A 121,896-nucleotide genomic window follows, 5' to 3' on the forward strand; every position below is an offset into this window, starting at 1 on the left:
GGTCCTCAGCCTCAATTCTTGGTTTTCTGGCATTGTTAATAATGTTTTGTACAAAGCCACATTCAGATTTGCACTTTCTCCAGGCACGGACCACCTCCCAGAGTCGCATCTTGTTCTAGATAATTTCTAACTAGAGGGGCATGGTTTGAAACCACCTAGGTGGACTCATCTCAGTGTAGGAGGAATGAGCAAAAGAGCAACTGGCCTCTTTGAGGACTATGCTTTGTCCTCTTGCCTCAGGTGGAAGAAGGTAGGGAGAACCTTCTGTGAGACAAGGACTCTACTGGGGAAATCTAGAGAATTCCAGAGTCAACAGCAAGAAGAATGCTTGACTAAACTATGCATGATTTTGGCCCCAGAAAGTCTATGGTATGTCAGCCATTGTGGTTAACCCACAGTGATATGAACCGAAGAATAATAATGCTTCTAGTGGCACATGAAAAGGGATCTCATTAATATTATTTATACTTATTCACACTTTGTGACCAACATGGCTGGGAATTGCCAGAAAGATTGGTTTTCCTTTCCTGTAGCTATTTTAATGACTCTGTTCATTTCACATAATCTCTGGGTAATGAGTTTTTCTTCTTTTTTTCCTTGTATGAAAGATCTGGCTCACAATCTAGATTTGTATTATTTGTAGTCAGATAGTTATTGCTTACAAATTATATACCTCCCATCTTTCAAGTTCAGAGACTTATGAAGGGAGTGAAATTTTAGTCTGGCTCTGAAAGTTAATAACTCCATTGTGCCTTAGAGCAACATCTATGGTTTGCAAATTAAAGGGCTGTTGTTTTGTTTTGTTTTGCTTTTGGTACTGGCTTAAGTACTATTTTGGATTCTTAGGTCATTTGTTATGTACCTATGTCTTATCTTCCTAAGAAGAATATGAGCTCTTTGAGAGCAGGAACTAAGTCTTGCCGGCCTTTGGATGCCCAAAGTGCCCTATATAATATAATGCATAAAAATATTTGTTAATTGGGTGGTTGATCAAAGAAAAATAAAAAGTCTAGTAGACCATGCTAATATTTTTTAAGTTTAGAAATAGGTACCTATTCTTAATCTGTCATAACAGTTGTATAAAGTCAAAGAATTCAGAGTCTTTTTCAAATTTAAATCACTGCTGCAGACAATAAGCAGATCAAGCATCTAATAAGGTTAAGCATCACTCAGATAGACCAACACCTTTCTTTTTTTTTTCAGGTGTAAGACCTAGTCTTTTTCTTTTTTTTTTGTAGAAAATTATTTTTTATTGAAGGGTAGTTGACACACAGTATTACATTACATTAGTTTCAGGTGTACAACATAGTGATTCAACATTTATATACATGACAATTCTAGGTACCAGCTATCACCATACCAAGCTGTTACAATATCTTGACTATATTCATTACATCCCGTTTACTCATTATTTTACCATTGGAAGTGTGTACTTTTTTTTTTTTTTGTGAGGGCATCTCTCATATTTATTATATTTATTGATCAAATGGTTGTTAACAACAATAAAATTCTGTATAGGGGAGTCAATGCTCAATGCACAATCATTAATCCACCCCAAGCCTAATTTTCGTCAGTCTCCAATCTTCTGAGGCATAACAAACAAGTTCTTACATGGAGAACAAATTCTTACATAGTGAATAAGTTCTTACATGGTGAACAGTACAAGGGCAGCCATCACAGAAACCTTCGGTTTTGCTCATGCATTATGAACTATAAACAATCAGTTCAAATATGAATACTCATTTGATTTTTATACTTGATTTATATGTGGATACCACATTTCTCTCTTTATTATTATTATTTTTAATAAAATGCTGAAGTGGTAGGTAGATACGAGATAAAGGTAGAAAACATAGTTTAGTGTTGTAAGAGAGCATAAGGTAGATGATCAGGTGTGTGCCTGTAGACTATGTGTTAATCCAAGCTAGACAAGGGCAATAAAACATCCACGTATGCAGAAGATTTCTCTCAGAACAGGGGGGTGAGGTTCTAAGCCTCACCTCTGTTGATCCCCAATTTCTCACCTGATGACCCCCCTGCGACTGTGCCTGTCTTAGGTTGTTCCTCCCTTGAGGAATCTTACCCGTCTCTGGCTAACCAGTCATCTTCCGGGGCCATACAGGGAAATGTAAAGTTGATAAGTGAGAGAGAAGCCTTAAATGGTTAGTTTTTATTTCTTTGCATATTTATGCCCTGTGGCTTCTATGCCCAGCATTTGTCTTGAGGTATCTTTACCACTTGGAAGAATTATGATACTCAGTAAATTTGATATGAGGCACGAATTCTATTTAAGGGTTGTAATTAGGAAGGAAGAAGAAAAGCTATAGAAGTAGCAGGCGGCAGAAAACCTGGGAAGATTGATTATTTCTTTGACATATCTTCTTGTAGAGTAACTTCAGCATGTATAGGTTTTAAGCTACTACTTAAATTGTGCACACACATTAACATAATAGGAGTATAGTTACATAACCAAAGCATATCTGTAATTACCAGCCATCTCCAGTGAAACCAAGAAAACCAGTTAGGCACCTTAGGCATTTATGAAAACTTATCTATGATACGGTGGATATTGTCCAACTGAACTTGAACAGTCTGAGAGAAATCAGACAAATTAAAACAACCCATTCCTGGGGAATGTTCACATCCCTTATGTTCTTTTAACAGTAAATAGTCTGTAGTTGTAAGATTTTGGAGTGCTACAATTTGCACGTCTCCTAATTCTTGATTGAGTTCCAACAGTATAGATCCAGTCAAATTCGTTGTTTTACTGTATGCACAGGCCAGCTTAGATATCTCCTTCCTCATTCCCATGGCAAGTCCAGGAACTGGTGGGATGAGTGCATCTACAGCTGTAGCAGTGAGTGGATCTTTGTTGGGGTTTTTTGATGATCATCTTCTGGCATGAGTCTTCCAGAGAGTGCTGATGTTGGAAGTTCTTTTTCATAACGTATCTTAGTTCATTTTCGGGGTAGCCCAATTAGGCTTTGATCCTCTGTATAAACACAAACAGACCCTTTGCCTACACTTTTATATGCCCTTTATACTCTTGTGTAGAACTCATTGGAGGTTACCACACAGGAACTGCCCTTTTTTTTTTTTTTTGGTATCACTAATCTACACTTACATGATGAATATTATGTTTACTAGGCTCTCCCCTATACCAGGTCCCCCCTATAAACCCCTTTACAGTCACTATCCATCAGCATAGCAAAATGTTGTAGAATCACTACTTGCCTTCTCTGTGTTGTACAGCCCTCCCCTTTCTCCCACCCCCCCATGCATGCTAATCTTAATACCCCCCTACTTCTCCCCCCCTTACCCTCCCTACCCACCCATCCTCCCCGGTCCCTTTCCCTTTGGTACCTGTTAGTCCATTCTTGAGTTCTGTGATTCTGCTGCTGTTTTGTTCCTTCAGTTTTTCCTTTGTTCTTATATTCCACAGATAAGTGAAATCATTTGGTATTTCTCCTTCTCTGCTTGGCTTGTTTCACTGAGCATAATACCCTCCAGCTCCATCCATGTTGCTGCAAATGGTTGGATTTGCCCTTTTCTTATGGCTGAGTAGTACCCCATTGTGTATATGTACCACATCTTCTTTATCCATTCATCTATCAATGGACATTTAGGTTGCTTCCAATTCTTGGCTATTGTAAATAGTGCTGCAATAAACATAGGGGTGCACTGATCTTTCTCATACTTGATTGCTGCATTCTTAGGGTAAATTCCTAGGAGTGCAATTCCTGGGTCAAATGGTAGGTCTGTTTTGAGCATTTTGATGTACCTCCATACTGCTTTCCACAATGGTTGAACTAACTTACATTCCCACCAGCAGTGTAGGAGGGCTCCCCGTTCTCCACAGCCTCACCAACATTTGTTGTTGTTTGTCTTTTGGATGGCAGCCATCCTTACTGGTGTGAGGTGATACCTCATTGTAGTTTTAATTTGCATTTCTCTGATAATTAGCAATGTGGTGCATCTTTTCATGTGTCTGTTGGCCATCTGTATTTCTTTTTTGGAGAACTGTCTGTTCAGTTCCTCTGCCCATTTTTTAATTGGGTTATTTGTTTTTTGTTTGTTGAGGCGTGTGAGCTCTTTATATATTCTGGACGTCAAGCCGTTATCGGATGTGTCATTTTCAAATATATTCTCCCATACTGTAGGGATCCTTCTTGTTCTATTGATGGTGTCTTTTGCTGTACAGAAGCTTTTCAGCTTAATATAGTCCCACTTATTCATTTTTGCTGTTGTTTTCCTTGCCCGGGGAGATATGTTCAAGAAGAGGTCACTCATGTTTATGTCTAAGAGGTTTTTGCCTATGTTTTCTTCCAAGAGTTTAATGGTTTCATGACTTACATTCAGGTCTTTGATCCATTTTGAGTTTACATTTGTATATGGGGTTAGACAATGGTCCAGTTTCATTCTCCTACATGTAGCTGTCCAGTTTTGCCAGCACCATCTGTTGAAGAGACTGTCATTTCGCCATTGTATGTCCATGGCTCCTTTATCAAATATTAATTGACCATATATGTCTGGGTTAATGTCTGGATTCTGTAGTCTGTTCCATTGGTCTGTGGCTCTGCTCTTGTGCCAGTACCAAATTGTCTTGATTACTATGGCTTTATAGTAGAGCTTGAAGTTGGGGAGTGAGATCCCCCCTACTTTATTCTTCTTTCTCAGGATTGCTTTGGCTATTCGGGGTCTTTGGTGTTTCCATATGAATTTTTGAACTATTTGTTCCAGTTCATTGAAGAATGTTGCTGGTAGTTTCATAGGGATTGCATCAAATCTGTATATTGCTTTGGGCAGGATGGCCATTTTGACGATATTAATTCTTCCTAGCCACGAGCATGGGATGAGTTTCCATCTGTTAGTGTCCCCTTTAATTTCTCTTAAGAGTGACTTGTAGTTTTCAGAGTATAAGTCTTTCACTTCCTTGGTTAGGTTTATTCCTAGGTATTTTATTTTTTTTGATGCAATTGAGACCAACACCTTTCTTTTAGTAATTCTGGCAATTGTTTCAGATGAGGATCAATCATAATCCATCTTAGAAAAAGTGCTCTTTTTCCCCCATGAGCAGCTAACAGAACCATCACAAACATGGTAAATGCTTCTCTACAAAATATTTTAAATTACATTCTTATTATGCTCAGCTTTACAGATTCGAACCATCTTGAGAAAGCATCATTTTATATATCTGACAATAAAAATTAATTCTCACAGCAAAGTACAACACCCCTCTTAACCAAATCCATGAGAATGTCATGATACCAGGAAATAAGAAAGGTACTTCAGGATGCATGTAAGTGAACAATGTAGGAATTTTGTTGACCTTCTCAGAGGAGACTGTCTTTATAAAATCTTGAATAGTGGTATTATTAAGTATTTCAAATGCAAAATATGGATAGATCTGTTTTGCTAATTAAGATGTCTGCTCAACAAAAGCTATTCCGCACCTCATTTAAATAATTATCTAGCAGGGTATATTGCACTTCTATGTTGTATATTAAGAATGTTCAATCAGGAGAAAGTCTAGCCCGCTTAGGAATATTTGTTAATTAAAAGGTTTAGAGATTTATATGGAGTTCCTCTGGCTTTGGGAAAATCCTCAAAGTTAAACCAATAAGAATTACAGCTCCTATTGTTCATCCAGAACTAATAGCATGCTCTGTCCGCCATCTGAACGCATCCTCAGCCACACAGAAGTAACCCCATTGAACAAGCCACTTTCAGAAAACCTTTATTCTCCTTCCATAGCTGGACTCTTCCTACTTGTCCAGCGTTGCTAGTCTCCCCAAGGATTTTTATTTTTCTATTTCAGAACCTGAAAACAAAACAAAGGTTTTTGTCCCTCACTGTCCAGTGTACATAACAATGACTGACTTGCCCAGGTTTAAGGATAGCAGAATTTACAAGAGACTAATGGCCAACTTAATATAAAGAGAAGAATTAACTGGATGTCTGTGGTTTAGTTTAAGAATATAATAAAATATAATTTAACTTTAATTATAAATTTAAGAATATAATTTAATTGTAATATTTTGACAATACAATAGCAGGACATTCAGGGAGGATTTTCAATGCATCACATTTTTTCAAAGTCTGCCATTAAAGGGCCTGTGAATTCCTTCATTCAAGTGTTTCTTTTATTTTCACAATGAATGTGTTTTTGAAATTTAGTTTAGCTTAACAAAATAGTTTCAACAAGCAAAAGCATTTTCCATGCACCAGAAGGGATTCATGCATTGAGTGCAACCTTAGTAAATGCCTACTAGATGCTAGAAGTCATAGTCACAAGGAATACAAAGGTGACCAACCCTGCTCCATGATAGCTCAGTCTAGCGGGGACACACATACACAAACATAAATACAAATATAACACAGGGTGAACGTCCAATAACATGTGTTGAAGTAAACCCTTCAAGGGTAAGATTCAGGAATTTTTACAGGCTCTTCAGATACAGTACCTTTCCACCTAAAGAAACTATGTTCAGAATATTTCTGTAAAACCTTTCATTTATTTATTTAGTCAGTCACATTTTCACATATTGAGTTTTAAAAACTTAACCGAGGTATGTTCATTATTCTTTAAAAAATGAAACAAAACAACCTTATTCCTGAAGCTCTTTGGTCATCCCAATTTTCAAACAGGAAATCCAAGGCCACCTGGGTAATGAAGGGAGCCTGCTGCAAAGTCTGTACTCGTGGCTTGTCATTCCTCATACAACTCTTTAGCTTCTTACCAGCAACTGAGCACTTGGTAATTAGATCTGGTTCCTATTTTAGCAACTAGTCAACTGTCTTCTAAAGGTGAAGACTACCTTAATTTTTCTTATTAAAACATCAAACTTCAGAATCATCTTGGGACCAGAACTTCTATTGGATTCTCAAATAAAACCTCTAGCCATATGCATATTTTTTCCCTTGTGTATGAGTCAGTGACTACATATTTTTCTTTCTATCATGGTGTTTTAATCATAAGTTCTCTTGGGTGTGATTTAGATTGTGTTAGCACCAGATACATACCCCATAACACTGGTGCTCCTACAATACATCTTAAACATGTTTCAGCGTCATAGGTTCACTCTCAACACCAGAAAACTCTTCTGTCCTTAAAAAATGTTCCCTTCTCAACAACAAGAAAAAAACAAACCCTATTAAAAAATGGACCAAAGACCTTAACATACACCTCACCAAAGAAGACACACAGATGGCAAAGAAGCATATGAAAATATGCCCCACATCTTATGCCATCAGGGAAAAGCCATTTAAACAAGATACCACTATACACCTATTAGAATGGCCAAAATATGGAGCATTGACAACACCAAATGCTGACAAAGATGTGGAGAAACAGTAACTCCCACACATTGCTAGTGAGAATGCAACATATACACCTCCTTTGGAAGATAATTCAGCAATTTCTTATAAAGGTAGACATACTCTTACCATACAATCCAGCAATCACACTCTTTGGTAGTTACCAAAGGACCTGAAAACTTGAATCCATGCACAAACTTGCACATGGACGTTTATAACCTCTTTCTTCAAAATATCCAAAACTTGGAAGCAACCAAGATATCGTTAGTAGGTGAGTGGATAAATAAACTGTGGTACCTCCAGACAATGGAATATTACTCAGCATTAAAAAAGTGCACTGTCAAACCATGAGAAGATGTGGAAACTTAAGTGCATATTACTAAGAGAAAGAGGCCAAGCTGAAAAGACTGCACACTCTATGATTCCAGCTATATGACATTCTGGAAAAGGCAAAACTATGGAGACACTAAAAAGATCAGTGGTTGCCAGGGGTCAGAGGGTGGTGGAGAGAGAGATGAATAGTAAGAACACAGAGGGTTTTTAGAGCAGAGAAAATACTCTGTATGGTATTATAGCAGTGGCTGCATGTCAGCATACATTTGTCCAAACTCACAGTATGTCCAACACCACAAGTGAGCCCTGACATAAGCTGCAGATGGGAGTGATGGTGCCGTGTCAGGGCAGTTCACCAGTCAGCACAACGTACCACCTTCGTGGGGGATGTTGATAATGGGGAAAGTGATATATGTGTGCATCTCCAGAACTTCCTCTTTATTTCACTATGAACCTAAAACCATCCTTAAAAAAAATACAGCCTTCTCTGGTTAGTCAGAGATGGGTAAGATTCCTCAAGGGAGGAACAACCTAAGACAGGCACAGTCGCAGGGGGGCCATCAGGTGAGAAATTGGGGATCAACAGAGGTGAGGCTTAGAACCTCACTCCCCCTGTTTTGAGAGAAATCTTCTGCACCCGTGGTTGTTTTGTTGCCCTTGTCTAGCTTGGATTAATACTTAGTCTATAGGCACAGACCTGATCATCTACATTTGCCCTCTTACAGCACTAAACTATGTTTTCTACCTTTATCTTGTATCTACCTACCACTTCAGCATTTTATTTAAAAATAATAATAATAAGGGAGAAATGTGGGATTCACATATAAATCAAGTATAAAAATCAAATGAATAATCATATCTGACTTGATTGTTTATAGTTCATGATGCGTGATCAAAACCGAAAGTTTCTGTGATGACTGCCCTTGCACTGTTCACCATGTAACTTATTCACTATGTAAGAACTTGTTCACCATGTAAGAACTTGTTCGTTATGCTTCAGAAGATTGGAGGCTGTTGAGAATTAGGCTTGGGGTGGATTAATGACTGTGCATTGAGTCCCCTGTACAGAATTTTATTGTTGCTAACAACCATTTGATCAATAAATATGAGAGATGCCCTCTCAAAAAAAAAAATACAGCCTTCTTTTTTCTTAAAGGTCTCCTTTTCTGCTCTCTCATCCTGTCCTACAGCTCCTTCTTCCCTCATTCGCTTGGTTCACTTTCCTGCTATCACTTTTTCTTACTATTATCCTCAGTCCTTGCTTAGCTTCACTAGGGTAGCTCCGTGCTAACTTAGTAGGTGTTAACTGTTCTGTCAAAACCCAAATTTCTCCCAGCTTGGCACGACTGGTACCCCCAGGATGTCTTCCATGGGGGGGCCTAGTGAGAGATACAGCTGGCCTTTTATGGGCTCAGGCTAGTCATTTCCTTTTTATTAGTTATATTGATCATCACCCCCAGAGGGATAGCAGAAATCCTGGCACAGATATTAACTCCACAATATAGAACAAATTTGTTCATCTGTCAAGATGTCTTTCAAACACTGTTCAAAATACTATAGAAAAGCCAGGACAACTTCCCCTTCATTTTGGTCTGACCTATTTCTACTTTCCCTGTCTGAATTATTAACAATGTTCTATATGATTTTTCAAGACAAGCATCTTAGCCAAAAAAATAATAATGATAAGTTTCTTTAGAACATTTTTATTGGATTGAGCCAGAACAAATCTAAAACCTGACTGCGTAGAACCGGGGGGCACTAAGAGTGCTGGGCAAGAGTTCTTGTGCTCACTGAATAGACTTAAACAGGCTGCACCAAACCATCCTGCCTCTCTACCTTTTATTCCTTACACAGCATATTTAATTTGTAGCATTTTATTTTATAAGAATAGCACTATAGGAAAATCAAGCTTACCTATCAGGCCATCTTAAAAGAAACTTATAATCCACTGCAGTTTCCAAATGAGTGAGAAAACTGAAGTTGGGCTTTGGTTTCATGACTTTGATTCTTTGTCAGTCAGTCAACAAATATTTATTGAGTGCTAGACCAAATTCCAGGTACAGTGTTGGGCAGTGGGAAGTAGGAGAGCAGACAAGACAGCAGAATGCCTGCCTTTGAGTAGTGAACTGTGTGGCCTACCATCTCCCCTTCTGCAATCATCTCTCCATATGGTTATGGAATTAAAGGGGACAGTATTTGTTTACAAAGTCATTCATCATATGAAAGAGGTAGTGCCATCCATGAGTACAGCAGGGCTCTGCCAGGCTTAGGTAATATTAGGCAAAGTGAATTTCCCTTTATACCATGGCAATGACAGTAAGTGCCTACGGAAATGGCCGCTTCCCAAGTCAGTAATAATATTTATAAAATATATTGCAGATTTTGGAAGACAGCCACTAGGTGAATGGCAAAATGTAGAACTTTTCCCTATTTGCCTAATTTGTTGGGAAAATGAACATTTTTCTTCACGGAAAAAAAAACCAGGGAACTGGCCGTTTGAATGGGGCTGATTCTTATGGGCTTCATAAGAGTATCTTGGCACAGAAATTATGTATAAGAAAGAATGGTAGCTCTCTGGAGAACTGGGTAATCAGTGTGAAAGCACTCCACACACAGCCAGGACTTTTGAATTTTAGTCATGACCTGTATTAACTCCCACTAAGCCAAGGCAGGGGTGCTATAAGGCAGAGATTTATAACTGGTGGTGTTTTATTAAACCACACAATAGATTTGTACTCTGGACTCATCATAATTGTAGGGAAAACCATCCCCAAGACCAACAGCACCTCTCAAAAAGATCTTTGATACAAGGACACACACACACTCTCTCTCTACATGAAGCCAAATAGCCAAACAAGAAATTTGGTCCACTGTCCAGGTATCTCTGAATTAGGGGCTCTGCATCAAGATATAAAAGCAACCAGATGACAGGGTTCTTTAATTTTTCCACCAGGTGTTTTGGCATCAAATGATTGAGATCAGACTTACTTTTTTTCTATCATGTGAAAGGAGGCAAGAATGGATCAAACACACTTGGAATTACATGTGGGGGAACAAAATCAAGGGCATGCCTTTTGGTAATAAGGAATTGTCTTTTCTACTGCATCAACTTTATTTTACGGGTTGTTTTCAGAACATATCACCGAGGTTAATTGATTGTTACATGCTTGCAAGTTTCAAAGATCTACCAAGTTTGAGAAAATGATGGGAAAGATTTGAGAAAAAGGATGGTTTCTACCTTTTTGCTTTAGTGTTCTAAAATTTTTTCTGCAGTGCAATAAAAGGGACAAATAACAGATAATACTCAGATAACTAAGGAAAAAATTGTATTTGTCCTTCTGAACCTAGCTGATATTATCAGTTGACTCTCCATTGGTGTCTATCATGAACTAATTCTTGAGTTCTACTACAGAATGTTGTACTCATTGGAACGCTGCCTGCTAATGGAATCAATGAAAATAACTGAATAGTATTTTATTCTTATATACAGTACTGTGTCTTCAGTGGCTCTGCCAATTAAAAGTGAAATCACACAGTGGGTATGGGGGGTGTGGAGTCCTGGGGCATCACAAGATTATTCAGGGCCCCAGTTTTCCTCTGTATGTGCTCTGATATCCCCAAGTTGTGTCATAGTCTGTCATGGCCACATCTGCCCTTGAGTTGTGGGACTGGGAAGAGAGAAAGGAAAGGGCAAGCAGGTTTCTTTTGCTTTTCAAATAGCTTTTACTTTTAAAACTGTTAGAAACAGCTTCATTGAGACAATTCACATACCACACAATTGACACATTTAAAGTGTGCAATTCAGTGGCTTTTGGTACACTACATTGCTATTTTTTTAGATTGCGGTAAAATATATGGCTATGGACAGAATGTGTCCCCCCAGAATTCAAATGTTGAGGCCCTAATGCCCAGTGTGGCCGTGTGTGCAGGTGGGCCATTTGGGAGGTGGGTGGATTTGGATGAGGTCGTGGACATGCAGGCCCAGAACGGGATTGGTGCTCGTACCACGGGAGGGAGAGCCCAGAGCTCTCTCTGAGCCATGCGACGACACAGTGGGCAGGTGTCTGTCTACAGGCCGGGAAGCACGACCCGACCTGATCTTGGATTTGCTCTCTACCCACTGTCACCTCACGTAAAAGTTTTGTGTAATGGGACAGAAAAGGGGTGATGTCTTAATAAGTATGGCTTTTCCACATTCTAGGAAGTGGTGAAGAATTGTATTAAAGAATATCTGCTCTTTGGCTTTTGAGAATATTGTTATGGCCCTTCTGGTTACTTCTTGAGAAAAATATTGAGAAAATAAGGAACGAAGATGCTTATGTCTAAGGTAAGGGTGACTAGGGGAAAAGGGACAGTTCTGAGTAGATGAGGGCATGCCCCCCACCCCCATAGCAGCAGACGGGCCCAAGGAAAGAGAGGGATGCTCAGAGACTCCAAAGCAGGGGCTTCCAGTATTGACTTTCAGGTTTTCCTTTTCCACCCTGAAACACCCTTATGATAGGCAACTTCAAGCATTCAGTCTTCTTAACTGCATCCCAGTGTCCACTTTACATTAGCAATACCTTGCATAAATAAAGGAAAGAAGGAGCAGGTTAGGAAGAGCCACTAGAAAAGCAATTTCAGGATAGCAAGGAGCATCTGTCCAGAGTAGGCAGATCCACAGAGGCTGAGAGTAGATTAGGAATTGCCTGGGGCCAGGGAGGACTGGGGAGAAATGAATAGTGACTTCTCATGGATACAGGGTTTCTTTTGGGGTATGACAAAGATGTCATACAATTCGATGGTGCTAATGCTTATACAATTTGATAAATATACTAAAGACTATTTCATGCTTAAAATGAGCAAAGTTTATGGTAAACTATATTTCAATAAAGCTGGGTTTTTTATTTTAAAAAGTGATCAATGCAGCAGAGGGAGCAGGAAGTAATAGTCACACTGAACATGGCTCAGAAACATTGGTGAAGGTCTGTACTTCCCAAGATTATATAAGGTGGAGAAGCAAGTTATTTTATTTGAATATTAAAAGAGAGATTTACCCAAAAGTCTAGATAGCTGGGGATAGATAGTTATAATAGCAATTGAGCTCTTTTCTCGACTTTACTTTCTGAGTACCTCAACTTCTGCCTGGGTCCCTTAGGGCTCACAAACAGAAAACTGTTCATACACATATGGGTTATTCTAGAAACAAGCTGGATTCTCTTCTTTTGTGAGGACAGCAGAAAAGAGTCATGGATAAAGGGTGGGGCCTCACTGAGTTGCAGAATTAACATGCACTGGAGATGCCTACCACACCACTCCCGTCACCTCCAGCTTTTTTATGTCAGATTGAATGCTTCTCACTGAGAGGCAAAACAACCTGATGGGGAAGCACATGGAACTGGAGCCAGACTACCTGAGTTCCAATCATATTCCAGATCTGCAAGATACCCACTATGAGATCAGGGTATGTTACTTAGCCTTTCCATACCTCAGTGTATTTCTTGTGTAATTGGGATAATATTAATGTCAACTTATTGGTCTGTTGTGAGAGTTAAATGAATCAGTACATGTAAAACACTTAGAACTGCACTTAGCAAATAGCAAGCACTATAATAAGAAGTGTCAGGCATTGTTATTTATAACAGCGTGCAATACACAACATTCCTCCAATACCCAGGGAACTTGCAGAAGCATGAATGTAGGAATCAACTGAATTGTAAATTGGAGAGAGAGATAATGGATAAAATGATGGGTTGTGTAAGACCATGGGCGATCATGCTATGATAGTTTGTGAAAGACCAGGGAGGCATAACTAATCCCCAGCTGCGTGCAGGGGATCACAGCTTGTGTGGTGAAATCAAAAACAAAAACAAAGACAGCAAACCGAAAACTGCTTTTGATCCTTGATCCTACCCTGTTGGCTGAGAACCATTAATTTAAATTTGTGTCACTTAGGACTCTTTAGGTTGCAAGTGGCAGAAATCCCAACTCAAAATGAGTTAAGCAAATAAAAACAGAAAAGACTTTGTTTTATGTAACTGACAATCTGAGCGATACTGTTAACTTCAGTGAAAGTCAGTTTAACAGCAGGGCCGTGTGAGGACACCAGCACTCAGTCAGTCTCTCTCTCTCCCTCCTCCCTCCATGGTATACCTCTCTGGGCTGTTTCCTTTCTATTACATCTTTTCCTGGTGACAAGATGGCAGCAACATGTCTGTCCCACCCACCCCATCTCCTAGGTTCAAGTCCACTAAGAAAAAAATATGCAACTTAAGTTTTGCAGAAGTATCCTTGCACTTCGTTGGCTCTGACCAGGTCCTGTGACCACACCTGATTGAACTGCATGTTCAGGGGGAGGAAATAAATGCTTTGATTGGATTGGCCTGAATCTTACACTGAGGGTAGAAAGATGAAGTCAATACCATCTGAACCACATGAACCCAGACGTAGGAGGGGATGGTCCCCAAAGAGGATTAGGAATCCATTTTATTAGTCATGCATCCTGCTACTCTATGTTCTACTTTGTTCTCCTCACAGGCTCTCTTCCAAACCCTGCTGTTTGATCTCAGGAGCAGGACAAAGCAGGTTTGGAGAGGAATACATCCAGAATCATAAGTAGTTGTTGTGTGTGTCATGGTCCAAGGTAGGGGGCAGGGGGCTCAGGGAGAGGATATAATTTCAGCATATGCTGTGATGAAGTCCAGCCTGGCAGACCTGACACGGTATCCAGGAATGGAAGCAACAGATGAGTCAGGTCAGCAGTTATCACTTAGAGGGTAACGTGAAAGTTTAGGTGTCACAGCAGATACTTGAAACATGGGAAAAGGAGTGTGGGTAAAATTGCAATATTTCCAGAATCTCTGGCCTGGCTTTGGTGCGTCTGCATATCAGTAGGTGTTTCCAAGGGATGGAGAGAAGTCCATCTACACATCAATAGGTAATTATGTGGGCCTGTGAGGGCTCATCTGGATCAGAGAGGTGAGGTGGAACTCTCTTATGCTGCAGCCTGGTTAGGAGAGAGATGGGAAGACTGCTTGTAAGAAAATAAAGGGCTTCTTAAACTTTATTTCTCCCTTTGATTGGTTTTGGTTTCAAAGGTATTTTGCCCCAGGATTTTCCTCCCAGAGTTACAAGGAAAGATTTCTTTTATGCCAGAATAGAGTAGCCCAAGACAGACAAGGGAGAATTGATACTCTGGACACCTACCATGACACTCCAATCTCAGTGAGCATTGACTTTTGCTCACAACACACTGGGATGCAAAATTTGCCCACACTCATGCATGTGTCATCATGCCTTGTGTGCAGGAGTGGCCAGAATTCAACATGAGGTGTGGGGGTGGAGTGGTGCAGGAGGTACAAGAAGAACCAGTAGCTTTGTGTGTTTTCCTTTTGGAACCTTCCTTAGGAATGTCTAGCTTCCCTTAACAACTTTGTCTTTACAGAAATTGAGCAGGCTTCTCAAAAGTCTTCAGTCAGGACTTCTAGTTCCAGCTCCAACATGTAAAGAGCTTGGAAGTTGTGACTTCCACCCGTACTACAAGAAAAAGATGAACAAACAAGATCAATTACTTTTCTAGAACCTATCAGAGAACTGAAGTCACACAGCAAACTGCCACTCCAAATCTGTTTCTGTGAATCCAGAAAGTTACAGCAAAGACCTTACCCAAAGTAGAGCCTTTGGAGCTATAAATTGGTAGAAATACTTAAATGGTAAATTTTACAAATTTCTGGAGACTGAATACAGACTATCATGAGAGTGAGAAACTCCTGGGGACCAGTCTTAGGGGAGCACCCATTTTGACTCTCAGAAAACTTTGGTACTCTGGCAGAGGGAAGGAAAGAATAATCATTGTGAAATATGCCCCAGTGGGTTCTCTATAACAAAGGCCTACTTCCCCAAAGCAAAGACTTCAGAGCCTTATCCCACTCTGTGGAGGGGCATTTCTCCTTCTCTAGGCCTTCCTCTGGCCTTCCTGTCCCATCTAAGGGGAGAGACACACAGCCAAGCCACACAGCACACTAAAAGACTAAGATAAAATAATGGGATTGTAAAACACTTCCCCTCCCCTACATTTTATGAGCACACCAACATGGCTCCAGCATGCTAAGAGTGGATTACAGCTGGGAGAGCAGCAATGTGTAGAACTCTATCTAAGGAGGAATTCTCAGAGAAGCTCAAAGACAACAGGGAACTAAAAAAAGGATACTAGAGGAATCTGAAGCCTCTGGCACCTGTAATTGCAGCAAACATTACACAGAGCCCAACTTCTAGCCATATTGTCATGAAATCTCACACTAGAAGCCTAGTGAATTCAGTTCCTAATATCCCACACATCATGTGGCTTTCAATAACAACAACAAAAAAGGTAAGGCACATTAAATAGCAAAGATAAAACATGACTGATTAGACAAAGCAAGCATAAGGACCAGACTCAATGTGACTCAGATTTTGGAATTATCAGACAGGGGATTTTTAAAACTGTGATTAATATGCTAATGGCTCTCATAGAAAAAGTAGACAACATGAAGAGCAGATTGGTAATGTAATCAGGGAGGTGGAAACTCTAAGGAAGAATCAAAAGGAAATGCTAGAACTTAAAAAAAAAATGAAACATTGTGACAACAAATAAAAGAATGCTTTTGATGTGTTCACCAGCAGGTTGGAATGGCAAAAAAAAAAGACTCAGTGAGCTTGAAGACAGGTCAATAGAAATTCCCCAAATTAAAATGCAGAAAGTCCCCCTTCAGTCGGTTAAGGACTTGCAGGCTCCACCGAGCTTTGTCTCCAGTGAAGTAGTGCTATAAAACACGCAGACTGTTAGGCCCTCTGACAACAAGTGATGGCTTTTGTAGGATGGTTATCTTACAGAAGTTAGGTTACTGCTTCAGCTCTGCCCTCCACCCACAGTAGCATGCCCAGACCCTCTCACTTGCACACTGGGACACTCCTATGCCCCAGTGCTTCTGATGATCACATCATAATTAATGAGAGGGCTAGATAGCATTTAGGGGAGGGGGCTGGCAGCAGGGCCAGCACTGAGAACGTCTGTCTGACATCATACTGTGTTCCACAGAGTCCAGCTGAGAAGTGGCAAGTGGGTATGAGACAGGGCCTCCATCCTGAAGAACTGACAGAGGAACAGATGGCCAAATCAGGAACCAGACACCCAAGTGGGCACAAAGTGGGTGCATAATCTCAGAAAAAGGGAGAATCCAACTTGCCAGGAATGGGGCACAAAGACAGGGTCATTTAAGCAACAGTGATGACTTCCAGTTCAGTCCCTCCTGCTGTGATATCTTGAAATGCCTCAAAAGCCTCCTTCCTCCCTAATGCAAAGCCTTACCAGAGCTCAGTGGTCAGGGCGGACCTAAGTCTATAGATGGGCTCAAGCATTACTGATAATGGAGGAAGGATTTGGAAGCTAGGCAGGGCCTGCCATCTGTTGATGCTCTCCTGTGGCTGAGCTCCAGGCACTGACACATTTTGCCTTGCCCTATGACTTACTTTCTTGTGTCATGCAGAGATTTCCAAGCTTTGCACAAACCCATGGATGTCACAGAACTTCTACTTTCGATCTCCCAGGGTTTTCCCTGTACCCCACCCCTGACCTCTGTCCCCTCCCATCATTGGTGTCTGTGTTGGCTAGGCCATGGCACCTAGTCGTTTAGCCAAACAGTAGTCTAGATGTTGCTGTAAAGACATTTGTTAGATGTAATTAATATTTACAGCCAGTAGATTTCGAATAAAGGAGACTACCCGCCATAATGTGGGTGGGCCTCACCTAATCAGCTGATGGCCTTAAAAGCAAAGACCAAGGTTTGCAGAAACAGCAGGAACTCTGCCTCAAGACTGCAACAGAGAAACTCCACCTGAGTTTTCTACCTGCCAGCCTGTCCTACAGATTTTAGACTTGCCAACCACCACAATTACCAATACCTTAAAATATCCGTCCCTCTCTTAGTCTGTGATATAGATAGATGACGATAGACAGATATGATAGATGGGTAGAAAAATATAGATATAGAGATACATACACCCTCTTGGTTCTGTTTCTCTGGAGAACTCTAACCCAACAAACTCTACAAGTTCATTGACAGGTAAGAGTTCATCTTTTTGCAATAAATGCAAGCCCATAGCATTAACTAAAAAGGGGATTTTTTTAGTGAAAAACAATCATCCTATCCATATATCTGGCAGTGGTATTAAAATATATATACATTCAATCAACTTTGCTTCTTTTCATTAATTCTCGGCCTCACAGAGTTGCAACCGGATGTTGGTTTGTAGCAAGCTGACATTAAAATTAATGCTTATTTTTAAAGAAGATAACATGACCCAAGCCAACCATTCTAACTGCAACCCAGTGAGGGCCCCTCTAACTTAAATGGTTTATAGAGTTACCTACAGAAACAATCAACTGCCCCTGACATTCAGTAAACCAGGACCAATCACAAACCACCAAAATCACACATACCAGCTCCTGGAGCCAGAATTGATAGAGCTGAGACTTCACTTTGCATCTGCTTTTGCTTTGTGGGTTTTTCGGAAAATAAAGAAAAATATAGGATGCTACCATTTGAGAGTCTCAGGAACATGCTAACAAATAATAAGAGGGCTTTCACTCTTAAAAGTACCTCTCCTGGATGGGGCTGACAGGAAGGCTTCCCTCTCAGTGCATTCTATTATTACAGCTCAAACTCCTTACGAACTGAATACAGCTGTGGATGGCTTTCAACCTGCAGCCTGAGGCCTATTGTATTTCACTTTGTCAGTTTCTCTGGCTGGAAAGTAAGAGTGTGTTTATTGTGGTGGTTGTTCTAAACTAAACAGTCATGCTAATTTAGGACTCTCCCCATAGGGTGGCCCCTGCATAGTGGACACTCGACAATACCCTTTAAAGGCAAACACAAGCTACACAGCAACAATAGAGCATAAATGTGTCTAAAACCACTTATCTTTTAGCAGATAGATTCATACTTTATTTTGACAAATTTAAGATAGAAAAATATCATAAGTGAATATAGCCATTACTCCTTTTGTAACATGGTTTGGGACATGCGGTATAACTTAATAGGATGGTCTCACTTCGGTTTGGGCTTCAGTTAATACTGAATTATATTTCAGCCATTGCGTTTGCTTGGAAGAATATTGGACACAGTGAACCTGGTTTTTTAAAAAGTTATGGCGTTCAGTAATGAGTATCATAAAGCAATAAAGAAAGCCACCTTAAAAATATTTTATAAATAGCACAAGCCAACTTTAAACTTCATATTTAAAGTTAAGAACTCATATTTTCAGAATGTTTAACATTTTCTACCAATATATAATAGAATAATAGAGCACTTATTTTAAAAAGCAGAAGTAAAGAAAGGTTAAATATGGTATTTCAGATGACTAGAAACAGTAAACATCAATTCAGTGTATTTATATATGTCATTTCAATAATGTATTCTTTGCACAGCTGGCCATAAAAATCATAATTCTAACAATCATCAAAAATGTGCCCCTGTGTGTAATCTTTGAGTTAAGTGCTGTCATCATTTCTACACTCTATCTTGGGGGAAGAGGGTGCAGTTTGAGGGACTTTGGTACATGCAGACATTTGGTTATGGTTGGAATGACAAAAAAATTACGTGCCAGGAATCCGCAGCTGAAACTGCTGCCTTCCTTTGTCAAGCACCTTCACATTCTTTTGTTTCTGTGATGCCTCAGGTAAACTCATGCTAAATAATTCACAGATGTGCTAGTGTTGTTGGCTTCCATCCATTTCAGCTTTTTTCTTTGCTTCCTGTCCCCACTCCTCACAGAATAAAATTGGGCGGACCCTCATCAAAATATGTTATCTCTAACGTATAAAATACGTGTATGTACATATATACATACAGGCATCTCCTCTTCAAGGACTGGGTAACTCCTCATTTTCTATCAAGTAATCCTTCTTCATGTATTTGGTTCCCCTAACTAATCTCCACACTTCGAGGTAAGTATCCTTTAATGACCTCTTGCTCATTTCTCCAGGGCTGTCTGAGATCTGTGAGCTCCTGGCCACCAGCGGGGCTCTTCCGGGGCCACCCCTCACCTCTTGCCCGCTCTGCTGAGTGGAGCCACCTGCCGCCTTCCCACCTTCTGACCCACCATTTCCACCCTCTGCAGGCAGCTCCTCCATGACGAACGGCAGCTGATCTCCACTTGGCTGCGCCTCCTCTCCCCTGGGCTGCGTGTCCAGGTCCTCGTAGTTGCTTTGCTTTCTGGTCTCCAAGAATTTGGCCACACAGTAAATGATGGAGCCCAGGGTGTTTACCACGACACCGGCAATGAATAGGGAGGTGGGCGCCACGTCGCTGAAGGCCACCATGCCCACCGTGATGGTGGCGATGCTCTTCACCACGCCCACAAAGCTGGTGGTCACCGCTGAATTGATGTAGGTGCAGTGCAGCGTGGTAAAGTTCATGGCGCAGCCGATCAGGATACAGGCCACGAAGATGCAGACCATAGCCGGGTCCTTCCAGCCCGGGAAGGACCATGCGTGGATGGAGTCGGTGCTGGCGAAGGAGCAGACGACCAGCAACGGGGTGGCAGAGACGGCGATGACGTACTGCGCGGTGAGCGGCCCGTGCTCGGTGTCGGCGCTCGCCTTCTGAATGAGCACCAGGTAGGCGGCGTGCACCAGCACCGCCAGCACGCCCGTTACGTACCCGATGGGGTCGCCGGTCAGGTCTCCGGCTCCTGCAGCGCACCAGGAGGACAGCGGAGCCAGGGAAGGGAGGAGAAAGAGAAGACAGCGGGTTGGCGCGGGTGGGGATTTCCTGGGGCAACGCATTGTGTTGGAAAGTGGACGGGGTTTGCGACCGCGCTCGGCGTGTGGGTATGAAAAGAAGAGCCAAGATCGGTCAATGCCCAATTAGAGACAGGAGGAGAGGCGCCTTCCCTGCCATATACCCGGGGCAACCTGTCTACGCAAAAGCCCCGGGGAGAGCGCAGATGCCCTCGGGGTGGGCGTGTGGCTCCCCCGAACTGACGTGGAGGTCACTTAGGCTCGTGGTACCCCTGCCCCCTCCGCAGGGAGCCAGAAGGTAGAGGCAGCTTCAGCTAATGGCTTCTAACTCCGGGCGGGCTGGGCGCCGGGTGAAGAATGTCTCCCCCCGGACCCCGGAATAGAGGTTTCCCGCTCCGGGTGGCTCCCATCTCGTCAGTCCTCCAAGCCCGGCTCGCACGTGGCTCTGCATTCTGCCCCCTCTGCCTCGCAAGCCCCCGCGTGGCGCCAGAGACCCCAGAACTAGCCCTGGCAGCCCAAGCTTGGCTGGTAATGTCCTCCCTACCCTCACTCCAGCCCGGCGTGACCCGAGGAAGTTCACGGACCCTCTTCTTCCGGCTCGGTCTGGGGACTCCAGCTCCTTGGCTCCGGCGGCTCTCTCACCCCTCCCGGGGGACAGAAGGGATCATGGGGTACCAAGGGGTGGGGGCGGGAAGGGCGATACCCTGAGACAGGCGCGGGGGTCGGAAGCCGAGACAAATGGGGTGGGTGGGGGTTCTGAAGGAGGAGGCTAGAGCTCTGGGAAAGGCTCCGCTGGTCTCAGAAGTCCTGTTTGCGAGCCAGGCGACCACGTTCAAGGCTCCCCGCTTCTCTGCCTCAGTCTCCCCTGGAAGTGAGGGCGGTGCACTAAGTGATCCCCACAGTCTCGGTCCTGTGGGGTCGGGTTGGGGGGCCGGGGGTCAGCGCGGGTCCCGCTCACCTGCCAGGGCGGCGCCGCAGGTGGTGATGAGCACAGCCGCGAGCACCCCCGGCGAGGGCGCGCCGTTCTTGAGCACCAGAACGCCGATGAGCATGGTGACCAGGGGCAGGCAGCGCTTGAAGACCACGTACATGGGCAGGCTGAGTCCGCGCAGGGACCAGAGCGTGAGGCTGGACTGCAACGTGGAGAGCACGGCGACCCCGGCGAAGGAGCGCGCCAGGCTCAGGCCGAAGGGGGGCACGGCGATGAGCCCGAGGCGCCGCAGCAGTTCCAGGCTCAGCGCCGCCGTGGAGCTGGTCAGGCACTGCACCAGGGTCAGGAAGGAGAACTGGTAGCGGCTGATGAGGAACTTGAGCAGGATGTTGAGGGAGCCCGAGAAGACCCCGTGCGCGATGGCCACCGAGATGCCCAGCACGCGGCCCCGGCACAGCTGCCGCATCGCGCCTACCGCGCCGCACCCAGCGGTGCAGGAGCTCCGGGACCTGCGGGAGGAGAGCGAGGCGGAGAGGAGAGCCGGGAGGAGCGGAGCCAGGCGGCGGGGTGCCAAGGCCGCGGCGAAGGGCAGGGGGCGCCGGCTGGCCGCAGAGGGCAGCTCCAGCCGGGCGTCCTCGCTGCTCCGCGGCTCCGCGTCCGACTGCCCCGCAGCTCCAGGGAGGCAGTGACGGGGGCGGAGGACTCCGAAAAGTGGCAGGGGTGGGGGGCTGGTCTGAGAGGAGTGGCGGGAATCCTAGCGACAGCGGTTTTTTAAGTAGGTGACGAACTGCGCTGGGTTGTGTCCCGCGCGGGTTCCACCGTCAGGGAGGCGGCCCTGTGGCTGGAACCGGGCAGCTCCTGCCAGCGGGACCGGACCCGAGCCTCTCGGACAGCCGGAGCCCACCGCGCGGGCCCCTCTCCTTCCGCAGCGGCAGCTGCTCCCGCCTGCCGCTTCTTCCCGGCTCCGAGCTGTGGGACGCGGTTTGGGGGTTCCGGGGCACAGCTAAAGAAGGTTTTAGAAACAGCTCTCCGCGTCAAGCCCCGTTTATTAGCCACGACAAGTGACAGCATTCCCCAGCCTCCTTCCCCCAGAGCTGGAGGCACCTGGCCCAGCTGTCTTCCAGGGAAGGGATGTCAGGACCGGCGGGCTGTGAGGCTCCGTGGTGCTCGAGCGCCAACGCTCCCACGCTGAAGAAACCCACAGCCCCAGACTTGGCCCCGGCGTGCTTAGGGCACCGAGGCTGGCCCCTTCCCGCCCCGGGAACGCGCTCCCCAGTCCGCGCGTCTTCCAGAGCGGGACCTGGGATTGCGCGCGCGGTTTAGGGGAGCTTCCAGAGGGAGCCGAGGCCTCGAGGGGCTGCAGACCAAGGGGCGGGGAGAGGGACACGTGTTCCAAGCGAGGCAAAAATGTGAAACATGCAAAAGAGCGAAAACTAACTCTGGAGCGAGCAGCCTCTACCGGTTCTGGTAGAGCGCGGGGTGGAGGGTGCGGACAACGGTCCCCCGGGGATGGGCGGGGAGCCACTGGCTGCGCTAGGGGGATGGGGCGGCGGAGGAGGCAGGGGAGACGGCGCGTCGGGGGCTGGAACCCGGGAGCTGGACAGCGCGGAGACCAACAGTAACTTCTCCAGATACCCGGAAACCAATCATAGCCTGCGAGGCATTCGCGGGCCGCTATGCGAAGCAGGAAAACCCCTACCTCTCACCTCCCTGAGCCAGGGCACGTCTGCCTCCAGCAGGACTTGTGAACTGTTTCCATCCCATTTAGCTAAGAAAAAAAGGAAGTTCTTATTCTCTGCGGGCGAATACTTGTGTGACCCTTTGATCTGAATTTCATTCCTTGGAGACTAACGGCCGGACCCTTAAACTCAACAGCAGCAGAGGGGTTTTCGCTCAGCCAGGTCGCTGATAAGAGGGTTTATTTTACGTGCTACTTAAACATTTTGGACTCAGCTAGGGTATGGAGTGAGAATGAGCAAGCTCGAAATCACTGCATTCCACCTGTTTCCGTTCACTTCTCTTATCTACCCATCCCCACTGGGATCCCAACCTCCTACCCGTTAAATGCTGTGCCACAAGACCCATTTCTCTAGTTATTCTTTTGTTTTCTTCTCCTTACATCCACCCCTGTGCTGAACGCAACACTTCCAGCCCAGATGTTGAAGCCATGAGTATTACTACCACAGCAGAAAAATAAGTTTTACATCAGGAATTGGCAGCATCATTGGCAGCCCTTCATCTGGGCCAGCTTTTGTACGTGTTTGGAGCCCACTTTGGTGAGAGAGAGAGCCCGGTCTCAACCAGTCCTCCTGTTCATATGCCCAGAGACTAGTAGGGCCACCTTCCTGCCACCCGCTACCACCTACCCCCACCAAAACCACAGGTGGACATTCAAGAAAATGTCTGCACATGGCCCACTGTGCCAACTTTCCAGGAACAGCACTGGAAGGCATTATACCAAAGCCCATCCTTCCAGTTCCCTGGGGAAATCTTGAGTTCGGTTGCTAAAGCTGTGATTGTGATTGCACGCTATTGGCTATTTCAGGGACTTTGATTTTCAAGTGTTGATGTTCTTTAGGAAACAATGAGGTCTGGAGCAACATTTCTAATTAGGTGTAAGCGTGCCGTGTAAGTATATATTCAAAGTATATTCAGATAAAACCTTTGAAAATTAACTTTTTTAAGTCATCAAATAATAGGTTTCTGCTTTCGGGGACCATTCCAATTAAATGGAATCACAGGTGAATATAATAAATTGCCTGCATGGACCTAGTTTTGGAATGATTCATTTCTGCCAGCAATTATAATTGCTTCCATTTATGATATGAACATTAGGTAAAAGATTTGGGGCTGATTCAGCTATCTTATTCTTCTCTAAATATCCTTAGGCAAGAATATTTAGCTTAATATTTGAAACCTATATGGAACAATACATTTTCTCCACTTTATTGCATATAATTTTTTCACCAGAGCTTTCATTTTTAAAAAAATTAATATCATCCCCCGTACCAGTTACTAGATAAGCTCCTAAAGAAAAATGGGAAAAATAAGACTATTATGTTTAACAAGGTTAATTGAACAAGAATGTAGATCTGAAGGTCAAAAAGCTTATTCAACTTACTGCTATCAAGGGTCTAGACTCAAGCCCCATTACCTTTGGAGATAGTCAATGAATATTGATGGCGATAATGAATTCTTTAGCTCATTCATTCAGCAAACATATAGAGCAAGTTTATTTTTATGCCAGGTAGTTTGATAGTCACAGAGGACTCAAAGGAAAACACTTAGTCCTTGGGGATTCAAAGGTGGATATAAGTGACACTAGCAGGCTTGTGCGATATGGGGGTTTGTGGTAGGAACAGGACAGCACTAAGGAGGGCAATACAATTGGCTGAAGGGAGACCGGAAGAGAGGGAAATATGGTCTTATTTCATTATTTTTAATTATAAAAGTAACATGCACTCCTTATAGCATATAATAGGAAAACAAACTTTATACATAATAAGTGAACACACTATCTTCAGTATTCCCTGCCCCCAACCCCACACCAACCCACCACACAGAGCTGCCTACTGTTCAGGGTTTGGTGTGAACCTTTCAGTTTATATTGCATATATATTTATATATACAAAACACCCCTCTTTAAAAAATAATAAAATTAGGATATCATTCACATTTTTAGAATTTGCTATTTTTAAAAGCATATTGTGGTAAACAGCCTCCAAGATGGCCTCTAAAATCTCCTGCTTCCTTGGTTCAGCCCTCCTTCATGTACCCAGGTTGATCTGTGTGACATAGAATACAGCCATTCCTGAGATTAGGTTATCAAAGATGGAGGCTTCCATCTTTAATTTTCTCTGTCTCTTGTACGACAGAGTCAGAAGGAAGCCAGATGCCATGTTGCAGGGACACTCAGGCAGCCTATGGAGGGTCCCACATGGTGAGTTATCTGATGTCTACTAACAACCAGGTGCGTGACTTTGGAAGCCAATCCTTCAGGTCCAGTTGAGCTTTAGATGTCTGTAGACCCAGGTGACAACTTCACTAATGTCATGAGAAAACCTGAGCCAGGAGAATGCAGCTAAGCCACTTCTGGGCTCCTGACCTAACAGAAACTGTTAAGATAAATAAATTTTCATTCTTTTAAGCTGCTAATGTTTGATGGTTTGCCACACAGAAATAGATAACTAATATACACATCAATGTAGTGTTCCATGTCAGGACACATATTTTTCTATGTCAGAACATTCTACCTTATTCTTTTAGTTGACTGTTCTATACTGTAACCTTTTTTCTGTAGACAGGCATCTAGGTTTTACAAATGATGTAATAAATATCCTGGATATTTGTTCTTACATATGTCTGTGAGTACGTGGTAGGGGGAATGGTACAGGCAGGAAATGCTAGAATCAGGACTGCTCGGTCAAAAGGTAATTTAAAATCTTCCAAACTGCCTTCCAAAAAGGTGTCTAACAGCACCCTCACTTTAACCAATATTAGATTATTATCAATATTTTTAATGTTTGCCAAACTGATAAACGAAAAATCCCAGGTCTCATTTAATTTGCATTTCTCTGTCATCAGTGAGACAAAGTCTGACTGAGTAGAGCTACTTAGAGTTATTATGGTTGGGCTCCAGACCACTGCAGTAAAGCAAATATTGTGAGGTAAGTGAATTTTTTTGCTTCTCAGTGTATATTAAAAGTTACACTTAAACTATATTGTGGTTTATTAATTGTGCAGTAGCATTGTCTACAAACATGCATATATCTTTATTAAAAAATATTGCTAGAAAATGCATCATCAGCGCTTTCAGAAAGTCATAATCACTGATCACAGATCAGTGTAACAAATACAATAATGAACAAGTTTGAAATATTTAGAGAATTACCACAATGACACAGAGACAAGAAGTAAGTAAATGCTGTTGGAAAAATGGTGCTGACAGACTTGCTCAATATCGGTTTGCCACAAACCTTCAGTTTTTAAAAATTGTGTTGTTTGCAAAGCGCAAGAAAGTGAAGCATAATAAACAAGTACTTTTTGAAGTACATTAAACATTTGCATTTCTGTATCTATGAATTGTCTATTGATACCCTTTGTCCACTTTTACATTTGGATGTGTTCTTAGTGAATTTTAAGAGCTTTTATAAATTCTGGATATTAACTCATTTGTTACATATTTTGCAAATAAATCCATTATATCCTTGTTTATTGCAAATGGTGTGTGTTGCTATTTTAATTTGTGTATGTTGTCAATCTTTTCTTTAGTCATTTCACATGACTTTCAAATGATGCATAAGAATTTGCTAAGCCAAAAGCAGGGCAATCCAGGCCCATGGACTAGCTTGAGCAAAGAAATGAAAACCTGCATTATTTACACAGGGAATTCGTGAGCACACTTGGTGCTGCTGGAGCACAGAGTGTGTGACACCACGGAGAGAAGCAATGCTGCGGGAAAGGCAGGGGTTGGCCCCAGAGGACCTCGGCTGCCTGGTTAGTTAGCCTGAACTTTCTCCTCTAGCAATCCTATAAGCAGAGAAAGGTTTCACACTGAGTTGATGCAATCAGGTTGCATTTTAGATCAGTCCCCGGCAGCTGTGCTGAGGACGATGGCTCCGAAGGCACAGAACTAGAAACAGACACGTCACTTAGGAAGCTGCTGTGACCATTCAGAGCATAATGACAGCCTGAACTAGTGCAGTGGTGGCTGGACTGAAGGGAAGAGACAGAATGAAGAAGTATTTAGGGGGGTAAAAGGGACAGGACTTAGTGATCTATTTGATGTCTTCTAATGGAGACGTGGAAGGGAAGGAACAGAGATGGCGGGTCTTTAGCTTGAGTGCATGAGTGGACAGTATTGGCAACAGACGAAAAAGCATGGGCAGGTGGAGCCCGCTTAGGGGGCAAGATGAGTTAGGTGAAAAGTGAGTGCAAAGGCTGGGGAGCCCTGGGCAGGGAAGGTAGGAAGTACAGATCCAGGAAGATTCAGTAAATATGTGGAAGTAAAAAACACTTAAGTGGATATTACCTCATTCAAGAAGATCAGTGAGCTCACTTTTGGAAGAGCCCATATTATAGCTAAGATGGTTAAAAAGTGCCAAGGCCAAAGGGATAGCTTGCTCTCAGCCTGGATCTTCCTGGGAGTTATATGCCTTGGTAGGATTACTCCAGATCCTGGGTCAGCTTCTTACCTCATTAGACTTTGAGACTCAGTGTTGTCAGTTCTCTTGGGAATGACCAGGATTTAGTCACAGAGAGTTCCACATCTTTGTTATTTTTAGGTGAGTCAATTTCTAATATTCCTAGGGAAAGGAAGCTGCCAAGATCATGAGTTTGGATACAGTTGCAGCAGATTTCACATTCCAGTTCCATACTTCCTGGTTATTATGGCTCCTGAGAGCTTTTGTTTCCTTGTCTGGAAAACCGGGAAGTCTTCCTTGCAGGGATGTTATAAAGATTAAAAGGGATAACATGCAGAAAGCATCTCACATCGTGTTCAGATCCAGAAGATACTCAGTGAGCTGAGTTCCTTTTCCTGCAATCACTCTTTGGTGCGTGCTGACAATGCAGGTGCAGAAGGAACTGGGGGAGGCAGACAGGATAAAAACTATGAGCTCGGTAGCCAGGAGATAAATGCTGACTTTCCCAACCTGGCAGGAATGACTGGTTGTCCTCTTAAAGTCCAGAGACTGCATAGCTTGTAAACTACCAGGTATTCACACATCTTGTGCCTTCTCTTTCAGGAGAAAATCCAGCTCCTTTCCTTCTAGGTTTCCAATCTTAGCTTGAGGGAACCCACTGGATAAATGTTCACTCACATTCATTCCTGTTGAGAGACTCCAAGAACCTGAGTTAAATATTATGAAGTTAGTGCTGTAAACATCTCTAAAATCTCCAAAATAGTTGCAAAAAATATATCGAGAGATGTTAATTTTTACATCACAAGTGTTTGTTTCAGAAGATACATGGTAGATTAGTTTAATAAAAATCTCCTGCATTCTAAAAGGAAAATAAATAAGTCATTTCATTGCAATAAGAAACAGCTCTATGAACCTCACCATAGTGACACTAAGAATGTGTTGGAGCTCCTTGTTTCTTATGATAAATTCACTTTCCCTGAGACCATTCACTCATTTAACAAATACTTATTGGGCACCTTCTGTGTGTCAGGCATGGTACTAGGGCCAAGCTTGGGACTAGGTTGAATTGGGTGCTTGACCATGCTTCCCATTTTGCTGCTGGAAGCAACTTTTTTATAGACTTTGGACTATATGTCTCCTCTTGTTCTATCTTTCATGCAGTCTTGTTTTTGTATTTTGCAAGCTACCATTTTTTTTCTGAAACAGGTAAACAAAGAAATATGTAAATTAGACGATATCCATGTTTTATTTTTATTCTGATTACAAGTATATTTTGCTGTTTAAAAATGCTCAAAAACTTGTCAAAATTTAAGGACAATTTTTGCCATTTATAACACGTTTTATTTTAATGGTACATAAAAATATAAATATTATTCAAAGTTTTGTTTGACCAATTTTTCCCTTTTAATCTATATTTTTACAGGTCATCAGAACCTAGAGATTTTTTAAGGAGACTAAGGGAGGTAATGAGGAGGGTTTAGAGTATTACTTGGGGCTGGTTTCAAGGGGAATTGCTTGAAACCTTAGTAGGGGCCTAAAACTTTTTGCCCAGTGGCCAGTTTTTAAAAAATTTGATAGTAGAGAAGAGAGAAATGGTCATTGGTATATCTAAAAGTATTTGAATAAATGTAAAGAAACATGTAAGCTCTGAACTCACAGCATTCCATACTCTTAAAGCAGGCACCAGTCCTTGATGAAATCTTATTCAGTCTGTGTGTCAAGCACATAGATGCTCAATGAATAACTGCTGAATAAATCAAATCCACATTAGAGCCCTGTTATTGAACCATAGATTTAGCTGTATTACATATAGTATTGTACCCATATATACACTATATTAGAAAAAGTAACCTTGCTGGGAATGTCATAAAATCACAAATGATCAAGAGATGCAGTTTATTTTTATTTTTATCAATAGCAGCGATTACATTTTACATAAAAATTGATAAATTAAAGACAAAATATATTACTATCAATATAATCTATGAATCTCCCATATTTTAATCCATTTTATAATACAGAGGTTACATTTTAATAAATCATATAAGATATACCATAACATCACTTATTCCTTAGGATTTTAAGAAATATGGCTTATGTGCCAGGCTTAAATAGTGAGCCAAAGTCTTTATCAGCTGCCTTAGAACTGATTCCAGGGTAATTTGTAAAATTTGAAATCCGAATAGCATATAAAAGCATAATGTCTATGTTATCAATAGTTTATTTCCTGCTAAGCAGTCCTTCAGCCAATATGCTTTGTTTTTGATTGGAGTAGTATATCTCAAGCAGGCATAGTAAGACAAACAGGATCATATATCTTTATGGTTTCATCCCAAGCACAGTCTGCCACCTAGAAAACAAAAAGCAAATAAGAACAAACAATCTACAAACATTCAAAAATGGCAGCCTTAGCCACATTTAAGTAGATCATGCACTAGTAAACATAACCTTAAAATATGCTTTTAAGTGTATTTTAAGATACACTTCAGGGATTGCTGCCAATTGATTGAAGTTGCCTGTAAGAATTTCCGCCAGCCCCACTTCACCCCAGAGACACTTAATTCCCTATACATCCTGAGATAAATGTTGAAAAGATGCAATCCTAAACTGTGAATCAAAGCACTGTGCTAGGAACTGTGGGGATAAAAAGGAGATAAAGTATAGCCCTTGCCTTCAAAGAATGGCTCATTCAAGACTGAAAGTGGACAGTGCTCTAATAGAGACTCTCTGAGGAAAGACTATTTGAACGAGCTGGGGCAGTGTCAGAGGACTTCACAAAGGCCATGACATTCACACTGGCCCGCTTTAGGGACTGACATGGGAGACAAGGGCATTCAAGTCTAAAACACCATGTAAACATGAAGGGTACAAAGTCTATGGTACATAGGAACTGTGTGTTAAAAACTTGGTGAGTGTATAGGTTAATATATAAAATCAATTATATTTCTATATACTAGCAGGAAAAATTTTTCAAATCCATTTATAATGGGATCAAATAACAAAATATTTACATATATATGTATGTAATAATATACATTTAACAAAAGACATGTAAAACATCCACACTAGAAACTACAACATTGCTGAAATTGAAGAAGGCCTAAATAAATGGATAAATGAACTATGTCCATAGGCTTGATACTGGTTAAGAAGTTAATTCTCTTTTAAAATAATTTATAAATAATTCACAGTCCCAGCTTTTTAATAAAAATGGATGAATGACTTTTAAAGTTTATGTGGAAATACACAAGACCTAGAATAGCCAAAAAAAGAAACTTGAAAAAGAACAAAAATGTTACACTACTTATACTACCAGACTCAAGACTCACTAAAACACTACAGTAATCAAGACAGTGCCATATTGACATAAGGATATATTAAGTACAGCTGATCCTTGAAGAACACAGGGGTTAGGGGTGCTGATCCCACTGCACAGTCAAAAATCCATGTATAACTTTTTGACTCCCCAGAAACTTAACTACTAATAGCCTACTACTGACTGAAAGCCTTACTGATAACATAGTTAATTAACACATATTTTGTATTTTATATGTATTATATACTGTATACTTACAATAAAGTAAGCTAGAGAAAAGAAAATATTAAGAAAACAATAAGGAAGAGAAGATACATTTACAGTACTGTACAGTATTTATTGAAAAAAAGATGTGTATACAAGGGGACCTGTGCAGTTTAAACCCATGTTGTTCAGGGTCAACTGTAGGTCAAAGGAACAGAACAGAGTTCAGACCCCACACTGGGACAACTGCTTTTCAATAAATGTGCCAAAACAATTCAACAGGAAAATGAAAGTCTTTTCAACAAATGGTGCTAGAACTGAATATCCATATGGAAACAAACTGAACCTCAACCCTAACTTCACACCATACACAAAAATTAATTTGAGGTGGACAGATCACAGACCTGAATATAAAAGCTAAAGGTATAAACCTTTTAGCAGAAAACAAAGGAGAAAATATTTTCAATCTGAAGGCAAGTAAGGGTTTCTTAGGACACAGAAAGCAACAACCATAAAAATTTCATGACTTAGATTCAATCAAAAATTAAACTTTTGCTTGTTAAAAGACACTGTTAAGAAAATGAATAGGTAAGCCAGAGTCAGAGAAAATATTCAAAAAACATACATCTGACAAATAACTTAAATTCAGAATATTGAAAGAATTACTGTAACTCAATCATAAAAATGGGCAAAAGCCTTTACTAACAGACAAAAAAAAAATAAAGAAATGACCAATAAACACATGAAAAAATGTTCAACATTATTAGGTATCAGGGAAATGCAAGTAAATGCCACAATGAGATTCCACTACATACTCAAGAGAATGGCTGAAATTAAACAGAGGTAAAGGCAAATGTTAGCAGGGATGAAAAGTAGATGTAACTCTCATATATCACTGGTACAACCACTTTAGAAAACTGGCAGTTCTTATAAAGTTAGACATATACCTATCTTTAGACCTAGTAATTCTAGTCCTAGAGGTTTATCCAACAAAATGAAAACATCTTTATGAAACTGTGGGACCCCTGCCTCCATTTTGTGTGTGTCCTCCATCTTGAGTAACTATGTCCTCTATATGACCCCTGCCTCCATTTTGTGTCCTCCATCTTGAGTAAGAAGTTTCCCCACTCAAGCCACGCCCATGTGCAACAAGACCCTGACCCTCCTCAGCCAATCAGCTAAGGTCACAATAAACCACCCCCCTTGGAAAGCCCCTACCTGTTTTCCAAAAGTATAAAAGCAAAAAGGGAACTTTGTTCAGGGTCTCAGACGGAGTCCTGTGTTCTGACGGGCCACTGAGACCCTAGCTCTAGCTAGCAAGAAAGACCTGTTTTGCTCTTGCATCTTGCAACTGAGGCTGGCGACGGCGACTCCACACGAGGGACTCAAGGAAACGGGGCACAACAGAAACAATGTATATAAGAATGCTACACAATTGGAAACAACCAAAATGTCCCTTGACAAAAGAATAACAGATTGTAGTAAATTTATACAACAGAATGTGGCTGAGCAATACAGTGTAGGGAACTAATGGTAGGCTCAACAGCATGGATGACCCTCACAGATAAAAAACTGAGCAAAGTCAGTCAGAAACAAAGGAGTACATATAGGAGATTATGTCTTCTAAAACAGGCAAGAGCAATCTAAAGTAAAAAAATTAGGGCAATGTTTTGTTTCTTCAGCTGGAGGTAAGGATGGGGTTAGAGAGAGACTGGAAAGGGATAAAAGGGAATTTTGGAGGAAGGTATAAATGTTTTGTATTGTGATGGGATGTCGATTACACAAATGTATCTGTCAAAAACCTCTAAGGTTTGTAAATTTTGATGTGTATAAATGGTACCTAAAAATAGTAAGAATAATAATGACAACAGTAATAATAACTGAATGAGGGGTGGAACATAAATGGAATAAATGAAGTAAGAATGTTGACAATTGTTGAAGCTGGGTAATGGAAGTTCATTATCCTATTCCATTTGCTTTTGTAATTTCCCACAATGAAAAAAAAAGAAAGAAAAGAAAAAATGTAAACAGTAACAAGACAAAGTAGCAAGAGAAAGGTTTTGACCAAAGGTACAGTGTACTCTATTTCCCACCCTTTAAGGTTACACCCTTTGAAAGTTACACAAAGGAACTCATAGTCTTGGTCAATCTAATTAGTTGGCTCTCCTTAACTGAATATAAGAACCATCAGATTAATCAGAACATATTAACTCCATCCCTAACGATATTTTAGATCGGAATCTAAGCTACAGCATTAGACACCTTTTAGTCAAATGTTTTAAGTATTAGAAGATTTGGTTGCTACCTGCTTCTTCATTTCTCACTGCACCAGGCTCAAGCACTCAAATCCAGGCATCTTGTTCATGCTTCCATGCTCTTGTCCTTTTACTGATCCCCTCTCCTGAATAGCCCCTCTTCCTGCCCCCACCTCCACCCCCACCCCCACCATTCCTCTGCTCTTCAGCCTTGTTCTTCCTGGAGTTGCGATCTCTCTTTTGAAGAATGAATTCAAGCATCACTTCCTCTCCGAAATCATTCATAGTCCCTATAGTATTCGGCTGTACTTACTTATTGACACGTGTGTTTTCAGCTCTTTGAAGGCATACACTATGTCCTGCTACAATATAATAATGACTCAATAAATATTTGCTCAAATAATGTGTATAGATTAAGACTGCAGAGATTAACTTTTTCTTGTGTTTCACATTAGAGTAGCAGAGCTAGAACCAGAACCTAAATCTGTTGAGTCTGACCATTAGTAATAGTGTATCTTAAAAGGCAAACTGATATTCATTATCTGCCTAATCCTGCAGTTGCAAGTTTTTGTACCACGGGACACAAAGATCATTATATTAATTTACTGTTGTCTCATCTATGTATACTTTTTCAAGTGCTGGACCTATCCATATGGTGTCAACTATTGTAGAGAAAAGAACCAGAGAAATAAGACACTGGCATCTAATATAAGGTTTCCATAAATTATGTTTCTGAACTCTTATTTAGCACTCTATCAATCAAGCTTCTTATTTACTCAGAACTTATAACAACTAACTAATGTCTAGGCCACTGAATCAGGAAATGCTCACATATATTTGATTGGTAATATGAAGAAGACCTAAAATTGCATGATACAGAATTATGAATAGATTGGTTCAAATTAATGCAAATAGTATTTCTCCATTAACTAATGAAACACAATCTAGTGCTACAAGTTTTTTAAAGTTTACCATAGAAAAAATAACAAAAATAAGGTAAGAGACAAAGCATTTCACTAAACTAACAGAGGTTCCATATTCTCCAAGGTAGGCAAGGAAGTCTCCTGAAGGAAAGATGACTGTATGGTCCCCAGGGGGAGGGAGCGAGGGCTTTCATTATCATTACCACCCAATGGTCATTGGAGGCACTGCTTCCCACTTGATTCTATGACAGAGTAAACACAGGCCTGCTTCTTACTGTCCTCTGCTACTCATCAGAGGCCAGCCAGAAAGACAAAAAAAAAAAAGACTTTGCTAAAAATAAGAGTTGACAAAAAGACCCAAAAAATAATAAGTGGACTAAATGGCATGAAAATAAATAACCCGCTTTACAGGACGAGATTAACTCATTCTTTAGCTTAAAGCACGGGATCTTTCCTAGCTCCCATTCTGTTTCTTCATGACCGAAGCCATCTTTCCCTCCCGTCCCCAGGAATGCACTCCTGGCCATGAAGACTCCTTTAAGGCCAGACTCTGGATAGAGAATGAGCAGACAGTAATAGGATATCTGCTTTCTATCTACCAAAGATCCTTTCTCAGTTTCAGCCTCCTGTAGGAGGACTCACTTCTTTGTCCACTACCTGCTGTCAGGGAAAACTGTGAAAGCTTGAAATCAGCAGAAAGATTGCTAGGGGTTCTTCCAGTGGAACACTGGCACTGGCCTTGGGTTACCTCATTCTACAGGGATCTAAGCCTTTCAGTTTTTGACTGGACTATTTTACAACTCTGAAAGTTATATAAAACTGATAGTAATCAAATGATTCTCATCCATTAAAGTTGCAAATGAATGTTGCCCTGTGGAGGTGTAACTGATGCCTCCTTCTACCCCCTCCCCCTCCAAAAGATGATTCCAAACATTACACTTGATTGCCCTGTGGATACTGACCAGTTTTGCACCTATCAGTAAATTCATTTCAGCATTCAGCGTTGCCTAATGTGTCTGTTCTTTGGTTCCTTTGAGCTAGTTGTAAAATCTTTTATGAGTTGCATAAAATTTTTGACACATGTTCATACTGTATTTGTATGAGTCATGATCGCCATTTTGAAAATTATCCTTCAGTATGAGCACATACAGGGATGTAGCTTATTTGCCTCAGCAGGGTAACCATTATTTCTATGGAACATAATAACCCTTGCTTTCCCATAGGAGATAACACAGTAAGAGAAAAACCATTTCATTAAAAGAACAATCAGGAAATGGATGGGGAGAATGGGCAGATAATTATACTAGAAAAAGAGGCTAAGAGTAATTGCTAAAATTGGGCATGAAATTGAGCTCTACACCTCCTGGCAGCAAAGGTGAAAAAGGAAAATAATAATATAAAATATGTAAATATCATAATCTATCTGCCAGTTAATCTGGGGAGATAAAGGTTTTCCTAGCACTTGACTATAAAAGAAATATATATTATGTCTCCATTACAAAAATCATTCAATGCCAAAAGAGTGGCTTTACAAGATACAAAGACATTCTTCATATGGGTGTTTTTTAATGAACATCTCAACTCTCAAGCCAAAAGCATATACTATTAGATGTAGTTTTCTAGAGGCATTTCTATAGACTAGTGTTCTCAAGCTTTAGCACACATTAAAATGACCTCAAGAGCTTGTAAGACACAGACGACTGGCCCCCATTCTCATAGCACAGATTCTCAAAATGTGGATGGACCAGCTTCTTTGGTATCTACAGCCTGGGACCTTTAAACCAAGGTCCACAGATGGGCTTCATATAGTTCATAAGTGCAATGTTTTGTGTGTATATACACTTTTGGAAAGGGGAGAGAGAATCAATTCCTTCAGATTCTCAACCCAATTCCAAAAAAGTTAATCCAGAGCATCTCCAGGTAAGCAATATAATCACTTAGAGAACATTCTAATATGCAGCCAGAATTGAGAACCTCTGATAAAATCTCTGATGTCAACTTTTTAAACTGGGCTTTTGTCATGTGCATGGCCTGGAGTTTTTGGGCATACTTTATGTGCAGAAATTTGTTGTTGTTGACTGAAGAGAAATAAAAAATTCAGCAGGATTCCGGTATTTCTTCTAAAGGAAGAATTCTCTTCCTTTCTTGAGGAGAAAGAAGACATTAATTTACCAGTAATATAATGGAAAACACCTTGTGCCACATTTTCACATTTTTATTTAAAATCTAAGTTTCATATCTGGAAGGCTGATATATGGTAGGAAAACTGTGAATTGGGAGGAAAACAAAGACGAAACAACTAAACTATCTTTAAAGAAAAACATGAGCTCTACATGAAGCATTCCTAAACCAAAAATTTATGTAGTTTCCTAATTCTATTCTATATAAGTCAGTATCCAAAATTTGTACCTAAACACAAGACAATTTTATTGATCATTTATGATACGAATAACAGTATTTTTGAGATTTGCACCCTGTTGAGTTCTAAATGGGATGAAGTGGTTTACAGATTAACCTATAGGGCCAAATAAAGTAAATAAAGAGTAAAAGGAAATCTGTTCTAAACAAATGGAGCAAAAGCTTTCAGGCATCAAAGCTGAACACTTTACAACACTTGCACAATGAATCAGGCTCTGTGCTTTATGATAATAAAGAGAAAATGAAAATGTGCTGGGCAATACAGTTTTCTAACAACATTCACATGTGGATATAAACACATTTGCACAACTAAGCCTGAACAGGATTTTTTTTAGAGTCAGCAATTATATATCTGTGTTCCCTGTGTTTTGAATATAGCAAACCTTTAGTAAATGCTGTTGAATGAATGACTCCATGTATGCGTGGTTTTACTCCTCAAAAACTTTTGTTCAATAGAGTGAGCTTCACTCATAGGAAAGAGCACCTTTTCAGGTGTGAGGTCAGTGATCCAGGTAAAGGCAAAGAGGGGATTTAGAATTTGGGGGATATATGGGATTTTTGAGTGTCATGAATATTACCCAGAGAGGTTTCACATGGAGCTTTCTTTTATGTTCCAGGAGCTGAGAGTCAACATCTCTCAGCATTACAAAGCTATCTAAAACATAATTCATATACATACATATGCTTCCATTCATCTATTTATTCAGTAATTATCGGGCACCTCCTCTGTGTCAGAACTATGTTGAGGAGGCTATATAGGAAACAAGATGCGCCTGGTCTCTGACCCCTCAGATCTGGAATCCAGAAGAGAGAAGGGTGAATAAATAGACACGATGCAGAGTAAAATGAACAATGATAAAGGAATTATAGGGTCCAGGCGAAGTAAGGAAGGTGTCACTGTAACCAAATGTTAGTAAAGTGGATGCTAAAGTGGAAATATTATCTAAGCTGTGGCTTAAAGGAGAAATAGCCAAAGAGCATTTGTTGTTCTTATTGTTTGTGGGGAGGGGAGTATGCAGAATACAACGGAGAGAAGGAAAGTATTCTAGGCAGTGGAGTAATTAAGAATAAGTGAAAAACTAAGTTCTAGCTTTAAGGCAACTAAACTGCATTATAACTCCTCTGATGGAACTCTTGTTCTTTTTGAGATAGAGCAGGGAAATGGGACAGGGGTCATACCATTGTAAAATTTACTTAGCCTGTGAAAAAGGCCCAGTTTATTCTTTAACTTAATCTATATGCTACTCTTCCTCTTCTTCCAGCACCGTAATCAATTAAGTAACTTTGTAATCAGGATGAGAGAAATAGACCTCCAAAGTGTCAGTGAACCTATGTGGATAAAGAATGCCAAGATCGGAATCATCAGTCACTTAAATAACCCTGTTCTTAAGACAAAGCTTCAAAGGAATTATGAATCACCTGTATACATTATGCCTTATGCTGACCTCTACCCAAAAGGCCCTATAAAACTCCAAACCCTAAACCTTTAAGTGCACCTCCTCTTTGAGGTTGCCCACGCTCCTGTTTGTGTACTGTCTTATATCAAATAAACTTTCTTGTTGCAGAAGCCGATTGCACTTGTCTCTGAACTCTTTTTCATGATAAAGACAAGAACTCTCCAACCTCCATCTCCCAGTGGTAAATGTCTTTGTCACTTTGTTATTTCATTCAGCTTTCTAGTCTTAACACAATCCTTTTCTCCCTCAGACCAGTAGGGAAGGGGAAATTCTCAGAACATAACCACTCCATCCAGTGGTCCACAGCTCCCCCAAATCCTGTGGTGGTAGGGATATAATTCCCACGCTGTGAAGATCAAGCAGGCACTGGATGCCAGATGACCCTGGCTTCAGGAGTTGGCAAGGGATCTGCCCTATGCTGAGCAGGAGTTCAATGAACTTGCCTTTTCTCCCTCTGTTCTTCCTTGTTCTTTGTTGCTGACATTTGCTTCTACTCTTGCTTTAATGAATTCCTTTCTTGCTGGACTTGTTTGACCTGGTCAAGAATTTTTTCCTGATCAGGGTCAACAACGCTTGCCCTGTCTGGGTTGAGGTTTCTTTCACCTAGTGCGCAGGGACAGACCTCCCCAGATGCAGCTGCCTGACACATTTTGAGAGAGCCTTTTTTTGTGACTCTTGTCTGACTCTGTCTAGAGTTTCTTGAAGGCTGCCTGCCAAGGCCTATCTTGTTTGACCGTCTTTCCTTACGGGGAGTGTGTACATGGACACCACAGAATAGGAGCCTCCGGGCTGTACCTCTTTTGACCAAGGTTATTCAAAGGGAAAATTCGTTTCTTAACCTATAAGCCCCATTGGTACATTTCATCCCTATGCCCTCTGAATTTCCCTTAATCTGAGATCAAAATGCAAATCTTTCCATTAAAATTCAGAATTAAATTCATCAACATTATAGGAAAACTGGTTTGTCAAAATGTTATGTTTGTTAGTGTAAAACTTGAGAGACTCAATCTTCATTAGTATTTTTTAAGACTGCTGTCTCCTAGGGTAGTGAAAAATAACTGAAAGTAAGATTCCACATAAATTCTATTTTTATTTTCACTTTAAACAGTAAAATAGAAATCCCTAAGTTTAAGAATATGCACACTAATTAGAAATACAAATTTCTGGCTATTGCCCTAATATGTCAATGTCTTTAAAAACATGTAAGGAAGAATTCTTGAAAAATTAAATAGAAATGTATTACCTATTAATATAGACTATTAATTTTTAGAGCTATGCTATACACATCATGACATCATATGAAGAATGCTGAGAGCAACTGTGATACACAAATATTTCAGCATTTCCTATATGCAAAGTACTGGGCTAGATTCTATAGCAGACCCAATGATATTAAAGAAACAAATCCAGCCAGTAAGGAGTTTATAATAAAAATTTATCATTGGTGGATCAATTAAGACTTGTTGATAATAATAATGGTCCTCAATAATAATGGTCCTATAATTGCTAATTCTGGAAAGGAAACATTATGATGAAAATACCATACTTTAAATAGATGTATACTTTAGAAAATGAATTTATATTCCTTAATTTGATGAATTCTCTCCATTTTATTAAAATGTTTACAGATGCCACTAAGGTAATTTATCTCAAATGATTTAATATGGCTATAAATATAACAAAGAATTCCTACTGACCTGTTAAGAGATTTATTTTTATTGACAAGTTTTCCATTTTCTGTTTATCATTATATTCTTTTCTTGCCATTTTGTGGATAACTGCTTTGCCCTTGGGAAACTTGTTCAATCTACTCTAATTATCTGTATGACATATGGCTTCTTTAGCAATAATGAACAAGAATAACAGGTAGAAGGATGTAAAGAGAATGAAAGAAATCACTAACAGTCAACTCAAAATTTTGAAAAAGCAGCCCAGTCATTATGTTGCAATGTATTAAATTATGGACTAAAGAAAGAACATTTTACTTAACCCGCTTACAATAGGAAAGGACTACAGAGAAGAATATGGTTTCTTATGTAAATCATTATGGAGTTTAAGTTAAAAGTAAGGAAAGAATTGACTAATATAAAAAAAAATCATTTCATTCATTCGTTCAGTATTTTATTTAGTACATATATATCAGATAGTTTGCTTTAATCACTGTGTATCTCCTGGAACACTGTTGGCACTCAAATTTACTGAATCCAAAAACAAAAAAAAGAAAGAAAGAAGATAACTTGTCCTGGACTTAGAAAAGCAGAAATACTTTGCACAGGCAGAGGTGGAGGAAGGCAAGGGAAAAACAGAGATAACAAATAATAAAATATAATTGGTGTGTCATAGCAGGGTTACATAGGATGGTAAGAAAGAAAATGAGAAAGCAAGATAATTATATTGAATCTTGAAGCCAATATAAGATTGTATACCAATAACACTTCAATTAAAAACAAAAGTTCAGACTGTACCCTGAAGGTAATGAGCTGCCTCTTAAAGGTTTCTGAGACAACATGATGAAGACGACAATTTAACTGTGTTGATTTGTGAATTAAAACTGGTAAGTAACCAGTATGGCAAAAGCTTAATGGTCAGATTCATTAAAGAACATCATAGGAGTGGCTGACCATGACTTCCAAAAAGAGAAAGACCTGTTAGGAGGCAAATGTAAGACCTTTATTAAATGAGAAAGGCCTAAAAATGGCAGCAATAAGAAAAAAAAATGTATTCCATTGCAGGAACATATGTCTGTTCATTTATTCCAGTCTTTTTTAAAGGTCTCTTAGTAAAGGTTTATAATTTGGTTTACCTAGATCCTGCACATTTTTTATTTTTATTCCTCTATGCATCATACACGTACATGCACACACACATACATGCACACACAGTTGCTGCCATGTAGAAACAATTTTTCCCATTTTATTTTTTAACTGATGATTACTGGTATCTACATGGTATTCATTTTTGTGTATATATTTTTACTGATCTTTTTATTGAACTCATTATTTTTAATAGGTTTAAATTTGGTGTTCTTGGATTATAACATTTGACAATCACAAAGTACAAATAATGGTAACATTTTCTACCTTTTAAAATTTTGTATTATATTTTGTTTTCTTCTTATATATAAAAGGCTACACTTTTAAGAACCATCTTGATTAACAGTAATGATAGTAATTCCCATCTTGTTCCTACCTTTGATAGAGCCATTGATACAGCTCAGGTTACCGGCTAAGATTTGCATTATGGAAAGTTCTCCCCAGAAGTGGTGTTGAGAAATCAGTGCAATAATGGAAAGAGCAGAGAAGCCAGTTAGGAAGCTACTGCAGAAAAATCCATGGCAGAGATGCTAATAAATGCTTATCTAAAGCAGTGGTGCTAGATATGAACAGTTCCAATTTCAGAGATATTGGTGAGGAAAAATTCACACACTTGATGACCAGTTGAATTTAGGGGTGTAAAAAGGCAAGAAAATTAGGATGGCTTTTCAGGTCTCTAGTCATCCCTATTATGCAATCAATTACTAGGTTAGGAAAATTAGAGGAAAAGTAAGACATCTATTTGATATCACACAGTACAGGCAAATGGAAAAATGGGTCAAGCATCATTAGCAAATAAATAAATGACAGCTTTAGGGGGAAGTCTCCATAAAGGAAAGAGGAGTAAGAATTGGAGATTGAGAATACCTATTTTTGCAAGGAATGTAGGAAGAAACTGGCAAAGGAGATGAAGACATTTAGTAAAGAAAAAGAGGTTAGTATGGTTAGCATTAAAACGACGAAAGGGGAAGATTTCTCTTTTTAAAAAATCATAAGACTATATAGCTAAAGAAGAAAGAAGCATGAGAAAAGGCTATTGGTTTTCAGGAGTTTTTCAGTGACTTTTTTTGGCTTAACTTCAATTGAATGATGAAAGGGAGACAGACACAGGGATTTGAAAAAGAGTGTTGATATTGAGAAACTACAAGCTACAGGTAACTACTAATTTTTCATGTCTAATAATAGAAGAGAAATCAAATTTACTGGTGAAGACAGGACAACAAAGTCAAGTTAGTTTTGAAAATAGAAAAAACAACTGACTGAAGATCTAAAAAACAGCAGATAAATGAGGAAGCAAAGATCTAGAAGAAGAAGCCAGTGAGAAAATTAGGAACTCACTGGAAAGAAGGAAAAATAGGGATAAAACATAAATATTTTGAGGTGGTAGAGATAGAAAAACATATTACCTATTTTTACAATAAGTTAGGAGGTAAGGTCAAATGTCCAGAGTGTCAGATACTGTAGAAGGCTGAGAAAAGGTACTGTGGTCAATGGACTAGAAAATCAAGAAGACTTCAGAGGTAAATTGAGTGGGACCAAGAGCCCAAATGAAGGTTTTTGAAAAAGTAATTTGTGGTGTGCTATTACTTGGTTTGCAGAAGCAATGCTCCACAGTGTAGAGAAAGGAAAATGTGTAGGAGAGTGGGCAATTAAGGTCTGAGAGCCCAGAGGCAGCAAAGGCTAAGGTGTCAACAATTCTGGAAGCTCTCACTGCAAAGGTTGTCCATGGAGTGCACAGGGGAGCAGACACAGGTTAACACATCCATCTCAATAGCACACCAAGATCCTTCAGAGCTGGACTTGGAGAATGTTAAATGGTTCGGAGAAAACAAGCACTTGTTATATAATTTTAAGCTAAAACTTACATAATTATGAAAGCATCAAAGAGGAAACAAGAGAGACTAATGACACTGGATGCTTCTGGCACATGTTCTTTCCATCTCTAAAGCTAGGTTGTGAGAGATGCAGAATATGTCACCTCAGATAAAAGGTGAACAGGGGACAGATATTCTAACTACCAATAATGCTAGTTTTCCTCTAAAATCTCATCTTCTGGTCTCACAGCAAGAATATTAAAGTATTTTGATCCACTGTCAATCTTTAAACCTGACATCTAAGATGGTGAGAATAGGGATTTGAATCAAAACATGAGCTGAATTTTTAAATGACACCTATTTTTTTGTTGTTGTTTCTTTATTACCTAATTTTTGAAATTGAGAAATAACTGACATATAACATTATATTACTGTCAGGCATACAACATAATGATTCAATATACGTATATATTGCTAATATTTTTTTTCCTAGAACATAAACAAAGCCAGATACTTTTAAAAACACATCTACAGAACTAGTTTAAGTCATATCCAAATCTAAGCATCTTCCACTGAAACAAAATGAAAATACACGAAATTCTTCTGCCCTATTTTGAGGAAAAAATCTTTATAGTACTTAGAGGTTCGGATTATGGATAGACTAGGATATTCATTCATTAAAGATTATGTTCACCAAGAATTTTGGGAGTCCCTCAAGAAAAGTACACGTATTTAGTGTAACTACAACTATGAAAAATATGCACACATAGAGAAAATGACTGGAAGAGTATTTACCTCTGAGAAGGAGAGAGTGGTAAGATTTGGAAGCATGAGAAGGCTTTCTGGATGCTTGGTAGCATTCTATATCTTAACTGAATGGTGGTTACACAGGTGTGGCCACTTCTTGATAACTTATTGAGCTGACCACTTAAATTATGTGCATTTTCCAATATGGATGTTACACTTCAGATAAAATTTCTAAAAACAAAAGAACTGAAAAGAAACACATTAGTTAGTGTTGTATAACACAGATTCTTTCTGGAATGATGGGACCATGGGTGATCTTTTATCTTTCTTCTAGATGTAATTCCCATTTTCATCATGGGAAAAAAGATAAACTTTACTAAAAATACAGAGGTGAGTTATTGGAATGAACTAATAATGTCTACTTTAAACGAGGCTAAAAAGAGAAATAATTATCTCCCAAAAGGAATGTATAACCGTATATAAGCCTGTACCCAGGTTATAAATGCTAAACTAAATATCAGTAAGTATTTGAAAGAGCAGAGTTAATGACTGCAGAGCATAAAGTCAAGAACTCTAAAAACACATTAATATGGAAAATTCCAATTATACAAATGGGTAGGTTAAGGTCTAGAATCATAAACTTAAAAACAGAAAAAAGGGTTTCCAATTTAAAAACAAGGATAAAAGAGAAAAGAGAAAATGCCAGTAAAAATAATGATCAGAGGAGAAGCAAATCAAAGAAAAATTTTCTGAAGTGAAAGATAGCTTCAGCCTGGTTAACAAGAGAAACCATATAGTATTCTCAGCAATTATCCTTAAAGAATGACCCCAGACACTTACTTGTCAAGTTTTAAACCTTTAAAGACAAGCTTTTATATTCTGTTAAGAAGAAAAGAAGTATAACACAAGAATGCCTTTGGATCTCATTTTTCAGGTCTTTAAGAAGGGAGAAGCTAAAAAAGAAAAAAAGGAATTATAAATACAAAAACACAGATAATTCTAAGACAGAGAATATATTAAGACACAGAAGCCCTACAGTAACATCAGCTGTTAAGTCCTACAGCTGTTAAGATCACCACAAGAGAAGAGGTTTTGAAAGAAGACAGAAAGGTCACCTTCTAAGAGAATGAACTATGAACAAAGGGTGAAATTAAATTAAAACAATCAGTAAATCTGATCACATGTTGTGACAATAAAGGATAAATATAGTATGTCAAAAACAACATGAACTACCAACTATGCCAACAAAAGGCTAATGCTATAGATTTTAAATGGCTACAAATTCTTTGCAGCTACTCCCATCAAGAGGTGGAGTCTCTCACTCTCTGAATCAGGGCATGGCCTTGTGATTTGCTTGGCAACAGAAGGCATGTCGTGCAACTTCCAACTCTAGTCCTAAAGATGCCTTGCAGCTTTTGCTCTTGCCTTCTTGGAAATCCACGATGACTAAGTGAAGACACCTGGGCTTGTCTGGAAACACACAGCTCAAAAGACAGCCAGTACTAAGGCTGACCTCAAAAATAAAAGAATGACCTCAAATAAACAGTCTAAATCCACAACTAAAGGAACTAAAAAAAAGAGCAAATGAAGCCCAAAGTTAGTAGAAGGAAGAGCACAATAAAGATCACAGCAGAAATAAATAAGATAGAGAAGAATAATACAATAGGAAAAAAATCAATGAAACCAGGAGCTGGTTCTTGAAGAAAATAAACAAAATAGATAAACCCCTAGCCAGACTTATAAAGAAAGTGTATGCACACACAAAAAAAAACAGAAATGAATAAAGAATAATCACAATGGACACCACAGAAATACAAATAATTATTAGAGAAAATTATTGCCAATAAATTGGACAACATAGAAGAAATAGACAACTTTCTACAAAAATACAACCTTCCATGATTGACCCAGGAAGAAACAGAAAACTGAACAGATCAATTACCAGCAATGAAATTGAACTGGTAATCAAAAAACTCCCAAAAAACAAAACTACAGGACCAGATGGCTTCACAGCCAAATTCTACCAAACATTTAAAGAACTAGTACCCATCCTTCTTAAAGCATTCCAAAAAGTAGAAGAGAGGAAATACTTCCAAACTCATTCTATGAGGTCAGCATCATTCTAATACCAAAACCAGACAAAGCACACACAAAAAAAGAAAATTACAGACCAATATCCCTGATGAACATAGATGCAAAAATCCTCAACAAAATATTAGCAAACCAAATCCACAAATACATCAAAAAAGATCATTCATAATAACCAACTGGGATTTATTCCAGGGATGCAAGGATGGTACAATATTCATCAATCCATCAATATCATACACCACATTAACAAAAAGGATTTAAAAAAACACAATCATCTCAGTAGATACTGAAAAAGCACTTGGCAAAATTCAACATCCATTCATGATAAAAATTCTCAACAAAATGGGTATAAAGGGTACATATATCAACATCATAAAGGCCATATATGATAAACCTACAGCCAACATCATACCTAACAATGAAAAAGCTGAAAGCTTTTCCTGTAAGATTGGGAAAAAGACAAGGATGCCCACTCTCACTGCTTTTATTCAACATAGTACTACTGGAGGTCCTAGCCATGGCAATCAGACAACACAAAGAGATAAAAGGCATCCAAATTGGTAAGGAAGAAATTAAACTGTCACTATTTGCAGATGGCATGATATTATACATAGAAAACCCTAAATATTCCACCAAAAAACTATCAGAACTAATAACTGAATTCAGCAAGATTGCAGGATACAAAATTAATAGACAGAAATCTGTTGCATTCCTATATACTAACAACAAACCAGCAGAAAGAGAAATCAAAAAAACAACTCCATTTTCTATTGCATCAAAAAGAATGAAATACTTAGGAATAAACCCAACCAAGGAGGTGAAAGACCTTTACTCTGAAAACTGTAAGACACTCATGAGAGAAATTAAAGAATACACCAATAAATGGAAATACATCCCATGCTCATGGTTAGGAAGAATTAATACTGTCAAAATGGCCATCCTGCCCAAAGCAATTTACAGATTCAATGAAATCCCTATGAAAAAACCAATAGTATTTTTCAATGAACTAGAAGAAATAGTTCTAAAATTCATATGGAACCACAAAAGACCCTGAATAGCCAAACCAGTCCTGAGAAAGAAGAAAAAGGCTGGAGTATTATTCTCCTGACTTCAAGCTCTACTACAAAGCTACAGTAATCAAAACAATTTGATACTGGCCCAAAAACAGACCAGTAGATCAATGGAACAGAAGAGAGCCCAGATATAAACCCATACATATATGGCCAATTAATATATGATAAAGGAGCCATGAATATACCATAGGGAAAGACAGACTCTTCAACAACTGGTGTTGGGAAAACTGGACAGCTACATGTAAGAGAATGAAAATGGATTATTGTCTAACTCCATATTCAAAAGTAAACTCGAAGTGGATCAATGTAAGTCATGAAACCATAAAACTCTTAGAAGAAAAAGAGGCAAAAATCCCTTGACTATAAGCATGAGCAATTTTTTCCTGGACTCATCTCCTCAGGAAAATGAAACAAAATAAAATGAACAAGTGGGACTACATCAAACTAAAAAGCTTCTTACAGCAAAGGACACTGTCAGCAGAACAAAAAGGTAACCTACAGTATGGGAGAATATATTTGTAAATGACTTATCTGATAAAGGGTTAACATCCAAACTATATAAAGAACTCATAAGCTTCTACAATGAAAAACCAAATAACTCAATTAAAAAATCGACGTCCTCGGCAGAGGACCGAACAGACACTTCTCTGAAGAAGAAATACAAATGGCCAACAGGTACATGAAAAGATGCTCCACATAGCTAATCATCAGGGAAATGCAAATTAAAACCACAAGGAGATATCACTCAGACCAGTCAGGATGGCCACTATCCAAAAGACAAGAAATAGTAAATGCTGGTGAGGGTGTAGAGAAATGGGAACACTCCTACACGGTTGGTGGGAATGTCAATTGGTGCAACTTCTGTGGAAAGCAGTAAGAAGGTTCCTCAAAAAACTAAAAATAGAAATACCATTTGACCCAGTAATTCCCCTCCTAGGAATTTACCCAAAGAAAACAAAATCCCTGATTTGAAAAGATGTATGCGCCCCTATGTTTATTGCTGCACTATTTGCAATAGCCAAGATATGGAAGCAACCTAACTGCCCATTAATTGATGAATGGATAAAGAAGATGTGGTACATATGTACAACAGATATTATTCAGGCACAAAATGAAGAGATTCCACCATTTGCAACAACATGGATGGATCTAGAGGGTATTATGCTAAGTGAAATAAGCCAGATAGAGAAAGACAAATACCACATGATTCCACTTCTATGTGGGGCCTAAAAATAAAACCAAGTGAACAAAACAGCAGTAGACTCATAGACAGGGAGAAGTAACTGGTGGTTACCACTGAGGAGAGGTTGGGGTGGGTGGCTGGTGTGGATGAGAGGGATAAAGATCTCAATCATAAGTTGATCACAGGGATGAAGGTGCAGCATGGAGGACATAGTCAATGGTTCTGTGACATCTTTCTATGTTGACAAATAGCAAATGCACTAGTTGGGGTGAGGATTTAATAATGTGTGTAACTGTTGAATCACTGTTTTGTATAGTTGAAACCAATATAAGACTGCATATTAACTATAGTTAAATAAAAAAGTCTTTAAAATAATAAAACAACAGTAAAATTAAACTCCAAAATAGAATATAAATAAAATGGAGGAAAAAAGGATAAATTTGTGGGGAAAAGAACACTTACAAACTCATCACCAAAAATATTATGCAGAAAGTAACTAGATCCTAGGACTTGGAATTAAGAAATCTCTTCTCCAAATCCCAAATCCAATAGGTCACATAATCTTGACCTAGTGAGTTTCTCAGTTTCCCACTTACCACTTTTAACTTGTCTTTTAATTTGGGTGTCTAGACTATTTAATATAGTTGTTGAAATGCTTGGATTTAAAGGATTTCACATATATGATCATGCCATATGCAAACAGAGATAATTTTATATCTTTCATTTTAATTTATGTGACTTTCATTTCTTTTTCTTGACTAATTGCTCTGGGTAGGACTTCCAATATACTATGTTGATTAGAAGTGGTTAAAGTGAGCATCCTTGTCTTATTCCTCATCTTAGAGAAAAACTTTTCAGTCTTTTACCACTGATTATGATGTTGGCTGTGGGTTTTTGCCATATGGCTTTTATTATGTTGAGGTAACCGATTATTTTTTATAATTATCTCCACTATTGGCTTATTGGTTATAGCTCCTTTTCTAAAACTTCTTAGACATTATCAGAGGGTTTCCAATATACATCCAGAATTTATCATAATCTACCTTCAAATAATATCACCTCATATGTAGTAATAACTTTACAACAGTATACTTTTAATTCCTAGCTCTCCCTTGTTCTACTATTGATACATTTTACTTTGCATATAATATAAACTCTATATTACATGCAAATATATCACATAACTATTATTTTATCTTTAAGCAGTTAATTACTTTTCAGTGATAAAATTAATAAGTGTCTTACATATTCACCTCACTTTTGTCATTTACAGAGATTATTTTTCTTCTCTTTCTTTTCTTCCCTTTCTTACTTTTTCTCTCCTTTCTCCCTTCCTTCCTCCACCATCCCCACTGTCTCTCCTTTCCTCCATTTCTCTTTCTTTTCATGGTTTCGTGTTTTACTTTGGATATATTTCTTCTGACAGAACTTCCTTTTACATTTCTTGCAGCACAGATGTGCTCTCAGCTTTCATTTGTGTGGAAATTTCCTTATTTCCTCTTTATATTCAAAAGATATTTTCACTGAGTATGGAATTTGGGATTCAGTTTTTGCATCCAGTATTTTAAAGACATTCCATTATCTCCTAGCTTTCACAGTTTCTGACAAGAAGCCTGCTGTAATTCTTATCTTTATTCTTTTGGCTGTTTCTTTTTTTCTTCTATCTGCCTTTAAGATGTTCTTGTTATTTTCGTTTTTTAGCAGTTTGAATATGGGTATGACTTGCTTTTTTCGTTTTGTTTGTTTAAATCCTGCTTGGGGTTCTCTGGGATTCTTCAATCTGTGGTTTAACAGCTTTCATCATTTGTTAATTCTCTTTAAATATTTCTTCTTCCCTATGCTCTCTCTCTTCTCCTTCTGAACTCCTACTAGATATATGTATGAACATCTGATATTGTCCAACACAATTCCTGGATGCTGCTCTCTTTTATTTTCCCAATTCTTTTTTCCTTCTATCATTTCAGCTTGAGTAATTTCCACCAACCTATCTCTAAATTCACTGAAGTCTTCTGATGGGTATATTGAAGGACTGAATCTCTAAAACTGTACTTTAAAAAGTTGCTACAATTTTTATTTGATTGTTTCTTATTTGTTCATCTCCCTGCTGAAATTCTTCATCTGTCCATGTCTGCTGTCTGCCTTTTCCACTAGATTCCATTTGTATAGCAGCTATGTTTTCTTTCTGCCATAAGTAGAACTGTTGTAGTGTCCCATCTCTCTTTGAAGGAAAATGTCTGTCTCTGGATTTCAGGCTACTGGTTTGCCCTAACATATCGGCTCTCTGATGGCTTCACAGAAAAGTCTGATTTTGTAGTTTATCTGGCTTTTTCTTATTTTTTCAGTAGGAATAATTTTCATCTTTTTACATCTTAGCAAAAATCAGAAGTCCTGCCCATTCCCCCTTTTTTTAAACAGCTTCATTGGTATAATTTAAATACCATAAAAATCCCTCATTTAAGTGTACAATTCAATGATTTTTAGTATCTTTACAGGCTGTTCAACTATCACCACAATCCAGTTTTAGAACATTTCCATCACTCCCAAAAGATCTTTTGTGTCTATCTGCAGACAATTCCCATTTTCTTCCCATTCCCATAACCACTATTCTCCTTTCTAGTTCTATACATTCCCCTTTTCTGGACATTTTATAAAAATAAAACTATATAATATTTAGTCCTTTGCATCTACTTTCTTTCACTTAGCATAATGCTTTGGAGATCCACCCATATTGTAGCATGAATCAAGTTGTTCCTTTTTATTCCTGAATAGTATTAGATTACATTGCCATAGCACATTTGTTTATCCACTTACCAGCTGATGGATATTTGGATTGCTACCACTTTCTGGCTATGAATATCCATGTACAAATCTTTGTGTGGACATATTTTTTCATTTCTTTTGGGTAGATACCTAAGAGTGCAATTGCTGAAGGCATATGGGAAATTCACATGCAACTTTTTAAGAAACTGTCAAACTTTTCCAAAGTGCACATTTTACATACCTATAAGCATATGTGGGAATTTCCTCCTTCTTGAACTATTTTTTTCTTTGAACTTCAAAGATACCATACTTCATAGTTGTTGTTTTTTTCTCTGTCATTGGCCATTCCTTTTCAATCTCCTTAGCTGGAATTTTCTTCTCTGAGGGAGTTTCTTCTGAGCCTCTTCATATTCTCTCTAGATAATTTCACTCTGCCCCAAAACTTTTTAAATCATTTATATGCTCTAAATTCCCTAAATTTGTATCTCTACCCTAAATTCTTCACCAAGGTAGAAAAGTCTATATGTGTCTACCTGATATCTCCACTTGAATGTCTAACAGAAGACATCACAAACATAACTCTTGATTGTTCCTCTTTCAAGTCACCTCCTCTTCACCTGTCTCAGGGAATTAAAGCACTGCTCACCTTGTTTTCTAGATCCAAATCTCAGGAGTAATCACTGATTCTTCTGTTTCTATCATACTCCATCTCCAATCTATCAGCAAATCCTACTATCTCCAAAATATTACCTTGAACCATATGAAATTTCCAGCAATTTTCTTTCCATCTTTCCATCTTTCAATCTCTGTATCTCTTGGATTTTAAGTCACCATTGTCTTTCTCCTGCATTACTTCAAGAGATTTTAAACTGGCCTCCTAGCTTCTAACTTACCTGTGATCTATTCTCTCACAGCAGCCAGAATGGTCTTTTAAATATACAAATAAATAGCTACATGCAAAAGAATGAAACTGTACAACTATCTTACACAAAATAAACTCAAAATAGATTAAAGACTTGAACATAAGACCTGAAATCATAAAACCCCTACTGCTGTACAGTAAAGAAAATCCACAAATTGAAAAGGTGACCTACTGAACGGAGAAAATATTTGAAAATCATGTATCCAATAAGGGGCTAATATCCAAACTACATAAGAACTCATATTGTTCAATAGTGAAAAAAACAATCCAATTAAAAAGTGGACAGAAGAGCCATTTATCCAAAAACATACAGATCATCCACAGGTATAAGAAAAGATGCTGAACATCACTAAGCCCTACAACTGTAGGGGATACTCAATAAATATGACAGAATGAAAGATTAATCAATGAATGTCAAAAGAGCATTAAGAGAAACAGAGAAATAGTTAACTACATAATACTTTTAAAAGATTAAAAATGCATTAATAATAAAAGACACATTAAATAATAAAAACTCTTCAATATTTCATTTGTATGACCTACAGCACATAGCAAAAAGTTATATAAAGAACAATGACTAACACTAAAGAATAGGGAGAAACATAAAATTTAGTTAATAATCTCAACACCCAATTTTTGAAAACTTGACAGGTAAACATTTTCTTAAATTCTAATGTTGAATAATATCCCATAAATAAGGAAGAAATAACTTATTTCATTCTCAAGTAATAGCTATGCTCCCTCTTATACATGATCTGTGACATACTATTACTTTTGTCTGTTTATGATCTTCCTTCTGTCTTTTCATGAAGTTAATGCCTATTCATTAAGCAGATTGTCTTACTTCCTTCCATATATCTTAAATAGGTTAAATATCTATCCTGATTATGAATTCTTGGGGAAAAAATGTACTTCTTCATAGGCTTCTCACAGCTGTCCACTTACTTTCATTGGTGAGATATTTGATGTAACAGTAGACTAAATGCTTTATGAAGGCAAGGTCCATGTTATTTTCATTCCCCACTTAATCCCTGTACCTAGCACAAGGTCTGACTTACAAAAATACATGTAGAGAGAATAAATGAGTGAGAGGAAATGGTCTTATTTCTAAGGTCCTTCCAAATCCCAAGACTATGTCCATGATTTAACTCAGTACAGATTTCTGGCAGTTGTACTGTACATTATGCCAGTGAACCTGCTGCTTATTTAGAGCTCAAAGACCCCTGCTTCATCACTCCTGTTTGCTCTCAATAGCAACCATTTCCTTAGTACAAATGGAATTTGGTTATTCAACTGAAAGAGATGGGTGGTACCACCAAAGTCCAAACTTGTAATAAAATCTCTTATTATTTAAGGATTCATAAAATTTGCTTAATAAATCTTCTGAAAACAAAGTACCTTTTAATAAAGATGGTCTATGTGTGGAAGGTTTAGAAAACACTTGGCACTCCTCAGACCTGGATGAGATACTGCCATGACCAAAGAGGGGACCTCAGGTCACAGTCTGGGGCTCAGAGTATAGGTTAACAGGAATATATAAGAAGGAAAATATTTATTTAGGGCCCTTTGTTTGGTATTGCCACATTTCAATAGGTATAGTACCACTTTTTTTAACTGGGATAACAACAGGTACTATTATGCTATTAAAAATCATCTATAAGGCTTGGGGTGGATTAATGATTGTGCATTGAGCATTGACTCCCCTATACAGAATTTTATTGTTGTTAACAACCATTTGATCAATAAATATGAGAGATGCCCTCACAAACAAACAAACAAAAAAAGTACACACTTCCAATTGTAAAATAAATAAGTAACCGGGATGTAATGTATAGCATAAGGAATATAGTCAAAATATTGTAACAACTTGGTATGGTGATAGCTGGTACCTAGAATTATCATGTATATAAATGTTGAATCACTATGTTGTACACCTGAAACTAATGTAATGTAATACTGTGTGTCAACTACCCTTCAATAAAAAATAATTATCTACAAAAAAAAAAAAAAATCATCTATAATAAATATATTTCTCAGAAAAGGAACTAGTGCATTTTAAGCACATTATATTTACATTAAAAGTAATGCCATTTCACCCATCACTATTTCAGTTCTTCTCTTTTTAGATGCTATTAAACCATTTAAAAATAATTATTCTAATGCTAATCAGACTATTCTAATGTCTAATGAGAATATTTTAAATTACATCAGAATTATGTCTTAAATTCCTAAAATAAGAAGAAACCGATATATTCATTTAAATTCAAGAACATAACAATGAGAAATGGGATTTTCCTTTAGTCTAATTTCTAAAACATCAGGAGATTGCACCCATTACCTGAGTAGGACTCTGAAGACTGAAATCTAAACCACAAGTAAACTCTGTATGATGTTCCACTGTTTCAAGAAGAGGGTCAGGCTTTGAAAAGTTCCAGAATCTGTGAATACAAACAAAAAGAAATAATTTAAGTACCAAAAATACCAAAAAAATTTATTTAAGAAAAAAACAGGTATTTAATGTAATAAAAGATTTCATCAAAACAGGTTCAACCAATTCATAAATGCAGAGCCCTACTACTTATCTATATAAAAATTTAATAAAGAAAAATTGACTCCATTCTTTTATATATATATATATATATATATATATATATATATGCATATATATAATTATTAATCGATCTACCCTTGTAGAAGATGATTATATTCTTACATTCCCATTAGTATACCTTGTAAGATGGATGCCTAACAAGTTTCAATTAAATATTTTTTTGTATTGTACAAAGACATTTGAGATAATAAACACTACGCTTCTGTAGCAATTTCTAAAAGCATCTGTGGCTGTAAAATAAGGATACTGGATTAAATGAACTCTAACATTTTGTGATTTTAAATACTACTTCGTTTCTCAACAACTGACATGAAAAGATCTTAGTTTAATTTACATTTCAACAGCAATTCAAATTCTTTAAAAGAATCTGTTCTCTTAAAAAAAGGTTTGTAATTCTGAAACTATCTTTCTTTAGAGGCATAGCCTTTCTTACAGATTCCACATCAGTGTAATTTCTAGAGTCAAGAAAAACTGAAATGTGTTTTCCTGGGCCAATTAGCACTCTATTTACCCTCTATAGACTGCAAGTGGCAATATTTACCATAATATATCTCTGATTTCTACTGTACAAAGAAGAATTTGGCCCTATATTCAACATAAAAAACAGTACTTTATTTCTTAAGCTTTATTTGCTCATCATCTTTCTTATTTGACTCTAAACACACCATAAAAAAGGTCACTTTCAGAATCATATAGTCATATCCCAATCAGCTTCTCTAATGATCTACAACAGGGAACACACTGAGGATTAGCAGACCTCTTTGAAAGAGAGTAAATACACAGAAACAGCAGTCACAGTTTGTTTAACCTGGTGGTATTATTTCCCTTATAAATACAGAGTTGGCCTTATTAAGTTTGAAAAGGATTGTTGCTATGGATAATCCACTGTGTGAGTACCAGAGAAACAATGAATAAATAGCTCATTTATCAGATAACTGAAAATCTACAAAATACTTAGGCAGAGTGATTTTACTTTCGAAAATTTGCCTGTTCAAACAAATGAGGGAACAAGTTGCAGTCAGTCCTTCTCAGAAATCATAATAGTGGTCTTGATTGCCTTTCTGTGTTTGTTGCTTTCAGTCTAGAGACAGAAATTGTACAGAAATCTAATTTTCTAGATCTGATAATGTTCATATAAACAACAGTAAATATATAATTACATCATATTGTTTCTAAAACATGTTATTCGGTGATTAGCATTATTTGAAACAATAAATGATTTTGTATATACCCACGATGCTCCAAAAAATATTTTAAATGGTTTTAAAAATGTGCATATATTATGACCAAAAAAATGAGTTAAAGGAAAAGTAAAGGTAAAAAAGTAAATTCAAACCTGCAATGAAATTGGTATACAAAAATATATTCCATGAAGTTGTATATGCTTGACAAGGGGGAACCTCGAGATGCTAAGCCTTCCAACAGTCAAAAGAAAAAAGGAGACATAATTAGACCCTGAATTCATAGGGGCTAAAACCAAATTGCCCTTGGAAATTACAGAAGGAAATACACCCTTGGGAGTTAATGGAAAGAACTCCTAGGCTCATGTAATGAAAAGCATCCTCCATATCTCTTAAGGAAACAACAGAGATGTTTCATGAGCTTCTACTCAAGAGTCAATGACATCACCCCAAAGGGCAGCTTCATACAATCATTTAATGGGAAGGTCAATTTAACTCAGGTATTTTACTCTCTGACTTAACTTGGGATTTAGAATTTATTTCAGTATAATGGGTGGGTTAAACACTCTTTAGACAAAACATAAAACTTGGTTTCTTTCAATAGAAGTTTTTAAGGATAATAAAAAAGCAACAAAAATTTTGTTTGTATCCTACTGCCAACTTCCTGGAATGCAATTTTTGTTGTTTTCAGCCAGTTAAGTATTATCCTTAAGACTTCACTGAGGACAAGAAGGTAGCCCTTAAAAAACTAGGATGCCTAACAAGGTCATATGGTGAAACAACCCAACTCTAGCTTAAAAGTGTGCTAAGGGAATTCACATATGCAGGAGACTAAGATTCTATTCAAAAAATCAATTTGAATTTGCTCTAATACATAGCTTCATGGGCAGTCAATGCCCCACACAGTTCCACACCACAGTATCACACCCACCATAATTTTAACTAGGAAAAACAATCAAACATTTATCTGCATTTTGGAAAAAAACTCATCAAACAAGATGCTGAAATGCTAACGATTCTATTTGGCAAAGAGAGGGTCAATGAATGACATAAAAGCAATTACACCATTTCATAGCCTGATGGAAATTATGTAATATACAAAGTGAATATCATGGTGCCAAAATTATGAGACGCTCATTTCCAGGAGAATGGCTGTCTAGGTATCTAGATCAACATTTTTAGTGACAACAATTAAAACTCGTACAAAAATTTCATGAAAGCATCAGTGAGGAACACTCAGGTAAAAACTATGTAAAGACTGGAACCAGAGTGGTAAATGGAACAATGAGGCTAGCTTTTGCCCCGAGAGGATTTGCTAAATAGGACATAAGCTTCAATTTTCTCAACCTCAAGGGGATCAGGAGCCAGAAAAATCAGAAAAATTAATATATAAAAATTTTAAATAATTTTTGGTAAACTAAAATATCTTATCAAAAATACCGATTCAGTAAATTACACAAAGCTAAATAAGTTAGGAAGGCCAAAAGCTAATCAATGTAAAATAATTTATTTATTGTTAATGACTTTATTAGTAACAAAATAAATATGTATTTCTTTCCTCATTTGACTCTCTCATGGCAACCATTGTTAAGAGTTCAATGTGTATGCTTCCAGATTTTTCTATGAATCTCCATTCAAGTTCTACCAGAAAGGAGTGAGTTTTAAGGAGGAGGTGAGTGTTTTTTTCCTGGTTTTCTCACATTTGCAACTAGGTAAGTAGGCAAGGTCTTTCCTTGCAATCTTCTTCTGGACTCAAGGGTCCCTTAAGTTCTATTTATCTGAGGGCCTTCATGTGCCTTCCATACAAGTAAAATGGGCTCCTTTTGATTGAGAGAAGTCAGGCTACATATATCAGTAAGTGGTCAAATAAGGCATATTATTTTTAAGTGAAATGTTTGTTTTGGTCCAGTTGGTGCCTTTTTGTCTCTTTGCAGATGAAATCACTATTTATGTTCTCTCATGGGAAGCAAACATATTGGACAGGCCTCCAATGATTAAAAATATTGCAGAACTGTAGAACATTTTTCATTTAAATTGGAGATTTAGAGAGAGAAAAATTCATCACAGTATAGAGTCTTGTTTGAGTTCCTTTTGCTTTCTGACTCCGCATATTTTTAACACTGTTACTGTTAAATAAAACTTCAAAACTATTTTTCAAATTAAGCTGAATTAAACTACTTTTTACTTTACAAAAATATAAATTCAAATCTCTATACTAACACTTTTGAAATTTAGCCAACACATGAATTCAGTAGAAGACTTAAAATCTTTTTCAAAGTTCTTCCTTTTCCTTTCCTGGCCTCAACTGATAAGTTAGTCAGCAATTCTTTGTCTTTCCTAACTACAGTAAAAAGATGGGAAAAAGTTCTGACTACTTTTTAATACCTTACATATATATATATATATTAAATATAGTTGTGTTTTTAAAAATTTAAGCCAATTGCACAATCATAATTCCCTCTGTGTGCACTGCTTGGGTCTGGTGTCCTCTATAGTGATGAGCACAAATGATCAATAATGCTTGATGTTGCTGGTCCCAGGACCACACCCTAGTCGGTTGCTACTGGTAAGGTTTTATTAATACACTGTGGTTCTAACCACTAGTGAAGGCAGAACTTTGGGAAGAAACAAACATATCAGAGGCAACTTATAGGCAAAGATTTTCACAGGAAAAGTAACACTATTACCCCATATAGTTTGATGAACTCAGCAGACTAAGCAGAAAAGCCTACTTTTTAATTGCTAAAAAACAGAACAGTATCAGTGTTAGTTGCAACTTCCCAATAATAAAGAACAAAGATGATCCAAAACTGGGTTTCCCACTTTACACAAACTATCCACAGAAAGAAAAACTTAACACAGTTTTCATAGTGCCTTCCCATGATCTTAAACTGTTTTTGATCAGTCCAAAAACTTTTCACAGTAGATGCAAAGGGCATAATTATTCTCACTGAAGAAATGAGGAGAATATGCTCAAAGAAATTAAGCAATGCACAGTAATAAATCGTAACCCCAAAGCACAGACTCTACAAGCATGATGTCCAGTACTTTTCTACTGGAAGATGTTGCCATTTACTTTTTCTCTAGCCTGGGCCATGCCAGGGAATCTGGAATATAGGTGAGCAGGATCTGGGATTCTTCAGGTAAATTTGACCAACAGGCTAAAAGTTCAAATGGACCTGGATCAAGTCAAGTCAGGCCTTCCCCCAAACTCCTCAAACTACATGAAAATTCCATAAGCTAAAGCCCATACCAAGACTTGGTTAGTCTGCCAACTTACAGTCAAAAGCAAAACCCTAAGGATATTACAAGTTAAAATAAATCTGAACCCCCATGGCAAGGAATTCAGGGCTTTTCCTTTCTCTCATTTAATATTTTTATATATACTTACTGGATCCTCTCATCCAGCACTCAACTGATCCCCTCTTTTTGTAACCTCACAGGTTTCCATCCTTTTGAGGTGAATCCCCCCCTGAGTAGAACATATGGAATTACAGGCTTATTATTTATTTTATTGTCAGTATTCCTATTAGAGGGGATTAAAAAAGAGAAATTACAGACCAGCAAAACAATTTTATAAAGAACCAAATTCATTCATTAACTAAAAAATATTTGTTGCGTAGTAATGCTCATTGATTGGCATGACTGGATTGGAGAGTTGTTTTGGGTAATAATAAAAATAAGTTTAAAACAGAAAAGTACTACCTGCTAAATGAAAAATAGATGATTAATTTTAAAGAGTTACTGAAAAATTTTCAAAGATGACTTTTAGGACACTCAATCACAAATATCTAGAAACCATATCATATATACAAACTTGAAAGGCTAAATACAATGAAGTTCTAGAATTAAGTTCCTCTATCAAAATTAATTTATAATAATATTTCAATTAAGCCTTTAATTAAGCCAGTATTATAGAAGGGCTTATGCCATTTCATCACAATAAATTTAAGCCCAGGAACCACATACCACAAAGCTGGAGTACTCTGACAAATTAAAGAAAACCATTAGCTAATGGAAGGCTTGCTCTGAGAGTATTTATGGCTGCTCTCCACAGGGATGCAGGATGACTTACTGAGGAATGCGGTATCTCAAGAAGAGAAAATAAAGGAAAAAAGAAAAATTCCTACAGTTTGTTTACTGTTTGCTGGTACAAACTCTAATAATTTTGCCATAAACTTTTAAACAAATATCTGCCTATGCAAGTAACAAAATGGGAAGAACGCCATGTACTCATGAAATACTATCAAAACCTCATGGGTAAGAATAGTCTATGGACATGTGGACTGTAACTGGCACTAACATGCAGCTACCTAGAGCAAAAGATAATTTCACAGCAGTGCAGACAATAATGGGATCAGATGAGGTTGCAGCAGAACCTGCACACAGTGCCGGGGGTGAGGCAGACAGGAAGACAGACACCAATGGAAGTGGGCGAGAGAAAACAGACACAGAGCAGCAGATCAAATAATTCTGTTTCTTTTCTGGTGACTGGACATGAAAGCTTCAGGGAAAAAAGAAAAAAAAATTAGTCTGCAGAACGAGGAGGAATGATGAAGCAGGCACTCTGAGTAGAGCAGTTCAGGGCCTTCCTCAGGCCTGGCCCACTCCTGCTCTGTTGTTTTGAGGGATCCCAGATCCTGAAAACATTCAAAAAAGTCATCTTCGAAAACTTTTCAATAACTCTTTAAAATTAATCATCTATTTTTCATTTAGCAGGTAGTATTCTTCTGTTTCAGAGTACTCCAGCTTTGTGGTATGTGGTTCCTGGGCTTAAATTTATTATGATGAAATGGAGTAAGCCCCTCTTTCCCCTTTGCTATGTAAGCTAGGGCAAGATGATTTCTGTTTTACACACAAGCACGCACACATGCACGTGACACCTGCCCTAACAGTGGAGAAAAATAAGGGACACTGCTGAATTTTGTCTAAGATGAAAACAGATGAACAATTACTGGTTTTTCTCTATATGGTTCATTCTATTAGTGTCAAATCTCTATGAATTCAATTTTAGAATACTTACTGCTGTCACATTCTAGACTGGGGTTTCAGGACAGACTAAAGGGGCATTATTTATCCCTGAGCTCTTAAGGGACAGAGTAAACTACTATCAGCTGATGCATAGCACCCAGTTGATCTAAATATATAGGCTTACTAAGTGTGCAAATAACTAAGAGAAACACTTAAATTTTCTGCTTGATATCCTTTTTCTTAAAAACTGCAACTGCACAGATTCATTTTCAGTTATTATCTTTTGACTTTCTACTATTGAGGTTGAGGTAAAGCAATATCTACATTAGAAAATGTAAACATATATAGCAAAATCCACTCAGTTGTCTTATTGAAACTGTACAACAGAATTTTTTAATTGTAATGCAGATTACTGACAAACTCCATAAATTTTAGTTGGAACTAATCAGCACAATTCAGAGTTCAAAGCAGTGACTTATACTGCATTAAGCTAAGGCTTGGCATTCCTCCCTCCTTTTATTTCTTCATGAGCTTACAGTAGGTTATGAATTAGACATGATTTTGGTTTCATTCTTAAAGAAAAATGTTAGTACTAAATAATTCTGAGAATGTTCTACAGTTATACATCAAGGTATTTAAAATCAAGTCTCACAAGTTGCTTTCTAACTAATGCATGCTCTTCCATTTCACAGCAAATTATTTTCACTTTTCACCTGTCACTTAACTTGCAAAATGATTCTTCACTTCCCAAAAGATCTTTTCAGTATGACAATAATTAACATAAGAATTTTCTAATTTAAAAAAGTCAAATGGAAAAATTCTTTTGAGATATATAAAAACACCAATATTATCAGTAAACTTGGGAGTCAATGCTTCATAGATACAAATATCTTAATCCTTTGACATATGAAGCTCAAAGATTTATTAGTAAATTGCATATTACAATTGATTATAGAAAAAAAACCCAGCAGATCTATCTGTAACTCTAGTTAACAGTCAGGATACCAATACAATAGTTCCAAATTTGTTAAATAGTAAAATTTTGTGATCTAGTCACTATGGTCTTAAACACAACAAAACAGCAAGTTTTCTCCTTGAAAAATATCACTTTCTTATCCCAGCAGGACTTCCCACTTAAAATTCTGTTTTATTAATGACTACTTCAAACTGTATTGAAATACAATTGTTTGCAGGCTTTTATAGCATGACCAAAGGTTATCATAATTTTTCACATAATTTTAATTCACTTGCATTTATAAACATTTACTTAGTATAACCATGTCCCCAGGTACTAGAGACAAAACAATGAAACAGACAATCCTACCCTCTAATCAGACAATGCGCTTTATTAATACAAAATACATTCAGTACTAAAATATGCTTTAAAAAATTAAACAAATATGCAAATGCAAATACTTTTATTCTTAAAAAGGTAACCAAAGGCAACTACATTAAGACGCTTTCCTAATATCATGGTTAAGTTTGGTGAGCCTTTGCCACGAAGCAAAAATTGTGATAGAGTTACAAACACATTTATTTATATCTAAGATATCTGAAAGTCATAGAACATTAAACAATTCTTTGGTCATTTTAAGAATTCAATCACAGTTCTTTCAAATGCTAACAATTAGTATCTTGTGGTTTGATAAACAAATGTGGAAGAATTAAAAACAACTGTCTTAAACGATGAGGTAAAATGATCATTTGGAAGCTGCATATGAGCTCACAATTCAGCCACATTTCTTATCTATTTACTTTGACTGACCTTTTTTTTTGTGGGTAAGGGGGACTAGGTAAAGTTGAAATGAAAGGTTTGTGAGACAGAGTACATATTCAGCTATACTATCTGTTTACTTTGGCTGACCTTTTTTTACAAGGAAGGAGAGAAAGAGAAGTACCTGCCCATGGAAATCTCTGTGCTAATAAACATAAGGATCAAAAAAGCCTATCAACCACACCAAAGTTAAGACACTTACTATATAAAGGCAAATCCCATGAGAGTAAATGTGACAAAGATAAAAGGTATTTCTGTATTTCCTGCTTTGTTAAGATTCTAAGTTTACTACAATCAAAGACTATTTTCCTGCTTATGCAATATAATGAAGTGATTGTCTTACTTTACAATTAAACAATATCATTAAGTATTATATTAAAGTGTTTGTAAGAAACATTTTCAGTGCCTTATTTACACAAGCAAAAACAGCTTACTTCTCATGTTTTTATTTTGAAAATTACAAACTGACAGAAAAATTCAAAGAATATAATGGCCACCCCTATATCATTCATCTAGCTTCACCAATTTTCAAAATTTTGCCACATTTGCTTTATCTTTCTCTCTCTACACATACACATATAAAATAGTGTTTTTGCTGAACCATTTAAAAATACATTGCAGACATCATGATTTCAGTGTCTTTTTGTGATCTGCTTATTTTTAACAATTTTGGTCAGAAGTGTAAGAGCATGTATTTATAGTGATGGTGATAAATACAAAATTTGAGGAATATATGTGAATGAAAAAGAAAAGAAACTAAAATTTACTGAGTGCTTGATGTGGGCCAGTCACTGTGTGAACAGCCCTGCATACATTGACATTTAAACCTTACAACAGTATGTTTTATGACTGAGGACACAACAGCTCAGGGAGGCCAAGTGACTTTATAAGAGATTGAATATAGTTACTAATGGCAAATACAGAATTTTAAACTATATCTACTTTTCTATTACATCATGCTGCCTCCCTAAGAAACCATTTTTTAAGCAAATATATACTTACTATATAATAATTTCGAAGAAAACAGAGGTTGAATTGAAATAGAAGTATTCATGTGATTTGCATTTGAATAAAATTCAGCTTTGTACAGTGCACCCACTGTTCCGGTTCACGCTGTACCATATTCACAAAGCATGTTTCCCCCACCTCAACTTGACAATGTAACAAGAATTACCATTCACAAAGCTCCTTGGTGGCTTTAAGCAACATAATTATCTTATTAAAGTAATCCTAGGTAAGGCATGAATGATCAACACCTTAACCCTCCCTACTGTACCTACATTTTAGAAGAGAAAATTTGTTACTATTAATATTCTCATTTTAAAAACCTATTTGTTTGAACACTTACTATGTGCCAAGAGTGTCTACAGATAGTTTCACTTAATCCTCTGAACATCCCTGCAAGGCAGGAATCATTTCCTGTATTTCACAGCTGGTAAATGGAAGAGTCAGCCTTTCAGCCGAATCCTGATGGACTCAAAGGACCATATGCTCACCCTACCACACAACCGATTTCTAACCCATAGACCTTTCCAAATGTCTCCAGCAAGCAGAGGTGAGGTGGGATAGTACTGATTCTGGATAACCTCCTGCCCTCCATTTAGTACTTCTCTCTCATCTTCTTCTTAACTTGGAATTTTATTAAGTTATAGTTTATGAGATTTACCAAGTTTTGGTCCTAGATTGTCAAATCTCTCCCAATAAAACTGTGAAGTTACATAATTTAAGTTAAACTATATTGTGCTTTTCAGGAATATTTATTATTTGTGCCCTAGGACTCAAATATACTTTAATAACATAATAATATAGTTCATCAAATGACAGATAATCTGATATGTACTTATTATAGTAACATTATACTTATTTAGGAATATAACTTTGGGGAGGACCAACAACCCAAAATAGAAAAACAAAAAACAAAGAAAAGTGTGTATATGTAATAAATGGCTATTTTTAAATCCATGTTTTTTATTCAGTGAGAAGATTTTAAAAAGTACATATAAAAGTAAAAAAAAAACATGACAGCTGGAAGTAAAGCAGCATAGAGAAAACACAAAAAGTGAAAGAAACTATAAAATAAAACTTTCTAGGGCCACAGTTCCTCAGGACAGTTTTGTATTACAGGCAGTTCTGTAACTGATACAATGTCAGCCGTGGCCACAGGTGGTTAGATTTTTGTTAAGGAAGATTTAAGATTGTGTTCCTAAGTTATATCCCACTTAAAGAAAATAAAAATTTATGTTAAGGATACTTGAAATCCCATCCATCAGTAACCTTTAAATTCTAGTTATATCTTTCCAAACATTTTTTGGTAAAAATGTATATACATATGCCTGTGTGTATGTGTATATTTACACATATCTCTATATACATATATTCTGAAAGGTTTTCAATCTATAATTGTTAAGATAAAGTTATGGCACATAACATTTTTTACAGCCATCATTGTCAAGACTCAATTATATAGGGTATGGAATACTTCAATCCTGAAATGATTATAGATATTAGAAGCAATATTGTATTTTGGCAATACAGTCCCAATGGGGAAAATGCTTACATAACAGAGCAAAATTAGACATATTTAGAAATATATAAAGGCTTGGGTTTACCCGAAGTTTTCAGGTATCAAATAATATAAAAACACACCAGATTTGGAAATCTAGGTTCAAGTTTGGCTCTATTACTTGCCAGATATGTGATATCAGCCTGCCCTTCCACTTCTCTGAGTCAACTGTCTTCTGGATAAAATGAGCACACCCCCAGAGCAGTACTGTATGGATTCAAGGAATTATTATATGTCAATATGCTTTGTAAACTAGACATAGCTTATCAAAAATAGGAAGTTAAATATGAGAACAGATATTGATGTGGAAGAACCTGAGGCATAAAGAAGACTCTTCTCCTGGACCTATCCCAGTTGGTGTTCCTACTGCTGGAACCCAGTTCAACAGAGGCACTACTGACACTGGAGGAAGAGGAGCCCAGTCCTAAATATAGGCATTATCATGGCCATTACAGGACCTTATGCCTGGTCCCTGCCATTAAACGCCAACAGTGTCCCCCACCATTGCATAAAACCAAATATGCCCCTGCTAAGAATTACTGCAGGTTTAACTTAAAGGGCAAATGTAACCAGGAAAACATACACATTAAGCTGCAGGTCCTTTTACCTCCGTATCAATAAATGAGTAAGAATGGTCTGAGGCAATGAAGGGGGTGAGAACTTGATAATATGGGTGAATGTCGAAACCACTGTGTTGTTTATGTGAAACCATCATAAGGTTGTATATCAATAATACCTTAATAATAATAAAGAATGGTCTGAGAGGCCACAGAGACTGTATGAGAGCTCTAAGCACCTAAGATGCACTGAAGGGAGAAAATGTTCTGCCAAGGGGATAGAACAGTAGAGAGGAGGCAGAAAATGTTTAAAGTTTATCTTGTATATACATTTCCAGGCACTTTTCAATGAAAATGAATATATATGCACATGTAATTACAGAAGTTTTTAAAAATCACTAAGTATAAGATAGCAATCATCTAGGTCTAGGGCCAGCCCCAGTGGTGTGCGGGAGCCAGTCTGTACTGGTTGAGAGCTGACGGTGCACAACTCTTCCCGCACCATGTTTACCACCATCACACTGGTGATATATGGTGGCCACAGTGGGAGTATCTGGATATCAGCCATGGTGGGAGTATTTACACCACTGAACTCATATTTCAAACACTACAGATCAGCTTCCCCTCAACCTGCCTCAAGAGCTGAGTGTTAAAATTTTACCAGCACACCACTGGTCATCCCTCACTGTGTTTTATGTTGAATAATAAACTGTTAATAAACTCAAATGGCATCATTATCTGATCTTATAAACAAGAGAAGCACTGATAAAACTATTGTTACCTTCTATTTATACTTTAAGAATTCAGTAGTGGATCTATGAATTTACAAGTTATGTACTGGACATATTGACAAAAAGTTTGACACTGTCACCAAGAAACTGAACTCCAAGGAGGCAGGGAACAAAAGCCTAGGTTGAGGCTGTCTGCTTTTGTTGCCACAAAATAAAAATGCTTAGCTCACTTTTGAAGAGTAGCTGAAATGGGCCTCAACCTCAATGAGACGCTCTTCTGTCAATATCCAATAATGACTATGATAGCAAAACACTTATATAGCACTTACTATGCGCCAGCATTTGTGTGTATTAACCCATTTAACCTCATACCAATCCTGTGTGGTGAGGACTACTATTATCTCCATTTTACAGATAAGAACATTGAGCCACACAGTTTTAAAATAACTTGTTCAAATTTATAAAGATAGTAAAAGGCACTCTGGCTCCAGAGGTTGCAGTCCTAACTCGTGTTACCCAGGAATGTTACCCAACCCTCAGTTAGTCCATTTAACATGTGTCCTCCACACTCCAGATCTGTATTTGGGACTACATATCTCCTACTACACCAACTCAAATGGCATGCTCAGGGCTCACCAAAGGGTTCTTCCACTTTTCCCCAAGCCTTTGCTTCTATCATTTCCTCAGCAATATATTTCAAACTATTACAATGGCTGTCAGATAACAGACATTCTATAAAAGTACCTGAATTTTAAAGCAGAATACAGCTGTACCATTCTGCAATCAAAAAGTGTTAACAGTTGAGTTGGAAACATTAAAGTTGCTGGTATAGGCAGGGAGTTTTATAGCATACAAGCTGTGGATAAGTAGTTTAAAAACATTGGAATTAAAATTTACCTGGTATTTTTCTTGCCAACAATTCTATAAATCTAAAAAAAAATTGCTCTTTGGTTTATTTTTACCAAGAGCATTGATAAAATGTTTTAAATTTTAGAATATTGATAAAAACATCATGAAACTAAAGAGTGCTACTCTGAGGCTTAACTAATCACTTCAGCTCTATCAATTTATAAAAGTTCTATCTTTAAATATCTGAGAAGTATCTGCCACAATGTGGAAGAGACAAATGTTGCCCTTCATAATGAAAAGAACACAATTACAGTAGTGTTTACGTTCATTTGGCTGTCATGCACACAGGGCTTGTTGGTTTCTGTGTTTATGGAACGGTCTACTAGGTAGGAAACCAAAAACAAGCATTCAGAACTCAACACATGCTTAGGCATGGTTGGCACAGCAAAGGTGGCTCCGCAGATAAAAAGGTAGACCTAATGAAGAGGATATCAGGAGAGGCTAATATGCTAAGCCTGTGGTGATAACATTCATAGACAAAAGGAAATAATTCACTATGATATGGTTTACATTTAGTGGTATCTGAAGTGAAGTTTAGAAAGAACCGATGTGTATGTGATATTTTTCACAAAGGTTGGAGATTTTATTTAGTCTAAACCATACTAATTTCAAATGCTATGTTACTTATTAATTTTTAGATTTTTATTATTTATTCAGTGAAACAAAGAGCTATACTATACATGTAAAGGACTTAAAGCTTTTTTTATTAGATATGAAAATACATGCACATTAAAAATATGAAACTTGCTTTTTATAGTACTAAAATACCCATCAGTTTTTATAAATGCCCACCATATGAACTATTTTAAAACAAAAATTTTTAAGCTTAAAAGACTAATAAGCAAAATATAAAAATGGGCAAGTAAATGGAAGCTTACATGTGAAAAGCTTATGTCACAAACACTAGTCATAAAAAGTCTAAAGGTGATAATTATACAACCATCAGTGCTAAAAATTAAACAGGTTACTGCTTATTTCTTGTCTTTAGTCTTTTTCTTTTTGTTAAAATGATTTTTCTGGCACTGAAAACATCATCAATCTAGTGAGATTTAAAATCCTGAATTCAGAGGATAAATTTAACTCCTATCACATGGGATAAAACTCACCACAAAATGCACCATTTCTGACCTTTCCAATGAGTGGTCACCACACACAAATAATGAGAGACTAAACTCACACAGGCATTAGTGCAATTTAAGTCATATTCTCATCATGTTTTGACAGTTACAAATATACATATATATAATATATATATATTCAAAATTCAAAGTTTTAAAAATGGTTTTATTTTCCTTTTCTATTTTCTTTTCATAAGAAAGTGTTTGATAATCCTATTCTGAAATACACAATTACTAGCCTCTAATTACATTTAATACAGAGGCAAAACAGTAATTTAGTAGTAGCCATATGTATGTTAAAATTAAAATTCTATTTGCGGAAAAAAACCAGTGTTGTTGCTACATACTGCCTGTGAGTAACTTGGCTTAAGTTTTATTCCACTTTACATTGCAAAAATACTTACCAATTTTTCAGAAAAAAAATAATTCCAGGTTTCATGCTTGACTAGGTATAAGGCCATAAATTGCCCTGGTGAATGGAAGCTTAAGGGAACACTAACAGCTTGGCTAAGAAGGAAAGAGAAATGTGAGAGAGGAGTTAAAGGAAAACAGAATAAAGGAAGTCACAAGCTGAGGATAAAGTCAAAGGACGGCTGCAGCTTGATGCTATGGGGAAAGAAGAGGTAATTTCATGAGTAGAGTCCTGAAAGTAACAGAAGTGTATGGAATTAAGAGCACTCATGTCCAAGAGAACCAGAGGGGAAACAGAGAGGCACAGACTTCGATAAATTTGCAGCCTTATAGGGAAATTGACATAATTTGTGCTTGAGCCCTACAATTAAATTTTTTTTTTTTTTTAAAGAGAGAGAGAAGGTCTTTTACTCAAAGTGTACAGAATAGGGTTGGTGAGGTGGTTTCAGAAGGGAAGCAAAGGCTGGGAACAGTGAAGAAATCAGCACAGTACTCCAAGTATGTCCTCTTAGGTAAATTTTATAATTTTTTTGTGAGCTTGTGAAGACGGATATTACTAATTTGATTTTACATATAAAAAACCTGGACTCTAAATTACATAGGAAAAATTGCCTATCAGAATGTCTTTTTCAAATACATTTGAAAGATCTTTTATTATTAATTAAATTTCAGTTTTCCCAAATGTTTACAAATACAGCTAAGATACTTCTGATCTTATGGTATGTTACAGAACCATGACCTATGCCATTTCTCTTCCCAGAAGCACTAAACATCAATCTCCAATCTCCAGTTTTGCTTAGGATTCAGGAAAGAAGCACAGTGGAGAGAAATTCTTACAAGTGGAGAGAAAAATAAGACTGTGAGCCACAAACTGTGATGCTTTCTGAGTGTGGTTAGGTACCTACAAGTTTTTAGAGTAGTGCAGTCACATTCAAAGGCCCAGTCTTAATAAATGTCCCTGAAACAAATTCATATCTACAAAAGTAAGGCATTTCCCATCTGGCTATGCACGGGGGCTTAAGTAGATAGAAAAAACAGGGAGTGGCCAGTAGATTAAGATCACAATGACAATTCTGAAAAGGAAGTATAGGTAGTCACTAGGTTTCCACCTTTAATTAGAAACAGAACAGTGAAATGGATTTAAGATGCCCCTTGATTGGCAGGATCTAAAAATCTGAAGGACCTAATTAAAACTGTTAAGGATACTAAAAATGAGATCATCAAAAGATTAATGCCCCATCTCCAGTGATCAGTTCCAAACACTAGAACAGTCTTTGAAATTCAAGGACTAGATCTACATCTAGAAATGCCTTCTGAGCACACAAGTAACACTGTAACAGAGAAGATTGAAAGTTTACTCTTCATCCTGCTCAGCCTATCTGGAGGATCTCACATTACTAGCCATCCGCATCTGGATGAAATTCTCTTCTGCAGTTTCTATGACATACTTCATGCTCTGCAGTCTCCTTTGATTTAGGTGGGCTGTTCCCTTCTTCCTTCCAACATTAATTCCCTCCTGAAGATAATGTCTTTTTGCTCTTTCTCTAAAATTATCTCCCTTTGGCTTATTCATTCTTATGGGCTGAATATCAGTAAGTCAATGCTCTTCAAATCCACATTTACAACCCAAACCTCAAGTCAATGCTCTAACTCCATAGTTCTAGTTTGGAAAAGTTTGGGGGATGGCCAGAAACTGACAAGTTTTCTTCCTGCTTCCCATGTTGCTATTCTTCTGCTCCCATGCTAAAAATTATATAATCTCTCCTTACTATTTTACACAGACTATTAGAAAAACAAAACCTGGTTATGGTATCCTTTTAATTGAGAGCTGGAGGCCTCAGTGTGATTATGTTTCCCAGTTTGTCTGACTGCTTGCATTAGATCAATCAAAAAAAAAAAAACCAAGTTAGGGCATGTAATTTCTCCCAAAGCATTGTTGTAATTTATTCTATTAGAAGTACATTCCTTACAAACAAAATTATATAGCTTATGCCATATAAACACTGACTCAGAAGTAAAGGAGAAAGGAATCCTGGGTAGCTGAGGCAATGAGGTCATGAGAATCCAAAACTCAGTGTATCTTCACAAAACCCAAGACAGAACAAGTAGAAGGATAAATAAAACTACACAAAACTCAAGGCTTCAACACATCCAAACTTCTAACACGTAAAAAATAAAAATAAAAAAAGATTTTCAATGAGTTGTCTCCTATGTTTCAGCTGTAAGCCTGGAAAAACTGAATGAAACAAAGAAGGAAGAGCTAGAAGCAGGTCTAAGACTGACTTAGGTGAAAGAAAATCCATCCTGAAACACTGAAAAGCACAGCACAGATTACATATTTAAAAGTGCATAGGACACAAGGAGTTCTCTAAGAAAGTTAACAGTTTAAGGGGAAAAGTGGATTAAAACAAAGGAAAGGTACCACCCTACAACATTAACCCTGTCCAAGATATGCAGAAACACACAAAGTCTTCATCATTAAAAAAAATACTACAATAAAAATAAAATGGATATAAATCAAACAATTCACCTGACAAAAGATTCACCTCAAAAAAACAGTGAAGCAAAAGAAAATTGTAGTATAATATTCTAAACGGAATTAAATATCTTCAAACAAGCACTTGATGACATGAGGAAATAAAAAGAAAGCCTTGACTTTGACCAATGTGGTATAATAAAAAAATAGATTTGATCTTTGTCTCCAATTTCTGGCACATAGCTCCTAAAACCCTTGGAATTGATAGGAGTGTCTTTTGTTATTCAAAAGGAGCCCCTTTTGAGCACACCTGAGTTAATGCTAATGAGATGACTTATGATGGAGTTGCTACCAGCCTCAGAATGGGGCTGGTCACCAGAAAGACCAGCTGATTAGAGGGTTGGAACTTTCAGCTGCACCTACTGAATTCCCAAAGAAGGAGGAGGGCTGGAAATTAAACTCTACTCTTGAACAAGATTTGATGACCTTCAAGGTTGGAGAACACATCCATGTGCTGGGATGGTGGTGCACCCCAGTTCCATGAGGAGAGTAGCTCTGCACTCAGGACTCTTCTGGATCTCACCCTATGTACTGCTTCATTTGGCTGTTCATCTTTATGCTTTATTTTATTTTTTATAATAAACTTACAAATGTAAGTAAATGGTTCCCTGAGCTTTGTGAGTCATTCGAGCAAATTACTGATCCTTAGAAGGGCATCACGGGAACCCCCATTTAGAGCTAGTCTGTCGTAAGTACAGGTGACAACCTAGACTTGTAACTGGTATTGAAGTGGGGGCAATCTTGTGGAACTGAGCCCTTATCCTGGGGGATCTGATGTTATCTCCAGATACCTAGTATCAGAATTAAGTTAACTTTGTCAGACATCCAGTTGATGTCCATTGAGAACTGGAGAAATGCTTGGTGTAGGAAAACCACACACACACCTGGTGTCAACTGTATTGAAGAGTAGAGGAAGAAAAAATACAGCAAAAAATATAATCAGAAATACAGCTGATTGAACACAAGAAAGTAATAGGAGAAAAATGGGAAAATCATATCAGAAATGAAGACAAAATAATTTCTATGGTGCCCAAAGAATAAGTTCACACAAAAAAATAATAAGGGCATTGAAATTAGCCAAGAAATAACCAAGCAAATGAAAATGAGAAAAAGAAAGAAGTATCAGGAATGTTTGATATAGAAGACAAGTAAAAGAGATCAAATTATTTATAATTAGAGTTATTTCTAGAAGATATAACAATGGATCAGAATAATTAAAATTATAATCCAAAAAACTTTCTGGAAATAAAGAAGACTGAATCTACATATTTAAAGAACCCCCCTGAACTCTTTAACTGTAGAAGAGAAAACTGAACTGCAGCAATCAGGGTCTCGAGGGAAAAAATGATCAAATAACTTAAGAGGACAAGAGAATTAGACTGGCATCAGAATTCTCAAAAACAATGCAGAAAGCAAGGCAAAATGAGACAGCAATTTCAAAAAAACTCCCCCAAAAATGTAAATCAAGGAGTTTGTATTCAGCTAGGCTATCCTTCAAGTATCTAGGCTATAGAGAAATAGTTTTAAACACAAAGGATCTCCTAAGAGTTCTGTACCCATCAGCCCTTGAGAAATCTACTAAAAGATAAATTTCATCAAAGCAAAAGATGGCAGAGAAATTTCAGCAAAATGATTGATGATGAGTATTTAGTATGCTTAGTTTTGTGTCCAAGACTAAAACAAAGTAGAAAACAAAAGTGGAAGAGTAACATCATGATATGTGCTATGTTATACTGTATATTCTCAAAAAGTATATATAAAACAACTCAAAATTTGATGGAAATGGGAGAGAATAAAAAAGGAAAGTACAATAAGCTCAGTGATTGCTGTATATGTAACAACTAGGGATGAAATAACATTAAAAACTCATAAACCAGATAATAAATGGTTGAATTTAAAAATCCCTTTTTAAAGACAAGGGAATAAAGGCATTAAAAAGGTTTTAAGACCAAAGGCAACCATTAAAACAAATAAAAACTCACCTCAATAAAAAAATTAAATGAATGAGCCAGAAAGACAATAGCAAAAATATCACATACAGAAACAGCAAATACAACATAATATGTATAATAATCGTAACATAAAATGACAGACTTGATAGCAAACTTATTTTTATCAAGAAATATGAATAGGTTAAATTTGTCTATTACAATATAAAAATTTTTGATTCGGTTAACCAAGTAAGACCCAAATATATACTCTATACAAGACATACACCAAATACAAAATGGTTTAAAAAAGCTAAAAATAAAGGTATGGGAGAGGTATACTTGGAAAGTGGAAACAATATGACATAAAGGGCAATGCTACTGAAAAGAGACAAAGCAAAATTAAACTAAAAGGCTTTAACTGTGATAGAGAAGGACTTTCTTTGATGCTATGAGTCTCAGTTCACTATATGGCTATTATAAATAGCTCTACACCAAATAACACATCATCTAATTTACAAAATAAAAACTGTAAGAGATGCAGGGAGACATACATAGAAGTGCACTGGTAATAAGAGATTTTAATATCCCACTCTCAGTACAAAACAGACTAGGTGTACCCAAAATAAAGAAGGATACAGAAGATCTGAATAACAACCAATTAGTAGAGCTTATGGTTATATATTGTACTTACAGTGTGATAATAAAGAATATACCTTCTTACCAATAACATATAGAACATTCACAAAAACTAATCATTTATTAGGTCCCCCTTAAAAGTCAGTATGTTCCATAAAATACAATGACTGAAAATAATATTCTCTAATCACAATGCAATTAAACTAGAAATTATTAACAAATGTTTAAAAATAAAAAGGAACTTTCACCTGGAATAAATAAATTCTTATTAAGCAGCTCTTGGGAGAAAAGGGAAATAGAGAAGTTAAAAAATTTTTTTTAATTATAATGAAAATATTATATATAGCATTTATGGGCTATAACTGAAATAGTAACCAGAAGAAAATTCATAGCCTTAGACACTTTAACAAAATTAAAGAATAAAAATAAATTCCCAGCTCAAAAGTTGAAAAAAGAACCAAGTAAGTCACAAGAAAGGACCAAGGGCAAACAAAGATAAAAGCAGCAATTAATGAGGTAGTGAATAGAAAACAGTAGTTCTACTCAATAAATCAAAATCTGGCTTGCTGAAGAAAAAAATAACAAAATAAACATGCCATTAGATTATGTAATCAAAGAGAAAATCACAAATACACAAAATCAGAAATGACAAGGGTGAAGAAACTGTTGAAAGAAAAGAAATTAAAAAGTAATGACACTACAGGACATTTGTACAAATGAATTTCAAAACCTGTAAGCAATGGATAATTTCCAAAAGTGATCCCACAGTGATAAGAAGTTTACTTATTTATTTATTTTTTATTTTGGTTTCATTAATACACAATTATATGAGCAACATTATGTTTACTAGACTCCGCCTATTTTCAAGTTCCCACCACATACCCCATTACAGTCACTGTCCATCCACATAGTAAGATGCTATAGAATCTTCTCTATGTTATACTGCCTTCCCTGTGTCCCCACCCCCTGCTGCTACATTATGTGTGCTAATCGTAATGCCCCATTTCCATTTAAGTAATAAAGTAAGTTAGAAAGAAAGTACTCCACAAGAAGAACCATGGTTGGATGGTTTCACAGGGGAATTCTACCAAGGTTTCAAAGACCAAATAGCCTCAATGCTGCTTAACTGTTCCAGAGCATTGAAAATGTAGGAAAAATCTTAATTCTTTTTTTATGAAGCAAGTAAAACATTGTATAAAAACCAAGGAGAAGAAAAAGAAAACTAGACTAATATCACCTTTGAATATTGATGCAAAACCTCCAAACCTCTGAATAAAATATTAGCAGACAGAATCCAATAGCACAGTTAAGAAAATAATACACAAAGAACAAGAGGGATTTAGTCCAGAAAGGCAAGGTTGGTTCAATACATTAATACATTATATTAATAGCTCTGAGAAGAAACATCATGATCACTTCCCCAGATACTGAAATTCACGTTAGCATGATGAACAAACATAACATACATACTTTGTCTTAAAGCTAGCACCTTACTTTTAACAGGGAAACACTAGAGGCATTTTCACTAATACAAGAATTAGACATTCTCTGTAACACTATTTAACATTGTAATAGATGTGTCTACCAATGCAATTAGATAAATCAAGTAGAGGCATCAAAACTGGAATTGAAGATGTAAAACAATCTTTATAGATGATATGATTACATACCTGGAAAACCCTAAAGAATCAATGACCTTTAGATGGCAGAGAAACAGGCACTCTCAAACACTGCTGCTTGAAATGGGAATTGGTATAATCCTCATAGATGGGAATTTGGTAATATCTAACAAAGTTATGTTTACCTTTTGACCCAGCAATCCCACTACTCTGAAGTTAATTCTCCAACAATGTGAACATACATACATACATACATACATACAGGGTTAATATTCATTGTGCCATTGTTTATTTACATAACAGTTGAAACAAGCTAAATGCCCACACATAGGAAAGTAGTTGAGTAAACTATAGTATACCCACATAATGAGTATTAATTATGTAGAATGAGAAAGATCTCTATGAACTGATAAAGAAAGTGATTTCCAGGGTATATTTTAAGTGAAAAAAGCAAAATTGAAAAGAGTATCCAGAGTATTCCACTTTCTCTGTAAGAAAAGGGGAAATGAAATATACGTGTGTCTACTTAACTGAGGATAATTGGTTACGTATTGTGTATGGGACGCTACAGAATGGGTTGGAAAGAATAGAGGAAATATAGAGGGGAAATCAACACCTTGCTGAGTATATCATTATGTACATCGTGGGTTTTGGAGTCATGATAATGTTTTGTCTGCTTAGAAAAACAGACAAAATCAACAAGGATGGGGAGAAAACACTAAAGTTGAATATAAACAGAAACATGAATCAAACCATGTTTCAAATTAATAATATAATCATACTAATGGAGGAGAGTAGAACTAACCTAAATAACTTCAATTCACAGTATTTGGACTAGGAAAAAAAAAGCTCTAAACAAATATTGGGCTCTAGTAAAATGCTTTTTTGCAGAGGCATAGCTTTGCAAATCTGAAACTACTTTGTGAATTTTACAGGGCTTAGCAAATAAGTAAACATATTGTAGGTAACAGGAATTAGAAGTTATAAATTCGGAAAAGGAGCAAAAAATAGAATGGACTGTATGTAGTGTGCAGTTGGAACTAAGGGGTAGGGATAGAGATACACACACCCATGTATAACTCACACACAGATGCACATGTACACATATATACATGTTCATATATGTACATTCACAAACACACATACACTCATACAGATTTTATCATTTTTTTAAAATCTTAACCTTAACATTCATATTAGACCTGAAGAAATGGCATTTCCCAATTTTTAAAATGTAAATTTAAAAGATACTGGCTATGCACCTATAGGATAGGAAGGTATTTCTACAGGAAGAACTGCCAGGAAAACAGGCCTTGAAACTGAGCAGCAAACCTCATCTTTAAATAGCAAAGAATTTACTCTAATATGTGGCTCCATCATAAAAACAGAAAAAAAAAAATTATTCCCAGTAGCAAATATCCAAATGTGCACAGATCAGATTATTTTCATGTTAGTAAGACAACACATTATCTTTCATATTAGTTGCAAAAATGCAAATGCTTCTTGGTATTTCATAATGAAACTTATCAAAAACCACTGTACCTTACAGTAAAATCATAGGAACAAGAGGCTAGCACGGAAGCATGAAATGGTGAAAACTACAAAACAAAAACAAAAAGATTTTAGAATTACTTGTAATTACACCATGCTACTTCATACTGTCATTCCCATGAACATTACAATAAATTAAAGTTTAGTCAGGACTGCCACTTAAAATTATGCTTTTCTGAACCTTATATGCTTTAATTCAAAGGAAAAATCTTTTGGCCCTTTAGGTATCATCTACAGGAAATATTTATTTTTAGTTTTCCAAAGAGAAGTTGTTCCTCAAGTTTTTGGGGGCTTACTTATAAAATATCCCCAAAGTATTGATATTCTGGGAAAGTTAAATACAATGGCTAACCACAAACGACTTCTACAAATATAAGAGATATAAGTATGTGGTAATACAAATATATAATCATTTAACTTACCAATTTTATGAATATATATTATGATCGTTATATGTACAAGTATCAAATAAACATTTAAATGTTAAATAAAATCACCTTCAAAAGAAATATTGTTATTTGTATATGACAGCTAATGAAGAATGGTATCAAGGACAAAACCTGCAAATTTAAAGACAAATAGTATCTTTTATATAAGTAATAAACACATTTTAATAGGATGCCCTTTGCAATTATAATTTTTCAGTGGTTTTCTTACCAGTACTTAATAGTTATATATACATATTTATCTACACTTGAACACACTTCATTAGTTTGTAAAACTGCTTTCACTACATTATCCAATTTCACTTTCAGAAGCACTGTGAAATACATATAGAAAATATTTTTTGACTACCAAAACCTATGTGCTATTAAAAAAACAAGATGCTGTGTCTCATGTTGAGTTGCAGCCAGTAAAATTTAAATATTAATTTAACTGAAATTTAGAGTTTTGAAATAGGAATAACATAATTATCTTATTGAAAAGATCAGTAAGGTACTTTTCTACCTTTTAATGTAATAAAACAAAGAATGAGGTGTCACTAGGAGGTGTCACTTAATGTCTTCCATAGTGATTAAGCAAAACCTACCTAAATAAAAGCTAGGAAACTAACTTAAGGCACCTTATAACTACATAAATTTCTTAGGAGCAGTAGAGAAAAGTTATCTTTATCTCGTCTTCTACTGTTTGCGAAGTGGAAAATTTTCTATACCCAAATGTTTGTGAACATTCATATGCATTATCATGTTAGGGGGAAAAAAAGAATTAACCATCTCTGTATACGAGTTTAAATAAAACAGAGGCCTTCCCACTGAATGGACAAGAATGAAGACTGTAATATGAAAACTATATTACTATAGTTTAAAAATATTACAGGCATAGTAGATTGGGGATGACAGAATGATAAAACATTTTATTTAACCTTAAGCACTAATTACATATGTTGCCCCAATTCATTCAATAATTTTTCAAATGTTTTTCCTAATTTTAATTTTCAATATTTATTATAATTAATTGGGTTAACAAAAATATGTATAAGAATCAATAACCTCAACCCATAACCATCTTTAATATATATTTAATTGATTATATTCTACATATAAAAAGAAAAGATAAAAACTTACTTTCACTCTCCTAATAGCATAGGTATGACCAAGAAGCTCAAACACCGGCTGTCGTACATTCCTCAAGTCCCAGCCTCTCAAACTACAATCAACTGCCCCTGTCACCAGCAAATTCTGAAAACAATTCAGAGAAAAATAAATAGTGATTTCTTTGTAATTAAGCAGTACCCTCGGTTTTCTACTCGAAACAATATCTATTTTCTGGTAACTATTTAATCTGAACCTAGGAGTCATTCTTGATAAGTTTTATGACTAGTATAAAAGAAATCAAAATATACATCAAAAAGCAAAAATTAATATGACTTGAGAGAAAAGGAACTCAATATGCTTTATGTATTTGATGAAATACACTACACTCAACAGAAAAAGACATAGTCCCAAACAGCACTGTGGATTCTCCAATACACCTCTAGTAATATAAATAAGTACTTAAGGTCTTAAAAATTGTGTCTGACTGATGAAAATTAGGCTTGGGGTGGATTAATGATTGTGCATTGAACATTGACTCCCCTATACAGAATTTTATTGTTGTTAACAACCATTTGATCAATAAATATGAGAGATCCCCTCACACACAAAAAAAGTACATGCTTCCAATTGTAAAATAAATAAGTAACTGGGATGTAATGTATAGCATAAGGAATATAGTCAAAATATTGTAATCACTTGGTATGGTGATAGCTAGTACCCAGAATTATCATGTATATAAATGATGAATCACTGTGTTGTACACCTGAAACTAATGTAATACTGTGTGTCAACTACCCTTCAATAAAAAATAATTACCTAAAAAAAAAAAGAAAAGAATGACAAAGCAAAAAAAAAAATTGTGTCTGATAAATAAGCCCACCTTTCTCTTCAATATGCTCTGAGGTTTTACCAGGCATTAAAAGGCAAGAGGCCTGTTATTTTAGGAGTATATGGAAGAGCAAAGAGTATAAACTAAATTTTTATGTTTTTCTAAATCTAAAACATTGTTCCCAACTCTCATGGGCCATGTCTTAATATATCTAATCATGTCTGAGAATCTATGCAAATAGTGATAAGTCTCCTATCTAATCAGGTTTTAAATATTCTGCTATCTAGAATCCTCAGTTAACCCAGAGTTCCTGGCTGAATATGCCAAGAGTTGGGTACACATTTACCCCTATTCCATGTCAACCAAAATAGTAAATCATTGCCTGAATGTGTTGGGCTTTAGCATAAGCTCATTTGAGAAAAAGTTTCAATAATTCAAAAAAAAATTTAACTACTCTCAAGTGTACAACAGTACATTTTTTACAATTCTCCAAATTATACCATATAGTCCACAATTTCATTTTCCCATATGGAAAATTCACTTATGAGAGAGATGTGAACTGCAGTTACTAGCACTGAAATTTTTATGTAGGCCAAGTATTATTATTGATTATGTATTACGTTTTCTTTTAATCTTTTTATTTCATTTTATTTAAAGAACTCTACCAATATAATATTCTGTTAACTTTTGACTAATTAATCAAAAACTGGGAAAAAACAAGGCATACATCTTACCAATCTGTCACAGGCAACAGACCACTTCAGGTACATAAACAGCATATCAGTACATGTTAGACCTATTTCTATTTCTAATTCATACACTCATGTGGTTAAATGTAGCTTTGCAAAATGCAACCAATGGACACTGCTACCTTACAGAAGCATGAAACTTGGTTAGACTTATATAGAAAATTGTAAAAACTGATGTCAAACTAAAAATCAAGTTTCAGTAGCCTGACCAGCCAAATGAACAAGAACTGAAAGCAAAAGGTGACATAACTTGGGGGGTGGTGAAGAGCAATAAAGAAAAAAATTATATAAATTGCAAAGCAGTTTCCCAAACAAATAAGCAAGGCTGCACTGTTGAACTTTGAGAATTTTTGTTTCTTATTCTGCCTGTTTGATGTGCACTTGAATCCAATTACTGCTGATGTAGGTCACTGACAATCGTCAAGTAAAAATGAAAGGGACTGACTTTAACTTAATGGTCCATAAACACTACCAAAACCCACATAATCAAAGATAAAATAAAATCTAGAACATTTCAACATTAGGAAGGGCTCAGCAGCTCAGGATAAAGCCAGGACAGGGTACCTCATTGTATTTACACCAGTCACAGCTCAAAATTTCTGCCTGATGTGCTGGAATCACAATTCTGACTCCTGTTGACTTCACGTCCCAAATTCTTAGAGTCTGATCACCTGGTGAAAGAGGAAGACTTGATCACTTTCCACCACACCACTTGGATACTCAGTGACATATTGCACTCATGATAATAAATCAAGGGAAAGCACACTGCTTTCAGTGTTAGGATACTGCCATCTGTATATCATATAAAGATATATACATATTGTTTTTAAGTATAATAATGCATAAGCATTACTAAAAATGAATGACTAGTATATGTACCATGATAATGTTTTTAGATGAACTCAAAGCAGGAAAATCTGAATCTCATACTGTGGTGATTAAACACACACACAGTGCATTTTTGAGGATAGGAAATAGGTCCTGAAAATCCTTGTTTCTAGTAAATAAAGTTAGCACCCTGTATCAGCATATTCTACAAGAAACAAAATGCTACCAGCTTTACTGCGAAATGTGGGTGGTCTACCAAGCCAAAATGGAGAATTATTAAATCTCAGCTTTTATGTTTACTACATTTTGACAGACCAGCCAAAGGCATATTTTTCTCCTTGGAAAAAACAAGCTGAAAAATGTAAGGATTATATATTGCATTATAATAAAAATAGTTTACATTGCTTAGCTGCACAAAGTCACTCTGATTATACACTTTATATGCTGTTTCCTTCAGTTTGTGTAAACTATGAGGAAACAACAAAATGACCAGACGAATAAAGCTCAGAATATACATGGATCTATACATGTATATTTACATCAAAAGTAAATTATGAATAATAACTGATCATAGGAGAAAGACAGTTCAGCTTGATGAAAAGAATATGGTCTATGACCCAATGGCAGTCAAGGTCTTCAATAGCACTTAGTTGTGCGGCCCTGCACAACTTACATAATGTCTCTGAGTCTGATTCCTCATTTCTAAACAAGAAACAGAATGTCTACATGCAGGCCTGTACAACAATTTAGTGTGACAAAGTTTCTGTGGAGCATCAAGCATAGTCTCTAGCACATAGAAGATACTTAAATGGCACACAAAAATGCTAAAACTTTAAATTCCTTTGTTTACTTACATATATTTTCCTGTATTTCCAATTCTAAATCATATGGCATTTAGGTAATTTTAGCAATTTTAGACAACTTTTTTCTGATTTCTTTGGATGTTGCTTAAGAAAGGTAAGAATTAAAATGTTAGTGACAACGAAGTGTAGAGGTTTAAAACAGGGACTTGGAGTTCCAGAACTTGGTTCCAATCCAGCTCAATCATTTGGTAACTGTTGATATTTAATCGTTACTTCCCCAATAATAATTTTCCTTACCTATGAAAAAATATCTGCTTTATAAAGTTGAAATAAGGTTGTACAAAATAAGAAAACATACCCATAATTTGAAGTCATTCCTGCCCCTATTAATAATAACATGAACAACAGCTAATTTATTAAGTGCCAGATGCTAGTTTAAACATTTAATATGTATTAACTTTTATAAAACATCACAATGAGGTAGAAATTTTGATAATATAAGTAGTTTTTGTAGTAATTTACAAATGAGGAAACGGAAGCACATGAAGATGAAATAACTCTCTCAAGATAGCCAAGTGGTGGAATCAGGATCTGGAGCCAGACCCAGGCAGTCTGGCCCCAGACTACGTGCTCTACTATTACACTCTGCTGCCTCCTAGTGTTGCTGGAGGAGAAGTGCCAGATAATCAATGTTGGTTGAAGTGTGAGAAATTTTTCTTTTATGTTAATTTTGTCTATAAATAGGGGAAAAAAACATTTAATCACACATACATACATATAAGACATTCTGTCATATTTGCCCCACAATAATTTTAGAAATAAAACACAATAGATAAAGTTGAAACCTTCACTGTATTTCCAACCCCATTCCCTATCGTCCTCACCCAGAGGTCCCCAAATCATGAATTTGGCATTCTTTTCATCGTGTTTCTGTAATACTTTTACGACATTTTTATAGATCCATAAATACATATTATTGCTTCATGTGCAGAATTAAAAATATATATATTTTTAAAATTTAAAGACACCTTCCTCCTACTTTTATAAAGGTTAAAAACCACTAATGATAGAAAAGGGTAACTAACACTTTTGGAGCTACCTAAGGATAGTAGGGAAGAAAGGGAATGATGAGCTTGTAAGTGCCAAATGGAAACTGTTCAAAATTGGTACAGTCTAGAGCTTCAGGTATCTTCAGGGGCCTAATTATAATCACTGTCTGGGGTTTAGCCACCAGCCAGTATAATTTGCTTCAAAATTATAAATAGCTTTGATAGTAAAAGTGTCTTTCATGACTTTCCCTATTCTTCAAAGTATAAAGTAGGGTGGTGTATATGTTTAGTGTTGGTCTGCCCAGAAACACCCTCCTTATAGGAATATCCTCTTCTCACCACATGATTCTGGAAAGATCTATGGCTCAACACAGTTGACCAGCCTGAGACAGGTCCAACCAAGGCCAGTCATACTATGTCATCCCCTGCCTTGTCCACAGCTGACAGGTCAAAGGTAGGTACTTGGGATTTTCTAGAAATACAGCTAAAAAAATAACATCAGTCCCTCTTACCATAGGATTTATAGGTTATAAAGTTGAGAAGCCACTGGCAGCCACATGTATTATTGCAGGGAGAAAACCAGCCTGCACTCAAGTTAACAAGCAAAGAAAAGTCCAGATTGGAGACAAAGAATGTGTCCTGGGGCCATTTAAGCATCCCTTCCCTTCCTGGGGTTGCTTTTCAATAAATTTTAGAAGACCTGTGGTAAGATAGTTTAAGGTCTATCTCCTGTAGGCAAATTATATCCCTTATCATCATGCAGGGACTGAATGGAATTCACCTGAAGCTTCAGTGTCTAAAATGCCCAGCCCCAAGAAAAACATTTGATTCAGCACAATACTTCCATTAAAACATAGGAAATATCTAAATGATGTGTACTAGCTTTCAAAAATTATACTTAATATCAGGCCTGAAACTACAAAGTCTGTTATGACCATGACTAAAGAAAGCCCTGTTTAAAGTTCAAGAACTTGTGTTGATCCTAACAGTTACATTTTTGGGTATGTGAATGGTTTAAAGTAGCAAACATTACAATGAATGTGGACTAGGAGATAAGAAGTAACTATTATTCTAGCAACAGTTTAGATGAGTCTCACCAACCCATGTTGAGCAAAGAAACCAGACATAAAAACATAAAAACAGGCAACATTAATCTGTGCTTTTAGAAGGCAGGACAGTGGTTACCCTGAAGTGAGGGATGAGGAAGTAATGACTGGAAGGACGTGAGGGAGACTATGGGAACATTCTGTTTCTTGATCTGGGTGCTGGTTCACAGATGTGTTCATTGTGAAAATTCACTGCATTGTATACCTAAGACTATGCACTGTTCTGTATGTGTGTTACTTCCAGAAAAGATTTAACAAAACAACAAAGGCTGGGTGGATGGCTCCTCCCAATTTCTCTGGGATAAAATTTTGGTTCCTCACTATCATATTCCAGCATTAATTTTTTTTAAAAAACATGGCTTGGGTCATCCCCTCTTGCATTTAATTTAAAGAGCACAAAGAAGTGAGAACTGCTCTGGTGGAGCTAAAAATTCCACTTCCTCGACAGCTGCTTCTGCTGTACACACTTGGCACTTCATCCTCATCACTTTGTTTCCCAGGTAGGGGAGAGACCTTCTGGCCAAATGGAACCATGACTCATCAACTCTTCTGGCCACCAGGACATCTGCTTTTATGTTCTGTTGTTTTTTCAACTGCATTTTCCAGACAGCTGGCCTTTCACTGTCAGTAAGCCGTTTAATGGAGCCCTGTGATGGGCACCATGGACCCACCTGAATCACCAGCTTCTCTTATCAGCTGCAGACCTGCCACTGGAAGCAGAACCAGTGAATTTAAGTGCATAACATGGAATAGAAGGGCTGGCTGCTACTATGTCTAATTTCAAATTGCAGCAGGTAAGAGGAAGCGGGTAAAGAAAATGAGTATAAACACTGAGTCTGAAACTAGTAAGTGAATCGAGTAGCAAAAGGATGCATATTGAGCTCAAATAATTGAACTGAAATGCCAGATGTAATATGACTGTTTTTCTTAGAGCAGACTGAGGTTTCTTTTAACTACTGGATCTCACAGTTTCAGGCAAGGGTCAGACTTAGGCAGTTGTATGGCATCTGTATTAGCAGGACTGTAATTTAGTTTTCACTGTTCAAAAGAATACTCCATATCAATCCTCTTCATGTAAAGAGTACAAATATTCTTCCTTTCTACTTCATATAATTTAGAAATATGAATTCTGTACTAGCACAACTTTCATGAGCTAGACAAAACACAATGTCCTTAGAGGACTCTGCTATGAAAGGTAATCTAGATCTAAATCTCTAAAAACTTTCCCCTTTTCAGCCTGTCTTAAATTAGCTCATGGTAACAGATTTAGTTCTAGATTTACAAATACCATACAACTTTGAAGGTGACTAAATTCTTAGAATAACTTAACTGTTATAGTCACATATATTATCTTAAAATATGTACCATTATAAGCAGTTCAATGACATAATTGTATGTGGACCACAGGATTTAGTTAGACATAAAATTGCATCTTGATTGACTATCATATAAGCTTCTACCTCTTATAACATCTGTAAAAACATGTATTTTACAACTGGGTTTCAAAACTATGAATTTTATATTTGAGGTGATTTCTATGCAAAGATTATAGTATGTTTTACAGCATGCTCTTGTCCACAAGCTAGATGACAAAGAGAATTTAACTGATAAAGACCATAATCTAACTCAAACTTTAACAAAACTGAGAGAAAAACTAAGGAGTTCTCAAACTAAAGAAACTACTTCCTCTCTGAATTCAGCACTGAAATAATTCTGTGGGTTTTTTAAAAAGAGGTAAGCATATTTCTATAAAAACAAACATGCAATTACCATTACATCAATAGAAATATGCCACAAATTTGGCATCTTAGAAACACAGCTACAACATAGAGCAGTACAGTGCTTTCTCAAGTAGGCCAGTCGCTAGAACCACTGCGGTGATTAAAAAATACACCTCCCAGAGATACTTGACTCAGTAGGACTAAGACGGAGCACAGAACACTGTTGTTTATTTAAGCTTCCGCAGTGATTCTGATGGTTAGCCAGGTTTCAGGCTCACTGGATGAGTATGCTATTACACAATCATGCGTTCCAGATTTGACCTGAAGCAAGTTACTCTGAAACTCTCTTCTCAATTTTAGTTCTGAGATAAGTTCTATTAGTTCTGTTAATTCTTACAGCACATACACATGCAAAGGCCATTCAGATGTTCCTCAGATATGCTCTGTTCTCTCCACAACCCATCCCTTTGCTTCCCACTTCTCATCTCCTAACCCTTCCTTGTCCTAAGGAAGTAACTTAAACACTGTTCCCTCAGGGAAGCTTCTCTGACCAGCCAACTTTGACAAGTTCAAGAATCCTTTGCTATGTTTCCACAGAATTCTGAGCACATATGTTAAAAATAAGGGGCAACATTTATAGAGCCCTCACTCTGCCAGGTACTGTTCTTTGCCTTTTGTGTACATTAATTCACTTAATCCTAAACAAAACTCCATGATGTGGTTATTATTGTCACTCTTATTATTTAAATGAGGAATGAAGGTTAAGTAGCATGACCAAAGTCACATAACAGGGGTGACAGCAGATTTTGCTCCTAGGCAGTCCACATTCCTAACCACTGTGCTACGTTGCCTCTCCTTCAAAGAACTTCATGCTCCTTATTATCTGTTGCTAGTGTGTTTTCTTTGCATCTCTCTTTCCCCCTGATTCTATGTTCTAGGAGAACAGGAACCCTGTCTGTTTCATCCCTTAATGTATCTTCAGTGCCCTGAACATGGTGGACATTCCCTAAATATCTGGTCGATTCACTGACATTGTCCCTCTCAACTCAAAATTAACCTTGGATATGTTTTCAAACTTCTGATAAGATGGTTACTCCCCATATCTTATATAATAATATTCTAAAATATTTTAGTGTTTTCCTGTATAAGGCACTCAGCTCTGTAAAATAATACACATGCCCTAGGAAATGGATGAAAATAAGTCAAGCAAAGAAAATATGCAAGTTAGTTCAAGTGCCTACTAATACCTTATACATAGATTATAAGCAAATTTTGTCTCACTTAAAATGGCAAAAGCACAAGGAGAGCTTCAGAGCTTACCCCAACTTTTACTATACTGCAAACCTTTTTGTGGAGTGGATGAATATCAACTTAATGAAGTAGGCTAGTATTTGAAAATCACCATGAAGGAGTATTTCAGGAAAATGGCAAATGTTGGATATACCTTTCACTGAGTTTCCAAAATCATAAAAGTTAGCAGAAAATGGCTTTCCTGTCATTTAGATACTTTACTGTATTTAATTTTTTTAAAGGAACACATTTTATTGCTCATAGGTTCAGTGCTTGGTTTTCATCAAATCCCTTATTATTTATTTTAAGCCTTAGAAGTGCTTACAATTTAGTGAATATCGGCCCCCTAGAATGGATCCATCTACTTCCACCTAATCAGGATTTACTCTTTCCTTTCTCAGTGTATTTGGGTACCACCCTCTCTTCCACCTCCCATTCCCAACTGCAGGAGCAAAGCAGGCCCAAGCCAATCAACATATGACATCCTCCTCTCCCAGACATAGTGATTAGTTTAAAAACACCCACATGGACCTGAAGAGCCAATGAGAGAAAATGAAGCTTTCCTAGAGGTATGAGAAGAAACCTCTGTTTTCCATCCTGGACACAGACCAGAAAGGGTGGAGGGGCTGGGGTTACTGTCACCTTGCTGCTGTCATGTGGTACCGGCAATGAAGCCAATGCAACAGAGCACAGTACAAAAGAGATATAGCAAGAATATTATTTGGTCCTGACAGCCAGCCCTGTCCAGAAAGCCAGAAGTATTTCTGGACATTACAACTATGTGAGCAAACAAATTATCTTCTTCTTTAAGGTGATTCAGCTCAGAATCTCTTTCACTTTCAACTAAAGAAATCCTGGCTGATATGCGCTATTTATATTCATTTGTAATATAACACATGAAGGTAATATTAAATAAATGACTTTTTTTCTATTAAAGCAAATGTATGTTCTGTTGATAAAAGACTTTTTATGTACTACCTATTTACAATGTACAGGTAATTAAATTTTGTGATTATACTAACTCACTATACACAATTACTCTTTTTCTGCTATTCAGTCTCACACAACAAATTTTTTTTTTCACATACCAAATGTTCTATGCACAACATCCAGAGTCAATATTATGTAAACCATGTGAGACAACAGGCCAACGTAAGAGGAAGGGGTGTACATGACTCAGCTCAAATAAAGGGCAATATACACAACTCTGCGAGGCATTTAAATAAATTCAGCTGTATTAGTTCATGATTCTGTCATTATCAGGTTTTATATTTAGTCATGATTATAAAATGAGTAATAATTAAGAACAAATGAAGACAATTTTAGAATCTTGAATGTTAATTAACAAAATTACAATAGTAAGGCAAAGGAATTTTTAAAATTCTATCAGTAGTTGAAGGAGTTTTACTTACTAATACTTTCACAAATCTGTAAAATTATCCTCATTATTAATTCTACTTTATTATGAATGCTTCCATAGGCATCCAACAGACATGTTTTTACTGTTTTGCTAGAAGGAAGTATATTTCAGTTTTGAGGATGAATCTATTCTATACCACTAATTCCATCCAGGATTTGAAATGAATCCTTTGAAACTGTAGGATATAATACCAAAGGACATACCTACCCTAAGAAAATGAAGCTACTGTTAATCAATTCACACCCTTATAAGAATTCTAGTTACACTATACTAACGTTCTGTATTAGGGCTTTCAACAACTGTGGTCATCTTACAGATCTGATTCATTATTATCATGAAACTCATTAGCATTTACACTAAATTAAAAGCATAAAAGATGAGTAACTCATGTTATATATACAGGCTAAAGGAGTAGTTAATTCAAACAAGTGTATTAATATTGCTATCATTTACTTAATATACACCCAGCCTTATGGTTAACTGTGCCACAGAAAGATAAAAGAGTAAAAGAAGAATTTAGGCTCAGAAAAAGAAATGTGACAAGTAAAAATACATTACTGGTCCCACCCCAAAGGACTTGGTATTTTGGGAAAGATTTAACTCAGATTATGAACCAAAAAACCATGACTTAGAAACTTAGAAATTTTTTAAATAATAGCAATAACTTTATAGGTTATTTTTCATTCTATAGAAAAATGCTATAAATTTTAATCAGTAAACAAAATACTTTTTGAATTAACTGAACCTCTATAAACAGAAATTACTATTATTCAATATTATCTTAGGATCTAAAAAATTGCTTAATCTAATGTACATACTTGTCTGTTTCCAATTCTGAGTGTCTTCAACCTAATAATACTTCGGAATTCAGAGACATTTGATCATTTTTAATTTTTAGAATTAAGGAAAATAATGAAGCAAACAAATGGGAAGGATTTCTGTTTGGGGGAGGGAAGGATTTCTGGACATTCTATTTCCTATGGAAGGTACTCAACATAATTCAGAAACTCAGGGTATTGATACAGTTTATTAGCAATAAAGGAACAATTATCCTTCTGATGGTTTGTCTTCATTTGCCAGGTAATGAAAGAGAGGAGAAAATACTAGAAGCACACTACCTCCTCCCCTAGATATTGTCTTCTCTCCTCCCCTAAGCAAACTGCACAAAAGAACTTCCACTTCTTTATCTCCCCTGAAGACTTTGGACTAGGGGTCAGCAAACATTTTCTGTTAAGGACCCAACAGTAAGTAAGCATTTTTGGCATTGAGAGCCGGTCCATCTCTGTCACAATTACGCCATTCTGCCACGATGCTGTGAAAGCAGCCATAGACAGATGATACATAAATGAATGCGTGTGGCTGTATTCCAATAAAACTTTACTTACAAAACTATCAGTGGGTCGTTTTGATCTGAGGGCAAGCATCTGCCAACCAGTGCTCTATTCTAAGATTCCTTCTCTTAGTCTTCCCTGGTGCTCTGATTTACTGCAGTGGCTTTAGTTCCATTTATGAGTCAAAGACAGAATTTGTTTATAAGGCCAGATTTCTCAGCTCTAAACTCAACCTTCTCACTGACAGCCCCACACGTGTGTCCCACAGGCTCAATGTGTTCTAAAACTCAAGATCTTCTCTTTCAGGCATATTTCCATCTCAGTTATAAATTGCCATATACAAATTTGTCTTTGCCAGGAATCTAGGAGTCATTCTTTACTCACCCCTCTCTCACCTCTTCCATATTTTATAAAATCATCTCTAACAACCACTCAAATCAGCCTCCAACCTTTCTGCCACCATCCTTATCCATGCCTTCATCTCTCTCTTAATTGATCTCTCTGCATCCACTCTTGCTCACCGCCAAACTATCCTCTCTACATGACAGCCAGAATGAGTTATAAAGCATAAGCCTAATCATACCACTTTCTTATTAAACCTCAATGTCTTCTCACTGAACACAGGATAAAATCCAAAATCTTGAATCCAGCCCACAAGGCATGATCTGGGCCCCTGTATGCTACCGAGACCTCATTTTTACTACCCTTTCTTATGAGCAACAGTCTCCCTGGTTTTCTTTCAGTTTCTCAGACACATCAAGTTCTTTCTCTTGGACATCCTACTCTTTCTACCTGGAATGTTCTCTTTCTTTGTCCTCCCAGGCCTCCCATTTTTTACTGAGCCAACTCCTTACCAGAAACCTATCAAGCAAAAAATTGATAGTTTTGACTACCGAAAGTTTTAAATGCTTCTACAGTAAAAATAAAATAAATAGGTTGAAAGACAGACAAAAATTGGGGAAATGTTTAACATATGTAAGATAAATAAGACTAATTCCAGATATAAAAAGAGTTCATAAATCAATACAGAGAAATGATAACAAACATTAGTAGAAAATGATCCAAAGCCATGCATGCGCAACTCAAAAAAGAACAACTATAGTGGCCAATTGGCATATAAAAGGTATTCACAATCCCTAGTAATTAAACACACAAATCAAAACAATTCGATGTCATTTTTCATTTATCAAATTGGCAAACATTTAAAAGATTCAGGATGTGCATCTGCTTACCGTTTCAAGGTCCAAACCTTAAAATAATTGTTTGTTCAACACTATCAGAAGTAAATTTTTAAATTAAAAAAATTTTTTATTTATATTTTATCTATTTAATTTATTTTACTTTATTTTTTATTTATAGTTTTGTTAAACTGTAAGGTGCTGCTGCTCTGAAATAAACACATTTGAAAATAATTAGTGTCATGTAGATTATGTATATAGACATAAAATGATCTAACTGAATAAATCCTCACATTGGAATATTCTGAGCAGACACCAGTTTATCTTTCCTACTACATGTCTCCTGAGGCAGGGTGGAAGGGGTTCAAAAAGGTAGCCTAGAAGAGCAACTCTGTCCTTGCCCATGCCAGTTAAATTGTTCACCTTCGTTTCATTTCTACATTTTTTACAGCTTTAATGACACTCAATACATTACACAAATTATTTAAAAGAAAAATAAAGCAATATAAAGTATCAACAGCTTTTAGAAAGGAAAGAGTATGCAGAAAACTGTCTTAACCCAAATGTTTATTTGTGGTACATCAAATAAAAGAAACATGTTGTACCTGTTTTTAAATATGTTTTAATTTCATAAATTTAAATACATAATATAAATTTATGTGTATAATCCATAATATATAATTGGTGGGTGTTCTTTTCCCTCAAGCTTATTGAAAACTAGAGTCTAAGAATTCTTTCTGAACAACAGAATGATTCACTCGATTCAGCTCTAATACAAGACTAAAGTTACTAAGAAATCTCCACAGCCAAAAACTGTTTTATAGTAACAGTGCTCTCAATGGAGAAAATGAATTGGGGGACAGGTGATTTTGACTCAAAATTATAAAATATTTTCCTATATAGCTGCAACAACAGTTCTATAGCTATAGCCTATAACATCTAGTATCACTAAGCAAATTCAGCCTTTGAAGATATTTGACTTTTTCATCAAAAGCATTTTTTTTCTTTGATTAAAAAAAATTTTTTTCTTTTTGATTAAAAAGCTTTTTATCAATTTATTTTTTTGAAAGTATAAAAGTAAAAAATAAAAAGTGATGATCTTACTTTGTCAATTACCATAAATATTTATGATTAATTAGCACATGTCACACATTCTTATAACTTTTAGACTTACTTCGTCCTGATAAATCAAGGATAAAGGCATCTAAGCAAAGCACCTCAGGAGCCAGCAAAAGGAGTTGGATTGGTTCCCAAATTTGAGAGCTTTATGACTGGGTATGGTCTGCCTAAGATGAACCATATTTGTTCATTAATAGTTGAAAAGGAGTCCAGGCCTGAGTCTTTCCTGTCTAGAGGTTGGTAAAGAATGAGAAATCTAAAAAGCACAAAGAATAGTATATGGAGCCCCTTTTTCCCTCCCAATCTAGGTGGACAGCGCCACCTACTGGGAAAAGCAAAGCCACCATTCACTACAAGCAAGGCTCAGTGATTTACCTGAGGCTGAAGCAAAGCACCCAGGGATGTGGGGAGACCAGATTGTGCTATAAACGACACTTTCATGGCCTCTAAAGGTGCACAGAGACTTTTCAACAGTTGGATCCCACTACAAATAAATGAATAGATCAATTACTTAACAGAGGTAAATTCAAATTTATGCTTTTATGTATACAATATATACAAAATACTATATATATATTTATATATTTACACACACGATATACACACATATTTCAAGGATTTTTTAAATAAAATATAAAGCAAGATGGTATTTAAAGAGCCAAAGTAATCATGCTGAGCTAATTAGTTTACAGCCAAAAGATTAGAAAATTATAATTTCTAATAAGTATTTTTTTGAAAAGAAAATTAGGTGTCTAATTCAAAAACTACTGAAGTACATTCTAGAAGCGAAAAAAAACTGTGGAAGTTTTCAGAACTGAGTATTTGGTTTTAAAAACAGTAAGTCTGACATACCAACTTGATAGTTTGATCCCATGAGCCAGACACCACAAGCTGTTCACCTCTGGTTTGGCTCCAATCAACACTGTACACCTAAAAAGCATTTGAAAATGTCCTTTAGGAAGCAAAAGAACATCAACTTCATTACTGTATTTTGTCTCTTTATGACAGTGATATTCAGTTAAAGCAACTAATTTATTTCACTTAAACATCACATAAAGTCCTACAAATCTAAACTTGGTGTCTGAGAAATCATCTTGTCCACTCCTTCAGATTTATTCCTTACATATAAAACTCCATTCTACTTTTACCAAATTCTAAAGAATATTTCCAAACTTCACAGGAACAAATTATAAAATTATACATATCTTTAAACTGACTAACAAACCACTGTCTGGAACAACCTGAAGAAATGTCAAAGAGATTAAAAAGTTAGTCATCTAAAAGCTTGCCAGGTCAATGTTTATCAGAAAGCATTAAAATTCAATTAATTTCCCTATCTGGCCTTTCTTAGAAAAAGCTTATAGGAACCAGGTAATCCTTTCAGATCTCTCAGTAAACAGCTTTAGTTAGCCAATGCTATTCAAATCTATGCTTCACTGCTCTCAGTGAACCATTTTAAATGAACCATTTGAAAACTTATGGAAATATTTTTCATTCTGCCATTTTATACAATAGAGTATATACAGATCACCACTTTAAGCCAAGTTCAATAACACAAGTGCATAAATATTTTTTATGAAAGTAGTCCTGATGTGGATCCAAGTATACATCATTAAATGTGATTAGCCAGCAGGTTATTTTGAGTCTGAAAACTCTACCTTATTTATGGAGGTAGCATGAATGTCTGCAGCTTGTGGTGGCTTAAGCATGGGTAACCTGTTCTCTGCTGCCTAGTTCTATGCCTAGCCATGTTGGAGCCTGAGTAAGAGAAAAAAATCAGTAACTGATCCTGTCTTTATTTAGAACTTTAACTACTGAGTGTTTTGAGGTCTGTTTAACTGCATACCCAAGGTGAGTGCCTCACCCACCCTGTCATAGTCCTGATCCTGCTGCTGCCCATATTCTTGAAAAGAGAAGAACAGCTGGAACACTAAAGAAACCATATTGCAGCCACAGGGAGCAGAAGGGGCAGCAAAAACCAAAGAGCCATTGCAGTCATCGGTGAGTTACTGATGGAAAAAGACAGGTTTGGAAGCAATCACTGAAGATCTTGAGAGCTAAAGGGTTTAATGCTATCCTCCAGGCCAGGACTCAGCAAACTTCTTCTGTAAAAAGCCATACAAATATTTAGGCTTTATGGGCCATTCAGTCTGTCAGCCCTATAGAGCACAAAAGTAGCTATAGGTGGTACTTAATAAATGGGCATGGCTGTGTTCCCACAAACCTTTATGTACAAATCAGACAGTAGGCCGGGTATGGCCCTGGCTCATGAGCAGTTTGTCAACTCCTACTCTAGGCCAATGTGAATACTCAAAAATAAGCACAATAGCAAATATTTATTGAGTACCTACTATGTGTCAGATGTTGTCATAAGCACTTTATGTATTTGACCTCATTTAATCTTCACTTCTATGAAGTAGATACTGTGCCAAGGTCCAAAAAAGTTAAGTAAACTTGTCCAAAAATTCTAAAGCTAGGAAGTAGTAGCAGAGCTGAAATCTCAAACTGGGGAGCCTAATTGCAGAGTCCACCCTTAATTATTATGCTGGGCTGTCTCTACAGCATGCTGCTGGAGGGCACTTTGAATTGGAACTTCTTGGTGGCCTTGAGCTGCAATACCGGTATCGCCCTTGCAGCCCACACTGATTCCATTCCGTTTGCGTGAAACAGCCATATCCATGAACTTAAAGCCCCTGCCCAATGGGTGAATTCCCACTCATCTGTCAAGACCCAGTCCCATTACATCCTTTATGTTGTAAGGGTCCTGATGACAAACCCCTCAATGAATTAAATGCTTCCTTGTACACTCCAACAGCATCTTGTACTTACTTATAATTTAGCATTTACCATATTTTACTAAAATTTGTGTTAAATAACTGCCATACCTGCTTGATTTTGGAAGTCCCGTCATAAGCAAAATCATCTTGTACATCTACGCTCATTGCAATATAACAGACACTCTAATGATATGAGTTAAGATAATTTATCCAACTACATTTATCTTCACAACATGCAAGGCTGCTAAGTAGTTACAAAGAGCTACTGTTTTCATTTAGAGGATAACTGAACAAATGTAACTGAAAACTAACATCAACAGCTCAGTTTCACGGTCCTATACACATTTCCAACATGATGCAGAATTTGAAACTCTATGATGTCTCATCTTTTAAAACTACAAGAGCCTCCAGAGGCTCAGAGAGAAGCTAGAGAATTTGGAGAACCCTAAACAAAAGAAAGGAGGTAAGAAAATATGCTGATGGCAGTGTTGCTGCCTGATGTTTTAATCAGTCACATAACGAAGTGTAAACATCAGGGCTCTAGGACAAAACTAAGGATAGAGACACTGGTGAAGTTAAAAATGGGACAAACGAGAAGGAAATAAAGGAAACCCAATCAATAAATACTTTGTTTTACTGTGTATAAAGTATTAGGACACGGGAAAGTACAATACAGACAGGATATTATGTTTTAAAAAAAAGAAACTCTAAACATAAACACAAGACCAGTGCTGGGATGGAAAATCCCACATGATGCCCATAAGACAAGGATCCATGCAGAGGCTAGAGGACTGGCTAAAATGTCAGCAGCAGAAAGCATAAGGGAAAAGAGAGACCAGAAACAACTCTCCCAAAGACATAAACGGGCACAGAAAGCCCCCTAGGGATCAGGACCAGTGAGCACTGCCATGTCACACTAAGGTTTCATGCCTGGGGACCGTCAGTGATCATGGCATTAACAAAACTGGAAGACTGGAGGAAGGAAGATAATGTGTAATTTTAGACATACTGAATATGAGGTGACAGCAAGATAGTCGAGTGGAAATGTCTAGCAACAACAGGGTTTGGGCATTAACCTCAAGCTCTAAAAAAAGTTTACAGATGGAGGGATGTTTGGGAGACACCCAAGAAGAAGTGACTGGATTCCACTATCACAACTTCAAGCTAATTCACTAATCTAGACAACAAGAATTTAATAAGCACCTACCAGGTACAAGACAGCGGGAACTGGGATACAATATTAGACAAGACATATAAAGTCCAAGCTCTCATGGATCTTACATTTTTGTAGGAAAGACAGCTGTAAATAAATAAATATGTAATTTTAGATTGTGATTAAAAAAAAAAAACTACAGAAAGAAATAAAGCAAAATAGGGAGACCAGAAAACAATGACAAAGGCAGGCGGGTTACTTCTCAATACAGTGGTCAGGGAAGACCTCTGTGAACAGACCTGAGTGGAGTAAAAGAGAGAACACTGCAGATCCGAGAGGAAAGGCTTCCAGGAGAAGAACAGAGAAACAACCTACAGCAGGAAATAAGTTTGTCCTGTTTGAGGAACTAGGTCAACTGGTTAGGAAGGACAAGATCCCAAAGGGCTATGGTTTGTAGATAATTTCTCTTAAAAGGCTACAAATATCAACCATAAGCTACCACCTATTATTATAGCGATTATAGCATCCTTTTAACTGCTTTCCCCATATATTCTTGCTCATCTCCAATCCATTATCCTCATTACATTAAAAACACAAACTTATGACAACCCCTACCCCCGGAGGAAGCCCTTCAAAGGTTTCATACTCCTGCATATTACCATCTTCACTCAAAACTGAGATTTATCCATGCCACTGCTTATTACCCAAAGGTCAAAGTCATGCAGAACTATGCATGATTTAGGGATGCATTCATAGGTAGTAAAATTAAAAGGAAAAGCAAAGAAAACGGAAACAGAAAATTCAGGATAGTAGTTACCTCTGGGAAGAAAGAAGGAGAGAGAAGGAGAGAACCAGTAACAAGGACCTCCAATGGTATAAGTAATGTTTTATTTCTTAAGTTAGATGATGAATATACAAATGTTCATTATATATTATTATATATTATGTATATGTTATATGCATGAAATATTTCACAGTAAACCTTTTAAATCTTCAATGTCTTTCCATTGATCTGAGCATAACAACCAAAATGTTAACTGTTCCGGGCACACAGGCTCAATCCTTCTCTTTCAAGTGTGCCCTTTGCTTTGCCTCTAATCCTATTCCTCTGTCCTCTCCACCTGAAGAGTTAATTCCTACTCTCCCTTCATACTCAAGGATATCCTCCCTATCTGTCCCCTGGAAAAGACCCTCCCCTCTCTTAGCACTCTGCCCATTCATACCACTGATCACACTAGAAATTAGATAACCAGCTGAAGCCTCTCTCCCCTAGAGAAGACAAGGACTCCAGAAGGGCATGGACTATGCCTGACGTGTTCACTTTCCCACTGGGCCTAGTACAGTCCCTTGCAGACAGCAGAGTTAACCACAGTTTTGGAATGAATGAATAAAGGGACAGAAAAGCAAATCTGAATGGAAAGCGCATCTCACACTACTCTTCCTTCCTTTCCCTATTTCCACTTTACCCCTTCACTCCCACTCAAACAGTGGACATGGGAAATGGTCAAGTATTAAAAAGAAGAAAGATATGCACTTAGGCTTTAAAAGCAGGATCCTCTAAAGGCCTATCCTATGAAATTATTCTTGACAGTATTGAAGAAAACTGAGAAACTGCAGAAAGAAAAAAAAACACTAAACAATATTTTGTCCCACTTAATGAAATCTGAACCTCATCAAAATCAGTTTGAAAGGACAAATTTTATTACTGAACCAACTCCCAACAAGCTCATTTTTAGTCTACTGTATAGGACTTCCCTTCTCAAATTGGTCTATTTAGTTAAAAATCATTAAATAAAAACTATGTCCAGAATATTCATACTTACCTGCATCGACACAAAGGAAAAGGACATTCATTTTTAATTACTGAATGATTAGAAAGGGCTATATAATTCTTGTAATGTGAAACTTAAATTAAAAAAAAAATTTTCGATGGAGGTGGAGCCAAGATGGCAGCATGAGTAAAGCAGCGGAAACCTCCTCCCAAAACCACATATATCTTTGAAAATACAACAAATACAACTCTCCCTAAAAGAGACACCAGAAGACACAGGACAATAGCCAGACTACATCCACACCTGTGAGAACCCAGCGCCTCGAGAAGGGGGTAAGATACAAGCCCCGGCCCAGCGGGACCGAGTGCCCCTCCCCCCAGCTCCCGGAGGGAGAAGAGGAGTCGGAGTCGGGAGGGAGAGGGAGCCCAGGACTGCTAAACACCCAGCCCCAGCCATCCGGGCCAGAGCACAGACACACAGTGCATACGTGGGGTGCTGGAAACTAGGGAAGCAGGACAGTAAAACCTGTGAGCGGGTCCTGCAGCCGGTGCCCCGGGGACAAAGAAAAGCGAGTGCTTTTTGAAAGTCTTAAAGGACAGGGACCCCACGGCTGGACGGAAGCGTCCCGAGACACTTAGCCAAGCACCTGGGAATCCCGGGGATCTCTGGGCACCCTAACCCCCTGTGCAGCAGGGCCGCTCGGATAAACAGCTTCCCACGGGGATAAACAGCTTCCCAGCCATTTCCCCTCTGACACGGCTCTGCCATATTGGAGCAGCAGCCCGAGGTAGGCCACGCCCACAGCAACTGCGGAGATAAACTCCATAGCGGCAGGACAAGATCAGAAGACCCGTCTGCACGCAGCTGCCCAGCACAAGCCGCTAGAGGTCGCTGTTCTCCCAGGAGAGGAAGGCCACAAACCAACAAGAAGGGACATTCTCCCAGCCGTCACTCACCCCAGCTCCGCAAACTATCTCTATCGCCATGAAAAGGCAGAATCTCAGACAAAAATCACTGAGACAACACCTGAGAAGGAGATAGACCTAACTAGTCTTCTTGAAAAAGAATTCAAAATAAAAATCATAAACACGCTGATGGAGATGCAGAGAAATATACAAGAGCTAAGGGATGACGTCCAGAGGGAGATTACAGAAGTGAAACAATCTCTGGAAGCATTTATAAGCAGAATGAATAAGATGCAAGAGGCCATTGATGGACTAGAAACCAGAGAACAGGAATGCATAAAAGCTGATGTAGAGAGAGATAAAAGGATCTCCAGGAATGAAACAATATTAAGAGAATTGTGTGACCAAACCAAAAGGAATAATATCCGCATTATAGGGGTACCAGAAGAAAAAGAGAGAGAAAAAGGGATAGAAAGTGTCTTTGAAGAAATAATTGCTGAGAACTTCCCCAAACTTGGGAAGGAAATAGTTGCTCAGACTACGGAAGTACACAGAACTCCCAACAGAAAGGACCCAAAGAGGACAACACCAAGACACATAATAATTAAAATGGCAAAGATCAAGGACAAGGACAGAGTATTAAAGGCAGCGAGAGAGAGAAAAAAGGTCACCTACAAAGGAAAACCCATCAGGCTATCATCAGACTTCTCAACAGAAACCTTACAGGCCAGAAGAGAATGGCATGATATATTTAATGCAATGAAACAGAAGAGCCTTGAACCAAGGATACTGTATCCAGCACGATTATCACTTAAATATGAAGGAGGGATGAAAACAATTCCCAGACAAGTAAAAGTTGACGGAATTTGCCTCCCACAAACCACCTCTATAGGGTATCTTAGAGGGACTGCTCTAGATGGGAGCACTCCTAAAAAGAGCATAGAACAAAACACCCAACATATGAAGAATGGAGGAGGAGGAATAAAAAGGGAGAGAAATAATTACCAGGCTGTGTTTATAATAGCTCAGTAAGTAAGTTAAGTTAGACAGTAAGGTAGTAAAGAAGCTAACCTTGAACCTTTGGTAACCACGAATCTAAAGCCTGCAATGGCAATAAGTACATATCTTTCAATAATCACCCTAAATGTAAATGGGCTGAATGCACCAATCAAAAGACACAGAGTAATAGAATGGATAAAAAAGCAAGACACATCTTTATGCTGCTTACAGGAGACTCACCTCAAACCCAAAGACATACATAGATTAAAAGTCAAGGGATGGAAAAAGATATTTCATGCAAACAATAGGGAGAAAAAAGCAGGTGTTGCAATACTAGTATCAGACAAAATAGACTTCAAAACAAAGAAAGTAACAAGAGACAAAGAAGGACACTACATAATGATAAAGGGCTCAGTCCAACAAGAGGATATAACCATTATAAACATATATGCACCCAATACAGGAGCACCAGCATATGTGAAACAAATACTAAAAGAATTAAAGGAGGAAATAGAATGCAATGCATTCATTTTGGGAGACTTTAACACACCACTCACTCCAAAGGACAGATCCACCAGACAGAAAATAAGTAAGGACACAGAGGCACTGAACAACACACTAGAACAGATGGACCTAATAGACATCTACAGAACTCTACATCCAAAAGCAACAGGATACACATTCTTCTCAAGTGCACATGGAACATTCTCCAGAATAGACCACATACTAACTCACAAAAAGAGCCTCAGTAAATTCCAAAAGATTGAAATTCTACCAACCAACTTTTCAGACCACAAAGGTATAAAACTAGAAATAAATTCTACAAAGAAAACAAAAAGGCTCACAAACACATGGAGGCTTAACAACATGCTCCTAAATACTCAATGGATCAATGAACAAATTTAAATAGAGATCAAGGAATATATGGAAATAATTGACAACAACAACACAAAGTCCCAACTTCTGTGGGATGCAGCAAAAGCAGTCTTAAGAAGAAAGTATATAGCAATCCAGGCATATATAAAGAAGGAAGAACAATCCCAAATGAATGGTCTAATGTCACAATTATCGAAATTGGAAAAAGAAGAACAAATGAAGCCTAAGGTCAGCAGACATAGGGACATAATAAAGATCAGAGAAGAAATAAATAAAATTGAGAAGAATAAAACAATAGAAAAAATCAATGAAACCAAGAGCTGGTTCTTCAAGAAAATAAACAAAATAGATAAGCCTCTAGCCAGACTTATTAAGAGAAAAAGAGAGTCAACACACATCAACAGAATCAGAAACAAGAAAGGAAAAATCATGACAGACCCCACAGAAATACAAATAATTATTAGAGAATACTATGAAAACCTATATGCTAACAAGCTGGAAAACCTAGGAGAAATGGACAACTTCCTAGAAAAATACAACCTTCCAAGACTGACCCAGAAAGAAACAGAAAATCTAAACAGACCAATTACCAGCAACGAAATTGAAGTGGTGATCAAAAAACTACCCAAGAACAAAACCCCCGGGCCAGATGGATTTACTTCGGAATTTTATCAGACATACAGAGAAGACATAATACCCATTCTCCTTAAAGTTTTCCAAAAAATAGAAGAGGACAAAAACCACATGATCATCTCCATAGATGCTGAAAAAGCATTCGACAAAATTCAACATCCATTCATGATAAAAACTCTCAACAAAATGGACATAGAGGGCAAATACCTCAACATAATAAGGGCCATATATGATAAACCCACAGCTAAAATCATACTGAACAGTGAGAGGCTGAAAGCTTTTCCTCTGAGATTGGGAACAAGACAGGGATGCCCACTCTCCCCACTGTTACTCAACATAGTACTGGAGGTCTTAGCCACAGCAATCAGACAAAACAAAGAAATACAAGGAATCCAGATTGGTAAAGAAGAAGTCAAACTGTCACTATTTGCAGATGACATGATATTGTACATAAAAAACCTTAAAGACTCCACTCCAAAACTACTAGAACTAATATCAGAATTCAGCAAAGTTGCAGGATACAAAATTAACACACAGAAATCTGTGGCTTTCCTATACATTAACAATGAACCAATAGAAAGAGAAATCAGGAAAACAACTCCATTCACAATTGCATCAAAAAGAATAAAATACCTAGGAATAAGCCTAACCAAGGAAGTGAAAGACCTATACCCTGAAAACTATAAGACACTCTTAAGAGAAATTAAAGAGGACACTAACAAATGGAAACTCATCCCATGCTCCTGGCTAGGAAGAATTAATATCGTCAAAATGGCCATCCTGCCCAAAGCAATATACAGATTCGATGCAATCCCTATCAAATTACCAACAGCATTCTTCAATGAACTGGAACAAACAGTTCAAAAATTCATATGGAACCACCAAAGACCCCAAATAGTCAAAGCAATCCTGAGAAGGAAGAATAAAGTGGGGGGGATCTCGCTCCCCAACTTCAAGCTCTACCACAAAGCCACAGTACTCAAGACTATCTGGTATTGGCACAAGAACAGAGCCACAGACAAGTGGAACAGAACAGAGACTCCAAACATTAATCCAAACATATATGGCAAATTAATATACGATAAAGGAGCCATGAACATACAATAGGGAAATGATAGTCTCTTCAACAGATGGTACTGGCAAAACTGGACAGCTACATGTAAGAGAATGAAACTAGACCATTGTCTAACCCCATATACAAAAGTAAATTCGAAATGAATCAAAGACCTGAATGAAGTCATGAAACCATAAAACTCTTAGAAAAAAACATAGGCAAAAACCTCATGGACATAAAATGAGTGACTTCTTCATGAATATATCTCCCCGGGCAAGGGAAACAAAAGCAAAAATGAACAAGTGGGACTATATCAAGCTAAAAAGCTTCTGTACAGCAAAGGACACCATCAATAGAACAAAAAGGTATCCTACAGTATGGGAGAATATATTCATAAATGACAGATCCGATAAAGGGTTGACATCCAAAACATATAAAGAGCTCACAGACCTCAACAAACAAAAAGCAAATAATCCAATTAAAAAATGGGCAGAGGAGCTGAAAAGACAGTTCTCTAAAGAAGAAATTCAGATGGCCAACAGACACATGAAACGATGCTCCACATCGCTTGTCATCAGAGAAATGCAAATTAAAACCACAATGAGATATCACCTCACACCAGTAAGGATCACCATCATCGAAAAGACAATCAACAACAAATGTTGGTGAGGTTGTGGAGAAACGGGAACCCTCCTACACTGCTGGTGGGAATGTAAATTAGTTCAACCATTGTGGAAAGCAGTATGGAGGTTTCTCAAAATGCTCAAAATAGAAATACCATTTGACCCAGGAATTCCACTTCTAGGAATTTACCCTAAGAATGCAGCAGCCCAGTTTGAAAAAGACAGATGCACCCCTATGTGTATCGCTGCACTATTTACAATAGCCAAGATATGGAAGCAACCTAAATGTCCATCAGTAGATGAATGGATAAAGAAGATGTGGTACATATACACAATGGAATATTACTCAGCTATAAGAAAAAAACAGATCCTACCATTTGCAACAACATGGATGGAGCTAGAGGGTATTATGCTCAGTGAAATAAGCCAGGTGGAGAAAGACAAGTACCAAATGATTTCACTCATCTGTGGAGTATAAGAACAAAGGAAAACTGAAGGAACAAAACAGCAGCAGAATCACAGAACCCAAGAATGGACTAACAGGTACCAAAGGGAAAGGGACTGGGGAGGATGGGTGGGAAGGGAGGGACAAGGGCAGGGAAAAAGAAAGGGGGCATTACGATTAGCATGAATAGTGTGTGTGGGGCACGGGGAGGGCTGTACAACACAGAGAAGACAAGTAGTGATTTTACAGCATCTTACTAAGCTGATGAACAGTGACTGTGAAGGGGTATGTGGGGGGGACTTGGTGAAGGGGGGAGCCTAGTAAACATAATGTTCTTCATGTAATTGTAGATTAATGATACCAAAAAAAAAACCCCACCTATTTGTAAGTGTAAAAAAAAAATTTCATTATAGAAATTTTTATATGCATATAAAAATAGAGAAAGTAGCATAATGAATCCCTGGTATCCATCAGAATCCTTCTATAATCATCAACATTTTGCCCATCTCATTGCATCTGTCCCATTATTAACTAACTGACTGACTGCTGGAGTATTTGAACATCAGACTATTTCACTCAAACACTTCACAAGATAAAGATGTTTTTCTTTTTTACATAAACATGAGGCCATTTTCACACCTAACAAGATTAACAACAGGTCCTTAATGTCATCTAATACTCAGTCCATACTCCTATTTCCCTGATTGTCACAAAAATGATCTTTTACAGTTGGTTGATTTGAATCAGGATCCAAACAAAATTCACATTTGGCATTTAGCTGCTACGACTCTTAAGTCTCTTCTAATTCAGGATAGTTCTCCTCCCCAACCTTGCTTTTCCTGTCCCCAATCTTCCCATGCATTTATTTATTAAAGAAACAAAATGAATAGTCCTGAAGAATCTTCTACATTCTGGATTTGGCTATATGTTTCCTTTCGATAGTGTTTAACTTTTCGCTCTACCCATCCTATTTCCTTTAAATTGGAAGTTCCCAACCAGCCTTGACCTTGACACGGTAGAAATTTCTGGATCAGGAATTTAACCTTCTATGGAATGCTGCTACTCATAGGGTCGTGTTAGGCCTTGGCCTCAGTTTTCTGAGGTCTTATCCCAACAGGTAAGAGCCTCTTTATGTTTTACCAAGAAAGCCCTCCATCTTTCATCCTTAGCTCTTAAATGCCAATTAATCACTGTTAGCTTTTCATTATCTTTTCCCAAAGCTTTGCTATCCTTTTTTGAAAAGAGTTTGCTCCATATTTATCAAATGTCAGACACACCGAAGGGCTTGTGGTTGCCTGAACATGTCATGCTCATTTACAGATCTGTACCTTTAAAGATGCTCTTTTCTATCAGAAGTGCCCTTTTCTCTTTGGGCTGCTTGGCAAACTCCTACTAATTGCCCAAGACTCAGATCAAATAGCATCTCTTTTGTGACAGCCCTTGGTACCCCTCACTGTATCACTTCTGGACACTTCTTTTCAATATTACCACACTGTATTATTATTTTTTAGTTAAAGTATCATACATATACAATCTTATGTTGGTTTCAAATATACAACACAGTGGTTCAATAGTCACCCATATTATTAAATCCTCATCCCCTCTAGTGAGGTCATTATCTATCAACATAGTAAGATGTTATAGAATAATTAATGTATTCTCCATGCTGTACTACCGTCCCTGTGACCAACCTGTATTGTGATTGAGAATTATTGACCACACTGTATTATTAAATGGTTTGCTTGCATGTCCCAAAAGTACTACCAGAGACTAGCATCTGAGTCTTATGTATATTTGCATCTTCAGTGTCTAGCACATGCCTGGTACATAACATGTGCCACCAGTACAGACAGATCTAGCTTTTTTAGTACAAGTTCAAAACTTTAAATACTAAAGAAAGCCCAAAAAAGTGAATGATTTTAAAACATAAGGATTAAAAAATGATGACAGATATTACATCCTATTCATAGTGAAATCCAAAAAGAGAAAATTGATTCAACTGACACACAACTAGAAATTATTTTTCTCTACTATATCATATAGGGGGGAAAGTTTTAAACCACTGTTTTAAATTGTAGTAAAATCTTACTGCAGTAAATTAATCCAGAAAGAATGGCTGAGCATGATTAAACATGCAAAAGGAATAATCAAGTTCACTTGTGTCCTGGAAAGAAGGGAAGAAAGAGACAGATCTTTCTTTGGCTGACAAATCTGTTGTACAGTTTTAAATGAAAATACACTTCAAAAGGGAACAAACTGGTGTTAAATGCATGACTGATTGTCATTCTGAATTAATATTTATTATGGTATTGATCATTATAAACTTTTTAGCTTCTATCTTTGTAAAGGGGTAAATAATTATTTTTTAAAGAAAGCAAAATCTTAACCATATGGCACATCTTTACAATATATAGTTAAACGCATTTTCTCCACAAGATATTAATAGTTGCATACTCCATTCAAAGATAAGTTTTTATAAGCAATAATCAACTTTAAATGGATCAAGTATCTTTTTTATTTCAATAAATTGATAAGCCTTACTATTTGACAATGAAGAAAATGTTAGCTATTTTTAAAAATTATAATAGGCACACTGAAAGCAAGATATTGAAATAAACATTAAATTGAGTCAATTTGCATCTTTAAAGTCACTTTCAGCCCACTCTCAACAGCACAGGACTGCACGTCACGAAGTAGAGAGAAAATGCTCAATCCACTCTCTTTTTCTTCTTTTCCTCATTGAACTATTTTAAATTTTACTTTTCTTCTACTCCTATTGTACATTCAGCAGCCGGCTAAGCTAAAGGCATTAATGGGGCTCAAAAGACATAATGGCTTTGTCAGACACCTGTTAATACAGAGAAGAATCTGATTCCTGCTTTGATGCTAAGTTTAGAAGCCATACACACAGATAATGTCCATGGTTTTCTTTCTTTTCATTTCACCAAGACCTTCATTCCTCAAGGCCTAAAATACATCTACATGTTGGATTGCTCTTTTTGCTTCAGTACCTACTCATCTGACTGTCTGAAAATTGAAGGCTGGACTTTTCTCAGACAGCCATCAAGTGGTGAAATGGGTAACTGGAGGATTCCTAACTTGTTTCATATTTTTCTAACCCTATAATAATAAGAGCAAATAATAATAATGCTCCTATTTATTCAGTGCTGGCTCAGTTCTAAGCACTTACAACAACCTTATGATACAGACTACTATTCTCCTTGGTTTGCAAATGAAGAAACTGTATTTTATGAAAAATGAGTAACTTGTCCAAGGTCACACAGCAGGTAAGTTGCAGAGTCAGGGTTCAACCCTAGATTGACTGAAACCCTGCTATTCATCCTTATTCTATACTCTATCTCATGGAAGAAAAGAACCCATTGTTTGCTATTCTTGAATGAATTGGTAGAAAAAAATAGAAGTCAGTTACACTCATTTACTTATTAATTTAATTAACAAATACATATTAGCTCCTCAAAACTCTCTTATTTGACCTTAAATCCTTTTAAGTGTTTCTGAGTATTTGGGATAAGAGGCATACTTTGAATAAAGGCTGTATTTCTCCCAAATGAAAATGCCAAATATTTGGTATTATAATACTGAGCTTTAAGTTGATCACCAGAAATTCTTTCTCTTAACGATCTATAGAGGACGGCCTGTGAATATCCTACAAGTTCTCTATTCATCACTTTGCTTGGTGAAGTTTGATTTTTACTAACAAATGTGAGAATGACAAGAAGAAGGTTGTAGCATATAGTGAGAAGGGGAAAATCCCCTTTTCCACTTTGCTCACAGAACCCTACATTATGTCCTTTGGGGAAAGCTCTGTCCCTTTCTGAGGCCAGGGCTGACTCTTGTTAAGTGAAAGCAGGAGTAGGGGCTTTCCCTCCTAAGTCCAGGGTAAGGAATGCATATATGATGCTCTTCTAGCCACTGAGATGTGAATAGGTGTGAAGCTTCCCTCACTCATAGAAGGAGTCCCAAGACAAGAACGTTCACCATTTTTGCTCTTTGATTTTGACACTTGAAACTATTAGAAACATAAGAAGAAAAGAAACCCACTGAAGACAACAGAGTGGAAAGGCTGGGAGAACTTGGGTATTTGATGGCGTTAACAGGCCCTGAAAACCTAAGGCAGAACCTATTCCACCCCCATGTATTTGATCATGTGAAATAATAAATTCTGATGTTAAATCCACTTTCACTTGTATTTCCTATTACACTAACAGCTAAGGTATCATAACTAATACAAATGCTTACCAAAAATTACATTTGAAAAGAAATAAAGGAGGACAACCTACAATAAAAATCTGGAAAAAACTCACAAAGCATGTCTTCAGTTCAAAAAAACCAGTTACATAATTATAGAATGATACAGAATGATATAGCCCTAGAATTTAACAGCAGCACAAATAAGAAAGATCAAGTGCTTTACTGTGGACTAAAAGTAACGCAACACTATGATGTGACTGAAAAAAAAGTATACAACCATGCTAGGTAATATAATTAGAAATAGGTTCAAGATTATGGTGGCAAAATTATATAAAGCCAAGCACTGACTACCACATTTCTGGAAGACATTAGGTACACAACATAAGTGTCACTGAACAATGGGAGAGAACAGAAAGGAGTTTACCAGAAGGGTGAAAGACGTAGACACCATGGAATCTGAAGACAGGTTAAAGGAATTACAAATGCAGAGTCTAGAAGAGGGGAGACTAGAAGGAAGCATGATGGCCTTATTCAAGTGTTCTTCTTGAAAAGGGTATCTATACTTCATCTCACCACTTCAGAGAAAGGCATTAGAAGCAACAGTTGGTTTACATGTAAGGTAGAGTTGGGCTTAGGAGAGAAATGTCTAGCGAGATTAGAGCAATCTAAAAGTCAAACAAGTTATCTTGTGGAATAGTAAAATTTATTTTCACTGAGATGAAGACTGAGTGATCATCATTAGAAACATTCAAGAACAGTAGTTCCAGACAGTAGTACACACACCACTGGTTGTATAAGTGATGATTTGAACTGTTACATACATTTTATTTTATTCACTATAGATTTATTTTAACACACACTAAAGACAAATAAATGTGTATACTGGGTTAGCCATCAATACCATGGTTTCATGAATATAACTATTTTAAGGTAAGTGAAATAACAAAGTAAAGTTCACTTAAGGAAAGATATTAAATCAATATATCCCATTTAACATAACTACATATATTTTTTTATGATCCAGTAGCTACAGCCCTATAATTTATATAAAGAAGCAATACAAGGCACCACAGATTTAAGAAAAGAAAAAAAAAACTTTTTAAGAGTAAAAATATTAAAAGAAAAACAATTATAATATAATAATAAAATAATTATAATATAAGCAGTATAAAAATTATGAAGACACCATGAAAATGTCTGAATTTTGGACCTGTTGCTCTGTGGGGATCATGCACCGAACATCCTGAAACTAAAGTTCTTCCTTTACCAAAGCTGTCTTAGTATTTAGTGGTTCTATGAAAACATGATCATTTATAACTACATTTATTCAAAGAGCCTTCGTGATAAAATAGAGGAACCAAAGTTTTCCATTATTCTCAGTCACAATCTTAGAAATATTGATTATTAATAGTTTATAAAATAATGCCTGGAATTCTCACAAAATTAATCTTTTATTCAAAAGCCTAATACGTTTGCATCTCATAAGCATTTACTGTAGGCTTCTAAGGTCCAGGCAACTGTGGTAGACACAAATTTGAAAGTAAATGCGCAAGTTTTCACTTGAAGGATCTACAGCTTCCTTGGAGAAAATTTAAAACTATTTAAGGTAAAACACCAAAAGAGGAGAGGGGCGGAAGATGGCGGCGTGAGTAGAGCAGCGGAAATCTCCTCCCAAAACAACATATATCTATGAAAATATAACAAAGACAACCCTTCCTAGAATAAAGACCAGAGGACACAGGACAATATCCAGACCACATCCACACCTGAGAGAACCCAGCGCCTCGCGAACGGGGTAAGATACAAGCCCCAGCCCGGCGGGAGCCGAGCGCCCCTCCCCCCAGCTCCCAGCGGGAGAAGAGCAGGCAGAGCGGGAGGGAGACGGAGCCCAGGGCTGCCGAACACCCAGCCCCAGCCATCCTGGCCAGAGTGCAGACACAGTACGTGCCCAGGGGGCCCTGGATGCTAGGGAAACAGGGCAGCAAGAACAGTGAGCGGACACTGGAGGCCGGGCGCCGGAGGACAACAGAGAAGCGAGGGACCATTTTTTTTTTTTTTTGCTGTTTTGTTTTGGCCAGCGCTTTTTGGAAGTCTTAAAGGGATAGGGACCCCAATACTAGGGAAACAAGGCAGCAAGAACAGTGAGCGGGCACCGATGGCCTAGCACAGGAGGACACCAGAAAAGCGAGCGCCCATTTTTTTTTTTTTTTGGCAAGCGCTTTTTGGTAGTCTTAAAGGGATACGGACCCCAATACTAGGGAAACAGGGCAGAAAGACCGGTGAGCAGAGGCCTGAGGCTGGCACCGGAGAATAAAGAAAAACGAGCTACCACCTTTTTTTTTAATTAAAAAAAAATTTTTTTTTCTTTTCTTTCTTTTTTGGTGGTCGTTGTTTTGTTTTGGCGGGTGCTTTTTGGAAGTCTTAAAGGGCGGGACACTTAATCCACAGGTAGGGAATCCGGGGATCTCTGGGCACCCTAACCCCTGGGCTGCAGGGAGCAGGGAGGCCCCTTACGGAGATAAATAGCCTCCCAGCAGCTCCTGCTCCAAGGCGACTCCACCACTTTGGAGTAGCTGCCCGAGCCAGGCCACGCCCACAGCAACAGCGGAGATAAACTCCATAGCAGCCGGGCAGGAAGCAGAAGCCCTGTCTGCGCGCAGCTGCGCAGCACAAGCCACTAGAGGGCGCTGTTCTCCCAGGAGAGGAGGGCCACAAACCAACAAGAAAGGAAGTCCTTCCAGCCGTCACTCGTCCCAGTTCTGCAGACTATTCCTATCACCATGAAAAGGCAAAGCTACAGGCAGACAAAGATCACAGAGACAACACCAGAGAAGGAGACAGACCTAACCAGTCTTCCTGACAAAGAATTCAAAATAAGAATCATAAACATGCTGACAGAGATGCAGAGAAATACGCAAGAGAAATGGGATGAAGTCCGGAGGGAGATCACAGATGCCAGAAAGGAGATCGCAGAAATGAAACAAACTCTGGAAGAGTTTATAAGCAGAATGGATAGAATGCAAGAGGCCATTGATGGAATTGAAACCATAGAACAGGAACGCATAGAAGCTGACATAGAGAGAGATAAAAGGATCTCCAGGAATGAAACAATATTAAGAGAACTGTGTGACCAACCCAAAAGGAACAATATCCGTATTATAGGGGTCCCAGAAGAAGAAGAGAGAGGAAAAGAGATGGAAAGTATCTTAGAAGAAATAATTGCTGAAAACTTCCCCAAACTGGGGGAGGAAATAATCGAACAGAACACGGAAACACACAGAACCCCCAACAGAAAGGATCCAAGAAGGACAACATCAAGACACATAATAATTAAAATGGCAAAGATAAAGGACAAGGAAAGAGTGTTAAAGGCAGCTAGAGAGAAAAAGGTCACCTATAAAGGAAAACCCATCAGGCTAAAATCAGATTTCTCAACAGAAACCCTACAGGCCAGAAGAGAATGGCATGATATATTTAATACAATGAAACAGAAGGACCTTGAACCAAGGATACTGTATCCAGCACGACTATCATTCAAATATGACGGTGGGATTAAACAATTCCCAGACAAACAAAAGCTGAGGGAATTTCCTTCCCACAAACCACCTCTACAGAACATCTTACAGGGACTGCTCTAGATGGGAGCACTCCTAGAAAGAGCACAGCACAAAACACCCAACATATGAAGAATCGAGGAGGAGGAACAAGAAGAGAGAGAAGAAAAGAATCTCTAGACAGTGTATATAACAGCTCAATAAGCGAGCTAACTTAGGCAGTAAGATACTAAAGAGGCTAACCTTGAACCTTTGGTAACCACGAATTTAAAGCCTGCAATGGTAATAAGTACATATCTTTCAATAGTCACCCTAAATGTTAATGGGTTGAATGCACCAATCAAAAGACACAGAGTAACAGAATGGATAAAAAAGCAAGACCCATCTATATGCTGCTTACAAGAAACTCACCTCAAACCCAAAGACATGTACAGACTAAAAGTCAAGGGATGGAAAAACATATTTCAAGCAAACAACAGTGAGAAGAAAGCAGGGGTTGCAGTACTAATATCAGACAAAATAGACTTCAAAACAAAGAAAGTAACAAGAGATAAAGAAGGACACTACATAATGATAAAGGGCTCAGTCAAACAAGAGGATATAACCATTCTAAATATATATGCACCCAACACAGGAGCACCAGCATATGTGAAACAAATACTAACAGAACTAAAGGGGGAAATAGACTGCAATGCATTCATTCTAGGAGATTTCAACACACCACTCACCCCAAAGGATAGATCCACTGGGCAGAAAATAAGTAAGGACACGGAAGCACTGAATAACACAGTAGAGCAGATGGACCTAATGGACATCTATAGAACTCAACATCCAAAAGCAACAGGATATACATTCTTCCGAAGTGCACATGGAACATTCTCCAGAATAGACCACATACTAGGCCACAAAAAGAGCCTCATAAAATTCCAAAAGATTGAAATCCTACAAACCAACTTTTCAGACCACAAAGGCATAAAACTAGAAATAAACTGTACAAAGAAAGCAAAGACGCTCACAAACACATGGAGGCTTAACAACACGCTCCTAAATAATCAATGGATCAATGACCAAATCAAAATGGAGATCCAGCAATATATGGAAACAAATGACAACAACAACACTAAGCCCCAACTTCTGTGGGACACAACAAAAGCAGTCTTAAGAGGAAAGTATATAACTATCCAAGCATATTTAAAAAAGGAAGAGCAATCCCAAATGAATGGTCTAATGTCACAATTATCGAAATTGGAAAAAGAAGAACAGATGAGGCCTAAGGTCAGCAGAAGGAGGGACATAATAAAGATCAGAGAAGAAATAAATGAAATTGAGAAGAATAAAACAATAGCAAAAATCAATGAAACCAAGAGCTGCTTCTTCGAGAAAATAAACAAAATAGATAAACCTCTAGCCAGACTTATTAAGAAGAAAAGAGAGTCAACACAAATCAACAGTATCAGAAACGAGAAAGGAAAAATCATGACGGATCCAACAGAAATACAAAGAATTATTAGAGAATACTATGAAAACCTATATGCTAACAAGCTGGGAAACCTAGGAGAAATGGACAACTTCCTAGAAAAATACAACCTTCCAAGATTGACCCAGAAAGAAACAGAAAATCTAAACAGACCAATTACCAGCAACAAAATTGAAGCGGTAATCAAAAAACTACCAAAGAACAAAACCCCAGGGCCAGATGGATTTACCTCAGAATTTTATCAGACATACAGGGAAGACATAATACACATTCTCCTTAAAGTTTTCCAAAAAATAGAGGAGGAGGGGATACTCCCAAACTCATTCTATGAAGCTAACATCACCCTAATACCAAAACCAGGCAAAGACCCCACCAAAAAAGAAAACTACAGACCAATATCCCTGATGAACGTAGATGCAAAAATACTCAACAAAATATTAGCAAACCGAATTCAAAAATACATCAAAAGGATCATACACCATGACCAAGTGGGATTCATCCCAGGGATGCAAGGATGGTACAACATTCGAAAGTCCATCAACATCATCCAACACATCAACAAAAAGAAAGACAAAAACTACATGATCATCTCCATAGATGCTGAAAAAGCATTTGACAAAATTCAACATCCATTCATGATAAAAACTCTCAGCAAAATGGGTATAGAGGGCAAGTACCTCAACATAATGAAGGCCATATATGATAAACCCACAGCCAACATTATACTGAACAGCGAGAAGCTGGAAGCTTTTCCTCTGAGATCGGGAACAAGACAGGGATGCCCACTCTCTCCACTGTTATTTAACATAGTACTGGAGGTCCTAGCCACGGCAATCAGACAAAACAAAGAAATACAAGGAATCCAGATTGGTAAAGAAGAAGTTAAACTGTCACTATTTGCAGATGACATAATACTGTACATAAAAAACCCTAAAGACTCCACCCCAAAACTACTAGAACTGGTATCAGAATACAGCAAAGTTGCAGAATACAAAATCAACACACAGAAATCTGTGGCTTTCCTATACACTAACAATGAACCAACAGAAAGAGAAATCAGGAAAACAACTCCATTCACAATTGCATCAAAAAAAATAAAATACCTAGGAATAAACCTAACCAAAGAAGTGAAAGACTTATACTCTGAAAACTACAAGTCACTCTTAAGAGAAATTAAAGGGGACACTAACAGATGGAAACTCATCCCATGCTCATGGCTAGGAAGAATTATCGTCAAAATGGCCATCCTGCCCAAAGCAATATACAGATTTGATGCAATCCCTATGAAACTACCAGCAACATTCTTCAATGAACTGGAACAAATAATTCAAAAATTCATATGGAAACACCAAAGACCCCGAATAGCCAAAGCAATCCTGAGAAAGATGAATAAAGTAGGGGGGATCTCACTCCCCAACTTCAAGCTCTACTATAAATCCATAGTAATCAAGACAATTTGGTACTGGCACAAGAGCAGAGCCACAGACCAATGGAACAGACTAGAGAATCCAGACATTAACCCAGACATATATGGTCAATTAATATTTGATAAAGGAGCCATGGACATACAATGGCGAAATGACAGTCTCTTCAACAGGTGATGCTGGCAAAACTGGATAGCTACATGTAGGAGAATGAAACTGGACCATTGTCTAATCCCATATACAAAAGTAAACTCAAAATGGATCAAAGACCTGAATGTAAGTCATAAAACCATTAAACTCTTGGAAGAAAACATAGGCAAAAACCTCTTAGACATAAACATGAGTGACCTCTTCTTGAACATATCTCCCCGGGCAAGGAAAACAACAGCAAAAATGAGTAAGTGGGACTATATTAAGCTGAAAAGCTTCTTTACAGCAAAAGACACCATCAATAGAACAAGAAGGATCCCTACAGTATGGGAGAATATATTTGAAAATGACACATCCGATAACGGCTTGACATCCAGAATATATAAAGAGCTCACACGCCTCAACAAACAAAAAACAAATAACCCAATTAAAAAATGGGCAGAGGAACTGAACAGACAGTTCTCCAAAAAAGAAATACAGATGGCCAACAGACACATGAAAAGATGCTCCACATCGCTAATTATCAGAGAAATGCAAATTAAAACTACAATGAGGTATCACCTCACACCAGTAAGGATGGCTGCCATCCAAAAGACAAACAACAACAAATGTTGGCGAGGCTGTGGAGAAAGGGGAACCCTCCTACACTGCTGGTGGGAATGTAAGTTAGTTCAACCATTGTGGAAAGCAGTATGGAGGTACATCAAAATGCTCAAAACAGACTTACCATTTGACCCAGGAATTGCACTCCTAGGAATTTACCCTAAGAATGCAGCAATCAAGTATGAGAAAGATCAGTGCACCCCTATGTTTATCGCAGCACTATTTACAATAGCCAAGAATTGGAAGCAACCTAAATGTCCATCGATAGATGAATGGATAAAGAAGATGTGGTACATATACACAATGGAATACTATTCAGCCATAAGAAAAGGGCAAATCCAATCATTTGTAGCAACATGGATGGAGCTCGAGGGTAGTATGCTCAGTGAAACAAGCCAAGCGGAGAAAGAGAAATACCAAATGATTTCACTTAACTGTGGAGTATAAGAACAAAGGAAAAACTGAAGGAACAAAACAGCAGCAGAATCACAGATCTCAAGAATGGACTAACAGGTACCAAAGGGAAAGGGACTGGGGAGGATGGGTGGGTTGGGAGGGATAAGGGGGGGAGAAGTAGGGGGGTATTAAGATTAACATGCATGGGGGGTAGGAGAAAAGGGAGGGCTGTACAACACAGAGAAGGCAAGTAGTGATTCTACAACATTTTGCTATGCTGATGGATAGTGACTGTAAAGGGGTTTATGGGGGAGACCTGGTATAGGGGAGAGCCTAGTAAACATAATATTTGTCATGTAAGTGTATATTAGTGATACCAAAAACAAAACAAAACAGAAAAAAAAAGGGTAGTTCCTGTGTGGTAACCTCCAATGAGTTTTACACAAGGGTATAAAGGGCATATAAAAGTGTAGGCAAAGGGTCTGTTTGTATTTATACAGAAGATCAAAGCCTAATTGGGCTACCCCGAAAATGAACTAAGATACGATATGAAAGAGAACTTCCAACATCAGCACTCTCTGGAAGACTCATGCCAGAAGATGATCATCAAAAAACCCCAACAAAGATCCACGCACTGCTACAGCTGTAGATGCACTCATCCCACCAGCTCCTGGACTTGCCATGGGAATGAAGGAGATATCTAAGCTGGCCTGTGCATACAGTAAAACAACAAATTTGACTGGATCTATACTGTTGGAACTCAACCAAGAATTAGGAGAAGTGCAAATTGTAGCACTCCAAAATCTTACAACTACAGACTATTTACTGTTAACAGAACATAAGGGATGTGAACATTCCCCAGGAATGGGTTGTTTTAATTTGTCTGATTTCTCTCAGACTGTTCAAGTTCAGTTGGACCATATCCACCATATCATAGATAAGTTTTCACAAATGCCTAAGGTGCCTAACTGGTTTTCTTGGTTTCACTGGAGATGGCTGGTAATTACAGATATGCTTTGGTTATGTAACTATACTCCTATTATGTTAATGTGTGTGCGCAATTTAAGTAGTAGCTTAAAACCTATACATGCTGAAGTTACTCTACAAGAAGATTTGTCAAAGAAATAATCAATCTTCCCATGTTTTCTGCCGCCTGCTACTTCTATAGGTTTTCTTCTTCCTTCCTAATTACAACCCTTAAATAGAATTTGTGCCTCATATCAAATTTACCGAGTATCATAATTCTTCCAAGTGGTGAAGATACCTCAAGACAAATGCTGGGCATAGAAGCTACAGGGCATAAATATGCAAAGAAATAAAAGCTAACCATTTCAAACAATAAGGCTTCTCTCTCACTTACCAACTTTACATTTCCCTGTATGGCCCCGGAAGATGACTGGTTAGCCAGAGACGGGTAAGATTCCTCAAGGGAGGAACAACCTAAGACAGGCACAGTCGCAGGGGGGTCATCAGGTGAGAAATTGGGGATCAACAGAGGTGAGGCTTAGAACCTCACCCCTCCGTTCTGAGAGAAATCTTCTGCATACGTGGATGTTTTATTGCCCTTGTCTAGCTTGGATTAACACATAGTCTACAGGCACACACCTGATCATCTACATTTGCTCTCTTACAACACTAAACTATGTTTTCTACCTTTATCTTGTATCTACCTACCACTTCAGCATTTTATTAAAAATAATAATAATAGAGAAATGTGGTATCCACATATAAATCAAGTATAAAAACCAAATGAGTATTCATATTTGAACTGACTGTTTATAGTGCATGAGCATGAGCAAAACCGAAAGTTTCTGTGATGACTGCCCTTGTACTGTTCACTATGTAATTTATTCATTATGTAAGAATTTGTTCTCCATGTAAGAACTTGTTTGTTATGCCTCAGAAGATTGGAGACTGACGAAAATTAGGCTTGGGGTGGATTAATGATTGTGCATTGAGCATTGACTCCCCTATACAGAATTTTATTGTCGTTAACAACCATTTGATCAATAAATATGAGAGATGCCCTCCCAAAAAAAAAAAAGGACAGACGTCCAATGGTAAAATAAATAAGTAACCGGGATGTAATGTATAGCATAAGGAATATAGTCAAGATTTTGTAACAGCTTGGTAGGGTGATAGCTGGAACCTAGAATTATGTATATAAATGTTTTATCACTGTGTTGTACACTTGAAACTAATGTAATGTAATACTGTGCGTCAACTACCCTTCAATAAAAAATAATTATCTAAAAAAATAAAATAAAATAAAAGAGGATGTTTTCACTTATCACATTCATTAAAATATATGTACATATTTTACATGACTGAAGGCCAGACTACTTTCTATGCTACCCATTCACACACACACTACCTAGACACATGAACTAGATTTAGATCTTGAATTTCTTCAGTAAGCTCTGCCTCATATTCAGTACTGATGCTCTTGCACCAATGAAAATCCTTAAGAATCTTACGGAAGCCCTAAAAGCAATCTTGTGATGTCTTTGTGAAAAGTCCACCTACCTCTATCTTAAGGCAACACATGGCAGGCATATCCTTACAGCATAAAGAAAAAGATGGCCCTCTCTGAAGGAAATGGCACCACAATATGCTTACTACTGGAGGGGTTTTTACTGACTAATGAGAAGCCTGGGCTTTTCTTCTTTCCTAGTTCCTTACGCCAAGATGTATTTTATGTACGAATAATCAAATAATAAGTGACATCTAACATGTAAAAGAAACACTACAACCTAAATGTCTCATCCCCAGGAGGTATTTCCCCATGTTTCCACCCAAATGGATTTCATCCAAGGAAAGCAAACGGCCCAGAAAGACACCCTTCCTACCTCCTGAGAGTGCTCCTTGTAGACCTGCAGTGGCCCTGAGGCTTTGGCGGTGTCCCAGAGCTGCAGCGAGCCGTCACCACTGCAGGTGACCAGGACATGTTCATTGTTCTCACTCCAGGTCACGTCAAACAAACCATCATTCCAGTCAAAGCTATCTCAGGAAAATGAAAAGTAAAAACAACATCTAGTTATCTAGGCAGCTGAACATAAAATTACAAGCACAATTTTACAGGTTTTTAAAGTTTATCACGTATTTTAACACACATTATCTCCCATGGTCTTCACAACTATGGGATTTAAATAGAGCAGGCACCTGATGGATGCAGAAACAAGTTCAGAGAGGTCAAAAAAATAGCTTAGGTCACACAGCTAGAAAAACTGCAGAGCTAGATTAAAATTAGGTGTCTCAACTAGAAATATGGCACCGTTTATATGAGGGCATGCTTCCACACCTGGGGACTCACTGTTCTCTGTGGTTCATAAGGAGGGACCAGCAAGCACTTCAAAATATTAATTTAGACCAATAACTTCAATTTTTTCCTGTCAATCTTTCACCTGAGCTATGAGCAGAAGGAGGTATTTTCTGACAGAATTTCCTTTCCTTTCTCTACCATTGTTGGAGGTGTTAACAAGTTCAACAGGCACACAGAGAAGACAGAAATGGAAAGAAGAAAGGGGAAGAGGCACTACATAATCCACAAAATGGATTATTAGCTCCTGAATGAGTAAAGCTAAACTACATTAAGAAGACAGCAAAGATAGGAATGTCACAAGTTATACTATCAGGCTCATTTTTTTTATATTTAAGCTTTATAATTTATAAATGGACACTAAGAGACAAAGGCTTTAGAAGAAAAATGACATAATCACCATTTAATGGCAAAAATAAGTTCTACAGTATGCAAATACTAAGTTTCTTTTACATTGCAAATTTAAAAACTAAATTATTTTATTTATCAAAAAGATTCAAAACATAATTCTACTAAGACTTTAATAGCAACAGCTTAATAATTACAGCCACCTTACCTTCTAAAAAGCCTAAGCCCAGATTCATTTTGATCCACTATTAGCAGGGTTCCACAACCTAAGGAGAGAAAAAAAAACCAAGGTCATGCTACTGAACCTGCTGGAGGACCATCTAAAGTGGAGAAGGGATCAAGTAACTAATTTTACTATGACAAATTTCTCCCTACAGCTATTGAGACCAAGTATACAAAATGATCAGGACTACGCTCTCCATTTCTATCATTCTGTATGTGCTTCAAAATCATTATATATTCAACTTACCTCACCTATTCTTGGAATTCAGACACAGCTCTCACAGAGGGGAGAGATATTTGAATGCATACTCACCCTGGGGAACCAGGCACACAAACCCCCAAACAGGTGTTTCCATCCCTATTCACAGGTGAGAAACCCTGGCCTACAGACCCCGGGGACTTTGCTCCTTCTGCTATATCCCACTGCCTCGCCAAGCAATCTAAAACACATTCAACAAGTGATTTTAAACAAAATACCTAGAGGAATTTACCACGTACTTGGTAGTAAAGTGCAGAACACAGTCTATCAGTTATCCAGCAAAGACTGATTGCTTTACTAAGGGACCAACGTTTAAGCTGTATTTGTCACAGGGACTGAGAAGGAAAAAAAACTCTCCTGTTTAAATATCACATTTTTTGTTTTAAATACCATCTTTTTAAGATTTTTTTTTTAAGGATTTAACTTAAAATGTCATTACACCTCATGAGCCTTCAGCCTAACTGGTAGTCAAGTATTTTAAATCTGAATGTGCAAGCACTGAGAGCTAATGGTGAAAACCTAAGAAAGTAAATATTTCTCCCCGTTTGAGTTTTAGGCACATTGATTTTTTGGCTGTAGGACCAAACAAAACCACCAATAGCTGACATTATGCAGTGACTTGTTTCAAAGAGCTTCAGCATGCAATTAATCGCTAGGATATGAATTAAAATAAGAACAAGACTGGATCCAGCCTTCCAATGTAGTCCATCACATGAAAAAGTTAACTTGAACCCCAAACAATTGCTTGCATTTTTTATATGTATTCCTCCTAAGAGAACAAAAGGTGAGGGTAGAACTTGAGAAATTTTGTGACCTCGATTACAGGGAGTGTCCAAGTGTCTACTCGCGGCACCCTTCTTACGACTGAAAGCCGGAGTACAGACTGGGGAACGTGGACCAATTAGGTACCGGGGTGACCCTGCAAACCGTCTTCCAAGGGCTGTTAATCCCGTCGGACAGGCTGAAGGAGCCACATAGGCTAAACCCGCTCTCCGCAACCTGCTTGTGCCTACGGGTCTGTATTGGGTGGCGGTGGAGTCCGTGCGCGCTTACGGAACAAGGACAGGGGCCACTAGGCGCCTCTTCTATGTTACTTCCGTGCTGGAAAAGCTGAGAGGCGCTGTTTCCAGACCAACTCCCCACAGTGGACGAAGGAGGAAGCGGGAACTGGCCCGTTCCTCGGCTCCCCCTGGCGATCATCTGCGGCACTGTCTACAGTCGGAAGCGGTTTCCGATCGCCCGAGAAGCCGCGGCTGGGCTGGACCCCGGCCCCGCCCCCGCCCCGGCGGCGCGGCCTCACCCGCGATGCCGTAGTGCTGCGCGGCTGCGCAGGCCAGTCGGCCCGGCAGGTACGGAGAGAACTCCGCCGCGTAGCCGTGACGGCCGGGCACCCGCAGCGTCCGCACCGCTCCGCCGCGCGCTGCGCTCATCCCGCCCGCCGTCTCCGGGCCTAGCCGCCCGGGCCGCCGAAGCCGTTCCAAATCGGTACCCTGACCGTCCAGACTCGCTAGAACTAGTTAGGAGACCCAGGAAGACGAGGCGGAAGTGAGGATGCCGGCGCCTTGAATGTTAGATTTCGATTGGTCCGCAAAGGAAAGGGTACTGACTCCGAGGGTGTCCATTTTTATTTTGGGCAAAGTAAACTGATCCGCGCCCGCTGTAGCAAACAAAGCTTACGGGTAGTCATTCTAGCGTTAAGAGGTAATTTTGATTTTTGTTTTTGGATATCATCTTCCACGGCGGTTTTTATCTGTTTTTTGTTAATTCATTAAGTTTTTGAAAGACTGTCATCCGGAAATGTTCCTGATGATTACAAAATGAGACAAGCTACAGCAACTTTGAAGCCAGGCCGTGGGTCCAGAAGGCAATTGACTGCTGTGTTGACCAACTTGAGGCAATATTAAATCAGGTGGGAGTGAAGCTAAGGAAAGAAACCCATAAGCAGCTACTTTTAAATTCTCACTACGTATATTGTACGGTAATAAGTGCTCAGATGCAGGGCTAATTAAGGAAAACTAAGGCTTATTCATTCATTCATTATTTCATTCAAATATTTACCAACCATGTAGTATGTGGAGGGTGACCATATATAATTTATCTGCCAAACAAGACACTCAGAGTGAAAGAAGGTGCAGTTGCTGATTTAAGCCAGATGAACAGGCACAAACCTAGTCATATGGTCAGCTTAACTACACACCAAGTACAGGGCTAGGCACTTGGGATTCAAAAGCAGTAATATATAGGCCATCCGCTCAAGAGATTAGTCTAGTAGGCATGACATTAGTTAAGTGTAATCAAAATACTATAGGTACTATGAGAAATATAAGATGGCCTATTTAAAAAAAGGAAATTGTCAGTACTGGAGAATGGGGGGATAGAAGGAAAAGCTTCAGAAAGGAGGTAAGGTTTGTGATGAGTAAATTATGATAAGGTTTTCTTTAAATAGACGAGATGGAAGTCACTGTAGGAGCAGAAATAACATAAGCAACCCAAAAGACCTAAACAGCATGATCCATAGGAAATTGGGGCTGCCAGGACGCAGCATGGACAGACAGAAGAGGTATAGTGAAGAGTATTGAGTGGAGGAACTGGGGTGTTGTATTGGGACTGGTTAATGAAGAGTCTTGTGTGCCATACCAAGGGAATTCCATTTCTACTATAATATAAATAATGAGGAACCATCAGAGTTTTCTACTGTGAGAAATTAAATGACCAAGTTTTCCTTTTAAAAGATCTTCTAGCAATGCTAATCTGGAGGACAGAGATTAGAGATGGGGAGGCCAGTTAAAAGAACTTATTTAGCAATAGCTCTAGCAAAAGATAAGAATTTGAAACAAAGATGATGATGATGGGAGTGGAAAGTACGAGTCAGATGAAATTTTAAGACAAAAACATGATATTTGAAAAATAGGAAGGAGTCAAAGTGACTCCCAGATTTTTTACTTCGGCGTCTGGGTGGGTGGACTGTTCACTGGAATAAAGATGGGGAAAGGAGAGATTTGGGAAAGAAAATAAACTCTTGTTTTAGCTTGTTGAATGTGAATATCTTTTTTTCTGATGTTTTTGTCCTGTTGTTTTTATATTAAGGTATTATTGATATACAATCTTATGAAGGTGTCACAGGAGCAACATTGTGTTTTCAACATTCACCCATATTATCAAGTCTCCGCACACACATACA

At 37.6% G+C, this 121,896-nt stretch overlaps 2 protein-coding genes across 2 annotated transcripts; both read right to left on the minus strand.

Annotated features, from left to right (window-relative positions):
* Nucleotides 1-18,594: 18,594 nt before the first annotated feature.
* SLC35D3 (solute carrier family 35 member D3) lies at nt 18,595-21,937 on the minus strand. Its single transcript, XM_036903696.2, has 2 exons — nt 21,366-21,937; nt 18,595-20,358 (listed from the first exon to the last, which is right to left on the minus strand). The coding sequence occupies exons 1-2, from the start codon at nt 21,802-21,804 to the stop codon at nt 19,529-19,531; spliced, it is 1,269 nt and encodes a 422-aa protein (XP_036759591.1). The 5' UTR covers nt 21,805-21,937; the 3' UTR covers nt 18,595-19,528.
* A 7,426-nt stretch (nt 21,938-29,363) lies between these two features.
* On the minus strand, nt 29,364-120,243 carry PEX7 (peroxisomal biogenesis factor 7). The gene is made up of 10 exons (XM_036903697.2): nt 120,016-120,243; nt 118,443-118,500; nt 117,417-117,567; nt 92,367-92,444; nt 91,890-91,998; nt 80,234-80,340; nt 78,122-78,235; nt 76,548-76,603; nt 53,796-53,895; nt 29,364-29,831 (listed from the first exon to the last, which is right to left on the minus strand). The coding sequence occupies exons 1-10, from the start codon at nt 120,143-120,145 to the stop codon at nt 29,763-29,765; spliced, it is 972 nt and encodes a 323-aa protein (XP_036759592.1). The 5' UTR covers nt 120,146-120,243; the 3' UTR covers nt 29,364-29,762.
* Nucleotides 120,244-121,896: the final 1,653 nt, after the last annotated feature.

The sequence above is a fragment of the Manis pentadactyla genome, chromosome 12, assembly GCF_030020395.1.
Source record: "Manis pentadactyla isolate mManPen7 chromosome 12, mManPen7.hap1, whole genome shotgun sequence".
NCBI lineage: Eukaryota > Metazoa > Chordata > Mammalia > Pholidota > Manidae > Manis > Manis pentadactyla.

Bases quoted from the DNA above. Each gene is read 5' to 3' on its own strand.
- PEX7 (XM_036903697.2), bottom strand. From the start codon at position 120,145: ATGAGCGCAGCGCGCGGCGGAGCGGTGCGGACGCTGCGGGTGCCCGGC. The intron at 117,568-118,442 runs GTAAGGTGGCTG...TTCCTGAGATAG, and splicing joins GGGCTTAGGCTTTTTAGAAG to CTTTGACTGGAATGATGGTT. The intron at 80,341-91,889 runs GTAAATCACTGA...CTCTTTCACCAG, and splicing joins GTGCTTTGCTTCAGCCTCAG to GTGATCAGACTCTAAGAATT.
- SLC35D3 (XM_036903696.2), bottom strand. From the start codon at position 21,804: ATGCGGCAGCTGTGCCGGGGCCGCGTGCTGGGCATCTCGGTGGCCATC. The intron at 20,359-21,365 runs GTGAGCGGGACC...GGTGCGCTGCAG, and splicing joins CTGCGGCGCCGCCCTGGCAG to GAGCCGGAGACCTGACCGGC.